Source organism: Adiantum capillus-veneris, chromosome 22, assembly GCF_014529385.1.
Source record: "Adiantum capillus-veneris isolate H3 chromosome 22, ASM1452938v2, whole genome shotgun sequence".
NCBI lineage: Eukaryota > Viridiplantae > Streptophyta > Polypodiopsida > Polypodiales > Pteridaceae > Adiantum > Adiantum capillus-veneris.
In genome coordinates, this window is record NC_140952.1 from 87589304 (window position 1) to 87733482 (window position 144179).

At 42.8% G+C, this 144179-nt stretch overlaps 1 protein-coding gene across 1 annotated transcript; it reads left to right on the forward strand.

Moving 5' to 3' along the window:
* Positions 1–36336: 36336 nt before the first annotated feature.
* Positions 36337–106101, forward strand: LOC147429744 (dolichol-phosphate mannose synthase subunit 3-like). The gene is made up of 4 exons (XM_086495285.1): positions 36337–36495; positions 66785–66901; positions 105596–105703; positions 105778–106101. Exons 2-4 carry the CDS (start codon positions 66794–66796, stop codon positions 105835–105837), a joined length of 276 nt encoding a protein of 91 aa, XP_086351411.1. The 5' UTR covers positions 36337–36495; positions 66785–66793; the 3' UTR covers positions 105838–106101.
* Positions 106102–144179: the final 38078 nt, after the last annotated feature.

The following is a 144179-nucleotide window of genomic DNA, read 5'->3' on the forward strand; positions in this document are numbered from 1 at the left end:
GTAAATCTATCAGTACATAGACTTCCCACAAAGTCATACATCCACAAATTTCCCACTGTATGTTGTAACCGCTGCGGCAGTTGTTTGCTGCGTGACTCACAGCCAGCAAACCCTCAACAAACATACATCATCTCTAACAATCCATCCCATGCGGAAGTACCTGTAATGTCAGGATGAAATCTGGAATATTAAGCAGCAAACACAAGCTACCTGATGAACTAGTGGATGTCGCCTACAGTCTGTGTGTAGATGCGCCCGTGTCGTATGTGACACGCCTCCAAGAACTGTGAGCCGTCCTTCGATGTGTCGACAGCCACAAATCAACAATCTGGGAGTGTCGATATCCTCAGCACCTGCAGTCGTAGGCCGAAAACCCCAAATTTGCAGAGTCGGATCTGCACCCGTCAAGACCACGTAGTCGAAAATGGCCTGCGTAGACCTTTGTCGAAGCCGAACGGTGGCCGAGATGACCTCAGAATGAAATTCTGAGAACACCAAGTCCTTTGAGTTCTCCCACAGGATTTGGGGCCGTGTCTTCACCTGTCGAATTTCACTCCAATTTGAGCTGGTGACTCTAGCCTCCTGCAGTGCTGCCCTGAGCCTCGATCTGAGCTCTGATACCAGTTGAAGGAGTACGAGCGGAAGTGCGATGCGAGAGAGAGTGCGAGAAAAAGAGCACGACAATATGGTGAACTCGCTCTACTATAATGAGTGGAGCATAGTGAGTTCTTATTAGGTTTTTACAAAAGAATATGTGTACATACCTGGCGGCCCGCCCACTTACCTGGGCGACCACATTGGGCTTTATACCCCAACAAGAGATTCATAAGCTCGGTTGTACAAATAAGTGGTGAGAAAGGAACGTCCATTTCTCCCAACAATAGCACGTGCACACCATTGGATTCAAACATCAAACTATTTTGCTTTTAGCCACGCTTTAATGAGGACCCTAACCTGTATAACCACTCCCAACTTAGTACAACATTTGCCTGATCCATCTTCATAGCTTGAAAATTCAAGGATGTATGATGCCCTTGAATCTTCAGTAGTACACCCTTTACTTGTGTATCCCACACCTCAACATCATGGTCGCTAATTATAGCTACCTTGTAGCGATGGGAACTAGGGATCTAGAGAAAATTGAGTTGTTTCACTAACTTATAGTTAATAAACTTGTGCAAAACACCATCGTCTACCAAGATTCTCACCTTGTGACCTTGGATAAACCCATGCATGCACACCAGTTATTGTAAACCAAAGGCTGGTTACAACATGGAGGTCGTAACACAACACTCCTGCACCGCTTTGATGTGTGTCATTTCCACATTGGAAAAGCAAGAAGAGGACTCTAGGGGAAGCAGTTGCACCATTTCTTTTCCTTGCGCAACAAATTTTTCCTTGGGGTAGTCCTTTTTGTTGTGTCCATTTCTTAAACAACATAGCTTTCCTTCTTTGCTTTCTCAAACTCTTTACTATGCAAATGGCTCCTGGCCCCTTGGGCATTTTGGACGCATCAGATATAGCTACTACAAATTTTTCTCTTAGTATGTCCATGAAATGATCGTTCATTTGCATGTGAAGTGTCAAGCATGTGTGTGCAATGCAATAATTTTATGTCAGGATCATCATGTATATGCACCTGCATTATAGCTTTCTCAAGCGTTGTGAGGTCCTGGGTTTTTACTTGCTTCTATGCTTTGGTGTTAACCCACAAATGAACCCACACACTTGTTGGAAGGTGTTTAGACCCTCGAGCTTGAGGATCACATCACAATAGTGTGAGATATACTCAATCAAAGTCTTATGTTGGTGCATAGAGCACTTCTCCCATGCACTCTGTCCGCTTCATTGGCGGGAAGAAATTCTTTTATGAACACATCCCCAAAGGTTGCCCACATCTATGGTATGATTCCTTTCTCCTTGAGCAACATCCACCATTTTCAGCTTTACCTCTAGTGTTAAAATTGTTTGAAGTGCCTTGATTGCATTCGGAGTTAGTCTAAGATTGTGAATACCATCCTATCGCTCAAGGACATGTTCACATTATCCTTGTTGCACTCCTTTTCCTCCCCTCAAAAAATCGATGGCTTGGTATTTTTAACAATTCATCCACGTGTTTTTGAGAGAGAAGGGGCAACTCCATTAGATGAGAGCCTTACTCCTGTAGGCTAGGGTTATTATTCTAGGTACAAAGTCAAAAGGAACTCTAGTCTACTCATTAACTGGGCCCTTGGCTTACTGTTGCATGAAATGCACAAGCATATTAGATTTTTTTCTCACATTTGCATTCAAATGTGTAAAATTTGACTCTAAGATAGACATCCGTGTTTGCACGGCCCTAAATTTTTTCATGTCAAGCAGTTCTATGCTATCTTCCTAGCCAGTTGTTGATCAGGCACCCTCCATGAGAGTGGCCAACAACGAGGCAACATGAGGGAACTGGTGCATGGTTTTCAAAATCAAAACTATGATGCATGCCGATATCTAAATCCATGGTGTAAACGTGTTGTGCAAGGAAGAAAAGATGAATGCCTTATTTTAAGAATGTCATGGCAAAACTATAGATCTGCAAATGAGCAATAGTAAGAGAAAGATTGATTAGCCTTGCTAGATTGAAGCAATGAATTACAAGTAATTTGCCGATGCCAGTAACGAATTCCAAAAATCACTTTCTACCAAAAAAAAATCTAGATATCCTTGAAAACTTGTAGCAGTTGACATTGTCAATTCTAATCAAAAGAGATCCTTCAATTCCCAATGAAAAGAGAAGGTTTTGCCTGCTATGTTTGCTTGTCGATAACTTGTTCCGAAGTTTGAAACTCATCTTTGGTAAGTTCTAAAAATTTTGCAGCTCTTAAATTTTTTGCAGTGTTGCTTACAAGGTCGAGTGTCAGGTTCCCCTTTCTCGCAAGGCTACTCCCAAGAATCCCTTTACAACAGTGACTATGGGGGTGTGCCTTAGGTGGGCATGCTCCCTTAGTTGGCTTGAAGGTTTAACCTTTGACCCTCCTTACTCCAAACGGAGCGTTTAGTTGTAAACTAGTGCTCAGACAACTTGGCCATGGCATCAGAGCAAGCTACGTAGAGAGAGAGAGAGAGAGAGAGAGAGAGAGAGAGAGAGAGAGAGAGAGAGAGAGAGAGAGAGTTGTCTTGCTTGTACCACCATCACACTTCTTAGAATGTAGGCCCAAGTAATGATGCAACAACCCCAAGTCTTTCATGTTGAAAATAGCATTCAAATTGGCCTTAAATTCAACAATATGTGTCTCATTCGAACCAATGATCAACAAATCATCCACATATAGAAGGACAATGAGAAGTAATCACCCTCATGCTTTACATACAAAGTGATTTCTGTTGGGCTATTACAAAAGCCTCATTTAATCAAATGAATGTGAGCTTTCTCATACCAAGCACAAGGAGATTGCTTCAACCCATACAAAGCTTTCTTACATTTGCACGCTTTATCTTCTTGTCCTTTCTTGACAAAACCACGAGGCTGCATTACATAAACTTCCTCAAATATATCCCTTTCAAGAAGCAGTAACAATGTCTGACTGATGTACATCCCATCCAAAATGAGCTACCAATGCACATAGAAAACAAACAGTAGTCATACGACAAGTGGGATCAAAAGTTTCTTCATAATCTATGCCTTTGTGCATAGCCTTTTGCAACAAGTCATTGCAACATATCTCACCATCTAGCTTACGTTTCAACTTGTAAACCCACTTTGTAACAATAGCCTTTTTTCCAGGAGGCAAATCACATAAAGTCCACGTGTCATTTTATGTGTTCCTCTACAACACATAAACTAGAAATAGCCAAAGCATAACAATCTGATGCATAAGATGCATGGCAAGAACTTGAACGAGTACAAGTAGACAAAGGTGCATCCAATTTATTGTCACGCAAAGTATGCACGAGCCATTTTTTCATACCTTTAGCTTGCTCATTCTCAACCCTTTCCACATCAAGTACATCATGTATATTTGCATCGGCAACAGTTCGATACATAGCATCTTCGGAAACTCCCATATGCTATACATTTTCCTCATTGGAAATAACATTTAAGTCTCTACCATTAGAAGAGGCAACAAACTATCATAAATGTCTTGTTAGCTTACATTTTTGTCTCTAGTACATGACAACAAAGGCTGAACAGAATCATCCACAAACACTACATCTCATGAAACTAAGATATGATTTGTTTGCAGATGGTATATGTAATGGAAATGGCCTATGAACATTGATAATAGCAGAACTAAGCAAACTATAGTAAGCATCTTTATGGGACTACTTTGAGAACGTAGAGGGTGAACTTAATTAGCGGTAGCAAGATAACCATTATACTTAATTAACTTGGCATGAACAATACTTTTGCAAGAGAGAGAATTAGAGAACTTGACAACAATTGAGGATCGGATTTATGTTGAGTCGGTCCCCCCTCCAATAGGATTTTGTATTATAGATTCTCCCATAAAAAGAGACTTGATACAATACAATCTTTGTGTTCCTTGTGACCTAGGTGATGCTATGAAGACAAAAAGCTTCACACGTCACGAGCATAACATAAACTTTGTAAAAGCTTTAATGATCCCCGACCTCAGTCCCAAGGCCTCAAACACCTTTGAAGGTGAAGAGAGCTAGTGGGGAATGAGGGTAGGGAAGAGGAAGAAGAATCATTCATAGGACAAAGAAATAGTTCCTCACTTATCATCACTCTTCTTGCTTAGCATAGCATAATAGCATAGTAATGAAGATGGAGAAGATGACAAGCTTAATAATTGAAGCATGGATCTTGGTTGGATTTGCATTCCATAGCCAAGAGTGTTGGTGTAGGCTCTCTCAACTTCTCAACAAGCTTGGAGAAGGAGATGGAGTTCTTGCACATTAGGAAAACTTTGGACTCACTTTTGGGCCTTTTAGTTCTAGAGAGAGAGTGGCGCTTGACCAATGACAAAGAGGCTAATGTTACGTTGAAAATCGGCATTTTAGAGTGAAACTCATTGAGAAAATAAGAAAAAATGTAAAAATTATTATTTAAATTATACAATGTCACACTTTCAAAGCATATATACCGTAAACTGTACTAACTTTGTACCGAGGAATTTCATAAGTTGCATTGAAGGCTCCATCCAGTATCTATGTTCTTGCCCAAATGTGACTTTGAGTAACTCTACTTCCCTCTCAAAATTGTCTTCCCTTTTTCATATTTTTGTTAACTCTACTATCTGTTCTAGTGCACACCATGACTACCTATTGAAGGCCTAGCACTACAATTGACTATGTTGCCATTTTTAATAGTTGTACTACAAATGATCAGTCATGGATACCATCTAGAATAACTATCGGGAGTTGGGTACTATTGCAGACAAGGAGGAGGAAGAGGAGCAACGCAATGATTTTGTGAAGGCTTTCAAGGGTCAAGTTAAAGAGTTTAAAGTGTATGCACACAAAGAAAGCAGGTGAAAGACGTCCTCATACGACATGCTTTCCAACACGCAGATTTAAGGTTGCAAACATCTCCGCCTAGTTTTCCATGGCATCGACCCAACTGTATGGTATTTTGAGCATATATCTCATTCAATGCATGTTTATTTCCAAAGGCTTAATGTTGATATCATGTTTGATATGGTGCAGATATTTATCCATCAAACAGGACGGAATGGCAACCAGTTGAGAGCAGAGTTGGGATTTTTTATGCTTTCCATGCATTTATTGGTGAGCAAATGTACCAAGGAAGATCGCAGAAGGAGCTTAGAGATTATGGAATATTATTTTATGACATGTCATATTTGGAACCCCAAATATCATCTACATGCGGTCGTGTGACTTATTTGCCACTTCCATCATTTGACAACAAGGATTGGTCTTTACCAGTGTCCCAAACTAGTGAAAGCTTCAGGAATAGGTTATTTCAATATATACATAAGTCCCTCAAGTATTCGATTGCTACAAAGATTGTTATGCTCACTCTATTTATGCCTATTGAAGTGTTTGTAGATTTCTTCTTTGATGAGCAAAGAAGAACTACCACAACAATATTCATTTGCAAGTCTGAGAGCTCTTTGGAATTTTTATATAATAATTGGGATAGGAAATAGCCAAAGGGAAAAATCTGCATTTTGCAAAAGAAGTCCATAATTTGCAAGTACATTATAAGCTCTCAAAGTTGCAAAATATCATTTTACTATTTTAGATATCATCTTTTTAGTGGGCAGCTTATTCCACTCGACCAAGATATAGAGTATAACTCTGAGAACAAGCCTTTAGCAATGGAGATCTACTTCTGAGAGAGCCTACTTACTGTGATGGACACAATGTCAAGTAAAACTCTTACACAACTTAGGGTAGATCTTACATATGAAGACCTACCATTGCTACCACAAGTGTATGCATTCAGTCTCAACAATAGAAAGGTACTAACTAAATGGAAAAAAATCACTTGTCTTCAATGCCTTAAATTTATAGATACTAACACTTTGTTTTCCTCATATTCCAAGACCCAAGGAGAAAACAACATTGTGCAAGGAGTCCCTCTCAAATACACTTCACTTGATTGCTTCAACCGGAGGCTAAGTCACAAACCCTATACACGCAATGAGTGCACCCCAAAATGATTAATACAAAGACATTTTGTGTCATTCATACGTTGTCTCAAAATCACAAACTTTACATTGTCTCAAGGCTTTATACATTGTAATTTTTTATTCAAAATTTATACAAAGGGGTGACGATTACTGCCTTTTGCCATGTTGCTACCATTGCTCCCCTGCCTCCTGCCTCGGTTGCTACCACTACTGCCTTGCCCCCTACCCCTATTGCTACCACTGCTCCCCTGCCCTCTCCCTCGATTGCTGCTCCTTCTCCCTCAGGGGACACTGGTCTCAGGAGCCCTTTCGCGTCTCTCAAATGCTTGGGCTTTGTCCGTGGCGCCCCATGCATCTTGAACCTGTGAAGCTTCCCTGTGTTCTCTCTCTTGAGGCTGATGTGTAACCCAATCCTCTACTTCTATGGTGTCTGCATAATATTGATTGATTGCTTCTTGCATGTCTTGAACCTCCTCTTGAGTCTGTCTCTACGTCATTTCTTTGATGCGGGTTTGTTCAAACTCCTTAGCTCGTGTGCTTTCCTCTCTTGACCGAATATGCACTGAGATTATAATATGTTGAATGGCCATTACAGAAAATTTGTGCACATCAAAAGGGTTGTAGTTATGTAATTGAAGGTCCTGTAGATGCGTGATAATAAGAAAGTAAGTAAAGAAGTATCTTCTTTTTATAAAGGCATTGCAGTGATACAAGCACTTAAAAAACATGCGTACTTACGTTTGGTACATCCAAAATTTGTCTTAGAAGGAGGATAGCATTCATACACATCATTTAGCCACAGCTAAAATTATCAATTTGAGTGGGGCACGTTGACCCGTCGATGCTCAGTGGCAGCACCTAGATCATGTTCTAACAAAATATGCTCCACACAACAAATAACTTGTCTCTGGAACTACATACATAAGCACTTGCTCAGTGGCAGCACCTAGATCATGTTATAACAAAATATGCTCCACACAGCAAATAACTTGTCTCTGGAACTACATACATAAGCACTTGCTCAGTAGGGCATTATAAACAGACACTACATGCAAAAGCATAAAGATAAGCCTTATGCGTTTACTCTCCCATGGAATCCCTTGCTTTGCCCAGAGTTTCCATAGTAGAGGACCTTCGCTTCAATGTCGAATAACACCAGACTCCAATGTTCACTACACAAAAAGAAAACATCAAAACCATCAAGGATGAGAAATCGCAAGACCCTAAATCCAACATATCTCTGCATACCGACACAAAACTCACCTTTGATTCTAGGCAGTGACCAAAAAGCACGCTAGATCCCAGTTTACTCTGCTAAATCAGCCCAGTAGCGTAAAAAATGACATTCCATTGTTCTGAAGCATAGGCGATATAAGTGGATCTATTACATAGATTTTGTCCTACACATTCGCAGGAAGAAGCGAGATAGCATGCCTGACATGAAAAAGAACTATCCTTTAGAATGGTTACTGCATATATAGAGATAGGTCAAAACAAAGCAAATATGGATCTTGAAATGGTCATCTAAGTCCCTAATTGCTTGGTTCTGACCCGGGTCAATACCAAGTGATTTGTTGCCTTAAAGATTTCCAAGTGTCTCTGTTCGCTTGGTACTGACCTCAAACTAAGGTCAATACCGAGCAAATAGCAACCTTGTAAATTTTTAAGGGTCCCTATTCGCTTGGTACTGACCCCAACAACATCACATAGTGAATCTTATATTTACCACATAGTAGCATGGACGACTGCATCTGTTGCATTGGCATTGGGGAAATTGCACATCATCAGAGAAAATCTTGTCGATCAAAGTTGATAACGAAGGCCGCCTCTGATCGTCTGGGAAGAGGAATATGTGCTTGAAGAGGTGCTGAATTGACAAGAATTTGTAGTTCCTCTTTGTTTTCTTCATTGATCTACTCTACAATATGCCAGTCTTCTTGGACACGTTCTTGCTCTTCGCTAGCTTGTCGTTGCTCTACGTTGGTTGGCCCTTGTGAAGAGTTACTTGCTTGTTGCTTCTTTTGAGCAGACTCTGGCCCTACCTCACTGGGCTCTTCTCTTACCGACTTAGGGTCTGAATTGGCGGGCTTCTCCCTGGTGGACTCTGGCTAAAGGGTTGTGGGATCCTCTGTTTCCTCCTTGCCTAGGCTCTGGTTCTACCTTTGCGGGTTCCTCTCTCGTTGGCTCAAGCTCTAAACCAGGTTGCTCCTCCTGGTGGTCTCTGTCTCTATTGTGCGGGCTCGGGCTCTGTCTCTACCTGTGCAGGCTCCTCCGTGACATGCTCAGGCTCCTCCCTCTTGACCCCGTGATCTTGTGCATCTTTTGATCTCAACCTTGAAGGCTTTGCATGTCGTGCACGAGGATGCAGGGGGGGGGGGGGGGATGTTAAGAATATCCATTGTCTTGTTGTCTTGGATTGGCACTAGTTGAAGCAAACCATCGTAGCAAAGTGCAGCCTACGGAGGGTGTCAAAATACATGGGCATTATCGTGACACAATGCGCATGGGCCGACAGGATGTAGCCATCACTAAAAAATTCAACGAGGTAATCCTATGTAATCTCCTACAGGCAGAGAAGAGCACTATTGGCCCATGGCATGTCCACTCTTTAATTCTCGCATATCTCTTGCACCGCTCACTAAAAGGGAAGCCTTGGAATGGCCGGTTGCATGTGCCTTTCGATCCTACGCAGCTCCTATAGGACGCATCTGTGCGCCTTGTATATCGGCGTCTTCTTGCTTGAGCATGCAAGGACTCACTTGTCGCCCTTCTAGGTACGGCCTTTCCACGAGCCATCTCTACAAACAACATAGCGAAGAAACAACCACATTATGTGAACGAATGTTACTTTCACATAAGGGAATCCACCCGTGAAACACATCTACAAATATTATAGTCTATCAAGCGAACCAGAGCATCAAATACATTAATGACACCCCTATTCGCTTGGCACTGACCTTGCAAATTTGAACTACAGAAAAGAATAAAAGATCTACAAATAGCACAACAAAAACAACTGCAAGGAATATGGTCAGTACCAAGCAAATGAGAACCCAAAACACAGTTCTACCACCCCTATTCGCTTGGTACTGACCTTTCAAATTTGAAATGTAGAAAAGAATGATAGGATACGTGAGCACTGTGTAGAGAGAGATTTGCGTCGACAAATCCACGCAGAAGAGCATGCGACAAGTGGGCGGGAATACTTGTCCTTTTACTATTTGCACACAGCACGAAGGCTCAGCTGGACAGGGGTAGAGTTAAAATGCGAGCCAAGGAGCAGGCCGACGCTCTAAGGCGGGTTACCTACCTCTAAAATTTGGACCATGCGCCTCCTTAATGAGCATCATTTCTATTTTCATGACGTTTGGTGGACCGTACTGCATGAGAATATGAGTCCATTTATTGCATTTACACTAGTTGTCCTTGTGTGATGGCCAACCCACGTGTCCTTTTGGAGTTAGGGTTCGGCATCACCATCGCCAAATAGGAGTAACAGATCGGCCTTGCGTTTACCACCTCTCTTGATCTTTCTCTCAGTGACCTCCAAAGCTTTGAGTCTATTACTGTCACGTTGCCATCGCCCTTGACTTCTCCTTTTTGCGATCTTGCTCTCAACCACCTCTCACAATCGTGCTCTCAGCAACCTCCAAAGCTTTGCGTCTGTTGTTACCTACCGCATCCCCATCCACTTGGGCGCCATTGGATGTTACAAAGACAGGTTCTCTCTCTCTCTCTCTCTCTCTCTCTCTCTCTCTCTCTCTCTCATCTCTCTCTCTCTGGCTAGCTCTCCTCTCCTGTGTGTTTCACATCTGTGCGCACCTTCGTCACGGGGTTAGGGCATAAGGGGAGAGTAATTGTTAAGGTCAGAGCACCATAACAATGGATTGAGATTCTCCATGCATAGTTGTGAGGTTCAAAGCATAGTGGAATAATGACCCCTTGTCTGACCGTGCAAGCTATATTGATTTTGCACATGAAGGTGCTAATGATGATGCCCCCGTGTTTGTTAATTATCTTGCCACCATATCCTTGCAATAAAGGGAATCAAGAGGAATTAGAGTTGTCTAATTTCCTAAATGGATCCCAAGATGTTTTAATTGATGACATCCCTAGTGAGCTACCTCTAAAATGAGGGATGATGACCATGCAATTGAGCTCCTACCAGGAAGCTCACTGCCTAACAAGCCTCCTTATCGAGTTTCACAAGCTCAATAAGAGGGAGATCATGAGGCAAGTGCATGAATTGGTGGAAAAAGGGATTGTGATGTCTAGCTCCTCTCCATTTTTTTCACCATTGCTTTTAGTGCAAAAGAAAGATGACACATATCACATGTGTGTCGACTATAGAGCACTAAATAAGATTACTATCAAAAATAGATTTCTCGTGCCGCGCGTAGAAGATCTATTTAATAAATTACAAGTTTTGGCCTGACAAATGCTCCCACGCATTCAAACTCATGCTGGACAAAAATCTTTAGGCCATTCAAATTCTCTTGAGGAGTACAAGCGACACCTCCAGGTAATCTTTCAAGTTGTGAGAGAGAATAAGCTTTTCATTAATATATTAAAAAAGTAAACTTTTCCTACAAGAGATTCAATACTTAGGTCACATTATCTCTAAAGATGGCACCCGTATAGATGCGACAAAGTTAGAGGTAATAAAAAGATGGCCTAATCCAAGGAATCTACAGGAGGTATGAAGCTTCATAGGTATATGTGCATACTATAGATGCTTCATTAAAAAAATTCTCACTAGTAGCAAGCCCATTACATGAATTAACAAAAAGAATGTTAAGTATTCATGGATTGCAAAAGTGCAAGAAGCTTTTGAAGAAGCTTAGGGAGAATCTTATCTCTCAAGTGTGCTCACACTACTAGATCTCTCAAAGCCATTTGAGGTCCAATGTGATGCTTGTGCGAATTGCCTTGGAGCTATTTTGCTTCAAGAAGGGCATGCCATAGCATATGAGAGTCAAAGACTTAACTTCGATAAGTGAGTATCGGGCAAATACGAAAAAGAGCTACTAGCTATTTTGTATTCCCTAAACACGTGGAACAGTATCTCTTGGGGACTCCATTCATCCTACGAATGGATCACAAAGCCTCAAGAACTTCATGACGCAAACCGAGCTCTCCAACAAACAAATGAGGTGGGAAAATTTTCTTTTTCAATTTATATTTCATATTGCTCACATTGCTAACAAGCACAACAAGTGGTCGATGCAATTTCACAACATCCAAGGGTAAAAATGTGGTGTCTATAGCAACTCACAATGATCTATCTTTTATAATAGATGAGTATGCTATTGACCGAGACTTTAAGTACGTAATTACAGCGTTTACAATAGGGAAGAAAAAAGAACCATTCACCTTGAAGGATGGTCATCTTCCAAACGGCAATAGGCTATGTGTTAATCACCCATACAATAAGAAAGTCATGTATGAATCCTTATGCGGGGCAAAGAGGAATTCCATAGCCTACTCTTTGAGGAGTAGAAATGTATTTCTGTTGGTCTACCATGAAAAGTAAACATACAAGAGTATGTTTCAAAATGCGTGATATACCAAAAGTTGAAATTTGATCGAGGGAAGCAACTTGGATTGTTTCAATCGATAGGCTTAACAAGAAAACACACTCTATGCCTGTCAAAAAGACTATCAAGGCACATCAAATGGCAACCTTGTTCAGATCTCAAATTTTAAAGCATCATGGATTTCCAACACCCATAGTGTCGGAAAAAGATCCTAGAATGACCAGTAATTTCTAGAAGGGTCTCTTTGAGAATCTAGGAAGTGGATTAAATTTCTCTTTCACCCTATCATCCACAAACAGATGAGCAAAGCGAAATAACTAATCTAACAATTCTTGATCTACTAAAAGCCTATGTCATGGAAGTGGATCAACGTTCTCAATGAGAGAAGTACCTACCTCTTATGGAGTATGCATACAATGACATTGTACATACTTCTATGGGGAAAAGCACCTTTCGAGGTTAAAGAGGCAAGATCCAAAAGTCCCTTACTACTTAAAGTACATGGGAAGATATTCACCGCTAATGAATATAGCCAAGACTCACAAGAATCTTGTCCAAAGATTTAAGAGGTTACATCCATCTCAAAGCAAAGGCAAAAAGGGCTGCTACTAATAAGCACACAAGAGCCTTAGGCTTTAAGGAAAATGATTGGGTCTTGCTAAAGTTTCTCAAGGCTTGTCTAAGGCATACTACGGGCAATAATCCTATGGGCCACCAAGAGTATTATGCTAAACTAGCAAAAAGATACTATGGTCCTTTTTAAATTCTTAAGCCAATCAATGAGATGGCTTATCAATTAAAGTTGTCCCAACCATTGGCTCATGCACCATGTTTTCCATGAGAGCCTACGTAAGCCTTACAAAAGGAGCGTCATCAAAAGGAGCAATAGTTCCAGACCCTCCAAAAATCGAAGATCAAGAAGAAGTACTACAATCTGAATCCATCCTATTACACGAAGACAAGGTATTAAGAAACGGTAAGATTATCTGACGATATCTTATTAAGTTAAATAATTATCCTTTTAAAGATGCTAAATGGATGCAAGGAACCTAGCTTAAGGATAATATGAACCTTGTCAATGCTTACAATGTTGCACTAGAGTAAGCATATGAAAATCGTTTTAAATGAAAAATGTTTTTGTCTTATAAGACTAGTTCTCTTTTTATTGTGCACAAATTTAAGAAGTATGCATGCTTAAAATCATGTTTGTGGTGACGACGTCTCCCAAACACCAAGTAGAACTTGTCACTCTACTTTGGAAGTATGATATGGACTAAAGAATAGACATGCTTGCGGCAGCTACATCTTCCAAGCACCAAATGGATTAGTCATCCATCTTGGAATGATGTCGAAGGGTAAAAAGGGATCCTCTACCCGCTAAGTAACATGGACTAATGACTAGGCTTTATCTTCTCTACCTCATAGTTGAGGACGACTATGATTTCAAGAAAGAGGTAATGTCATAAAATATAATATCTACCTTTACCAAATAATTTTCTCATATTAAACTAATCATTTAATGTGGTAGAATAAACGGGAACAAGAGTTAGAATAGAGACATGTGCTTCTAGACCTATCTCAACACGGACCAAAGGAGAGATGGTTGCATCTGAATAGGGGCCCAAAAGGAGATGGTCTATCAAAGAGCAATGTGCAATAAGTGCTTCTAGACTTACCTCAGCAGGGGACCAAGAGGAGAGATGGTTACATCTCAATAAGGGTCCAAAAGGAGATAGTCTATCAAAGAGAAATGTGCATCTAATGGAGCTTAAACGACCTTAGGGTTAGCTTCATTAAGACCTCCAATGGTTAGTGTTAAAAGCCCTTTGACCTAGGGCTGAGCTTGAGGTGGAAACCCGACCTAAGCTTGAAGTGCCTGTCGTGCTTAATGACTAAGGTGCTTGAGGTGCTTGTCATGCTTGATGACTAAGGTACTTGAGGTGCTTGTCATACTTAATGGGGGTAAGGTTCTTGAGTCAAAAAGAGACCCTACAAACTTAATGAGGAAGGTGCTTGAGAAGCTTCCCATACATGGGGGATAAGGTGCTTGAGTCAAAAAGAGACCCTACAAACTTAATGAAGAAGGTGCTTGAGAAGCTTCCTATGCATGAAAGTCCCAAAGTAGGGGAATCTTTTGACTTAACTTTCCACTCACCCAAAGGGCACATGGGACACATGTCAGACTCTCCCTATGCTTAACCACATGGTGTGCTTGAATGCTATTGGTTGGGCTAAAGAGGGGTCCAATGAGCTTCTAGTGTCGTCCAGCAAATATTTAGATATTTTCAAGCTCTCTCTCTCTCTCTAAGGGGTAAGGAGGACACTTGTCAAAAGACTACCCATGTACTTGAATGCATGCTATATATGATTGGCTAGAGGGAGAGGGGTCCATGAGCATGCAACATGTAGAAAAGTTACAACTCACCCCAAGCAAGTAAGGGGGGTGCTAGGGGGATATACACCACACACACTCATTTTGTGGAGCCATTCTCACTTGGTGAAGTTGGAACTCCACCTCCTTCTCCAAGCTTGTGAGAAGTGAGAGCCTACACCAACACTCTTGGTTATGGAATGCAAATCCAACCAAGAGCCATGCTTCAATGCTTAAGCTTGCCATCTTCTCCATCTTCATTACTATGCTATTATGTATGCTAGCAAGAAGATTAATGATAAGTGAGGAACTATTTCTTTCTCTTATGGAATGTTTCTTCTTCCTCTTCCCTATCCTCATTCCCCGCTAGCTCTCTCCACCTTCGAAGGTGTTTGAGACCTTGGGACTGAGGCTTGGGATAGTTAATGATTTTTATGTTATTTGTGATGCATGAAGCTTTCCATCTTCATTGCATCACCTAGGTCACAAGGAACACAAAGATTGTATTGTACCAAGTCTCTATTGATGGGAGAAACTATAATACAAAAGCCTACTGGAGGGGGGACCGGCTCCGTATGAATCCGGTCCTCAACTATTGTCATGTTCTCTAAACTCTCTCTCTTTTGCAAAAGTATTGTTCATGCCAAGTTAACTAAGTACCATGTTTATGTTGCTACCATCAATTAAGTTCACCCACTATGCTCACAAAGTAATCTCACAAAAGTGCTTCACCTAATTTCCTAATTTCGCTACTCTCAACGTTCATAGGTCATTTCCATTACAGATGCAAGGAAAGAAGTAAAGATTTGTGGAAGTGTTGTAAAACCTAGATCTTCACCATTTCAATCCCACTGCACCTGACATTGGTATCAGAGCTTTGTGATTTTGCACTAATCCGCCAATCTTTGAATATTTTTTCTCTCTCTCTCTCTCTCTCTAGTGTTTGAGTGTGTTGTAGCGAGTTGCCCAAGGACGTTTTCTCACTCAAGGAACCGCGGGACTTGCCTTTGCACGTAGGACCATGCACCTTGAGTGTAGAAAATGCAAACATTGTATACCAGGGGTTTCAGTTGTGGTGCGCCTTCGAGAGGGTAGTTTACTTGGTGTGCACGCTCGACCACCTCGACATAAAGAAATCCTAGCGTGCATATTTGCAGTCATAAATTCTTCAACATGACATCCCATCTTCAACATGACATCCCATCTTCATGTGGAAAAGCAACAACTCACCCCAAGCAAGCAAGGGGGGTGCTAAGGGGATATACACCACACACACACTCATTTTGTGGAACCATTCTCACTTGGAAAAAGTTGAGGAACTCCACCTCCTTCTCCAAGCTTGTGAGAAGTGAGAGCCTACACCAACACTCTTGGCTATGGAATGCAAATCCAACCAAGAGCCATGCTTCAATGCTTAAGCTTGCCATATTCTCCGTCTTCATTACTATGTTGTTATGTATGCTAGCAAGAAGAGTAATGATAAGTGAGGAACTATTTCTTTCTCCTATGGAATGTTTCTTCTTCCTCTTCCCTATCCTCATTCCCCGCTAGCTCTCTCCACTTTCAAAGGTGTTTGAGGACTTGGGACTGAGGCTTGGGATAGTTAATGCTATCTACAACGTTTATGTTATGCTTGTGATGCATGAAGCTTCCATATTCATTGCATCACCTAGGTCACAAGGAACACAAATATTATATTGTATCAAGTCTCTCTTGATGGGAGAAACTATAATACAAATGCCTATTGAAGGGGGGACCTGCTGCGTATGAATCCGGTCCTCAACTATTGTCACGTTCTCTAAACTCTCTCTCTTGCAAAAGTATTGTTCATGACAAGTTAACTAAGTACCATGTTTATGTTGCTACCATCAATTAAGTTCACCTGCTATGCTCACAAAGTAATCTCTCAAAAGTGCTTCACCTAATTTCCTAATTCCGCCATTTTCAAAGTTCATAGGCCATTTCCATTACATCGGTATCAGAGCATCTGGTTTCTCTTTTCTTGCTTAAGAAGAGAGGTCCTTAAGTAGCCTATTAATGGTTGTTTTTGTTAATTATAATAGGGTAAGTGGGACTAAGATCTATTATCGGTTTTGCTGAGCCCACTATGTGGGATATTGTGCACACCTCGGGAGGTTTGGTCTTAATAATGGAGTCTTTTTAGACTTGCCTATGGATTTACCATTATTGAGCCATAAGTAGTCAGAAAGGAACTATTGCTGGGCCACTTTACTATGTTAGACCCACTCCACTACTCTCTATATTTAACCACTTCGAGCCGTGGGTGTAGATACTTAAGTGCCTATTTTCAAAGGCTAAGAGGAGTAGCAACTAAGGTTTTGAATTGCCAAAGCATACACTAAGTAACACATAAGTTTAATTAACATGGCTAACAAAAACCAAGAGAGTAGAATGAACATTGATAACTTTGATTTTGCACATGAAGGTGCTAATGATGATGCCCCCATGTTTGTTAATTATCTTGTCACTAGGTTGCAACAAGCTATGGGCAACCCCGCTTTGCAAGCCGAAGTTACTCAACAACTTCGTGCTTATGGGATTTCCTTTCCTCTCCAAGAGGAGAGAGAGCTTAAGATGCCTCTTGATGAGACCCCCAAAAGAAGACTCTCTTCCATACGAGAGGAGGAATCCAAAGATTAAGAAAGAAATGAATCCCTAAATTCTTCCGAAGATGTGGCTCCACAAAGAAGGCAGACTAAATGATCGCCAACTCCTCCCAAGAGGAAACGGTTAACCCATAGTCCTTCTCCTCGTCACTCCAAAAGGGAAGAGAGGAAACCAAGGAAGAAAAGGGCAAGAAAGAGGTCACCCTCTTCTCCTTCTTCCTCACCTTCCTCCTCTACCGATGAAAGTTATGGCTATTCTCCTAAAGAATACAAGAGGGGAGGACATCGCAAATCTTACCCTTCATGGCGAAGGTCACAAAAGCTAAAGAAGTTCAAAGAGGGAGGAAAGAGTATCTCTTTTCTCACTTATGATAGCACTTTTGGTGCTACTGACAAAGTATTGGCCTTCATCCAACAATTTGATGCGGCCTTTGGAGACGAGGGCTTCACGGAGTCCTCCAAGCTACGCCATGTAGTTATGCACTTCCAAAAATTGGCTCGTCAATGGTGGGCTAGCCTTCGTGGCAATGGCAAAGCCCAAAAGACATGGAAAACGAGTTTCCATCATGAAGCAATTCCTTGCAAGCGATGCAAAGGACAAAGTGCTCACCGAATGGCTAAGTTTGAGGCTTCTTTCTCATGAGTCTATTCAGAAATATGTGGACAAGTTTTGGGATTTACATCTCAAGGCTACTGTTTTTTGAAAGATAGACTTTGCTGAGCAAAAGCAACAATTTTGTGCGAGATTCCCTGAAGAGATGGATGAGTATGTCAACTCTCAACGGCTTAGTTCTATCAGCAAAGTAATCCACCATGCCATGGTTGCTTCACGCATCAATTTCCAATAAGGGTGAGACGGAATGTCAAGCCCATGGAAAATAAAGACAAAAATGATGCAAAGAGAAAAATTAATGCCCAAATTTTTTCCCAAGGCCATTCCAACAACAATAACAACAATCGGTCCAAGGAGAAAGGAGTTTACAAAGGTAAAAATAAACTTTCTCCTGAAGAGCTTGAAACTTTTCACAAGGATCACAAATGTTTAAGTGTGGGGAGCAAGGACATGGTTATCATTCTTGCCCCAAAAGAAATGCTTGCAATGAGACTCCTAGAGCTTCCATTGTTGAAGCTCCAAAAGAGGATGCTAATTGTAAAGGATCACCTCTCTTCTATGCTTGGGGAAAGGTAAGGGAGCATGATGCCTTCATCTTGTTTGACCCTGGTTCTACTCACAGCTTCATATCAATGGAGTTGGCCACCAAGTTGGGCATTCAAGCTTTTGAGATAGGAGATGCTGTAACTGCCGATGCCGCTTTCAAGGGACAACAAGCCTCCGTTACTCCCTTGATTGGGAAGTTGAGGCTTCATGTCCAAAGATATGTCAACAAAGAAGACTTCTTTATCTCTCCTCTCCAACGTGAGGATACTATCCTAGGGGTACCATGGTTCAACCGCATGGTTGCCAACATGAAGTTCCTTGAAAGGAGAATCTACTTCACCTACAGGGGAAAGAATATGTATATAGATGCTAATGAGTCTGGTCGTACTATACCACTTGTAAATCCTCTTGCTCTTGATAAATCAATGAAAAGCTCAGTTTCTGCGTACATGATTTTTGTCAAAGAATCCTAAAAGGTCCTAATGTTTCATCAAAGGTGAATGGTAGGAATCAAGAAGAGTTAGACTTGTCTAACTTTCTAAAAGGATTCCAAGATGTGTTCATCGATGATATCCCTATGGACTTACCTCCAAAACGAGGGGATGATGACCATCAAATTGAGCTCCTATCAGGAAGCTCACCGCCTAATAAACATCCTTATCGAGTTTCACAAGCTCAATAAGAGGAGATCATGAGGCAAGTACAAGAATTGGTAGACAAAGGGATGGTGAGGCCTAGCTCCTCTCTCTTTTGGTTTCGAGTCCTTTTAGTGCAAAAGAAAGATGGTACATACCGCATGAGTGTGGACTATCGCGCACTAAACCATATCACTATCAAAAATAGATTTCTTGTACCTCGGGTAGAAGATCTGTTTGATAAGCTACAAGGCTCTATCTACTTCAGTAGGATTGACCTTAAAAGTGGCTACCATCAAATAAGGATAGTAAATGAATACATCCTAAAAACCGCGTTTTGTACAACGTTTGGCCTTTATGAATATCTAGTCATGCCTTTTGGCTTGACTAACACACCAGCTACATTCGATCGATTGATGGAGAAAATTTTTAGATCTTCCGTAAATTCATTGGAGTGTTCTTTGATGATATCATCATCTACTCAATTCCTTGGAGGAACACAAGCAACATCTCCAAGTGATTCTTCAAGCATTAAGGGAGAATAAGCTATTTCTCAATCAAAAGAAAGGCAAATTTTTCCTTCAAGAGATTCAATACTTAGGTCATATTATCTCTCGAGATGGTATCCGTATGATCCATCAAAGTTGGAGGTAATAAAAGCTGGCCCGATGGCCTAATCCAAGAAATCTACATGATCTAAGAAGCTTTATTGGTATGTGTGCATACTATAGACACTTCATAGCAAAATTCTCTCAAATAGCAGGACCATTATATGGCTTAATGTGCACGTATGTCGCACGTGTCAATGCAAGGAACTTGCTGATACACCGTGTGCGAGCCACAAATGGCTCCAAGCACACAACAAGCCTAAACTAGTAAGCTCAAAGATGGCGTTGGTGTGTCACTCACCGCTCTACGCTTCTTGTCGTGGAGGATTCCTCGCCGCCAAGAAGAGGGAGATGCCGCTACGCCGCACTCAACCACCTCGCCGCCATCGTGCCGCCGCAATGCTCTCTCTCTCTCTCTCTCTCTCTCTCTCTCTCTCACACACACACACACACACACACACACACACACACACACACAAGGAGATGAAGAAGAAGAAGATGGAGATGGAGCAAGAGCACTCTTCAATTGCACAAATAAGAGAATGAGTGAATTTAAGGTTTAGTTGACTTTTATATGAGCTCACCCCATTCACACTTGGGCGCCCATGCTTAGCCAACTAATCCCTTGAATGTTCCAGGTAGAGTGCACCTCTCATCGGCGATCACTCTTATCCTTTTCCTATTGGACCGACAAGCCCGGTACCTGACTCTACCAAGTAAATAATACAACGTCCGTCGTAGGTGATATGGTGTCTGTGAGTCGTGAGGGTTAACATGCCCCCCTTCTTGATGTAGATTCCGTCCTCGGAAGCTATTGAGTTGAAGCTCGTTCGTCGAGGTGGAAGAGCATTTGAGATGAATGTCCTTAGCCTCCTTCAGTCACTGCAAAATCAAACAACATTGGCACAGTAATTGCATTCTCATAAGCAATTAAAAAGCATATGCAGTTGTAGGCAGATAATGTGGTTGGTAACAGAATTTTAAACCATTTGTCAGCAATAAAGATTAAATTGCAATATAATCAAATGTATAAACAGATGTAAAGGTCAAAAATTAAACATGTCTGGGGTCGCTAATTTAACGGTCGAAATGCACTAGAGATCGACTATTAATACCATGGGTAAGCTTCTCAATTTTCTCTGGTCAATTAAGTTGTTTAATCGCGAGAGCCAAGTATTTCATGTTCGAGGGTTGATTAGAGACTATACCTAGAAGGCCTTGTAGTTAAGCTACGATAAAAGGAATTTCTCATGAAATCATCGCCTGATTGATTACCTTTTCTTTGACCCCCCAAAGTCTTTTCACATTGTTTCAATTTTGATGTGTGTGCTTATTTTGTATGCCTTGGGTTTTTTGCTTTTCAAGGAAAAGTGCCCACACTAGGAATCTCTAGGGCTCTAGTACCATAGGCGATACATGTGAGTGAAGTACCAAATCAAGCTGAGATTTCTCTTCCAGCTTAAGATTTTACATTGTGGCACTTTGCTTTGTTTTTGTTTGTTCGTTTTCAACATTTTAATTTTGTAACTTTTAGGGGGTCATATAACACTGTTACCCTCCACGGGCTCATCACACTAGTAAACTCGCTTTATAATACTTAAGCTAAAGGTCAATAGGGACTAAGCCCACTAGAAAGCCCTAGTACATTTCACACAATGCTGCCTAAATCGGATTAAGAACCTAAGTAATCATTGATTATTAGGAAGACATTCCCCATGGTATTAAGAGAAGATCTCTAACACCTACCTTGGTCAAACTAGCTTAGTCGGACTGCTCGATTTTTAACCTAGACAAGTGATTATGACAAAAAATTACATTGAATTAAATGCTTGATACTAAGCAAATGTGTTGAATATTATGCTACCAATCACAATTAAAGTGAAAAAACATGGATGCAAAAAGATAAGGGACAATGCTAATGGAAAGAAACATCTGTTTCTGTTGATGGTCGTGCTTGATTTGAAGTGTGAACGAGAGAAAGATTCCATGAAGGTCCAAATCCTAACAACAGCAACACGTTCCTGTACACACAAAGAATACCTCTAGGAGGCACATCAATGGGAAGAAAGAACTTTGCTAATCACTCAACTCTAAAACAGAAACACTCCTATCGTACTAATCCTACCTACCCTCCATCACTCGAGTGATGAGGATCAAAGGTGTTTTATGACATAGGTTTCTATTTCAGTGTACCAGATGTAAATGTGTAGGTCTGGGTCAATGTTTTGACTTTTGTTGGGATTGGGCTCACATGGATCAGGTGACATGTAAGAACACAATCTACATTCTGACACCCAGATTTGATCATTTCCTTGATAGTAGCTTTGGGCTTCCAATAGTCGTTTAGGAATCCAACGCCACGTTTTCTTACTTTTCTTGGAGCGAGTGGTACGTTTCTTACAAGGCTTCGGTTTTTTAGCACTAGCTATGGTCGCTAAAGAAGCTTTAGGGACCCACTTGTATGTTTTCTTTGTTATATGAGGATGAGTCTTGTCAGAAGCTATATGCATTGCTTGTAGCATATTTAAGGGTACGGACATTTCATCCCCCTCAGGTGTTGCCAGGTCGTCTCCCTATTTCCCCAAGTGTCTATGGTTGCTGCTAGGTGGACCCAGTCCACATTGTCCGACTCAGTCACCTAGGTAGTACATCCATATAAGGAGAATCTTCCCCAACATCAGTGTCCGCTTTACACGTGTAACAATACTGCAATGGGACCGAGTGAACTGTGGTGTCAGATCTATAATCAATTATAAACTTGTTTCCTAGAGGATATGCTCGACCCGTCACAAGATCCACTCGAATGACAGAATCTTGGAACTGTAGGTAGACATGGTTTTTAGACCAATCATGCACCATTTTTGCTTCCCTCATGAAAGGACGTCCTAAGATCATCTCCAATGCCATAGTGTGTTTTGAGAAATCCATAACAATGAAGGTAATCCTTATTTTATGTCCAAAGACCTTGATCTTGAGATCTTCTAGCATCCCAATAGGTTTAACAATAGACCCATTGGCCATCTTCACTATTATGGTTGTGGTCGCAAGGTGAGGTCTTCCCATAGTTCCCATGAATTTTTAGTCACAATGCTAACCCCAGTGCCACCATCAAGGATTCCCTTCACAGTTAATCCCTTAGTAGTGATTGGTATGGTCGCATTGGATTCATCACCCTCAAAGTGTTGTCCGAACTTGTTAACAGGTATTTCTATAACAAGGTTCTCATCTAGGTTGGGTTGTTGATCTAAGTGTTCCTCCTCTATTGGCATCTCCCCAGCTCCATCCATCTGTGCAAATTGTGGTAGTCCAAACATTAGTTCTCCATTGAGGAAGGCTCGAAGAGCTGAGACTAGCTCAGGGTCTTTATATAGTTTGGACATGATGGTGGTTCTAACTTCTGAAGACATGAAATCCATCAATTTGGCAATGTTTAATGGCACCTTTTGGACTTCAGCCCCTTGATGTGGGGAAGATGGGATCTCCATTTCTTCGATAGGCTCAGGCAGTCCCTCTGTAAACATTCTTTCCATCAAGAAGTAAGTACGCCCACTTTCCCATGACTTTAAGTCACTTTCTTCTTGGATGACACTAGGTATGGCTAAGGGTCTATGGACTTGGTGAGGTTGTTGTTGTGTAGGGAACACGGTGTCTGTAATCTAAATCTGCCAAGGTGCTGGTTCTAGACCACTTTGGGTATCTTCTACCAAACTCCTTAATTGCTTGACTCGCTCAATCTCCTCTGTAGGGTTTGGATAAGTTCCTATCTTCTTCTTGGATCCTGGCCATTGTGGCTCATGAAGATCTTCCTTGTTGGTTTCTATCACAGTGGTCGTTTTGGTCTCCATGGTTTCACCTGAATCAGAATCCTCTTCAGCGTCGTTCATATATAAGGGGTCGTCACCAGTCCCTATTTTGGTCTTTGAACTGGGGTTTGACTTCGCTGCTTTTTGCGATCTCTTCCTTCGTGTTTTCTTCTTTTTATGAGATTGGGCAATTGATAATGTGTCTCTTTCCTCAAGAATATAATTTTGTTTTTGGAGCATCAATCATGTGAGTACGTTTATTGGTACCACAGGTGTACTTTGTGATGGCTCCTCGATAACTTCAATCAAGTTTAACGGCGTGATCTTCGGTGCATTTGGATTATTTGGACACCGGGCGATCAAATGAGCTATGCCACATCGATTACACATGAGTATCGGCATTGTAGACGTGGTCGCTTGATTAGTTTGCATTAGTGTGGCGTTCTTTTGTAGCCTAATAGGACACTCGGCTACACGATGTGGACCTCCACACTCATAGCATTGAAGAGGTGGTCTCTTAGCAGTGTAATGGATATTTTGGCCTCTTGCTGCAAGAGCAGCTACTTGATATACAGGTTTTACTTCTCCCCAATAGTCCTCCATGTAGTATTATGGACTTTCTTCAAGCACATCCAGCCCATAGGCAATATTAGGATCTATATCTTCCTCACAGCCTTCCAAACAAGCAATAGATGACTCATAACCCACTTGATTCACAGAGATTCTCGGATGTGGTGGTTGCAGTCCTAGCACTGGAGGTGGTAAAGGTGTTGTTTGAACAACATTTTGGGCCCTAGGGACCATGTGTTGTGCTATTTGTTCAAGAGGTGGGGCCGGCATCAATGCAGGCACTCGAGGTGTGTCTGCCGTGCTAAGGTTGGTCTATTGGCCATCGCGCGCTTAAATACTATGCAATCCTTAGCTTGATGACCATACCTTCCACAGGCATTGCAATTCCCATTGAATTTTACTCTAAAAGTAGGGCATTCACTGGTACTATCCGGTCCATAGCATACTGAGCACCATTGTTGCTCCCTTCTTGGATACATATGATTGTTTTGCGGAGCACGATTGTCTCTAAGACTCTCTTGAATAGCCTTGGTGAGATCTGCTAAAGTCATCTCAGATATCTTTGGCTCCTTAGCAATAGGTTTTAGGGTCATTGGCTGATGCCCCGATGCTTGCGAGCTAATAGATTTAGACTCAACAGACACTCTTTCTCCTTGAATCATTAAATTATCCTCCAATTGGATCGCATTGGTGGTGACTACTTCCCAAGTGGTGATACCTCTAATGACTAGGCCATTGTAGATATCCTCATGTCGTAATCCCCTAATGAATCTATCAAGCAATTGATTATTATTGAAGCGCTCATTTGGATTACAACGAGAATTCAAATGCTTCAAGCGACTAATAAAGTCTCTCACCGACTCTCCTTCCTCTCGTTGGGCTTTCTGGACCTGAGAGGCTACATCCCAAAGTACTCCCTCTCGTATGTATTCTTTCAAGAACAGTCTCCTAAGAGTAGGGTAAATCGTTTTTTCTTCCACCCTTAAGGTTCTATACCAATCCCCTGCCTTTCCACTTAAGGTTAGGCTTAAAGCATTACTCTTATGCAGGTCATTGTGTTCTCCTAGAGAATCGCATATTTGTTCAAACACTTCGATATGCTTTCTCACATCCCTGTCTCCACTAAATTTTTGTGTGAGCTTGGCTATTTGTACTGCCTTACTTCTAGGGTCTCTATCAGGCGTGTTACGCATATTCTAAGCAATAGATCGACCAATAGCTTGAGCAAATGTTGCCAAGTCACCTAAGTGAGGAGGCACCGTGGGTGAAGGTGCTCCAGAGACTACATGTGGAGTAGGTATTGGCATTGGGCTTGGCGCATAGGAAGCCCTTGGGTTCCACGTTGGGTACGATGTTGTGCCATGTGGCGGCCCAAAGTTCATATGTGTGGCCCTAGGCATAGCAGACATCGGATGTGACATGCTAATGCTAGCCGGTATAGTCCCATGGAAATAAGAAATAGGGTGTTGTGGTTCTGGAGCATAGGTTGTTGAAACAATGGGAGGAGTAGGGACTACATGAGAACGATGACCCATAGGTGCATACGATTAGTACACACTTGTAGGTACTGTTGCAGGCATTGAGCTACCATGTAGCGGTGCTTTACTAACAAATGAGGTCCATGGCGTGTTTCTTGGCATGCCCATCATTGGGGTAGGCATGGTAGCCGTAGTGTCATCAAGGGAAAGATGAGCTAGACTTGGAAAGGTGAAGCTATCACTTGTGGGCTCAGATTGCATTGAGACCCCTGGCGAAACAACATATGGAGGATCCATCGGACTTACCGAGGGAGTCTCCATTTGCGATAAGGTCAGTTGTTTAGCCTTTCCTGTATCCAAGAATCTCATGAGACCTATTGAAGGCATGTTGATCCCCTTGTTCTGTCTCTCTAACTCAATGACCCTATGGATGACCTCACAAACTCTTTGTTGTTGATCCTCCACACTAGTAGCACCCATTGTGGATTGTAGGACATCTAACCAACCCACGTGATAGGTGTGACCTGTGTATAGATCGGTCAGAGTTTCTGTTTGTAGTTCGTATTCCCAGTTCTCATTTAAGAACACTCCATCTAGGATTGAGGTGCTAGGGGTGTCCTTTGAGCTAGATGCAATGTTGCTTTCTAGGGGTTGGCCCTTAGCGGTTGCTAAGTCAGGAGCACTCGATCGCTCTCCTAGCAAGGATATTGACATAGGGGCTTTCACTTTTAACTCTCTTCGTTGCTCCGCCTTGCGTAAGCTCTTGACTTCCTTTTCCCTAGCCGCAATGATATATCGCTCAACCTCTTGCACTTCGGCAAGGCTTCTACCATCGGGTAATATTACCTCGGAGGGAAATAACGATGAAGAGTCAAGAGGTGCAGTGAATGAAGTATTCACATGTACATTCTCTAAGGGCATAGGGTCTACGTTGGTCACGAATGGAGAATTTACTTTCCCACCGTCCTCATTTACATCATTAGCTCCATGTTCGAAGCGAGTGGCTCTACTAAAGGTTTCCTTCAAGCGGCTAAGCATGCTCGGCCCGGACCGCGGGCCCATGGCATGCATGTCTTGGCTTGAGCTATCGGGATTAGGCATTGGGAACCCTCCATGACGTCGTAGTCAGAGGAAGAGTCACTAGCCGCTATGTTCGGGTCTTGGTTTGTACTACCTTGAGTCCCCGCCGAGGGTTCGGAACCTAAAGTAGGTGGATATTGAGAACTCGCGTAAGTAGAAATTCTCTCTAGTTGCTCCGTCTCTAGCACACGACCAGATCGCAGATGCATGTGCCTTTGGCACCCTACAAGCGTCGGCAAATAACCTCGAAGGTTAACCGCTTACTTTTTTAAGCGTCCGTTTTCGCTCGTGTTTTTTACGTTTTTAATGTTTTTTAATGTTTGATTTTTTTTTAATTAAAGTGTGATAGCTCAAAACGAGCGTATCACTCAGAGGGTCGCGGTTGCTTTACAACACAACGTTCGGTCACCTAAAGCTCCATTGGTCCTCAAAAAAGTCAATTTTTAGCTACGTGTGAAGCTAAAATTCGTAATTTTAAAGGGCGATAGATGTTTAAGCCTGAGCGTGAGCTTGGGCTTGGATCTGGGAGATATTTCCGATCCCGGTCCTACTTTTAAAATTTTTATTTTTTATTTTTTTAAAAAATATTTTTAATTTTTTTTTTTCTAAAAAAGGATAAGGTCGCCGCGGCCTACGCGAGAGCACACACACACTCTACCTACATACTTCCAACTAATACACCTATTGTTACACACTAACACACTCTATTAGCTCTCACAGATCTACTTCCTACTTACTGTAGATTACATTACACAGAACTAACAACCTTAATACTAACACCTTACACAGAGAAAAAACACAGTACCTTTGAAAACTCCATTTAAAAAAAAATACACAGTAGTAACACAAAATCCTTCTTCTCAACACACACACCCTCCTTCCTTACCTTTCCTACAATTGAAATTGCACTACAAAATAATCACAGAGTGCCATTCAAGCTTAGTGTATGGCATTCCCCGGCAGCAGCGCCAAAAATGTGCGCGTATGTCGCACGTGTCAATGCAAGGAACTTGCCGATACACCGTGTGCGAGCCACAAATGGCTCCAAGCACACAACAAGCCTAAACTAGTAAGCTCAAAGATGGCGTTGGTGTGTCACTCACCACTCTACGCTTCCTGTCGTGGAGGATTCCTCGCCGCGAAGAAGAGGGAGACGCCGCTACGCCGCGCTCAACCGCCTCGCCGCCGTTGTGCCGCCACAATGCTCGATCGCACTCGTCTCTCTCTCTCTCTCTCTCTCTCTCTCTCTCTCTCTCTCTCTCTCTCTCTCTCTCTCTCTCTCTCTCTCTCTCTACACACACACACACACAAGAGATGATAAAGAAGAAGATGGAGATGGAGCAAGAGCACTCTTCAATTGCACAAATGAGAGAGTGTGTGAATTTTAGGTTTAGTTGACTTTTATATGAGCTCACCCCATTCACACTTGGGCGCCCATGCTTAGCCAACTAATCCCTTGAATGTTCTAGTTAGAGTGCGCCTCTCATCGGCGATCACTCTTACCCTTTTCCTATTGGACCGACAAGCCCGTTACCTGACTCTACCAAGTAAATAGTACAACGTCCGTCGTAGGTGATATGGTGTCCGTGAGCCGTGAGGGTTAACACTTAACAAAGAAAAACGTTAAGTATTCATGGACTACTAAGGAGCAAAATGCTTTTGGCAAGATCAAAGATAAGCTTACCTCCCAACCAGTCCTTATGCTTCCAGACCTCTCAAATCCATTTGAGGTCCAATGTGATTCTTGTGGTGATTGCCTTGGAGCAGTCTTGCTTCAAGAAGGGCATGCCATAGCATATGAGAGCCGAAGGCTCAACACGGATGAATGGGTCTTAGGCATTTATGAGAAAGAGCTGTTAGCTGTTCTATGTGTCCTAGACACATGGAAGCACTATCTATTGGGGACTCCATTTATTTTACGAACAGACCATCAAAGTCTCAAGTACTTCATGACGCAACAAAGCTTTCCGACAAACAAATGAGGTGGGCAAATTCTCTTTCGCAATTTAATTTCCACATTGCTCACATTGTTGGTAAGCAGAATCAAGTGGTTGATGCACTTTCACGAAGAACCAAAAGTTAATGCTGTGTCAATAGAAACTCACAATGATCTATCTTCTATGATAGATGAGTATGCTACTGACCCTAACTTTAAAGATATAATGTCAGCCCTTGCTTTGGGGAAGAAAGAGGAACCATTCACCTTGCAGGATGGTTATCTTCTCCATGGCAACATGCTATGTGTTACCCACTCCCTTCGTGAGAAAGTCATGTATGAATCCCATGCTCTCTCTATGCGGGGCATAGAGGCATTCAACCTACTCTTCGAGGAGTAGAGACATACTTTTATTGGCCTACCATGAAAGTGGACATACAAGAGTATTTTTCAAAATGTGTGGTATGCCAAAAGACCAAGTACGATAGAGGGAAGCAACCTGGATTACTCCACCCATTGCCAATTCCTAATTCACCATGGGAGAGTATATCCATGGATTTTATCTTTGGATTACCCAAGTCTATCTGTGGGAATACGGGAATATGGACAATCGTCGACAGGTTTAGCAAGCAAGCACACTTTGTCCCTGTCAAGAAGACTATTAAGGCACACCAAATGGCAACTCTATTAATATCACATATTTTCAAACACCATGGATTGCCAACATCCATCGTGTCAAATAGAGATCCTAAAATGACCAGTAATTTCTGGAAAGGTCTCTTCAAAAATCTAGGTACAAGATTGAATTTCTCTTCTCCCTATCACCCACAAATGGATGGCCAAAGTGAGATAGCTAATCTTACGATTCTTGATCTACTAAAGACCTATGTTACAGAAGTAGATCAATGCTCACAATGGGAAAAGTACTTACCTCTTGTAGAGTATGCGTATAATATACTATCCATACTTCTACGGGAAAAGCGCCTTTTGAAATTATATAGGGAAGACCTAAAAGTCCCTTCCTACTTAAAGTACATGGGAAGATCTTCGCTACTGATGAGTATAGCCGTGACCTGCAAGCATCTTTTCAAAAGATTAAAGAGGCTATATCCATCTCCCAACTAAGGCAAAAAACTGCTACTGACAAGCACAAAAGGGCCTTAACGTTCAAAGAAAATGAATGGGGCTTACTTAAATTTCCTAAGGCTTGATTGAGGCAAACAACGGGCAAAAATCCTACGGGTCATCAAAAATATTATGCTAAACTAGCAAAAAGATACTATGGCCCTTTTCAAATTTTGAAGCCAATCAATGAGGTGGCTTATCAACTCAAGTTACCTAGCCATTGGCTCATACAAAATGCTTTTCATGTGAGCTTACTTAAGCCCTACAAAGGAGAGCCTCCAAATGAACCAATTATTGAAGACCCTCCCAAAATCGAAGACCGAGAAGAGGTGCTACAACCCGAAGCTATCCTTCGGCATGAAGACAAGGTACTATGACATGGTAAGATTATCCGACGGTATCTTATTAAGTTCAAAAACTTTCCTTTTGAAGATGCTAGATGGATGCAAGGAATCCAGCTTAAGGATAGTATGAACCTTGTCAACGCTTACAATACTACATTAGAGTAAGCAAATGTACATGTTTCTTTTAAATGATCAATGTTTTTGTTTTATAAGACTAATTCTCTCTTTATTGTGCACAAATTTAATTAGTATGCATACTAAGAATCATGTTTGGGATGACGAAGTCTCTCAAACACCATGTAGAATTTGTCACTCTACTTGGGAGGATGAAATGGACTAAAGAGCAGACATGCTTGCGGGCAGCTATGTCTCCCAAGCACCAAAGAGCAGACATGCTTGCAACAGCTATGTCTCCCAAGCACCAAATGGATTAGTTATCCATCTTGGAATGATGTCGTAGGGTAAAAAGGGATCCTCTACCCGCTAAGACAAATTGACTAATGACTATGGCTTTATCTCTTTTACCTCATAGTCGAGGACGACAATGATTTCAAAAGAGAGGTAATGTCATTAAATCTAATATCTAACCAACCCAAATGATTTTCTCATATTAAACTGATCATTTAATGTGGGATAATAAACGGGAACAAGGGTTAGAATATAGACATGTGCTTACAGATCTATCTCAACACGGGGCCAATGGTAAAGGGGCCCAAATGAGAGATGGTATGTCAAAGAGCAAGGTTAACTAATGGAGCTTAAAAGACCTTAGGGTTAACTTCATTAAAGACCTCCAATGGATAGTGTTAAAAGTCCTTTGACCTTAGGCAAGCTAGGGAGAGCTTGAGGTATGAACCCGACCTAAACTTACCTTTGACCTTAGGCAAGCTAGGGCTGAGCTTGAGGTGGGAACCCGACCTAAACTTTCCTTTGACCTTAGGCAAGCTAGGACTGAGCTTGAGGCGGGAACTCCACCTAAGGTTCTTGTCATGCTTGATGACTAAGGTACTTGAGGTACTTGTCATATTTAATGAGGAAGGTGCTTGAGAAGCTTCCTATGCATGGAGGGTAAGGTGCTTGAGTCAAAAAGAGATCCTACAAACTTAATGATGAAGTTTCTTGAGAAGCTTCCTATGCATGGGGGGTAAGGTGCTTGAGTCAAAAAGAGACCCTACAAACTTATGAGGAAGTTGCTTGAGAAGCTTCCTATGCATGAAAGTCCCAAAGTTAGGGGAATCTTTGACCTAACCTTCCACTCACCGAAAGGGCACCCCTTTTTTAAAAGAGCACATGGGACACATGTCAGACTCTCATTAATCTTAACCACATGGTGTGCTTGAATGCTATTGGTTGGGCTAAAGAGGGGTCCAATGAGCTTCTAGTTCCATCCAACAAATATCTAGATATTTTCAAGCTCTCTCTCTCTCTCTCTAAGGGATAAGGAGGACTTGTCAAAAGACTACCCATGTACTTGACTGCATGATGTATGTGATTCGCTAGGGGGAGAGGGGTCCAATGAGCTTGAAACATGTGGAAAGCAACAACTCACCCTAAGCAAGCAAGGGGGGTGCTAGGGGGATATACACCACACACACATACTCATTTTGTGGAACCATTCTCACTTGGAAAAAGTTGAGGAACTCCACCTCCTTCTCTAATCTTGTGAGAAGTGAGAGCCTACACCAACACTCTTGGCTATGGAATGAAAATCCAACCAAGAGCCATGCTTCAATGCTTAAGCTTGCCATCTTCTCCTTCTTCATTACTATGCTATATGTATGCTAGGAAGAAGAGTAATGATAAGTGAGGAACTATTTCTTTCTCCTATGGAATGTTTCTTCTTCCTCTTCCCTATCCTCATTCCCCGCTAGCTCTCTCCACCTTCGAAGGTGTTTGAGGCCTTGGGATTGAGGCTTGGGATAGTTAATGCTTTCTATAACGTTTATGTTATGCTTGTGATACATGAATATTTCCATCTTCATTGCATCACCTAGGTCACAAGGAACACAAAGATTGTATTGTACCAAGTCTCTCTTGATGGGAGAAACTATAATACAAATGCCTATTGGAGGGGGGCACTCTGTATGAATCCGGTCCTCAACTATTGTCATGTTCTCTAAACTCTCTCTCTTTCAAAAGTATTGTTCATGCCAAGTTAACTAAGTACCATGTTTATGTTGCTACCATCAATTAAGTTCACCCGCTATGCAATCTCTCAAAAGTGCTTCACCTAATTTCCTAATTCCGCTACTTTCAAAGTTCATAGGCCATTTCCATTACACATTACGTCATCATTGATCTGTACACATCTTTGGCAGCACATCGGGTCCACACCATCTGCATCTACACAAAGAGTTGGGCCTTTCTAAACTTAGTTATATACTTCCAAAAAAAACATGATGATAATTTTTCTTAAAATTTTAATTACCATTTGGTAACTATTTAATGATATAAAATTACCAAATGGTCATTCTTCTTGTAAACTATAGATTTGGTTCTTTCTCTCCCTTTCGGTTCTGAATTTCCTAGAAATATCAATTTGCACTTCAGTAGGCCCTCCTATGTTCAAATGTTCTCTTTGCATGAAAGCTGCTTCTCATAGCAATAAATCGCAAACTGTGAGCAAACATGTAAGCTTTCTTTTGCCCCCCCCCCCCCCCCCACACACCACACCACACACACACCCACCGCCCGCCACACACACACACACACACACACACACACACACACACACACACACACACACACACACACACAGAGAGAGAGAGAGAGAGAGAGAGAGAGAGAGAGAGGATTCTGCGTTGTAGACTGAAGGGCGTTCTCTTACATACACCCACACATGCAAATGGATCAAAAAATCAAACCAAGCCTTTTTTAAGGAACCTAAATGCTCTGTGGAAACACTTCTTTTGTGCAACTTACTGTGTTTCTAATTCTGAAGGAGATGAGTGTTTACATTACATTAGAAGACTAGGTGTTGCAAAACAATGGGCTAACCACATTCACAGATTATCATTTGCAGACAGATGGGCAATTTGAGATAGCAGTGCACACACGAAGTCAACTGCCCTCTCGCACACATATCATGCTTTGCTCATCACAAAAGACTCCTCGCACTCAGACATGCCCTAGGAGTTCAAAGACCACAATATATACATGTATGTCTATTTATGTCTTAAGATGGAATTAAAGGTTGCCAATTGAGTTTGCCTCTTCCACATTGATGTTTCTTTCAAGTGACGACCGGGTGATGTCAAAATGGCTTCAACTAGTGTAGGGACACCTCTCTCTGAATATGGGCAGCCACCTCAACACGAGCAACTGCCACTAGAACTGTCTCCCAGGTCAGCTAGAATCAGTGAGCAGCACTCCACAGACTCTCTATGGAGATTAATAGGAGCCTAAGGAGACGCAAGGGGAGTTGTTCGTGGGCTACGTGGCATTGGATGAATCCATTCACATAGAAAATGCAAGAGAAATGGGGAGGGAGAGATTGTCCAAGGTGGGGGAGGGGGGGGATGTTCAAGAGAGAACATAGAGAGAGGAGACGAGGAGGGTGCGGTATGAACCCAAAATGATGGCTATACTGCTTATGATAGATAAATACAAGGGAGGCACTAGGGTCCGCTATATGGTGGAAAGGTACACAGTGTACGGTACGGATTCAATATGTTAGGTATGTACATACCTTTGGATTGATAATATTTTTGAGGTACGTATCAGTCGGTGTAATTTTTTTAAAAATGAACATCATAGAAAAATTCTACATTTTCACAAATATACCAGTCACGTATCCATTACATATTGTGTGCAATGACCCTACTTCATAGATTAACAATATAGAGTGAACATTAGCACAAGATAAGACCCTTCAACCATTTCTAGATTTCAATTTTTGTATCGCACAAAAAGGTTTTAGAATCTATATGAACAATAAATAGAGATGAATTACAATGTCATAGATTTGCAAGACTCAATAATTAGAGCATTGAATTTCTAAAAATTGACACTCTCGATAGTAGATAAATCCATGGTACATGCCATACACGATACAAAGTAAGGTGAAATGAAAAAGACTCTATAATCCACCACCAATGGGCTACTGAAAACGACAACATAAACTAGAGTTTGAAAAATCCATGAGTTCTAGGTAATAGACTGTAGATGAAGTGCTACCCACTGTCCACTATCTCAAATCTTGTTATTGGATAAAGATGAAGAGTGGGCACTACAATCGAGGGACTTTGCTCCTCTGCAAAGGCTGCATCACTCACGAGGGGGTCATCCGTTCGCAAACTTTGAGTGTGAACGAGACAAACCTCCTCATTCACACGCCTCTGTCCAATGCGAATAGATTCCCCTTGCAAATGCTCTCTCGTTGTGCACTCTCTACAAATAAAAGGGAAATGCTATTTGCTGATGCTTGGATCAAGTGACCCATCGTTCCACCCACTCAAGCTCTCTGTGCAACTGAAGAAGGACCTCCTCATGCTCATCCTAGAGCTGCTGATCTACCTCCTGTGCGCTTGGATCATCTTTCATCTTCAGATCTGTCGGATCTACCTCTTCATTGAAGACAAAACCATAATACAATCATAAGTATTGCAAATTGAATTTCCAGGTCTCAAGAGACACATGGTGGTGCTAAGCACTAGTTAATCAATCATGTGAGCAACACAAAAGTCAACATTTGATAGTAGTAGACATTTGAAACCGGGGGGATTCATTGTGCTTTTCCTTATGGTACCACGTGAGTGTACAAGAGGGTTTTTGTTGGATTTTGTACATAAGCATATACAATAGGGGTAGCCCCTCATTATTTCATACTCATACCGTATACATAAGGGGGGGGGGGGTGTACATAAAACTACCTGTGCCACCTTAAATACAATGGTTGTTTCAATGGAGAGAGAAAGAAGGGAGAGAGAGAGAGAGAGAGAGAGAGAGAGAGAGAGAGAGAGAGAGAGAGAGAGAGAGAGAGAGAGAGAGAGAGAGATTAATTTCCACCTACTTGCTTTATTGGAAAAGGGCTTCACAAACAATGAGTCCTTTGAGTAGCATGTTGTGAGTTAATGAAGTGGTAGTGGGATTGGAAGTTATCATTGAGGAGGTAACTTGCCTCACATCAGCTGTTGCTTTAGGCTTCATTAGTAGGCTTCTGCGCACGCGTGCGCGCGCGTGTGTATCGATGAGTACTTTCATGGCGGGGTCTGTTATTGCCAATCCTGTGCATAATGCTTACACAAAGGCATGTATGGCTTTTTATTCCCCAGTATACTGCACTCTGTCCGTGTAACTTTTACTGAGGGGAGCAATATTTTCCATCCTCCCTGGAAAGCTATAATCCAGGCCTTTTGCATTTTCCAACTTGGATTTTGGCACCTTTGGGTTGATTGAGAAACTGTCGAGGAGCATGCCTGGTCAACAACTCAAGCAGAGGAAATAGCAAATGTCAAAGCTGTTGTCTTGCATGAAGATTTGACGAGAATCAATTCGGAGTATGAAAATGGTGGCAAGAGATGAAAGCCACAATGAGTAAGAAAAGTTTAGCGTTGGTACTAACTAAGTAGAAATAGCAAGAGACGAACTTCAAAAGGTCGTTAGAAGAATACAAAGGAGTTTCCACTTGTTTTCTATATAGAAAGTTGGCACTTGGACAGTATTTTCCTAGGTCGTGTGTCCATTTGACTTTTTTCGATACCTGGAGAATTTGTTTTTCCAAATACCATTGTACCAAGCTCCGAAGGTTGCGATCGGTGCATGTGCACCCAAGGCTAGAAACATACAATTTTCCTAACCAGTGAAAATAAGGGCAAACTTGAAATTCTCCCGTTTTTTCGTCAAAATTTAAAGCTTTTGCTAGTAATTACACTAAAACTTATGTAAATTTCCGGGTTTTCTTAAAGCCAAGCTCAAAATATTATTGGGATCTTACAATTTCAGTATGTTAAAATACACTAGACCCCAAATTTTTTCTTACATTGCCATCCGTGTGATTCCCCGCGTGAACAAGGCTAGAAAAATACAATTTTCCTAACCGATGAAAATAAGGGCAAACTTGAAATTATCCCGATCTTTTGGTCAAAATTTGAAACTTTTGCCAGTAATTAGACTAAAACTTATGTAAATATCCCGGTTTTTCTTAAAGTTAAGCTCAAAATCTAATCGAGATTTTACAATTTTCAGTCTGTTAAAATACATTAAACCCCGATTTTTTTTCGTGACATGAGTTAGGGCAAGTACGGGATAGGGTAGAGAAGAAGAAGAAGAAGAAGAAGAAGAGAATTTGAACGTCGTAGGAAACTATCCCAAGTGACCTTAAAGAACTATCCGACGAGGAGAGTTGAATTCAAGACCTGGAAATTTACATAAGTTTTAGTTTAATTATCAAATTTTGACCAAAAAATGAGCTTCTTCAATGAGCTTCTTCTATTGCTTTTTTAATCTTGTTGCAATGGCGCCGCTCCTGCAAATCTAAGTCCTGCGCGCGCGCGTTGTTGCACCCCTCTTCCTCCCTCGCGAGCCTCAGCTGCCACATCTTCCTCCCTCGCCCTCTCCCTCAGCTACGCGCACACTCTGCTGATCTACCCGGCTCTACCGGCCAAGCGGCTGCAAACAGTTTATATAAGGTTGAGAGAGAGAGAGAGAGAGAGAGAGAGAGAGAGAGAGAGAGAGAGAGATATGAAATGAAATGAAATGTCATGTAGAATGTCTTCTAAAGGCCAAAATGACCCGAGACACCAAATTGATACAATCCTAGTGGATTGACAGATGATGAAATGAAATGTAATGTAATGTGTAGAGAGAGAGGAAGAGAAGAAGAAGAAGAAGAAGAAGAAGAAGAAGAAGAAGAAGAAGAAGACGAGAATTTTTACGTTGTAGGAAACTATCCTAGTGGATTGAGAGATGATGAAATGAATTGTAATGTAATGTAGAGAGAGAGATGAAATGTTATGTTGAATGTCTTCCAAAGGCCAAAATGACCTGTGACACCAAATTGATACAATCCTAGTGGAGTTAATACAATGTTTGGGTTTAAAATAAAATAAAGTAAAATGAAAGCTAAAAGAACATGAGTGTTCGAGGATGTCGGACTTTAGGCTCTATCCGAGGATGTATTGTGCCAGTCTTTGAAGAGCATCGTTAATGGCCGTCTGTGAATAGTTGTATTGAACGACTCTCATGTTGTGCTAGAATAGTCTTGATCCTATGTATCCTATGACGGAGCTCCATCAATGTCATGGTGGTCCTCGTAGACGTAAGTGTCTAGCTCTCCCAAGCCCAATGGCTCTATTAGTCAGTATATCTTTGGTATGGGTGGATTTGGAGAGAGAGAGAGAGAGAGAGAGAGAGAGAGAAATCTTTAGTACACCCAAGGTCGATTGAGTCAAAAAGTTAAAATCCTAAAAACCAAGAAGGATTCTTCGACTCATGAAAACTTTGAGTCAAACCTAATTGGGTCTCCTCGCTCTAGGCAAAGCCTTTTCCCCCTACGGTCCCTGCGATGGGAAAATCCTTTGCCTCTCCTGCGGTTGGCATTGGCACCCTTTGCATCATCTATTAGGACGTGCATCCTCTGTCTTGTCTTTGTTGCTAGCAATGGTCCAAGGCTTCCCATCTACAACCACCTTGCCCGTTGTGGGCGCTCGTTGTTGGCTATGCATGCCGCCATTGTGCCCACAGCCTGTTTCCATGCTTGATGGCTTGCCTCAATGCTAGATTACGTTAGCATATTGCACTTGCTCTTGACCTGCCATGCCACTCTCATTCCACATAACCAATTGACGTGCCCTTCATTATCACACCATATCTAATTGCCCCTTGCTCCGAATGACAGTGCCACCACTTGCCTACTAGATGTAAGTGGCAAAGATGAGGGATGACTACGCTTTGAAGCATATGTGACGTATTATTGTGCTCAATACCTAGATAGGAGTACTTGCATAAAAAGACTTATTTATAAGAAACGTATCATGGTTTATTCAATAATTGATAGTAGACATAAGATCTATCATTTAAGGTTGATGCAGCAAATGCTCTCAAGTGCAATGTTTCTGTTTATAAAGTTTAATCTTTCAATGGGTTGTTTGGTAATGTGGTTTGATTTGATAAGTGAAGTTTTTCATGGTTGTTTATGAGCATGCCATTATTTGTGTCACAAATTGGTGACGTGGCTACCCTATACACACACACTGCTCTGCGGAATGCTGACGTGGCAGCTGTACAGTCTCTCAGAAATCCCGCTGCAGAATGCGCTGACAGCCAGTGTATGGACGTTGTATGGATTTCTGCGCGTTTCATGGAGGCAGCAGCGGCAGATTTTGGACCTGCTTTTTTCTACAGAAATTAGCAAGGGAGAGAGAGAATTTTATTTAATTGCTTTATTTTTTTACCAAGCCTTGTGAGAGGAGATTTAATTGCTTTTTATGGGCAGCTTTTGGGACTCTTGCTTTTGGCATCTCTTGTAACTCTTTATAAGTGTGGCTTGGGCTCCCACTTCTCAGAGCATCTGGACGCAGAGTCAGAGAGTGGGACCCAGCCACTCCGTGTACTTTGTGCAACAGATTAATACAAAAAGAAATACCGAAAGGGGCGCCAGTCTTTGGGGCCAACATCTCTAAGCACGGAACTCCGCCGGGCCAGTGTCGAATCAATTGTGAACTGTGAACTTTTGAAGTGAATTCTTGTGGTGTCGCGGTAGAATCTTGACTTGGAGTGTCCAAGTCTATTACAGTGGTATCAAAGCGCGGCTGATTTCTCTGCTACCGGGACATCAGATCCTTTTTACGCGGCACTTGTGGATTCAGACAGAGATCAGTCGACTCCCTCTGCATATGGAGATGCGGGAAGAGATCATGAAGAAGATTCACGCGAGAGTACGGCCCGTCCCGGCCTACTCCGGTGGAGCTTGAAGAGATGAAGTGTTGACGATTGATCGTCGATGCAGGAAAGATGATGTTAAATTTTGCGAAGGACCCAAAATTTGCAAAATTTATGACCCAGACCTCCTTCGACGAGGTGTATGCACAGTGGCAGCAAACCATAGAACCACCCCCCAAATCGGTACTCAAGAAATCTCCTACTCCATGGATGTTTACTGAGCAAGAATTAGAAGAGGTGCTTGATGCATGGATTTCTCAGCTTTTTGACGCGCATAACAAAATTGAAAAGCACAACAAAAAGCAGAAGAAAGGAACTGACTTCCCGGGTTATTTGGGTCGTCAATCTACTTTTGCCTCGGCAAGAAAGCAGAAGAAGCATGTGCGGTTTGAAGGATTACCTAGTTCTTCTTCTCCTTCTTCTTCTGACAGTTCTTCTAGCTCTTCTGACTCGGGCGAATATGATAGAAAATGCAAAAAGTGAAGCAAAAAGCAACGCTTTGGAAAGGGCAAGAAAAAGGCAAAGAAGTCTAAATCTCGCCCAGTTTTGAACAGTTCTACAAAGGACTCGTCTTCGGATAGAAGTTTGGACTCCGATGACCGTAGATTTTATGCAAGGAAGGAGATTTTTTAGAAAGCCAATCAGTTTGACTTTCTGGAAGATAAAAGCAAGAAAGTTTGAGAGTTCAAAGAAGGTGGACAATCAATTAAATTTGATACGTTTTCTGGTTTTCGAGATGCTTCGAAGGCTTTGGCCTTCATACAACAGTTTGACATAGTTTTCTTTGGAGGGTGTTACTTAAGAGCACTCCAAGATTCGAAGGGCTACCTCTTACTTCAAGGGAAATGCTCAAACTTGGTGGTCCACGCTTCTATTGAACAAGCAAGCGCCAGTTAAATGGCTGAAATTTAAAAGGCTTTTTATTTCTTTCCCGTTGACTCGGGAGTGCGAACGTGACATATGAACTGCTTGGAACCATCTTCGGATGACAAGAGAGATTCATTGGATGCATATTGTGAGAGATTCTGGAGCTCTTTGCTATCGGCCTCTTCATTTAAGAAGATCTCATTCAAAGAACAGATTGAGCGGTTTACCTTGGGACTTTCTACAGAGATCCGAGATCACTGCTTAGAGCAAAAGTCAGATTCCATTCACAAATTGATGAGTAATGCGAAACGGGGTTTTGCTATTCACTCAGGCAGTTTGATCTAGCCCACAGATGAAATCATGACGTAGAGGAACGAACAAACTTCGAACAATGAAAGTAGAAAGAAGAAGAGCAACCCCAAAAAGAAAGAAAAGGATGCACGACTCAAGCTTACTCTTCGGGAGAGAGCTCTCTACATCAAAGAGGGGAAGTGCTTCGGATGCGGGAAACTGGGCATATCTCCGCGAAGTGCCCTAAAAAGGCACCGAAAGAACATAACAACAAGAACTCTCCACACTTATGTCGATTGCTATTTAGAGGGCCTGCTAGGCGAGTTACCACCCGCTCGTCCTGAGGATCGTACCATTGATCTGATACCTCGAAGCATACCACCGAACCGGCCACCTTAACGTGTGAGCCGAGCCCAGAATAAAGAAATTATGAACCAAGTGAAAGACCTCTTGGAGAAGGGTCTTGTCCAGCCTAGTACTTCACTGTACTGCTCTCGAGTGTTGTTGGTTTTGAAGATTGAAGGAAGACGGATCTTGGAGACTATGCATCGATTATAGAGCTCTCAACAAAATCACCATCAAGAACAGACTTCCGATTCCTAGGATCGATGATATTCTTGATCGACTATAGGGATCCTCGTGTATTAGCAGGATTGACTCGAAGAGCGGATATCATTAGATCCGAATCGCATCGGGAGATGTCTACAAGAAAGCTTTTCGGATGACTTTTGGGTTATTTGAATTTTTTTGGTGATGTCTTTTTGCCTAACCAATGCTCCTGCAACATTTAACCGGATGATGGGCAAGATTTTTTGAGAGTACAGACTATTTGTTGGCACTTTCTTTGACGACATCATTGTTTTCTCCAAGGATGAGCCAGAACATAGAGAACATCTGCTACAAGTCTTTCAGGCATTACGAGATCACAAGTTGGTGATAAGTGCGAAGAAAAGTCAAATTTTCCTACCCAAGATACATTTTTTGGGACACATTGTCTCAGTAGCAGGAGTGTAGATGGACCCGGCCAAGATAGAGACTATCCGTGATTGGCCCGATTTTGAAGAATGTCCATGAAGTTAGAAGCTTCTTGGGCTTGTGTTCATATTACAGGCGGTTCATTAGAAAGTTTAGAGAGGTGGCTTCCCCTTTGCATATCTTGACACAGAAAGAAGTCCCTTTCTCGAGGGGACCCACAGAGGTGACTGCCTTTCAGACATTGAAAGAGAAATTGACTTCAGGACCAGTTTTGACTTTGTCGGATTTGCAGAAGTTATTCGAAGTATATTGTGATGCTTGTGGTCGTAGTCTGGGTGCGGTCTTAATGCAAGAATGCCATGTCATTGCCTACGAAAGCCGATTGTTTTCAAGGCCGGAATTGACAACACAGATTTATGAGAAAGAGCTTTCGGCGGTTATCCATGCTCTTACTCAGTGGCGACATTACCTACTCAGAGCGGATTTTATTGTCTTTAAAGACCATCAGAGTTTACGCTACTTCTTGTCACTGAAGCAGCTATCAAAAAAGCAGATGCGGTGGGCGAACATCTTGTCACAGTTTTACTTCTTGATTGTCCATGTGCAAGGACAAAAGAATTTTGTGGCGGATGCTTTGTCCCAGAAGCCGTTGGTTCTGGCTATTTCCGCGATACATCATAGGAGCTTCGAGGATATGGTCGATCAGTATGTCACAGAAACAAATTTTGCAGATATTTTCACTCGGCAATGGGGAGATAGTACCGGGATATTCCATTCTGGATGGCTACTTGTTGAGGAAAACCATGTTGTGTGTTACACAGCCATTGAGAAAGGTTATGACTGAATGCCATTGTCCACCTTTTACGGGTCACCGCGGCATTGCTACCACCAGGGTAGTTTTCGTACGACGTACGGAACGTCTCGTTCCGTACTGCGGGTCACGTACTGTCCCGTACGTTTCGTACGTTTTGTACGTTTTTTTTTTTTGGGCAAAATTCACAATTGTGAATGGATTACATTGAGCAGCCCAACTCTCTCTCTCTTATGCTCTAGCCTCTTCCTATTTAAGCAATGCCTCTCCATCTTGTTCTCCAACACTTCCAAGCTCTCAATGCTCATTGCTCTCAAGCTCTCAATGCTCATTGCTCTCAATGCTCTCACTGCTCAATGCTCCCATGTTCTAGCTCTCAAGTGACAAGCTCTAGAGACTAGAGTCTTGCCTCTCCATCTTCTCTCCATTGGGTCTCTCCCTCTCAAGCTCCCATTGAAGATCTCATAATGTCAAGTTTCTTTAAGTGTAAAGTATAAACCCAAGGGCGTGAGCCTTAGACGTAAGAATTCTTTGTTTTTTTATTTTGAACGTACGTAACGTCATCGTGCATCTTAATATTTTTTAGTTCGTTTAGTACCGCACATCATCGTACGTGTACAAAACGTACGGGACCGTACGAGACCACTATGGCTACCACCTTGAGAGGTGTGGAGAGATACTTATTTGGCGGAGACTCAAGAAGGACGTGGACGATTTTGTATGCAGTTGCTTGGTATGCCAGAAGGTCAAGTTTGACAGGCATAAAGTATAGGATTGTTACAGCCTTTACCTATACCCACCCGCCCTCGGGAAAGTATTGCAATGGATCTCATTTTTAATCTCCCGAGAACACAGAGTGGTCACGATGGTATCTGAACTGTTATTAAGAGATTTAGCAAGCAAGCTCATTTCATTCCAGTGAAGAAAACAATCAAGCCGGATTACTTAGCGAGACTGTATGTGGCCCAGATCTTCAGATTACATAGCATGCCTGAGACGATTGTCTTCGACAGGGACCCCAGATTCACGAGTTTGTTTTGGAAGGCTATTTGGGAGAACATTGGTACGCGGTTGCAGTTCTCGTCATCGTTCCACCCGCAGACTGACCGGCAATCATGACCGGCAATCAGACATTGCCAATTCAGTGGTACTAGATTTATTGAAGTCTTACATCTCAAATGAGAAGACTCGATGGGGAAAGTATTTACCTTTGGTTGAATTTGCCTACAATAATACGATACACTCTTCGACGGGGAAGGCGCCATTTGAGATTATTGAAGGTGCTGCGAAGGTTCCACCCTTCCTAAGCACGAAAGATAATATTTTTGAAGCCGATGAGTACACGCGTGACTTGGACACGGCTTTTGCCAAGGTCGAGAGGCTTTGCAAAAATCTCAAGAAAGACAGAGAAAGGCAGCACATCACCATCATCGTGATTTGAAATTGAAGGAGAATGATTGGGTGCTCTTACGTTTTGAGAAGGCACGCCTGAGAAAGAAAAAGGGGAAAAGAGGTTTTTTCCAAAGGTTATTATGCGATACTACGGACCTTTTCAGATTTTTGAAAAGATAAATGATGTCTCCTTTAGACTGAAGCTGTCCGATACTTGGAGGATTCACAATGCTTTTCATGTGAGTCTCTTGAAGTCTTTTAAAGGCGATGTGCCCGAAGATGGGGAGCCTGATGAGCAACCCGAAGTGGAAGAAAACGAGGAGATCCTTGATCTAGAACAGATACTGGCACATAAAGACAGAAAGATTAAGGGTAAAGTGATAAGGCGGTTCTTGGTTAAATTCAAGAACTATCCTGCATTGGATGCGAAGTGGATGGAGGAGGAGGACCTAGCAGATTGGGTGGAATCTGTGTGCGCGGTATGCACAAGAGGGAGTTGCTCCACTCCATTGTCAACAGAATTCCTCGATTTTTTATATAAAGTCATTGATGTCTCTTTTGAGTTTCAGGGATACTGTGGGCTGACAAATTCTGCTATATGACTGTATGAACTGGAATTCCCGATAATATGATATTGATTAGTTCTTGACTTGTTTAAGTGCAGGAACTGATAGACGGAACGACTGCAACATTTTGGTCTGAACGGTCTCATAGACATGGTTGCAATAAGGATTAGTCAATCGGGCATCTCTGAGGTCCCGATTGGATCTAGATGCGATTGCTAAATACGTTGCCGATAAATCATGGTCTGAGATCCGAATGAATTTGTGAATGTGATTTGTCAAGTGATGTCCTGTGATGTGACTGCCGATTGGTACATGTGCTAGATGTGTGTTCCTAGTGCGTCAGTACTAACAATTAGTGTCTGCTCACACAGTTTATGGCCTTTGTCTGTTTTGCAAGCGTAATCGAGGGCGATTACAATACTTTCAAGAGGGGGGTATGTCACAAACTGGTGACGTGGCTGCCCAGTACACACACACACACACACACACACACCCGCCCGTGGCTAAAATGCTCAGGCAGCAGTGATGTCGCAGCAATGTACGGACCCTCCGCAAATTGCGGTGCAAAAAGCGATGGCAAGCAGTGTACGGCTGGGCTGACGTGGCAACTGTTTTATTCTACGCAAATGCTGAATTCTACGCAAAGGCTTTGACCTACTTTATTCTACGCAAATTGCAAGAGAAAGAGAGAGGGCTTTATGTGAATTGCTTTATTTTACTTAATAAGGCTTGAGAGTGGAATTGCTTTATTTTTGAAAGCTTTTGGGGCTGTGCTTTTGGCATCCCTTGTGAACTCTTTATAAGTGTGGCTTGGGCTCTCACTTCTCAGAGCATTTGGACACAGAGTCTGAGAGTGAGACCCAACCACTTCTGTGTACTTTGTGCAACAGATTAATACAAAAAGAAATACCGGAAGGGGCGCCGGTCTTTGGGACCAATATCTCTAGGCACGGAACTCCGCCGGCCGTGTCGACTCAATTGTGAACTGAACTGTTTTGAAGTGAATTCTTGTCGTGTCGCGTTAGAATCTTGACTTGGGATTGTCCAAGTTTGTTACATATCCAGTCGAATACTTCACCAGACTGCTCTCCGATGTTGTTGGTTTTAAAGAAAGATGGATCTTGGAGAATGTGCATTGATTATATAGCTCTCAATAAAATCACCATCAAGAACAGGTTTTCGATTCCAAGGATCGATGATATTCTTGATATACTACAGGGATCCTCATGTTTCAACATGATCGATTTGAAAAGCGAATATAATCAGAGCCGAATCGCGTTAGGAGATGTCTACAAGAGAGCTTTTCGAACGAGCTTCGGTTTATATGAATTTTTGGTGATGCCTTTTGGCCTTACCAATGCTCCAACGACTTTTAACCGAATGATGGATAGGATTTTCAGAGAGTACAGATCTTTTGTTGGCATTTTCTTTGATGACATTATAGTCTTTTCCAAGGATGAGTCAGAACATAGACAACATCTGCTATAGGTCTTTCAAGCATTGCGAGATCACAAGTTGGTGATCAATGCCAAGAAGAGTGAATTTTTCTTAGCAAAGATACACTTTTTGGGACACATCATCTCAGCAGCAGGAGTACAGATGGAACCGGTCACAGATTGAGACTATACGTGATTGGCTCGATTTGAAGAATGTCCATGAAGTTAGAAGCTTCTTGGGCTTATGTTCTTATTACCTGGCTGTTCATTAGAAAATTTGCAGAGGTTGCTTTCCCTTTGCATATCTTGACACAAAAAGGAGTCTCTTTCTCGTGGGGACCCACAGAGGTGACTGCCTTTCAGACTTTGAAAGAGAAATTGACTATGGGACCAATTTTGACTTTGCTGGATTTGCAAAAGTCATTCGAAGTATATTGTGATGCTTGTGGTCGTAGTCTGGGTGTGGTCTTAATGCAAGAAGGCCATGTCATTGCCTATGAGAGCCGATTGTTTTCAAGGCCGGAATTGACAACACAGATTTATGAGAAAGAGCTTTTGGCGGTTATCCACGCTCTTACTCAGTAGCGACATTACCTACTCGAGCGTATTTTACTGTCTTCACAGACCATCAGAGTTTACGCTGCTTCTTGTCACAGAAGCAGCTATCAGAAAAGCAGATGCGGTGGGCTAACATATTGTCACAATTTCACTTTCAGATTGTCCATGTGCAAGGACAGAAGAACTTAGTGGCAGATGCTTTGTCCCTGAAGCCGTTAGTCTTGGCTATTTCCACGATTCATCATAGAAGCTTACAGGACATGGTCGATCAGTAGGCCATAGATCCAGATTTTTTAGATGTATTCAGTCAAATACAGAATGGGGAGGTAGTAGCAAGATATTCCATTCGGGATGGCTACTTGATGAAGAAAACGATGTTGTGCGTCACATAGCCGTTGAGGGAAAAGGTTATGACTGAATGCCTGTCACAAACGGGACGCATAACAATATAAAATATACTCGGATAAATAGAATTTATCAAATAATACTGAAGCCAGAGGATATAGAGAGAAATAATTGAGAGAGTGAGAAGATCGACACAGTACTGGGGACCAGAAGATGGGCTGGTCCCCCTCCTTAAAGAGAATTCTTTATTAGGGAGAATCTTTTTACAAGCATAAGAACCGGAGAAAACCCCTCCGTTCTAAATCTCTGTCCCGATGGTCGTTCCTTCCCGTAAGGGAAATCCGAGAGACGAGCTCTCAATCCTTTTTCCGTCTGTACTCGGAGTCGAGACTCCGCAGACAATTTCCGAATTCCGTTCCCGGAATTCCCAAGCGTAGGCCGAAGCCTTCTCGCTTCTCCTTCGCGATGAAGTACCTGCAAACACACACGCAAACACGCGACAATAATTCATATGGCGAATCCACAATAGATACCTGTTGCTCTTGCCGGGAAAAGCGACTTCCGTGCTTCGTAGTCTCGCGATCTCTTGCGTTATCTAGCGGCAGAGTCTTCTCTTGCTGACGTTGGTAACTCCTTTTCAGTGAGGGCATGTGGTGCATTTATAGCTCCTTGACCACGGCACGAATAGCTGCTCGTGTAGAGATCGCGGCCGTTTTTTTTTTTTTTCAATTTTTTTTTTTCTGTTCTACCCGAAATAGGGAGAGAGAATTCGTTGGCTGGTTTTGTTGTTTTATTATTAAGTGGCTGCCCACTTATTAAGTGGACGGCTGTCATATTTTAAAATTGGTCTGAACCTGCCCAAAAACTCAATAAAACCTTATAAGTTTAAAACAATGCTTTTCACAACACTTTCCAGGCGTCCCTGGATGCAACTACATGCACAAATGCAATGCAGACATAGATTCCTCGCGGGAAAGCGTCTGCTCTTCCCGGAAAACTCGTTAAAATATTCCGCTTTTTAAGAAAAGCTTCTCAGAACCCATCTTTATTCTTGTGCTTGCGTCTTTACGCGTATTCCTCTTTTCCAGTTCGGATGATCTCTCGACTATGGATATTCCCTTTCTAATGCACCCGTCACCCACCTTGTGACGCATCAGAAATACCCATCACCTAGTCCTTTCCTACCGAACTTACGGTACAATCCCCTTCACGATGCTCTATGTCACCCATCCTATGACGCATCAAAGATGTCCATTCCCAGATGGTCGGATACTTCTTTCCGATGCTCCTTGTCACCCATCCGATGTGACGCATCAGAAGTACCCGTTCCTGGTGGCCTTACATATATTCTCGTTCTCAGTGCTCCCGTCATTACTTTCAATGACGCACTAGGAATACTCTGTACTCGGATGTTTCAAGTGACTGAAAAAACGCATCTTCACTTAAACATTCAATAATTATATTTAGAAATATTTTGGTCCTGTGTTCGAAGCGAGGAAATACCGCCTCTCACTTATAAATCCAATAAATCATTTAGAATTATTTTTATGTCAGAATAAAGCCAAATTTAGCAACATCCCTATCACTTATAAACAGTTGTCCTCAACTGTAGAGGTCCACTGAACTGCCTGGGGGAGAAGTCGGAAAAATTCCTCTCAATTCTTGCTCAATGGTGAGTTGAGCCGGTCCTTTCTCAGTACAGTACTTAAAAAGTAAATTAAACAAAAAATTTCATAATTCAATACTTACCTTACCAGTTCATGTCCATGTCCTTCCTCTAGTACTTCGAGGATATCCTTCTCATTCATCAAAACTTACGAGCCATGTAAGAACTCGTCATTCGCGTCTTTCCGAGAATCCGTTAACTCAATTCCAACTTCTCAATCCAAGATGAAATAATCCTCCTAAAAATCTATTTAGGACTATGTCCTTGCGCATAACCTTGCGCTATTAGTCCTGAGGATATTAAACCTCTTTTGTCCTCCCGCATAGGGCATGTCGAGAGCATTAAGCTCAGGTGAATCTTCCTATGGCGCACAAAGTGTGCCATCTTACCAAAGTAAGTTCTTATTCCGAAGCCTTTGCTTTGGGTAGGCCCAATTGTTCTGATCCAAAGTTTCCTTATCTGAGACTTTGTTAACTTGATTCCATCTTCTCAAATTCGATAAGAATAATCTTCCTAGAAAACAATCTAGGTATCTGTCCTTGTGCATAATCCTGCGCTGTTAGTCCAGCGGATATTAAACCTCTTGTGTCCTCCCACATAGGGAATGCCCAAATCATAGAGCATTAAGCTCGATGTCTTTCTTTCACAATTTGTGATCACCTTAAAAAAGGTTCTTGTTCCGGGCCGTCGCTCAACGTAGGCTCAACTAGGTGACTGTTCCAATCAGAAGATTCCTTGCACGGCGGCACTTCCTTCCAATCTTTTCCTCCTGCGAGTTATTACCACTAGCAGTGTTTTCCTCCGGACGCCCATTAGAGTCTCTTCCTTACAGAATCATAAAAAATGATTCACCTTGCGAGCATCAATGATGCCTTGCAAAATCTCAGGCAGATAGGATTCTAGCCATAGCATTTTTCTGAACGTACGTTCAAACCCGGTTCACAATAGAGCGAACCCTCTTTGATTCTTACCATTTTGAAATGGTTGGCAAACTATATTCTTACGAATATAATAGTTCGAATTTATTCCAGCAGCGTGTAAAGGCTACTTGACCTGCTCATGGAGAAACATATACCGCAACCAAAAGTTGCTATTGTAATGGTAAAAGCACATAGCGTACTCAATGATCAACGACCATCAGAAAACCTCCTCTCCGTAGAGAAACTCAAATTCCTTGTACCGAACACATCTCAAATAGAGATTCTCGTGTCGGAATATCCTTGCGCGCAAAAAGGCGCTCAAGAGAGTATAACAAACTCTCATCCAGTTCCTTGGCATAGGTCTGCATCTTCGTGTGTTATCCATGTACTCAAAGGTGTACATAATTCTTAAGCTGTGTTAGAGTTTTGGTGAACCTGGGAAATTTCCTTCCCTTCGTAAGATCCTTAGAGCGAAGAGGCTCAACCTGACGATCCCTTGGCTCGATCTTAGAGCAAAAGCCGCTCATCAAATAAACTAGGATTTCAATCCTTGGATTCCTCGAGCATAGGCCGTAGTCGTCACTTTTTCCTTCCCTCGTAAAGAGTGTTCATTCACTTGTGCGAAAAGCACTACCATGTCTTCCCTGACTGGGTAGAGGGTGTGGGCTTAAAGAGTATTCAAGCTTAATGAAAGCTTTTCTCTGCTGAAAAGCTTAGAATGGTTCCTTCATAATTTTCCTACCCACAGTAGCAGGTAATCTATTCGAGAATTACCGGATACCAGATCAATAGTTGACCTTCCGGCTAGTTGAGCAAACCAATTCATCTTAGAAAACAATGTTTCAAATTGATCCTACTCTCATAAACACTCGAGAGTGAGTAGTCCTGGTCAGACATAACCATACCTGGTGCAAAAGAGCAAACAAGCACCATGCACTTTATGATTTCCTCAAAGATGTAACTTTGATCAAAGACTTGCCCTCTCACTTAGAGTTTGAGGGTCTTCTATTCAAGAATTCAAGAGTTAGATTGAATTCCTTTACTCCAAACTTTCTGTGTTCAATGGTTCTCGTCCCACTGCGGGGATTGTATTCTATGTACATCAAGGTGTACACTTTCAGCTTTTATTGTTGACTCCACCATCTGCTACAAAGTATCTTGCAGATTGGTTTACAAAATTCGGGCAAAAGTCCTTCGTTACATTTGTTCATCTTTCCTTCCTCGAAGAGGATCAAGAATGGAGCTACCTTGGCAAGAGTGAACCACTACTTGCTTTGACTCGCTCGTGTTCCTATTCGGCAAACCAATCCCAATCTTCTTGAATGCCTTCCTCAAAGCGTAGAGGAAAAAAAAATTTGTCCGAAAATTCAGCCTTGAATTGAATCCAAGTCTTGTTGTAAGTTCCTTGCAAAGCTTTGGTATACCACCAAGTACTTGCAATCCCCCTTGAGGTGTTTGGTCACATGCCTCACCTTTTACGCTTTTCAGAAATTGCCGCTTGCAAAGGCAACTTCAAACTGTCAAATGAAAGCGTTAGCTTTTGGGACATCTTCCCATCGGTCAAAAGTATCAAACTTGATTGGAGTGTTCTGAGGTCTAAAGACCTTCTTCATATCCTTCCCGGAATGACGGGATTTCTTGGGTATGGTTATGGATTGATGTTCATGGATATTTTCTGGATTCTGAAGGATCTCGAGCATTCCGCTCCTTGGATTCTCTAGGTTCTTGAGCATCATGCTCTTGTTGCCTTCTTAGAGAATCCCAAGTCTTGTGTCGACTTCTTGCAGAGAGAAAAAAATTCCAACTCTGCGAGCTTTTTCCTGTAGGACTTAGGTTTCCGCCTGCTTACTTCTCTCTTGGCTTGTCATGGCTTCTTCCCGTACCTTCCCAGAGTCATCCTCCTTTACAGAGAAAGAGAGGAGACCATACCACTGTCACAAACGGGAGCGCATACCAATATAAAATATACTCGGATAAATAGAATTTATCAAATAATACTGAAGCCAGAGGATATAGAGAGAAATAAATAGAGAGAGAGAGAGAGTCAGAAGATCGACACATTACTATGGACCAGAAGATGGGCTGGTCCCCCCCCTTAAAGAGAATTCTTTATTAGGGAGAATCTTTTTACAAGCACAAGAACCGGAGAAAACCCCTCCGTTCTAAATCTCTGACCCGATGGTCGTTCCTTCCCGTAAGGGAAATCCGAGAGACGAGCTCTTAATCCTTTTTCTGTCTGTACTCGGAGTTGAGACTCCGCAGACAATTTCCGAATTCCGTTCTCGGAATTCCCAAGCGTAGACCGAAGCCTTCTCACTCCTCGTTCACGATGAAGTACCTACAAACACACACGCAAACACGTGACAACAATTCGTATGGCGAATCCACAATAGATACCTGTCGCTCTTGCCGGGAAAAGCGACTTCCGTGCTTCGTAGTCTCGTGATCTCTTGCGTTATCTAGCGGCAAAGTCTTCTCTTGCTGACGTTGGTAACTCCTTTTTAGTGAGGGCATGTGGTGCTTTTATAGCTGCTTGACTACGGCACGAATAGCTGCTCGCGTAGAGATCGCGGCCGTTTTTTTTTTTTTTTTCTGTTCTACCGAAATAGGGAGAGAGAATTCGTTGGCTAGTTTTGTTGCTTTATTTTTTTAGTGGCTGCCCACTTATTAAGTGGATGGCCGACATATTTTAAAATTTGTCTGAACCTGCCCAAAAACTCAATAAAACCTTATAAGTTTAAAACAATGCTTTTTACAACACTTTCCAGGCGTCCCTGGATGCAACTACATGTACAAATGCAATGCAGACATAGCTTCCTCGTGGGAAAGCGTTTGCTCTTCTCGGAAAACTCGTTAAAATATTCCGCTTTTTAAGAAAAGCTTCTCAGAATCCATCTTTATTCTTGTGCTTGCGTCTTTACACGTATTCCTCTTTTCCACTTCGGATTTCCTCTCGACTATGGATATCCCCTTTCTGATGCACCCGTCACCCATCTTGTGACGCATCAGGAATACCCATCACCTAGTCCTTTCCTACCGAACTTACGGTACAATCCCCTTCACGATGCTCTATGTCACCCATCCTATGATGCATCAGAGATGATCGTTCTCGGATGGTCGGATACTTCTTTCCGATGCTCCCTGTCACCCATCCGATGTGACGCATCAGAAGTACCCGTTCCTGGTGGCCTTACATATATTCTCGTTCTCAGTGCTCCCGTCATTACTTTCAATGACGCACTATGAATACTCTGTACTCGGATGTCTCCAGTGAGAAAAACCCTCTCACTTAAAATTCCAATAATTCATTTAGAATTATTTTTCCTGGTGTTCCAAGCGAGAAAAACCCTCTCACTTATAAATCCAATAATTCATTTAGAATTATTTTTATGTCAGATAAAGCCAATTTAGCAACAATGCCACTGTCCACCATTTACGGGTCACCGCAGCATTGACACTACCTTGAAAGGTGTGGAGCGATACTTCTTTTGGCCGAGCCTTAAGAACGATGCAGACTATTTTGTACGCAGTTGCTTGGTATGCCAGAAGGTCAAGTTTGACAGGCATAAAGCACAGGGATTGTTACATCCTTTACCCATTCCCACCCGCCTCTGGAAAAGTATTGCTATGGATTTCATTTTTGATCTCCCGAAGACATAGAGTGGGCACGATGGTATTTGGACTGTTATTGACAGATTTAGCAAGCAAGCTCATTTCATTCCAGTGAAGAAAACAATCAACAACCCCGATCATTTAGTGAGACTGTTCATTGCCCAGATATTCAAATTACATGGCATGCCTGAGACAATAGTCTCTGACAGAGATCCCCGATTCACGAGTTTGTTTTGGAAGGCTATTTGGGAGAAAATTGGCACACGGTTGCAGTTCTCGTCGTTTTTCCACCCATAGACAGATGGGCAATCTGAGATTGCAAATTTAGTCGTACTGGATTTATTGAAGTCTTACATTTCTGATCAGAAGTTTCAATGGGAAAAGTTTTTGCCCTTGGTGGAATTTGCCTACAATAACATGATCCACTCTTCGACGAGGAAGGCACCATTTGAGATTATTGAAGGTGCTACGAAGGTTCCACCCTTCCTAAGCACGAAAGATAAGATTTTTGAAGTTGACCAGTATATGAGGGACTTGGACACTGCTTTTGGCAAGGTCCGGGAGGCTTTAGCAAAATCTCAAGAAAGACACAAGAAGGCAGTAGATCGACACCGTCGTGTTTTGAAATTAGAGGAAGACGATTTGGTGCTCTTACGATTTGAGGGCCATGTCGAGCTAATTGTGAATTGTGAACTATTTTGAAGTGAATCTCTGCTGTGTCGCGGTAGAATCTTGACTTGGGGTGTCCAAGTTTGTTACATTTGTGCTTGTCATCTTTCACAATTGATACAAAATCTTCCAATCCTTTCTTAATAATACATGCTACCCCTCCTTGTGTCTTTGTTGCTTGAGATTCTTTGACCACATCAATGAATGTACATTGTAATCCTCCATGCTGTCCTGTGTATCATTCTCCCAAGTTTAAGCAAGAAGTACAACATTGGCTTTGCTTGTTAGTTCATCAATGCCAACCCCCGTATTTCATGGGTATCCATTGCAATTCTAGAAGCATATTTTCAATTGTAACTCGGTCGCATAGGTCAAGCATCCCTATTTGCTCAAGGGACTTTCCTCCTCCTTGGGCACATTTTCTTCGTGAGAGATCTCCTTGTTTTTCTTATTCTTTTCCTCATATGCCTTGCGACGCATATTTTGTTGCTTAATAGTGCCATCTTCACATACAAAACATTTTGTCTCCCGTAAATAGATCCAACTATTATCAAGGATAATCTTTTGTTTGGTCTCATCCGGCATGGTGCATACAATTGGCCGTTTTCCCGAGCGAGGAGCTCCTTGCTTACCGACTTTATGTGCTCCATAATCCATAATTCCGGACATGCCAAAGTGGGGTTTGAAGAAAGCTTCGGTAACAATGGTAAGAGAAGGAGGTGTCTCTAACTTCTCTTCTGGAATTCCACGAATAACAATGTTCTTGGAACATCGCTCTCGTTTCTTCAACTCCCCATATCCACATTCTCAACGTCATTCTTTGTTTGAACCATAGCTTGCGTGAGTAAGGAATTAGGAACCACATTGTTACCACATACATCAGCCCAAGACTTGCTTGTGCATACATTTTTCATGTCTCATACATCCCGGCTCATGGTGTCAAATTTCTCCTGTTTCAATACATGACCATGCTTTACTTTGCTCATGCGCTCTTTCAAAGCATTCAAGTCCACAAGAGAGCGTTTACATTCCTTGACTTCCTCTTCAAGTTGCATCAAACGTGTTGTTTGCGTCTCAAGTGTCCTCTTGAGATTCTTATTCTCAACCACAAGTACCCTTAGTGTGCCATTCTCCATTGCAAGTGCCCGTAAGTCTTTGCCTTGTTTGTTTACAGTCTCTTGCAACGATACCAAGTATGCCATGATCATGGTTTCCGATGTTGTTGGTTGGGTGGTTGTGTTGCTATCTCAACACTTACGAGATTTTGGATCATTTTCCACAATGGTTGTGGACCTTGTTGAAGAAGAACCCTTGCAAGTGCCGGAAGACATTGTATGTAAAATAAGAGATGAGAGTCAACTTTCCTGAACCTGTTCACTGCTACAAAAATGCCTTCCATAACTTTGAAAATTTTTGTCTTTATATCAATGCGTAGAGGGTGTCATGCTCTTGGATTGAGGTTATAGATCACCCAAATTCGGATGAAGAAGTTATGATCAAAAGAGTGAATTGCTGTCTACTAGGTCAAAAATCGGCTGCACTAGAGAGAGAGAGAGAGAGAGAGAGAGAGAGAGAGAGAGTAGCTTCTAGCATTGCCTGCCCTAGTTTGGATCAAGGAGGGTTTGTTAGATTGTTGTCCTCTTAGGGCATATCAAAGGTGTAAGTTTGAATGGTTTTCACCTAGAATCAAACTGCCTTTTGTAGGTCGGCCAAAATCCCTCGATTGAGGCCATAATTTCTGTTTGTCATAAAGCCTATATATGAGTTCTTTCTGTAAGGTGCAGCGGAAGTGAATGTTGAACTTTGCTCAAGATGAGTGCTCTGAATTGTGCTCAAGGGTTCCTTTTACTTATGGAAGGGAGAGCCTTCCATTCCTTTAGTGAGAGAGTGCAAGTGGTCACAAACAGAGTTGATAAACACTGGGAATGAAGGTGCTGAGATTGAGAGATAGAGAGAGAAGAGAATACGACACCAGAATGTCGTAAAACCCTCCTCCGAAGGCCCCACTCTCTATGATTGCACAAATTTCTACAATGCAATGGACTCGCCGACGATGTCGACGCCGATGAGGATGACGACGAGACGGGCTGAAATCTGAAAACGCTAATGGTTGAAATCTGCAAATCTTGTATTTGTTGAATTTAGACTCTATGTCGGTGACGACGGCGACAACGACGACGCGCTGAAAACGCAGATGCTGAAATTTGCATTTTTTTGGCTGAATCTGCAAACTTCGGTCGATCTGACCGTGCGGCGAGGATTTGCTGCGGGAAGGTGAGATCTGCGAGGTTTGGGACTTCTACTGCGGGATTTGACTGCTGCAAACTGAAAACGTTGATGCTTCTGGGGGTTCTGTCGCGAAGGAACTGCAAAACGCTGGGCTGACGGTCTGATTTGAGGTTCTGCTGGAGAAACGCTAGGTATCTGCAAGTTGCAAAACGCTGGCTGGTTTGTAACTGCTGAAAACGCTGGCTGTTCTTGTGGCTGAAAACGCTATGTCTCCTATGTAAGGTGCAGCGGAATGAATGTTGAATTTTGCTCAAGATGAGTGCTCCGAACTGTGCTCAAGGGTTCCTTTTACTTACGGAAGGGAGAGCCTTTCGTTCCTTTAGTGAGACAGTGCAAGGGACACAAACAAAGTGAATGGACACAATGAATGGAAGTGCATGAGACTGAGAGATAGAGAAGAGAATACGACACCAGAGACGTTGTAAAACCCTCCTCCGAAGGTCCCTCTCTCTCTGGCGAGAGTGGTCTACTTATGATTGCACAAATCTCTACAATGCTTGGACTTGCCGACGATGTCGACGACGATGAGGACGACGATGAGACGGGCTGAAATCTGAAAATCTTTATCTGCTGAATTCTGACTCTATGTCGATGACGATGTCGATGACGACAGTACGACGATGACGCGCTGAAAACGCAGATGCTAAAATCTGCGTTTTCCGGGCTGAATCTGTAAACCTTGTGGAATCTGACCGTGCGGCGAGGATCTGCTGCGGGAAGGTGAGATGTGCGAGGTTCGGGGCTTGATTTGCGACTGCTGAAGGCTGAAAACTGAAAATGCTGGTGGTTCTTGATGTTCCGTCTCGGTGAATTTGCAAAACGCTGGGGCTGATCTGCAAACCAAAAACGCTAGGGCTGATTTGAAGTCTTCTTGCAAAAATGCTAGGGCTTTTGCCGGTTCTATTGTTTCCGGATGTCTTACAAATGCAAAACGCTAGGCTGATTTGTGGTTCTACTATCGCTGGGAATCTGCAAGTGCAAAAACGTTGGCTGATCTGGGTTCTTGATGCAAAACGCTAGCCTCGTTGCTGTGTAGCAAAAATGCTAGGCCTTGCTGGGGTTCCTGTTGAGAAGGTGTCTGTTGAACCGAAGCTCCTGCTGCCTCTTCTGCCAGAAAGTGCTAGCGCTAGGTTTCTTATTTACATCCTTGTCAAAATTCCCCTACCTAGTTCCCAACAAAAGTCACTTAAAAATAATAAGTGAAAAATGTCAAAAATAGGGAAAATAGGTCTATGCACTGTAAAAATGCTCCTGATGGATTCTGATGATCATGCTGTGTGCAACCAGAGGATATGCATCTAATCTAAGTGCCTGGACATGCACGGTCTGCGAACAGACTCACAAAAGTGCCAGATCACTTCCTATTCTAGACTGCTTTGATTGAACTGAACCTTGGTCATGCTGTAGCTTGTCCATGGACACATAGGGTTGGATGTATCACGTGACATCCCCTCCTTTTAAAAGTGAGGTATTGGTACCGAACTGTATGGCATCGAGGGAGGTCGCCAACAGAGTCTGGAATCTTGGAAAGGACTCTTCGCCGGCCCACTCTGATGCGTGGGTCATGCGATACTTGAACTTCATAAAGGTCTGCAACGCTTTCTTCTTTGGGCGGCGCCGAAGTGACACAAAGTCATCTGTAGCTCCTTCAATGCTTCAACTTTGTCTATGGACGTAGGTCGATCTTCTTCAAGAATCTCCAAGGCTAAAAATTCTTGAAACCACTTCCAACACAAAAACATGAACAAACCTATCCCATGTAAAGTGACTGGAAAAAATCTCGTCTGTCGAACTGCAACAGACTTGGACACTCCAAGTCAAGAATCAATCGCGATAGCACCAAATAACCACTTCAAAACAATTCACAGATCACAATAGATTTGCACTGGCCCGGCGGAGTTCTGTGCCTAGAGATATTGGCCCCAAAGACTCGCGCCCCTTTCGGTATTTCTTTATGAATTAAATCAATGTCAAAGTACAAAGAGCGGTTAGGTTTCACTCTTAGACTCTGCGTCCCGATGCTCTGCAGAGTGAACCCCTCACCGCGTATTTAAAGATTACAAGGGATGCCCGAAAGCAGAGCCCCAAAAGCTTCCAATTCAAAAGCAAAATTCCCTCTCTCTCTTAAGAGAGCAGAAATAAAGCAAATCATCTCTCTTTCTCTCTCATTTCAAAATTGCGTAGTCAAAAAGCCCCAAAATCTTGCGTCGCTTGCTGGCCCCTTTTTCCACGCCGCAAAATCTGGAAAAAGCTGCCACGTGGCATTTCAGCGCCAAAGTTAGGATTTCCAGCCACATTAGGGTTTCAGCCAGTAATTAGGGTTTTGTAAATTAGGGTTTGCAGGAATTTTAGGGTTTCTGGTAGAAATTAGGGTTTCTGTTGTCGGTAGCCATCACTTTGTACTCAAAAGAAGTCAAGAACAAATCAGTATCATAATCAGGAATTCCATTTCATAAAGTCATCCAATAGATTATTGTTAGCTCTCAGTATCCCTGAAGCTCAAAGAGACATTAGTGACTTTAGTATCAAAATCAAGACATGTGTTGACAAAGGAGTGGAGTGACTCCCCTCTTGTGCATCCCACTGCACCAGATCTCCGGCCAAGCTGAATTCTGGGTTCCGTTTGGAGTAGACTATGCTAAACCAAAAACATTGAGGTAAAGTTTCACAATCCGAGGAGTATCTGCTAGGTCTTCCTCCTCCATCCACTTCGCATTCAATGCAGGATAGTTCTTGAACTTAACCAAGAACCGCCTTCCGACTTTACCTTTATTCTTCGTATCCTTATGTGCCAAAATCTGTTCAGGAACAAGGATCTCCTCGTTTTCTTCCACCTCGGGTTGCTCATCAGGCTCCCTATCATCAGACACATCACCCTTAACAGGTTTCAAGAGACTCACATGGAATGCATTGTGAATCCTCCAAGTATCTGGCAGTTTCAATCGGAAGGAGACATCATTTATCTTTTCAGTGATCTAAAAAGCTCCGTAGTATCGCATACCAAGCTTTGGAAAAAGCCTCTCCTTTCGCTTTTTCTTTCTTAGGCGTGCCTTCTCAAGACGTAAGCACCCAATCGTCCTCCTTAATTTCAAGTCGCGACCATGGCAATCCGCTGCCTTTTTCTGTCGTTCTTGAGACTTCTGCAAAGTCTCGCGAACTTGGCAAAAGGTGTATCCAAGTGTCGCGTATATTCATCAGCTTCCAAAAAAAAATCTTATCTTTCGTGCTCAGGAAGGGTTGAAGCTTTGTAGCACTTTCAAAAATCTCAAATGGCGTCTTCCACGTCGAAGAGTGTATCGTGTTATTGTAGGCAAATTCCACCAAAGGTAAGTACTTTTCCCATTGAGTCTTCTAATCCGAGATACAAGACTTATAAATTTAAAACCACTGAATTGGCAATCTCAAATTGCCCGTCAGTTTGCAAGTGGAACGATGACGAGAACTGCAACTGCGTGCCAATGTTCTCCCAAATTGCCTTCCAAAACAAACTCATAAATCTGGGGTCTCTGTCGAAGACAATCGCCTCAGACATGCCATGTTATTGGAAAATAATCGTGATCATTCTGTGTTCTCGGGAGATAAAAAATGAAATCCATTGCAATACTTTCCCAGGGGCGGGTGGGTATGGGTAAAGGTTGTAACAATCCTTGTGCCTTATGCCTGTCAAACTTGACCTTCTGGCATACTAAGCAACTGCGCACAAACTCTTCCACATCCTTTTTGAGTCTCGGCCAAAAGAAGTATCTCTCTACCCCTTTCATGGTGGTAGCAATGCCGTGGTGACCCGTAAAAGATGGACAGTGGTATTCTGTCATAACCTTTTCCCCTCAACGGTTGTGTAACGCACAACATAGTTTTTCTCATCAAGTAGCCTTCCCGAATGGAGTATCCTGCTGTCTCCCCGTCTCGTGTATGCAAAGTCTGTATCTGTGGCATACTGGTCGACCATATCGTCGAAGGTCCTATGATGTATCGCGGAAATAGCCAGAACCAACGACTTCCGAGACAAAGCATCTGCCACCACATTCTTTTGTCCCTGCATGTGGACAATCTGGAAGTGAAACTGTGACAAGATGTTCGCCCACCGCATCTGCTTTTCCGAAAGCTGCTTCTGTGACAAGAAGTAGCGTAAACTCTCATGGCCTGTAAAGACAGTAAAATCCGCTCCGAGTAGGTAATGCCGCCACTGAGTAAGAGCATGGATAACCGCCAAAAGCTCTTTCTCATAAATCTGTGCTGTCATCTTTGGCCTAGAGAACAATCGGCTCTCGTAAGCAATGACATGGCCATCTTGCATCAAGACAGCACCCAGACTACGACCACAAGCATCACAATATACTTCAAAGGACTTCTGCAAGTCTGGCAAAGTCAAAACTGGTCCTGTAGTCAAATTCTCTTTCAATGTTTGAAAAGCAGTCACCTTTGTGGATCCCCACGAGAAAGGGACTCCTTTTTGTATCAAGATATGCAAAGGGGAAGCAACCTCTGCAAACTTTCGAATGAACCGTCTGTAGTACGAACACAGTCCCAAGAACCTCATGGACATTCTTCAAATCGGCCCAATCACGGATAGTGTCTATCTTGGCCGGATCCATTTGCACTCCTGCTGCTAAGACAAAGTGTCCCAAAAAAAGTATATCTTTGAAGCAGATGATCTCTGTGTTCTGCCTCATTCTTGGAGAAAACAATGATATCATCAAAGAAAGTGCCAACAAATAGCCTGTACTCTCGAAAATCCTGTCCATCATCCGGTTAAATGTCGCAAGAGCATTGGTTAAGCCAATAGGCATCACCAAAAACTCAAATAACCCGAAAAGTAGTCCGAAAGGCTGTCTTGTAGACGTCTCCCGACGCGATTCAAATATGATGATATCCACTCTTCAGATCAATCCTGCTAAAGCACGAGGATCCCTGTAACCTGTCGAGTATCGATCCTAGGAATCGGAAATCTGTTCTTGATGGTGATTTTGTTGAGAGCTCTATAATCGATGCACTTTCTCCAAGATCCGTCTTTCTTCAAATCCAACAACAGTGGAGAGCAATACGGTGAAGTACTAGGCTGGACAAGACACTTTTCCAAGAGGTCCTTCACTTGGTTCATAATCTTTTCATTTTGTACTCGGCTCACATAGAAAGGTGGCCGGTTCGGTGGCGTGCTTCTAGGTATCAGATCAATGGTGTGATCTTCAAGCCCTCTAAAAAGCAATTGGCATGAGTGTGGAGAAAATCCTTGGCGTTCTTTTGTTCAGGTCAAAACATATTCAATCTTTATCCATCGTTCAGTTCTGTCCCAAAAGAATGAGTAAAGAAATTGAAGTTCATCAAGTACAATCTCTGAGCCCTTCATTTGTCAAAGTCGCTTTCTCGGCCCGGTAGTCAACCACGGCGTAGTTCTTGTGGTATCAAGGGATTCCGAGTAGAACGTCACTCGCGTGCCCTAAACACCTCTGTCATTGCAAACGAAGTTTGCCAATGCTTGGTGTAATGGCAACATCCCGTCCGGGTGCCAGTCGAACTACCTGCGCCTGTGGCGTCAGTCTGTCGGGCGTAATTACAAATCGAGCCGCCAATTCCAAGTGAAAAGAAGTTGGCCTTGGCTCTTTCAAAAGAGCTTCCTGATCCTTCACGTTGCCCCAAAAGCGGCAAAATTTGTACTTTAATTCATTTGATTTGGTTCAGGTCTCACACTGTGGTACCAATTCTGCTTTTCTATTTGCCTTTTTTGCCACTTTTCTCAGCTGCTCTCGAACTCCAGGCCTGTCGTCGTCCTTATCATTCTGTTGTTTCGGTGCCTTTTTAGGGCACCTCGCGGAGATACGTCCATGTTTCCCGCATCCAAAGCACTTCCCCTCTTTGATGAAGCGAGCTCTCTCCTCAGGAGTAAGCTTGGGCCGTGCATCCTTTTTCTGTGGGTTGCTCTTTTTCTTTCTACTTTCATTCCCAGAAGTCTGTTCGGCTCGTTGTGTCATAGCCTCATCTGTGGGGTAGGTCAGACTGCCAGAGTGAATGGCAAAGCCCCACTTCGCATGACTCATCAACTCCTGAATAGAAGCTGACTTCTGTTCCAAGCAGTGATCTCGGATCTGTCGGTAGACCCAAGGTGAACCGCTCAATCTGTTCCCTGAACGAGATCTTCTTGAATGAAGAGGCAGGTAGAAAAGAGTTCCAGAATCTCTCACAGTAAGCATTTATTGTATCTTTCTTGGTCATCCGAAGATGGTTCCAAGCAGCTCGTATATCTCGTTCATACTCTTGTGTCAACCAAGAAGAAATAAAAAGCTTCTTAAATTTCAGCCATTTAAGTGGCGCAATCTTGTTTAAAAGAAGAGTGGACCACCATGTGCGATCATTCCCCTTTAAAAGAAGAGTGGACCACCACGTGCGAGCATTCCCCTTAAAGTAAGAGGCAGCTCTCCGAATCTTGGAGTGCTTTGAGTAGCGTCCTCCCGCAAAAGCGATGTCAAACTGCTGTATAAAAGACAAAGCCTTTGAAGCATCTGAGTATCCTGGAAAAGTATCAAATTTGATGGAGTGTCCACCTTCCTTAAACTCTCAGACTTTCTTGCTTTTATCTTCCAGAAAGTCATACTGGTTGGCTTTATAAAAATTCTTCTTGTTCGCATGAAAGTTTCTGTCATCGGAATCTGAGCGATCTGTAGGCGAGTCCTCAATAGAACTGTTAGCTTCTGGGCGAGATTTAGCCTTCTTTGCCTTTTTCTTGCCCTTTCCGAAGCGTTGTTTCTTGCTTTGCGTTTTGCCTTTTCTGTCTTCTTCGCTAGAATCTGAAGAGCCAGAAGAACTGTCAGAAGAAGAAGAAGAAGAAGAACTGGGTACTCCTTCAAAGTGAACACGCCTCTTCTGTTTCTTTGCTTTATCAAATGTCGACTGACGACCCAAATAACCCGGGAAGTCAGTGCCTTTCTTCTGCTTTTTTCCGTGCTTTTTTGGCTTTCTTTTGCGCGTCAAAAAGCTGAGCAATCCGTGCATCAACCACCTCTTCTAGTTCCTCTCTGAATATTTCTTGTGAGCAGAAGGTTTCTTGAGAGCGGGTTTCGGGGGTGGTGTAGTGGTTTTCTGCCACTGCTCATGCACTTCCTGAAAAGAAGTCTCGCTCATATATTCAAATATTGGGTCCTAAGCAAAATTGAGCATCATCTTTGTTGCATCGCCAATCAATTGATGACGCTCCATCTCTCATCGCTCCGCCTGAGTAGGCCGAGGCGAGCCATACTCTGCCGGAATCTTCGTTGTGATCTCTGCCCGCATCTCCAGATGCAGAGGGAGTCGATTGATCCTTGCATGAAGCCATAGGTGCTGCGGGAAAAAAATTGTGGATCGGATTTTTCGTAGAAGAGAAGTTGACTGTGCTCTGATACCACTGTAACAAACTTGGACACTCCAAGTCAAGAATCAATCGCGACAGCACCAATAACCACTTCAAAACAATTCACAGATCACAATAGATTTGCATTGGCCCGGCGGAGTTCCGTGCCAAGAGATATTGGCCCCAAAGACTAGCGCCTCTTTCGGTATTTCTTTATGAATTAAATCAATGTCAAAGTACAAAGAGCGGTTAGGGTTTCACTCTCAGACTCTGCGTCCAGATGCTTTGGAGAGTGAGCCCCTCACCGCGTATTTAAAGATTACAAGGGATGCCCAAAAGCAGAGCCCCAAAAGCTTCTTGTTCAAAAGCAAAATTCCCTCTCTCTCTCAAGAGAGCAGAAATAAAGCAAATCATCTCTCTCTCTCTCTCTCTCTCTCTCTCTCTCTCTCTCTCTCATTTCAAATTGCGTAGCCAAAAAGCCCCAAAGTCTTGCGTCACTTGCTGGCCCCTTTTTCCACGCCACAAAATCCGGAAAAAGCTCCCACGTGGCATTTCAGCGCCAAAGTTAGGGTTTCCAGCCACATTAGGGTTTCAGCCAGCAGTTAGGGTTAGGGTTTCAGTCAGCAATTAGGGTTTCTATAAATTAGGGTTTCTGGCAGAAATTAGGGTTTCTGTTGTCGGTAGCCACGCCATCACTTTGTAGCACGAACAAACTTTGCATGCAATGTAGATGAACATAGAGACGGAGTGCCAAACCGTTCACCTGACACACGCAAACAATGAGATCGAAGCTTTCTCTTCTGATTTAAATCAATCAATTGTGGCAATTCACAACGGAAATGCCCATGCTTGGTGCTCATACTTTCTTATGCTCTTTCTACAACTGTGTCGTGCCAAGGAAGAGACATGAAATGTGACTTCCTTGAATGCATACTTTTCAGCTTTTTATGGACGATCCGCATACATTCGTGCTCATTCATGAGGGAAACGTGCTCAACGTACAATATGTCATGCCTATGAAAAGGGATCACATAAGGACGGTGACTAAAATACAGGAAACGATCACAAATGAAACACTCGAACAATGCGTGCTGACGAATCATTCGAACACATAGTACTTCCAGTAAGGGTTCTTTGGACCTAGGCTAGGGAGCCAAGATCGGTTCTTCTTGATTGGTCGAATCTTCCTGTGGGGTTTCTTTGGACCTCGAGTCGAGAGCGAAGATCGGTTCTTCGTGATTGATCGTCTCTGCAATGAGGTTAGTTTCACTATAGAAAGTATCAACTAACACATCATCCTTGTAAACAATCACACATCTTCATGCAAATCATCGTGCTCGTGAGAAATCACATCTTGATAATAATGCAAATTATCATGCTTGTGAGAAATCACATCGTGATCATCATGCAAATCCTGTGTGTCGTGCTTGAGAGAAGAAGAGACTAAGTCTCCTTTTCCCGAATCTCTTCAATCTTCGCCTGCACATTAGAAATGAGAGAGGAAGAATGAACAACGTTCTTGCGATCCAATTCTGTTTTTCTTTCTGCGTACTTGCCTTCAAATTCTTTGGCCTCTAAGCGTAATTGCTCGCGCTCACGCTCCATGGCTGCCATTCTTGCTTCGTGCCACGTTGTCATCATGTCCATCATCGTCTTGCACCAAGCCTCCATAGGATCTGGTGCAATCCTTGGCGTAGATGGGGACGGGGGAGGGTCAGAAAAACCTCCTGGTGGGGAAAATTCTTCTTCGTCTCTCTCATGCTCATCACCTCCAAGCGAAGTATCCATTCCGCTTCGAGTGATGACCATCCACTGAAGTCGAGGGTTCTTGTGGTCTTGGGTTCTTAAGTTCACGAGGAACTTGGGTTCTTGGGGGTCTTGGTTCTTGGGGTTCTTGAGTTCTTGAGCTCTTGAGGTTCTTGCAGGTCTTGCAGGTCTTGAGGTTCTTCTTTCGCTTGCAATCTGTGTTAGAGAAGGATCTTCTCTTCACCCTAGTTCTGCTCTTTTCCGCGGACTCACCCCTTGGCGGCCTTGCGCTCACACCAAGGTTGCTTTTTCCCACCTCACGTCGATTGGCCGGCCGCTAAGTGCACTGTCCGCTCTCAATGAGTGAAAAGAGGCACAAGGGGAGACTGGACAAGCCCTTCTTTCTTGGGTTTCTTGTCACTCTTCAGAAACACGATTAGGAATCGACACACCCAAGTAAACTTGGGTTACGTGCGACCGCAATAAGCAAAAAAAAATTTGTGGTTCTCGTGATTCTTTCCTTGAGTGATACAGAACACTGCCAAAGCTCTGATACCAATGTAAGGTGCAGCGGAATGAATGTTGTTCTTTCTCAAGATGAGTGCTCCATAATGTGCTCAAGGTTCCTTTTACTTACGGAAGGGAGGGCCTTCCGTTCCTTTAGTGAGAGAGTGCAATGGACATAAACAAAGTGAATGGACACAGTGAATGGAAGTGCATGAGACTGAGAGATAGAGAAGAGAATACGACACCAGAGACGTAAAACCCTCCTCCGAAGGCCCCACTCTCTATGGCGAGAGTGGTCTACTTATGATTGCACAAATCTCTACAATGCTTGGACTTGCCGACGATGTCGACGACGATGAGGATGATGACGAGACGGGCTGAAATCTGAAAATGCTAAGGGCTGAAATCTGCAAATCTTTATCTGCTGAATTCTGACTCTATTTCGATGACGACGGTATGACGACGACGTGCTGAAAACGCAGATGCTGAAATCTGCGTTTTCCGGGCTGAATCTGTAAACCTTGCGGAATCTGACCGTGCGGCGAGGATCTGCTGTGGGAAGGTGAGATCTGCGAGATTCGGGGCTAGATCTGCGAGTGCTAAAGGCTGAAAACTGAAAACCCTAGTGGTTCTTGATGTTCCGTCGTGGTGAATCTGCAAAACGCCGGGGCTGATCTGCAAACCAAAAATGCTAGGGCTGATTTGAAGTCTTCTTGCAAAAACGCTAGGGCTTTTGCTGGTTCTATTGTAGGCTGATCTGTGGTTCTACTATTGCCGGGAATCTGCAAGTGCAAAATTGCTGGCTGATCTGGGTTCTTGATGCAAAACGCTAGCCTCGCTGCTGTGTAGCAAAAACCGCTAGGCCTTGCTGGGGGTTCCTGCTGAGAAGGTGCCTGTTGAACCGAAGCTCCTGCTGCCTCATCTGCCAGAAAGTGCTAGCGCTAGGTTTCTTATTTACATCCTTGTCAAAACTGCCCTACCTAGTTCCCAACAAAAGTCACTTAAAAATAATAAGTGAAAAATGTCAAAAATAGGGAAAATAGGTCTATGCACTGTAAAAATGCTCCTGATGGAAATCTGATGATCATGCTGTGTGCAACCAGAGGATATGCATCTAATCTAAGTGCCTGGACATGCACGGTCTGCGAATAGACTCACAAAAGTGATCACTTCCTATTCTAGACTGACTTGACTGAACTGAACCTTGGTCATGCTGTAGCTTGTCCACGGACACATAGGGTTGGACGTGTCACGTGACATCCTGCCGGGGGGTCTCTTGTTGAGAAGGTGCATTGTTGGACACAGGTCCCTACTGCCTCTTCTGCTAGAGAATGCTAGCGCTAGCTTTTCTTATATATATTCATAGCCAATTTGCCCTACCTAGTTTCCCAACAAAAGTCACTTAATAATAATAAGTGAAAAGTGGCTAAAATAGGGAAAATAGGTCTGTGTAGTGTAAAAATGCTCTTGATGGGTTCTGACTGTAATCTGATGATCATGCTGTGTGCAACCAGAGGATATGCATCTACTCTAAGTGTCTGGACATGCACGGTCTGCGAACAGACTCATAAAAGTGCCAGAACACTTCCTAAGTTAACTGAACCAAACTGAATCGAACTGAACCCATGTCATGAAGTAGCTTGTCCACGTACACCTAGGGTTAAATGTGCACGTGACACTTTCCTTTTCAATAAAGTGTGTAGATAGTTTTTCCTTGCTTCAAGTTTTGTGTATCGCAGCTTCCATGGTGATTGCATAGTGTGTGTGTAGCTTTCTCAGAAATCTCTCTTCCAATAAAAACACGGAGCATTTTGAAGCTCCGAAATCTAGAAACAATCAAAGAAAATCCTATAGGCTTCAAGAGAGATGGGTCCCATATCATAAGCATAGTGTCTCTCTCTCTCTCTCTCTCACACACACACACACACACACACACACACACACACACACACACACAGAGAGAGAGAGAGAGAGAGAGAGAGAGAGAGAGAGAGAGAGAGAGAGAGAGAGAGTTCTTCCTTGTAGTTTCTTGAAATTGTTCTTGTTTGTTTGGTAAATCAATAGGAACACGTCATGAAGCAAGTGTGGAGACTTTGCACACTCGCCCTTGCTGCACTAGCTCTTTGGATTGCCCTCCTTAACCAACAACCCCCTCTATTTCCTCAACAAATAATTCTAACTGTAAGTGTTGTGAGGTCAATGGTTTTTAAAAGAAAAAGCTAACGAATCTGTAACTTTTACATCGTTGTAAACTTTAATGTATGTGCTATGTAGGTATGGACAACTTAACATTTGTGCGCGTCTACTTGTGCGTAAAGTAATTAATTTTATGTTTGTGCAATAATCATGCTGTGAGAAACCTCATGCAAGTCTATGTGCTAGGAAGGGACTGAACAAGTCATCAATATTCTATGTTATACATTCAAACACTTTTTTGAGATGAATATTACACTTTATTTCTTCTGTCTCTGGTGGTATCACTAGCCCATGCACACGATTCTCATAAGGACTTCACAACAATGCATTCTCAGCCCATTTATGTTATTCAACAGAGCATGCATCTCCTCTATTCTAATTGAAACCGGCCTGTAGGGCGGTAGACTTTAGCTTCACCCGATCTTTACACTGTGTAACTTTACTTGAACTTTACGACACAAAGGAACTTCACGTATAAGCTTGTGATTGGAATTCAACACTTCAAAATAAAACACGGCTTGGCAGCTAGAGTGCTTCCAAGCAGATAGCGACACCCTGTTGGCCCCAAAGACAGGCGCCCCTTCGATATTTCTTTATTCTTATTGCACTTGAGAAAAACCTGTAAACTTCTACATGCTGTCCCACTTTTATCGCGCTGAAATTCCCCTACTCTTAACCAATTTTGGCAGCATAACCACAGTAGAAGTCTCCACGGACAAAATCCCAAGTAAACAGTGACTTTCCACGCACTTTAAAGCTCTTTACAAAACCTGGCGAGAAATTACAGCACACTGAAATCTCTGTTTTTGGCCTCCAATTTGCACCAAAACACCTATTTGGTGATTCCCTAGCTTCCCTGAAGCTCTTGGGACGTGTAGGCGTCAAAACTGACCAAAACCCTAAACTTGCAAAAAATTACAGCAAGCTGTAATTCTCTGTTTTGCACTCCGATTCGTGCGCGGATCACTCTTGTGGGTAGCCCTCGAGCTCCCGTACATGTAGGGTTACTTGCCTTTTGAAATTAGACGAGATTCTTCGTGGGAAATCTCTCTAAATTGTCCTGTAGAAGCGCCCAAGGCTTTCCCGAGGCTCCCCTAGCATTACCTTGTAGTTTAGGTGCAAAACCCTAAACCTGCAAAAAACCACAGCAGGTTGTAATTCCCTGTTTCGCATCATTTTGAGTAGAGAAAACACGTCTACGCGTGTCTCAAAAGCTCCCGCACGCAATGGGACAGTTCCCCCAGTAAATCGAACGAATTTTGACGCGAGAAAACTCTCCGTTTTCGCATTTGTTTGCGATGGAACTGTGCGTATCTGAAGGGGATTAGCAATTAGCTAATCCGGCTCCTATACAGAAGGCTCTTGCCTTGGCAAACGCGCATACCGAGAACTGTACATGGTCATCTAAGAAGCCCAACTAGAGGGGCATTACCATATGGGCAAAGGGGGGAGAGAGATGCGCGAGAGCAAATCATCGCGTTGCATGAGACAAGGGAGAAGGCAAGCTTTCCGTTAAAGTTGTGATCACCTGCACTCACTACTTGTTAGATTTACACCACTCTGTTGCTTCATGGGTCTAGGGCATGCATGTACGGCTAGTGTGCCTCCGGGCCGGCCACCTTTTGCATATGCATTTAGACTGCACTATCCGGCCGCCCACCTAGTCCGGGCGCCCTCATTTTTCAGGTTGGTCGTGGGAGATTTTTCCAGGCTTTGCCCTACCTCCCCTTAGGCACCTATTTATGGGGCCAGGGGTACCCACTTCCACTATTTGGTTATTGTGTATTGGGTCTTTTGCTCATGGTAGTCATGGGGGGCTGATCGCCCGCTCTTCACCATATCTTGCGTATGTGGTCTCTCTCTCTCTCTCTCTCTCTCTCTCTCTCTCTCACGGTTCCGCACACGCGCACTCTTACATGGTATCAGAGCTTTAGGCTCTCCATGGGACTAGCGCTTCTGTAGAGGTTCTCCTCCCAAGGGATCACAATAGCCAGTGTTTTCACTATGCAGGCCTAGCGCTAGCATCTCTGTCGACTTTCATCGCCGGAAAGTTTTCTACCTGCCTAGCATTTTTTGCATTACTCAACGTTTTTTGCAGATCAGGCTAGTGTTTTTGGCATCAGGTTGGCGTTTTGCAATTGCAAGCATTGCTCTGCATCTCCCACTACAGGCGCTCACTTCTCTGCACCAAATCGCACCAAAAACACACCAGAATTGCCTAGCGTTTTCTGGACCAGATCTGCGTTTTTGGGACAGCTTACATTTTTACACCTCGCTGTGTTTCTTGGTTTGCTGCTGCGTTTTCAGCAGAGGAGGGGAGTGCGGGGCTTTACTCCACCAGATATTGCCTACGACACACGGCCTTGCATCCGGTGCGTTGCCGGTCCGATTCTTCTTCAGATCTACAGATTTCAGCCATATAGCCTGCTGTTTTTTCTGTTTTCAGCCCACCTGGGGCTGTGAAATTGATTACCGGCCCTCCCTACACCCTCTACACCGCCCCGGACCATGCTGGGAGCGTACGAGCATGTTGAAAATCGCTGGACAGCAGCGTTTTCATCACCTCGCAGTTGCATTTTTGGGTGGACAGCAGCCACATGGCTTGTATTTTTTACAGAGGATGAAGTTACCTCCTACCAGGTTACCATCCGGTGGTGGTCCATACGGTCTCTTATTGACTGCTGTAGTACACGGTATCTTTGACATTGGCTTGATCATCTACGGGCGTATGATCCTTGGAAGATTCATTCATTCCAGCCATCATTCGGCGGTTGCGCACTATAGAGGGGGTGGTGACTTGTGGTTTGCTATGGACACACCTATGCACTCATCAGAGGAGCTCACACGAGATATGGCCATGCTCATGGCATATGTGATTCCGACATTCCCAGAGAAGACACCACCATCTTGTGTGGACAGACACTTACCACTTGACCTCGACACATCATATCACTTGCTTACACAGGAGCATCTACATGGACTTAGGGAGAGGATCTTGGATCTCTTCTTGGACAGGTTCATTGCTTGGATCTACAGACTCGAGTGGGACTTCAATGCTTTGGACTCTCTTGGAGAGTTTACCTACGAGATGCGGGAGATCAGGCATCCCGCGACTACACCCAAAGTCACTCGGAGCTTGGCTTGGATGGTAGTGCAGTTGTCACAAGACGGCACCACGTGCCAATAGAAAAGAACAGACTGAACAGACTTTTAGCACTTCATTAACAACTGAACTAAAAAGGGAGAGAGACAACACGCGACACGGAGTGTCGGAATTCCACCCCAGAGAGTATTGGCCCCAAACCTTGGCGCCCTTTTCGGTATTTCTTTATTTTGCATCAACTCAATACAAGCTGGTACTCAAGACTCTGCACCTTCTCCAGGAAGCATGCCAGAGAATGAGCCTCAACCTCATATTTAAAGGCCCTTGGCTTGAAAAGTAGTTACAGTAAAAAGCCTTTAAAATTCAAAAGCTTCTAATCCAAAAGCAAAGCCAAAAAGCTGCCAGCGTAATTTACGGAAATCCGTACAGCCTGCCACGTCATCATCCCAGCGCAATTTTCGAAAATCTGCCACGTCATCAGTTTTTGGCGTGTGTCCAGATGCTGCTTTATTTTCTTCCTTTATGTCACTTGGGGCCCCATCAAACGGGGTTCCCATTAGTTGGTAGGACTTCTTCTGTTACTTGTTCTTCTTAGGGTTTAGGCCCCTCGGCCGACATCTGCAAGTTGGCTCCATTCTTTAGGCTTTGACACGTTAACAATTTGTTACATCAGTTTCTCTTCTACACTCGTGATCATTTGGATTGCTACCTTCAGAGTTGCTTAGACTCACCCTCGGTAACCTTACAACAAACTTATCCCCCGACCTGGGCAGTAGGCCACTCCCAGCTCATTCACATTGAGAGCCAGACCAAGATGCGTTTTGGTGGCGTTGTTGGCGCAAATTCTGTTTGGTTGACACCGGAGGATTGGAGGTAGGAGATACAAGCAAGAGGGCGTAGACAGATTGGTATGGCCTTTCCTCTTCTCAGAGGTTCTTCACAGTGCCGACTTCTCAGTCTGGCTTCCCTACTTCATACATGATGATTACGGTGTAGACAGCTTGGTCTGACCACACCTCTTCTCACAACACAGACTATTGAGTCTGGCTTTCCCCTCATCTTGGATTACCCTACCTACTGACAGGACACCATCCGTTGGTCGTCTGTTCGGTCTCTCGGTGCCTGCTGCAGCTTTTGGTAGCTTCTACAGTGCAGATTGCTTAGTGTGGCTTTCCTTGATTCGGAGGACGTTTACGATGCAAATTGCTACATCTGGCCTTCCTGGAGTTTTACGCAGGTTAGCCACCTGGCCACACTCGGTTGCATGTTCATGCATTGACAGGCTTCCGGTCATTCTCATGATGGTTCTTGGGCTTCCCCATTTTCTCCGGATGGTCTGCTGACTACAGACACCACAGATCCTATTGGATAGGACACTTCATGGTCTATTGGCACTTCTGTTACGACAAGGAGTTGTTTTCACACTCAGTTCGGGACCTTCACGCAGTATCTTCATCCTGTATCGACGGAGTACAACAATTAACTACACTGCTCGTGATGTCACTTTACCATGGAGACTTCTTGGCGGTTGGGACACCCCTGACTGCTGCTACACTCACGGAGTATTGTCCTTCAGTGGACATTGCAACAGACATCTTCATCATTTGCCTCACATCTTCGGCTTCACGCGGTTTGTTCAGCATCAGGTGCTTAGAGGGGGTGGTAGATTTACACCACTCTGCAGCTTCACAGGTCTAGGGCATGCATGTACGGCTAGTGTGCCTCCGGGCTGGACACCCTTTGCATATGCATTTAGATTGCACTGTCTGGCCGCCTACTCCTGGGCCGGCTGCCCACGTTGTCGGGGCGCCCTCATATTCATGTATTTCTTGCTGGGTCGTGGGGGATTTTTCCAGGCTTTGCCCTACCTCCCCTTGGACACCTATTTATGGGGCCAAGGGGTACCCACTTCCACTATCTGGGTATTGTGTATTGGGTCTTCTGCTCATGGTAGTCATGGCGCGCTGATCGCCCCTCTTCACCATATCTCGTGTTTGTGGTCTACTGTCTCTCTGTCTCGTGTTTGTGGTCTACTGTCTCGTGTTTGTGGTCTACTGTCTCTCTGTCACCAGGAGGTGTATTTTTTCTGTTGCCTTCTCTAAATATGTACTACACATTTTTATTTATTTTATTTTTACTTGTTTTCTCGGGAACCTTTGAGAAAGTGCAAGTGGACTTTGCATGGCTAATGTGAAACGGCTGTGGCCGAACGGGTTTCTCACATCGGGAGTCTAGGTCCGTCAATCTGGGACTGGTCGGGCCAGTTTTAGCACTGGATTCTGACGAGTATGGAAGCTTGTGTTCGCCAGATGGAATTACACTGGCAAAACAGGTTATATGAGTGCTGGAATGCTTAACCGAGAAGTACCACTTTTTAAAGCATCTGTTGATGATAATGTGGTTATTACGAGCCAGCCAAAAGAATACAAGGAAGGCTGGGCAGCCGTGAAGTTTGACACTTTTAATGGCACATATGACAAAATGAAGGCCTTGACCTTCATACAACAGTTTGATGTGGCATATGCAGGTGGAAACTTCACAGGGTCTTCCAAGATAAGCAAGGTTGCCACCTTTTTGAAGGGTAATGCGTTGAGATGGTGGACCACGTTGTTAATTCAGGGCTAAGCACCTACAACATGGGTCCAGTTTAAACAGATATTTGCTCCTACGTGGCTCACAAACACTCCGAGGTGGATGTGATCACGGCATGGTATGATTTGAATGCGTCAAATTGTGCAAATCTGGAAGAGTACAATCAGAAATTTTGGGATGCCTTGTTACCCATAAGCTCTTACAGGTTTGCACAATTGACACAATAGATTGAAGGTACTGTTGTGGATTACCAAAGGAAATCAGGGACTACTGTACAAAGACCAATCTCATCAACATTATGCAGTTGATTGAGAATGCGACAGTGGCCAATAACTTTTTGCAAAGTAAATCCAGTGGATTTAAAGGCAGCAACAAGGAGTCCCAGGGCAAGCAATTTTCAGCCAAGGGCAATTTCAAGAAGAAGCCTTTCGGAGGACAGAGGCAGTTCAAACCTTCTTCTGGGCAAAGCCAAGGGAAGGAAAGGCATTTTTCTAGCAAGACATTTGAGGAGAGGAAAGCTCTAAGAGAGGCCAAGAAATGCTACATTTGTGAAAGGGAGGGACAATTTGCTAATGAATGCCCATAGAGAAAGTCACAGGATAAGGATGACAAGTCAGACCATAAAGGGAAGAAGCCGAAGCCGAGTGTAACACTTGTCCCAGATTTGGTTCGTGACCAGCCAAACATAGATGCCACGGAACTGTGCAGAGCTTGGGGCAAAGTTAGAGACGAGACAATGCTGGTTTTCTTTGATCCAGGAGCCCTTGCAAATTTTATATCACTAGGCATCAAAGTTGGGCATTCGTGCAGAGGAGATGGGTATATGACAGGTGAAGCAGGTTTGGCATGCCCAGGTCATTCAGAGCTTGTTACTCCCATTTTGGGGAAGCTTCGTCTGCACATTCGGAGTTATGTGGATGCGGAAGAATTCCATATTATGCCACTTGAGGGCTGTGACGTGTTATTGGGTATCCCATGGTGTTACAGGTTGCATGCTATGGTGGATATTTACAACAAAAAGATTACCCTTGTACATAGAGGAAAGACTCATGTCATAAAGCTTATAGGCGAGTCTGTTCCGATTGTTTTTGCTTTTGCTATTTCATCTTGAATAAAGAATCATCTTTCTGCGTACTTGATCTTTGCAAAAGAAGTACCTGAAGTTGTATCGAATTTGTCTACCTTAGATAAAGATAGGTCAACTTTTTTGAGTGGTTTTAGTGATTGTTTTTCGGACTCTTCGCCAGGGGAGTTACCTCCTGAGAGACCTGAGGATCATACCATAGATGTTGTGCCAGGTTCTAGTGCACCGAATAGACCACCATACAGGGTTAGTGCAGCCCAGCAGAAAGAGATTATGAGTCAGGTCAACGAGCTTTTAGAGAAGGGGCTGATTCAGCCCAGTTCATCCCCTTTTTGTTCGCCTGTGCTCCTAGTGCAGAAGAAGGATGGTTCATGGCGCATGTGCATTGACTATTGGCCTTGAATAAAAATACCATCAAGAACAGGTTCCCCATATTGAGGATAGATGATATCCTTGATCGGCTTGAGGGAGCGTCATTGTTTACAAGGATAGACGTAAAGAGTGGGTACCACCAGATACGCATTAGGCCAGAAGATGTCCATAAACTGCGTTCATGACAACATTTGGTCTCTATGAGTTTCTTGTCATGCGATTTGGTCTCACAAATGCTCTTGCCACGTTCAATAGGATGATTGGACAGAATATTTAGACCACATAGAAACTATGTGGGTACCTTCTTTGACGACATGATTGTCTACTCAAAGTCTGAAGAGGAGCATAGGGATCATTTGACTGTAGTTTTCAATGAGTTACGTAAGAACATGCTACTCATTAATGCGAAGCAGAGTGAATTCTTTTTGGAATAGATTCACTTCCTAGGGCACATTGTTTCAAAGGATGGGGTATGCGTGGATCCCGCCAAAGTGGAAGCAATTAGGTCATGGCCAGACTTGAAGTCCGTACATGACATTCGAAGCTTTCTAGGCTTATGTTCCTACTACAGGAGGTTCATCCGAAATTTTGCTGAGATTGCTTCTCCACTCCATGCACTACAAGGAAAAGCAATTACTTTCAAGTGGAAAGCCATGGAAATTTTAGCCTTCAAACACTTGAAAGAGAAATTGACTTCAGATCCAGTAATCATTTTGCCAGATCTTTCAAAACCTTTTGTGGTACAGTGTGATGCATGTGGTCATAGCCTTGGTGCAGTTCTAATGCAGAATGGCTGAGTAGTTGCATATGAGAGCAGAATACTTTTGAAGACCGAAAGGAACTTGCAAGTTTATGAAAAAGAATTGTTGGCTGTAATTCACGCTCTCACTAGTTGGAAACAACACTATCTGCTGGGGGACTGATTTTGTTGTCCAAAGAGATCATCAAACCTTGCAATATTTTCTCATGCAAACGAAGTTGTCTGAGAAACACATGCGATGGGCAAACATCTTGTTAGTGATGGACAGTCAGAAGAGGCAAATTCTACTATCCTGGATCTGCTCAAATGTTATGTATCAGAGCACAAGGCAACTTGGGAACACCATCTCCCATTGATTGAATATGCTTACAATAACACTGTGCATACGTCAACAGGTAAGGCACCATTTGAGATAGTGGAAGGAGGGAAGAAAGTCACGCCCATTCTGCAGACTAAGGATAATATATTTGAGGTAGACAAGTATGTGCAAGATATGGATGAAACATACAGGAAGATAAAGATTGCTCTTGAGAAGACTCAGGCTAAGCAAAAGAAAGTGGTTGATCGTCACCGTCATGAACTTGTATTTTCACTTGGTGATTGGGTGCTTTTGCGCTTTGAAAAGGAAAGGCACGGAACGTTTGTTTCCTAAGCTCAATATGCGATATTATGGTCCTTTTCAGATTTCAGAAAAGATCAGCGATGTAGCTTACTGGTTGAAGCTACCAGAAGGTTGGAAGATACATAATACTTTCCATGTTAGCATTCTAAGGCCCTTTGTTGGTGATGTGCCAGAGAATATGCCTGATGAGGAACAACCTGAAGTGGAGGAATTGAATGAGATTCTTGTTCCTGGGACCTGATCAAATATTGGCACACTAGGAAAGGAAGGTTAGAGGAAAGGTTGCAAGACGTTACTTGGTGAAGTTCAAGAACTATCCATCATTGGATGCTAAATGGATGGAAGAGTCTGAATTTGCTGATTCACCTCAACTATTGCAACTATATCTTGAAGCCTTTCAAATGGAACCCACAGTGACTTGATGTAGCTCTATGGCGCAATGTGAGAGCATGGTTCATGATGCTCAAAAGAGTAGTTAAGTAATTGTATCTACTCTTTCTATACAGAATTTGGCTAGAGAAGTTTGTGCTTGAGAGTACACTAGAAGACTTCTATGCTTGATATATCTGTGGTAGCCAGGTTGGTGGGATTGTTTAATCGTCCAACGCTACATTTCCGGAAGTATGTATATCTTGGATTCCTATCATAGAATATATGTGCTATTAGCAGATAACAACATGTATTATTGGCATGCAAGCGAGGTCGCTTGCAATATTTCAAGGGTGGGGTGTGTCACCAGGAGGTGTATTTTTCCTGCTGCCTTCTCTAATTATGTACTACATATTTTGATTTATTTCATTTTTACTTGTTTTCCCCGGAACCTTTGAAAAGGTGTAAGTGGACATTGCATGGCCTGCGTGAAACGGCTGCGGTCGAACGGGTTTCTCACATTGGGAGTCTAGGTCGGTCAGTATGGGACTGGTCGGGCCAATTAGCATTGAATTGTGATGAGTATGGAAGCTTGTGTGCACCAGATGGAATTTGGGCCACTCGGGAAGTCACTTATAACTTTATAAGTTAGTGGGGACTAGAGAAATAACTCAAAAGGGGCAAACTGGACACATGGCGGCTCCAGGTGAATTTGCCAGATTCAGCATGAAGAGGGGGCGCTCAATTTGAGACTAGAGGTTGAAGTTTACTCATAGTGAGCCACAATGTGTGTGTGAGTGGTGGGTGCAGGTTTACAACTTTAATTGGAAGCTTGCCTTCTCCTTTGCTCTACATAGCGCGACGATTTGCTCTCGCGCATCTCTCTCTCCCCTTTGCACATATCGTAATACCCCACTAGTTGGGCTATTCAAATGATCATGTACAGTTCTGTGGGTTTTATGCACGTTTACTAAGGCAAGAGCCTTCTGAATAGGAATCGGATTAGCTATTGCTAATCCGGGAATCCCCCACAGGTGCGCACAGCCCCATCGCGAAGGAACGCGAATTTGGAGAGTTTTCTCGCGTGAAAACTCCTCCAAATCACAAGGCAACTGTCCCATTGCGTGTGGGAGGTCTTGGGGAGCGTGTTGATGTGTTAGCTCCGTCCGAAACGACCCAAAACAGAGAAATACAGCCTGCTGTGTAAAATTGCAGGTTTAGGGTTTTTTGCTCCTAAAGTGCACCAGAACTTCACAGAAGCTTCCGGGAAGCTAGAGTGTGGCTATATAGGAGTTTGGGAACTTTTTAGAGGCTGTAACAGTGAAAAACAGCTCTCTGCGTTTTCTCGCCAGCCCACAGAAGAGCTTCAGAATTGCATGGGAAGTCACCCCTGACTTGTACTTTTGGTCTATACAGGTTATGCAGCCGTTATGATGTGGAAATTGGGCCTAATTCTGAAATCACAGCCCTAGACAGATTTGGACAGCTTGTAAAGTTGCTTGGGGTTTTCCCATCGCAATCAAATAAAGAAATACCGCAAGGGGCGCCAGTTTTTGGGGCGAACAGGGTGTCGGTCATCATTGCGCAGGGCATTCTAACCGTTGGACGCAAGTGTTGAGTCTCTCTCTTTTCCATCAGTACTCTGTGTGTAATTTAACAGGTTATAGATTTTGTACGGCCCTTTACTGTGTATTGGCTAGTTATAGTCTCTCTCTCTCTCTCTCTCTCTCTCTCTCTCTCTCTCTCTCGTGCACACACGCACTCTCACACTACTCACACACACACGCATTGTGGAGCACTTCTTTTCATTAATCAGCCCCAACCTCAATTTTGGACGTCCCCTCTTGGGATGAGCTTTCTGGAGAATGAGAGTTGATCTATAAGTCGCTCTCATACTGCCATGTGTCCGGTTTGCTCCTTTTGGATTAATTCCTAGTATTATCCAACTTATAAAGTCTTGTCGAGGGGCCTAAATGACTTTAATTGAGCCTAGCCACTTCTTTACTAGTCAGATTCCAGTGTCAATCAGCCCAACCATCTCGTGGCTCCCTCCCTGGCCTTGACTTTTGCGGGTGAAACTCTCAGCCAACGGCCGTTTCACACTCGCCATGCAATGTTCGAGCATTTGTGATTTTAACAAGAGGGTCCCAAAAATTAAATAAAAATCAAGGGAAAGAAACCAACAAATATATGTAGTGCTTGTCATGGTCTCGTGACATATTAAAATTGCAAACGTCCTTGATTGCATGCCATATATATATGTTATAGATGAAGTGTGGTAAATACCCTTTTATCATCGCATGTATCTGCAAGAAAGACTGTCAAACATGTGTACAAATGACTTAATGAGACCTTTATACTTTTGTCAAACAATGTACATTGCTATTGCACTGAATCCTTATGTACATATGAAGTGCTAGATCTATCATCATCCCTCTTCTGAGCATGTTGCAAGCTCTTTGACCTTTGCTCCACTGAGGTGATCCGAGTTGGAGAATACGTGGGTTGTAAACCAAAAGCTTCAAGGTAAACCGTAAAACTGCAATACATTTGGTGACTCTCAGTTCACTTTCTTCCATCCACTTTGCATCCATAGGTGGATAGTGTAAGGTGGGGTGGAATGAATGTTGTATTTTCTCAAGATTAGTGATCTTTATTGCTCAAGGTTCCTTTTAGTTCTTAGGGAAGGAGAGAGCCTTCCGTCTTATGGAGAGTGCTATGATCACGAACAAAGTGAGTGGATATTGTGCGTGCAAGTGAATGAGATTGAGAGAAGGAGAGAGAAGAGATACGACACCCGAGAGGTTGTAAAACCCTCCTCCGAAGGCCCCACTCTCGTCGGCGAGAGTGGTCTACTTTGATTGCACAAAGGTGTACAATGCGTATGCAATGGACTGATGCAATGGGACTATGCCGACGACGACGACGACTTGATGGTTGAAATCTGAGATCTTCTAATCGCTGAATTTCGGGGCTGTTTCGGTGGCTGAAAATGACTGTTTTGGCTGCATTTTTATGGCTGAAAATGGGGGATCATCTGCAACCAACTTGGGGGAAATCTGTTACTGTGTCATGGCTGAAAACATGCGTTTTCTTCAAGGCTGAATTTGCTAATCAAAACGCTGATGCTGCAGGTCTAGGGCTTGCGTTTTTGTGATGAAAAACGCTGCTCCTGCAGGGGTAGCGTTTTTGCAATGAAAAACGCTGGGCTGAAGGGGTACTGTAGGGCGATCATGCAAGGGGGAGATGCTGTGAATCTGATGCTGCCGGCGGTAACTGCAAAGAGGGAAAACGCCAGAGGTGGGGACTTGCCCGACGGGGATGGGGATCCAAACGCTGGGGGTGCTGGGGGGTACTGTTGAGAAGTTGCCTGTTGAGCGGGAAGCTCCTGTTGTCTCTTCTGCCAGAAAGTGCTAACTTGGGTTTGCTTATATATTAACTTAGCAAAATTGCCCTACCTACTTTTGTTGGAAAGTCACTTAAAAATAATAAGTGAAAATACCAATAAATAGGAAAATAGGCTAAATGCACTGGAAAATTCCCCTAACTGATGCTAATGGATTCTGATGGGAATTCCGATGATCATGCTGTGTGCAACCGGAGGATGTGCATCTATGCTAAGTGAGTGGGCATGCACGGTCTACGAATAGACTCACAAAAGTGCCAGATCACTGCTAATCTAGACTTGACTGAACTGACGGGAACCCTTCTATGGTGTAGCTTGTCCATGGACACATAGGGTTGGATGTGTCACGTGACATCCCCTCCTTTTCAAAGTGAGGTACTGGTACCGAACTGTATGGCATCGAGGGAGATCGTCAACTGCATCCGGAATCCTGGAAGGGACTCTTCATCGGCCCACTCTGATGTGTGGGTCGTGCGGTACTTGAACTTCATAAAGGTCTGCAACGCTTGCTTCTTTGGGCCGTGCCGAAAGCGACACAGTCGTTTGAATCTCCTTTCTTGTGTCAACTGCGTCTAGAGATCTGCTTCTTTCGTCTTCAAGAATCTCCATGGTTGAAAACTCCTGAAACCATCTCCAACACAAAACCATGAACATACCTATTCCATGTAAAGTGAAGGAAAAAAATCTTGTCTTCTCTAAAGACTGTGTATGCAATGTCGATGAACATAGAGACGGAGTGACAAACCGTTCATCAAGCAGATACAAACAATGCGCTGGAATCTTTTCTGTTTGATCGAAATCAATCAATTGTGGCAAATCACAATGGAAATGCCCATGCTTGGTGCTCATACAATCATGTGCTCGTTCGGAAACCGTGTGATGCCAAGGAAGAGACATAGAATGCGATTTCCTTACATACAAACTTTTCAGCTTTTCATGAACAATCCGCATACATTCGTGCTCATCCATGAGAGAAACGTGCTCAACATACAATATGTCATGCCTAGAAAAAGGGATCACATAACGATGCTGACTAAAATACAGGAAACCTTCACGAATGGAACTCTCGAACAATGCGTGCGTATCAATCATGCGAACACACAATACTTCCTATGAGGGTTCCTTGGACCAAGGCTCGAGAGCCAAGATCGCTTCTTCGGGATCTATCGAATCTTCTTGTGGGGGATCTGTGGACCTCGACTCGAAAGCCAAGATCGATTCTTGGTGATTGATCGAATCTACAAGGAGGTTAGCTTCGCTAGAAAAAGCATCAACTAACACATCATCCTTGTGAACAATCACATTTTCTTCATGCAACTCATCATGCTTGTGAGAAATCACATCTTGATGATGCAAATAATCATGCTTGTCATTGTCATCCAAATCATTGGCATCCAAATCATCATGCTTATCCTTGTCATTCAAATCATCATGCAAGTCATTGTCAATCAAATCATCATCATGCTTCACACAATCATGCAAATCCTGTGTGTCATGCTTGGGAGAAGAAGAGACTGAGAAAGTCTCCTTTTCCCGATCTTGTTGCATCTGTGCCTGTATTCAAGAAAAGAGTCGCAACATCTCTTGCCTTATTGCTTTGTTCTCGTGATCAAACTTGGCTTGCATTTCTTTGTTCTCGCGATCAAATTTTGGTTCTCTTGCTTTGGCTTCCAAGCGTGCTTGCGCGCTCTCACGCGCTATGGCTGCCATTACTTCTTTGTATTCACGATCTATGGCTGCCCTTCGTTCTTCGTAAGCCTTTCTTTCTGCTTCTCTTTCTTGGTCTAACTCCTCCATAGGAGTTCGTGCAATCTTTGTCGTAGATGGGAAAGGGTCGGAAAAACCTCCTGGTGAGGAAAATTCTTCTTCGCCTCTCTCATGCTCATCATCTCCAAGTGAAGTATCCATTCCGCTTCGAGTGATGATCATTCTGAAGTCGTGGGTTCTTGTGGGCTGGGTTCTTAAGTTCACGAGGAACTTGGGTTCTTGAGGTCCTTGATTCGTGAGAATCTTGGGTTCTTGAGGTTCTCGAGTCTTGAGGGTCTTGGGTTCTTGGGGTTCTTGAGGTTTTCTTTCACTTGCAAATCGCGTTGGAGAAGGATCTTCTCTTCACCCAAGTTCTACTCCTTTCTGCGGGCGCATCCCTTGGCGGCCTTGCGCCCACACCAAGGTTGATTTTTTCCCACCTCACGTTGATTTGCCGGCCGCTAAGTACACGGTCCACTCTCAATTAGTGAAAAAAGACACAAGGGGAGGCTGGACAAGTCCTTCTTTCTTGGGATTCCTGTCACTCTTCAACAAAACACGATTAGGAATCGCTACGCCCAAGTAAACTTGGGTTCGGGCGATCGCAACAAGCAGAAAAAAATTCTTGTGGTTCTTTCCTTGAGTAATGCAAAACACTTCCAAAGCTCTGATACCAATGTAAGGTGCAGCGGAATGAATGTTGTATTTTCTCAAGATTAGTGATCTTTATTGCTCAAGGTTCCTTTTAGTTCTTAGGGAAGGAGAGAGCCTTCCGTCGTATGGAGAGTGCTATGATCACGAACAAAGTGAGTGGATATGTGCGTGCAAGTGAATGAGACTGAGAGAAGGAGAGAGAAGAGATATGACACCTGAGAGGTTGTAAAACCCTCCTCCGAAGGCCCCACTCTCCTCGGCGAGAGTAGTCTACTTTGATTGCACAAAGGTGTACAATGCGTATGCAATGGACTGATGCAATGGGACTATGCCGATGACGACAACGGTGATGACGACGACGACTTGATGGCTGAAATCCGAGATCTTCTAATCGCTGAATTTCGGGGCTGTTTCGGTGGCTGAAAATGACTGTTTTGGCTGCATTTTTATGGCTGAAAATAGGGGATCATCTGCAACCAACTTGGGGGAAATCTGTTACTGTGTGATGGCTGAAAACCTGCATTTTCTTCAAGGCTGAATTTGCTGATCAAAACGCTGATGCTGCGGGTCTAGGGTTGGCGTTTTTGCGATGAAAAGAGGGAAAACGCCAGAGGTGGGGACTTGCCCGGCGGGGATGGGAATCCAATCGCTGGGGGTTGCTGGGGGGTACTGCCTGAGAAGTTGCCTGTTGAGCGGGAAGCTCTTGCTGCCTCTTCTACCAGAAAGTGCTAACTTGGGTTTGCTTATATATTAACTTAGCAAAATTGCCCTACCTACTTTTGTTGGAAAGTCACTTAAAAATAATAAGTGAAAATACCAATAAATCGGAAAATAGGCTAAATGCACTGGAAAATTCCCCTAACTGATGCTAATGGATTCTGATGGGAATTCCGATGATCATGCTGTGTGCAACCGGAGGATGTGCATCTATGCTAAGTGAGTGGGCAGGCCTTAACTTCGCCAAATAACGTCTTGTAACTTTTCCCTTAACTTCTCTTTCTTTTTGCCTTGTCTTTAGAAGACTTGGCTAAGTCTTTAGCCTTCTTTGCATTTTTTGACCCCTAGGAAGCTTCAGGAGTCGCTTTAGCAAAGGACCTCTTTGCTGAATTTTTCTCTGACCGACCCCCTTTCACACTGCCCTGAAATCCACTATCTTCTCCCTACAACAAGGCATGACCGGTGTTGGCAACTTCCATAAGCAGAGTAAGGGTGTCCACTTTATTCTTTATGCAGTAATTCCTGAGCCCTTTAGGCATCATACAACAATACTTCAGTGGCACAAACCTGTAGGAAGTTATTGAGAGCAATGCTTTAAGAACTTTTGATTGTACTCATCTAAGCTTTTGCAAGAAGCCGTATTGAGTTGGTGCCAATGTGTCATGACATCGGCTTCAAATTCGTTTAACAGCCACGTAGATGCAAACATTTGCTTGAAGTAAATCCAAGTGCGGGTGCCTTCCTTGCATCAACAATGCTGTCCACCATGAACACGCCTTTCCTTTAAGAAAGTGGCAGCTTTCTTGACCTTGGAGGCCTCCGTAAAATTCTCCCCCCTGTATAAGCCGTATCAAACTATTGGAGGAAAGTAAGAGCCTTCGTCTTGTCCTCAAATCCCTCGAAAGTATCAAACTTCATAGCTGCACCACCTTCTTTGTATGATTTTGGCTTTTCCAATGCTCCCAGATTATCATAGGGAAGTGTTTGCAACATGGGTACAGTGGTGGGGATCTTTTGTGCCCCTTGGCCATTAACATTTTGGTTCCTTGGTGCCATATTTATCTGCTAGTCAGAAAAACCAGTTATACCAAAAGCGGCCTATGGTACCCCCCACTGCCTTGCTGTATGTAAGATGCAATGGAAGTGAAGGTTGATAGTGCTCAGGATGAGTGTTCCGAACTGTGCTCAAGGGTTCCTTTTACTTACGGAAGGGAGAGCCTTCCGTTCTTCTTAGAGAGAGAGTGCAAGTGCAATGATCACCAACAAAGTTAATGCTATTGTGAATGAGAGAGAGAGAGAGAAGATACGACACGAGACGGTTCTCAAACCCTCCTCCAAGGGCTCCCCTCTCTATGGCGAGAGAGGTCTATGCTATAGATTGCACAAATTTGGTACAATGGTCTAGATGGTGTGAACTTGATGATGACAATGTTGTCGACGACGATGGAGACTAGGACGATGACGACGATGGTGTCGTCGTCAAGTCTGCGACGATGGCGAGGAAGGTGTCGTCGTGAAGTTAGGGATCTGCGTCGACGATGACAAAGGTGTCGTCATCAAGAGAGGGATTGTGATGATGATGACTGTCGGCGACGACGATGGTATCAATGACGACAGTGTGAAGGCTGAAAACTGAAAACGCTAGATGCTTTGCTATGGATTTGCTGCTGTGGCGGCAATGCAGGGCGGATCTGCAACTGCCGTGTCGTGCAAGGGCTGAAAAGCAAAAACACTGGCTGATCTGGCTGAAATCTGGAAACGCTAGGCTGATCTGTTGAAATGCTGGGCTGATATGGTACTAGATGGGAAATCTGGCGAGGATCTTCAACCATGTGGGAGCGGGTTCTCGCGAGGCTAAGGCTGAAAACTGAAAACGTTGGTGCTAGTGCCTGAAAACGCTGATCTTCTTCTTCTTCTTAAGAAAACGTTGCCTGACTGCTGGGTGCCTGCCTCCTTGTGTCCCTGCTTCTTCTGCTTCTACTGAGTGTCCCATGGGTCTCTTCTATAGATCTTTAGCAAATTGCCTTACTTACTTTTCCAACAAAAGTCACTTGTTAATAAATAATTGAAAAATGTGTACTTTGGCAAAAAGGGTTCAATGCTCTAAAAAATGCTCATGCTTGGGTACTAAATGCCATGCTAATAATCCTGCTATATGCAATCAGAGGGTATGCAACTATTCTAAGTGCCTGGACATGCACGGCCTACGCACAGGCTCACAAGGGTGCTAGAACACTTTCTAGGCTAACCTGAACCCTAGAATTGTGATAGCTTGTCCACATGCACATAGGGTTATGTAAGGTGCAGCGGAATGAATGTTTGAACTTTGCTCAAGATGAGTGCTCCAAATTGTGCTCAAGGTTCCTTTTTTGTTCTTATGGAAGGGAGAGCCTTCCGTTCTTAATGAGAGAGTGCAATGATCACAAACAAGTGAATGGACACTGTGCGAGAAAGTGTATGAGAGTGAGAGATAGAGAGAGGAGAGAATATGACACCAGAGATGTAAAACCCTCCTCCGAAGGTCCCAATCTCGTCGGCGAGAGTGGTCTACTATTGATTGCACAAACTGGTACAAAGTGGATTCATGTGACTGATGCAAATCTAAGCTAGATCGATGAGGACGATGGGGATGGCGAGACCGATCTAAGAGCTGAATTCTGCTGCTTTGGTACTGCTGTCCAAAAACGCTAATGGTTGAAATCTGTCGTTGATTCGCTGCTCTCCCAAAAACGCTGATGGCTGAAATTGTCTGGCACCAAAAACGCTAATATGGGCTGGTCCTTGCGGAGAAGTTGCCTGCTGAGTGGTGCTCCTGCTGCCTCTTCTGCCAGAAAGTGCTAGCGCTAGGTTTTTATTTATACAAACTTAGCAAAATTGCCTTACCTACTTTCCAACAAAAGTCACATAAAAATAAAAAGTGAAAAATGTCAAAAATAAGAAAAATAGGCCTATGCACTGTAAAAATGCTATTGATGGGATCTGACTGGAATCTGATGGTCATGCTGTGTGCAACCAGAGGATATGCATCTAATCTAAGTGTTTGGACATGCACGGTCTGCGAACAGACTAAAAGTGCCAAATCACTTCCTATTCTAGACTGACTGGACTGAACTGTACCCTGGTCATGCTGTAGCTTGTCCACGGATACATAGGGTTGGATGTGTCACGTGACATCCCCTCCTTTTCAAAGTGAGGTACTGGTACCGAACTATATAGCGTTGAAGGAGATCGCCAATAGCATCCGGAATCCTAGAAGAGACTCTTCACTGGCCCACTGTGTGGGTCGCGCAGTACTTGAACTTCATAAAGGTCTGCAATGCTTGCTTCTCTGGGCAGAATGTCCATGGCTGAAAATTCCTGAAACCACTTCCAACACAAAACATGAACATACCTATTCCATGTAAAGGGACTGGAAAATTTTTTGTCTTCATAAAAGACTGTGTATGCAATGTAGATGAACCAATAGACGGAATGCCAAACCGTTTCACCACACACACGCAAACAATGAAATCGAATCTTGTCTTGCTGATCTAAATCAATCAACTGTGGCAATTCACAACGGAAATGCCCAAGCTTGGTGCTCATTCTTTCTTGTGCTCTTTCTACAACTGTGTCGTGCCAAGGAAGAGACATGGAATGTGACTTCCTTGAATGTATACTTTTCAGCTTTTCACAAGAAATCCGCATACATCCGTGCTCATTCATGAGTGAAACGTGTTGGACGTACAATATGTCATACCTAGGAAAAGGGATCACATAAAGACGCTGACTAAAATACAGGAAACGATCAGGAATGAAACACTCGTACAATGCGGGCTGACTAATCATACGAACACATAGTACTTCCTGTGAGGGTTCTTTGGACCTAGGCTTGAGAGCCAAGATCGGTTCTTCCTGATTGATTGAATTTGCAATGAGGTTAGCTTCACTAGAGAAAGTATCAACTAAACCATCATCCTGGTGAACAATCACATCATCGTCATGTAAATCATCATGCAAATCTGTCAGGCAATTTCTCATGCTTATCATCATGCAAATCTTGTGTGTCATGCTTTGGAGAAGAAGAGATTGAGAGTCTCCTTTTCGCGAATCTCTTGCATCTGTGTTTGCACTTGAGAAAAGAGTGGCAACAACTCTTGCATGTGTCGCGCTTGCTCATGCTCATGCTCTATGGCTGCCTTTCTTTCTGCTGTTCTTTCTGCGTGTCTGCGATCAAATTCTGCCATTCTTTCTACTCTTCTTGCTTCGTGTTCTAACTTCCTGTCCATAAACATTTGCTCCAACTCCTCCATAGGAGTTAGTGCAATCCTTGGCGTGGATGGGGAAGGGGGAGGGTCGGAAAAACCTCCTGGTGGGGAAAGTTCTTTTTCGCCTCTCTCATGCTCATCACCTCCAAGCAAAGTATCCATTCCGCTTTGAGTGATGACCATCAACTGAAGTCGTGGATTCTTGTGGTCTTGGGTTCTTAAGTTCACGAGGAACTTGGGTTCTTGGGGTTCTTGAGGGTCTTGAGATTCTTGAGGTTCTTCTTTCGCTTGCAATCTGTGTTAGAAAAGGATCTTCTCTTCACCCAAGTTCTTCTCTTTTCCTCGGGTGCACCCCTTGGCGGCCTTGTGCTCATACCAAGGTTGCTTTTTCCCACCTCACGTCGATTGGCCGGCCGCTTAGTGCACGGTCCGCTCTCAATGAGTGAAAAGAGGCACAAGGGGAGGCTGGACAAGCCCTTCTTTCCTGGAATTCTTGTCACTCTTCAAAAATACGATTAGTAATCGACACGCCCAAGCAAACTTGGGTTCGTGCGACCGGAACAAGCAAAAAAAAACTGTGGTTCTTTCCTTGAGTGATATAGAACACTGTCAACGCTTTGATACCAATGTAAGGTGCAGCGGAATGAATGTTTGAACTTTGCTCAATATGAGTGCTCCGAACTGTGCTCAAGGTTCCTTTTTTGTTTTTATGGAAGGGAGAGCCTTTCGTTCTTAATGAGAGAGTGCAATGATCACAAACAAGTGAATGGACACTCTGCGAGAAAGTGTATGAGACTGAGAGATAGAGAGAGAAGAGAATAGGACGCCAGAGACGTTGTAAAACCCTCCTCCGAAGGCCCTACTCTTGTCGGCGAGAGTGGTACTATTGATTGCACAAACTGGTACAAAGTGGATGCATGTGACTGATGCAAATCTAGGCTAGATCGATGACGACGACGGGGATGGCGAGACCAATCTAAGGGCTGAATTCTGCTGCTTTGGTACTGTTGTCCAAAAACGCTAATGGCTGAAATCTGTCGCTGATTCGCTGCTGCCTCAAAAACGCTGATGGCTGAAATTGTTTGACACCAAAAACGCTGATACGGGCTGGTCCTTGCAGAGAAGTTGCCTGTTGAGTGGTGCTCATGCTGCCTCTTCTGCCAGAAAGTGCTAGCGCTAGGTTTTTATTTATACAAACTTAGCGAAATTGCCCTACCTACTTTCCAACAAAGTCACTTAAAAATAGAAAGTGAAAAATGTCAAAAATAGGAAAAATAGGCCTATGCACTGTAAAAATCCTACCGATAGGATCTAACTGGAATCTGATGGTCATGCTGTGTGCAACCAGAGGATATGCGTCTAATCTAAGTGTCTGGACATGCACGGTCTGCGAACAGACTCACAAAAGTGCCAGGTCACTTCCTATTCTAGACTGACTTGACTGAACTGAACCGTGGTCATGCTGTAGCTTGTCCACGGACACATAGGGTTGGATGTGTCACGTGACAGGTTAGATGTACACGTGACATCCCCTCCTTTTTAAAGTGATGTACTAGTACCGAGCTGTATGGCGTCGAGGGAGTGCGCCAACAACTCTTGGAATCTTACGAAGAACTCTCGTTGGCCCGTTGTGATGCGTGGGTCGTGCGATACTTGAACTTCATGAAGGCCTGCAATGCTTTGCTTATTTGCACCGCGTCGAAAGCGACACAAAAGGATCTGCTGCGGCTCCAAGGCTCCAACTTCGGCTATGGTCGTGGGTCCACCTTTAAGAATCTCCGAGGAGGAGAATTCTTGAAACCACTTTCAACACAAAATCATGAACATACCCATTCCATGTAGAGTAAGTGGAAAAATACTATTCTCTCTAAATGATTGTGCATGCAATGCAGATAAACAAAGTGACGGAGTGCCAAATTGTTCACCACACACACACAAAAAGTGAGATCAAATCTTGACCTTTCGACCTAAACCTATCAACTGTGGCAAATCAGAACCGAAACGTCGATGCTTGATGGACAATCTTGCTTGTGCTCTTTCTGAGACTGTGTCATGCCAAGGAAGAAACATATTGATAAAATAGACAATCGAGAAACAATGTGAATTCCTTTAATGCAAACTTTTCGAGAGTGATCCGCATGCATCCGTGCTCATCCATGAGTGAATCATGTGCATCGTACAATACGGCATGCCTGTGAAAAGGGAACACATAAAGACGGTGACGAAAATACAAGAAACCGTCATGCATGAGAAACTCGAACAATGCGTGCTGACTACTTATGCGAACACACAATACTTCCTGAGTGGGTTCTTTGGACCTCGACTCGAGAGCCAAGATCAGTCCTGTGCGGGTGATCGTATCTGCAATGAGGTTAGTTGCATTAGAAACATCATCATGCAAACCATCATCCTTGCGAACAATCACATCTCTATCATGCAAAAAATGTGTGCCGTGCTTCGGAGAAGAAAGGACTGAGAGAGTCTCCTTCTCATGTTTCTTTTCAAGCGTCGCCTGCACATGAGAAATGAGAGGTAAAGAGTGAAGACCCTCCTCGCCATGAATGATAATGGGAGAGTCACTTTTGGCATTTAGAGTGAGCGTATTGTTTACCAATCAATAAGAGGGTTATGTTCACAAACCATCGAATGCCCAAAATCATATCACATTTTAAGAGAGGAGGCACAACAAATCTTCTACGGAAGGAAGCTTGCTGAACAGTGAATAATACATCAAGGCATTCTCGTGTAATGAGAGAGTCCATACCGGGAGCGAAGCCCGACACCTCGAGAGGAGTTGTCTGGCTAACCTCCAAGCGGGCTCTTTCTACAAGAGAGTCACCACCTCACATCATGCATACTGCCAAAATCAAACAAGATCACAATGCGTTGACCATTCACATGACCATAACACTTCATGAGAGACTCATCAGCTAGATGATCATTAGAAACTTGGGACACAATAGTGTTCTCATTTATGGCATTAATAGAGGATGTGGGTTATGTGGGTTCTTTAGGATCGTTGGATGCTTTCTTAGGACAATCTCTTTTCATATGACCTTCAGTGTGACATTCGAAACATCTTTTGTCTCGTGCATATTCGGCTTGTCCTTAAAGAGTTAACCAACCTTCTAAAATTCCTTGAGCGGATTTTTCATCAGGCGTCAACTTAGGGTTTTCTTGACTTTTAGCTTTTCATTTTCCTTGAGGTTCATTGTGACAATTATGTGCTTGAGAAATAGAGGAAGATTGATTAGGAGAATTACCGTTGTTCTTACCGTTCTTACAGTTTTGCGGGGTTCTGAGAATTCTAAGAGGTACTGTGAGAAGACTTGTTCTCCTTAGGCTTACCTTTGTTGTGCATTTTGCCCAAAAATTCAGCGTATTAGCCCTCTTATTCGTGCAACTATGGCCTCATCTTCTTCGGATGTGAAGAATCTCTTCGAGATTAGGAGGTTCGATGGAACAGGATTCGACCTTTGGAAAGATAGGACCCAGGGAATCCTATTTCTTAAGGATTGTGAAGGGGCACTTGAACAGGTAAAGCCACAGAATATGACGGATGAAGCATGGGTTAGCCTGAACAGGAAGGCTGTTACATACATTAAAATGGCCATGACCGATGAGCCAGTCATTGATGTCAAAGGTCTCACAAGTGCTTTTGATGTGTGGGAGAAGTTAAAGGAAATGTATGAGAATACAACGCCTGTCAACCAAGTGCATTTGATGCTAAAACTTGTTGGCATGCAACTAGATGAGTCCAAGAGCGCTGCAGAGCATTTGTCGTTGTTCGCAGGTACTTTGTCGCAGTTACAGGACTCAGGCTTGTCTCTTTTTGATGATAAGCTGAAAGCTATCTTCTTGCTTATGACCTTATGTGAGTCATGGGAAACATTGGTGGTTTCATTGTCAAATAACCCCAATTTGACCTTTGATGGTGTTAGGGGTTCTATCTTGAATGAGGAAATCAGGAGGAAAGCAAGTGGAGAGGGAGGCAGCTCTGCTAACATGGTTAGAGGCAAGAAGAGAAGAAGAATGTCTATGCACAAAGGAGTAAGAGTAAGAGTAAGGAAAGGGGAAATGCCAGCAAAGGCAAGGGTGATGTGACTTGCTATCAGTGTGGTAGGAAAGGTCACAAGAAACCCGATTGCAGGTACTATAAAGCCGAGTTACAACGGAAAAAGAATGGCGGAGACAAAAAGAAAGAGAAGAAGGAAGTCAAGACAGATGCACAGGATAGCTCAAAGGACAAAGAGAAGGCCAATGTGGCCTCTAGTGTTGTGATTGAGGAGCTGTCAGATGTAGAGGATATCTTGTGTGCCACTTTGCAGATGATGATGCTTATGACCTTGATGCCTCTCTAAATGTTCATTCACACGACATGCAGATCACCAAGAGTGATCTCATTGATGCTTTGTTGACTGTCAATGATGCATTATCCCAGACTTGGATTGTTGATTCCGGTGCTTTATTTCATGTGACTCCTATCAAGGAATGTTTCTCTACTTTTGATGCAGGCAAGCGTGGCCATGTATACCTTGGAAACAATCATGCATGTTCCATTGAGGGTATTGGCATTGTGCATCTCTCCATAGATGGCACAACTGAGCTTGTCTTGCATGATGTTAGATATGTGCCGGGAATCAAGAAGAGTCTGCTTTCTGTTGGTCAGATGGATATGCATGGTTACAGCATCTTCTTTGAGAGAGGATCATGGATAATGACTAAAGGCTTAAGGCTGATTGTAAAGGGCACAAAGAAAGGGACACTTTACTGCATGCATGGAAAGGTTGTGTTGGGCAAGTTTATTGCATTGGCTGAAATTAACTCTCACATGGAGTTGTGGCACAAGAGGCTTGGCCATATGAGCCAAAAGGGCCTTTCTAAACTTTGTACTTTGAACAAGCTTGATGCTAAGGGCACAAAGCTTGACTTTTGTAATAAATGTCAATATGGCAAGCAAGTAAAGCGTTCTTACTACTCTGGTATCTCTCGTAAATCTTGTGTGCTTGATCTTGTATATTCTGATGTATGTAGCATGCCTACTAAGTCTATGGGAGGTGCATGCTATTTTGTCTCCTTTGTTGATGATCATTCTAGGAAAATTTGGGTTTATTTGCTTAAATCTAAGGATGAAGCCTTTGCTGCATTTAAGAGATTTCATGCATTTGTGACCACCCAAACAGGTAGAAAGCTAAAATGCTTGCGTACGGACAATGGGGGGGGGGAGTTCACAAGTGCTGAATTTAACAAATTTTGTGAAAATTTGGGCATTAAGAGGGAGCTTACTGTGCCATACAGCCCCTCTTCTATTGGTGTGGTTGAAAGATTCAATAGGACACTCTGTGAGAGGGTGAGATGCATGCTGTCCACAGCTAATCTCTCTCATGGATTTTGGGGAGAAGCTTTGAAAACTGCAATCCATATATGCAATCGATCCCCTCACATGTCTTTGAAAGGTAACATCCCTGAAGAGGTTTGGTCTGGCAAACTTGCTTCGTATGATCACTTACGCATTTTTGGTTGCGAAGCTTTTGTGCATGTTAGATCCGAGTTGAGGAGCAAACTAGATGCCAAGTCCATTAAAGGCCTTTTCATGGGATATGGTGAAGAAGGCAAAATGGGTTACAGGATTTGGTTACCTCAGCTCAAAAGGGTTGTACGTACCCGGGATGTTGTTTTTAATGAGGCAATACTGCTTCAAAACAATTGTGCCTCAAAGCATGACCATAAAAGGGTCAAATTTCAGCATGACCAGCCACTTGCTAGGCCTATTTTTGACCCTCAGGATGCACCACATATGGCTGAAAATGTAGATGATCCAGTGGTGTTTGAGCCAGATGATGTTGGGTAGCAAATTGAGGCTCCTGAAGGGCATTTGCAGCCAGGAAACAATGCTGAAAACGGTGTTGAAAATGATGTACAGCAGCCCATTGTTGATGATTTTATCATGCCACCTGATGTAAACCCATTGCCGGATAATGTGGATCTTTGGGTGAGGCGGTCTACTCGTCAAAGACGGCCTGTCAGCAGATATGATCCCTCTTTGCATTACATTATGTTGACAAATGAGAGAGAGCCTCTTACGTATAAAGAGGCAAAGACATGTGAGCATAGCGACAAGTGGGAGCTTGCTATGCAGGAAGAGATTAAAGCTTTGCATGCTAATCATACTTGGGATTTGGTGGAATTGCCCAAAGGAAGGAAGGCTATTCCTAACAAATGGGTGTATAAAATCAAGACAGTTGATGCAAAACCCAAGTATAAGGCAAGGCTAGTTGCAAAGGGATATGTTCAAACCAAGGGCATAGACTTTCAGGAAGTGTTCTCATGTTGTGACGATGACCACTTTGAGTGTATTGTTTGCCATAGTGGCTGCTCTTGATTTGGAAATGGACCAAATGGATGTACATACCGCTTTCTTGCATGGTGATGTGGAAGAAGAGCTTTACATGAAGCAACCCGAGGGTTTTGTTATTCCTGGCAAGGAACATTTGGTATGTATGCTCAATAGAAGATTGTATGGACTGAAACAATCATGTAGACAATGGTACAAGAAGTTTGATCGCTTCATGCTTAAACATGGTTACAAAAGAAGCCATGCAGACCATTGTTTGTATACCAAATGTGATGAGGATGGCAGCCCTATCATTCTTGTGCTCTATGTGGATGATATGCTGATAGTTGCAAAGAAAAGAAGCATGTTGATGCTCTTAAAGGGCAGCTGAAATCTGCATTTTCAATGAAAGACCTTGGGGCAGCTGAACATATACTTGGAGTGCGTGTTACAAGGCAAAGAGACAAGCGCCTATTGTATTTATCACAAGAAAAGTACATTGAAAAGGTGCTGGACAGATTTAACATGACTGAAGCAAAGCCTCTTAGTGTGCCATTACAGCCATATGTCAAAATCTCCAAGGATGATTGTCCCAAGTCAAAGGAAGAAGCCAATGATATGCAAAGTATGCCTTACGCTTCAACATGTGGTTCACTTATATATGCTATGGCTGCTACTAGGCCTGACATAGCCCATGTAGTGGGAGTTGTGAGCTGGTTTATGGCTAATCCAGGCAGGTTGCATTGGGATGCAGTGAAGTCCATTATGAGGTACTTGGAAGGGACTAAAAAAATGCCTCTACTATGGTAAAGGACCATTGGAGTTGAAGGGATTTTGTGACTCTGACATGGTTGGTGATGTGGATACACGGAAATACACAAGTGGCTATGTGTTTACTCTTGCGGGAGGTGCTGTTTCATGGTGTTCTAGATTGCAAAAGATTGTTGCATTGTCTACGACAGAGGCTGAATATATTTCAGCCACTGAGGCTTCCAAAGAAGCCATTTGGTTAGCACGTCTATGCAGCGAGTTTGGTTTGCCTGACAAGGCACCTATGCTTGGTTGTGATAGCGAGAGTGCCATATGCCTGGCAAAGAATGCCATGTTTCATGCACGCACAAAGCATATTGATATGCGGTATCACTTCATATGAGAAGTGCTTGAGGATGGCCTTATTACATTGGTTAAGGTCCATACATCACAAAATCCAGCAGATGCTCTCACTTAGTGCTTATCCAAAGCACAACATCACCTATGCATAGAGATGGTGGGAGTCACGTAGCTTAAAGGCGCCATTTATGCCTTTAAGTGGGAGGTTGTTGGGTTAAAGGTTCAAATGGCCCCCTTTTGTGTATAGTTTAAAGGTTATTAACCTTTGGCAAGTTCACATTGAACTTGGCCACTAACTTTAAAATTGGTCCTATACTTTTAATAAAGGGAACGTGAGTCATTTTACTCACTCAATTCTTCCCCTTCCAAAATCTAGCGCTACGTCACTCTCTCCCTCTTCGTTCTGCTAGCGCCCACCTCTCTGCTTGCACTCGCCCCTCTCCAAGGTACACACCCTACACTTCTTCGCGTGCTCTATCACTTGCACACACCGCTCCGCGCTCATCAGTTATTTGGTTTCTAACATCTTCCTTCGGAGTGCAACTTTTGTCAGAGAGGAGTATCCTGAAATGCTTGCCATGGAACCCTAGGCTCTAGCAGATTATAACTTGAAATTTCTCGACATCTCTCAGTAGATGTCTCTTCACGAGCTGATGACCTTGGAGGTCCGGTGTGATTGCTATGTCTTGGGACTACCATCGCCGCTAGAGGAACACTGTCTGTCCAAGAGCTGATGGACCATGTTGTGGTCGGCTATGACCTTATGGAAGGAATCTAACCCTAATTTTTGGTGCAGGTTATGGGATAGAAAGTCAATTGACTTTTTGAGCTTGACTAATGTCGAGATTTCTTTTTTAAGTTTGAGTCCTGTTTGGAACTTGTTTGGTGATCCTGTTTGGAATTTGTTTGAAATGGATGCTATCTGTTTTAAACCTGTCTTGTTGCCGATTTGAATTGTGACTCTGGTTTTAATACTGGTTTCAATGATTGGTGATTTTATTCCTCGGTGGAGTAGTGAGAAATGATGTTTGAGAATGCTTGTTCATACTCATGGCCTGGACCCTTGTGGTTATTTGCGGGGGGAGTATTGAATGTTTGAAAAATGTTGTTTTTACTCATGGCCCGGACTTGGATGGTTATTTACGGGGGGAGTATTAAGAAGTCTAAGTAGTGGTTACTCTCAGTGTCACGAGGACGTGGCAACTGTTAACTATGTCACGAGGACGTGGCAACTGCTAACCTTAGTTGTTGGTTTCTTTCCAATGATTTTTGTTTTACTGTTGAGACCCTCTTTTTGAAGTTGCAAATGGTCGGACATTGTATGGCCAATGTGAACGGTAGCTTCACCCGCAGACGGGAAGTTGGTCGGCACTGGAATTCGTATAGTAAGAGGGTGTCTAGGCTCAGTGCAAGATCATGTTGGTCCCCCCGTCGCACTTAGCAAGTTGGTGGATACTAGGAAGTGAACTCAATAAAGGCATAAAGTCAAGGTGGGATCACCAACCGGAAGTATCCGACAGTTGGGCCACATTGCACTTTTGGATACGGTCCCAATGAGGATAGATGGTCAGATGACCAGTGGGAGCCCAACGGAATCATTTCCTAAAAATTAGGGAACTGCTATTTTGGGCCGTGAAATGTGTTTGCGTCATTACCTTCCATATGACTAGGGGAACACTTTACAACTCTACCGCGAAGTCAATTGGGCAACCGGTCGGGAGATTTTTAGGCGGCAATCCGGCAAAAGCTTATAATCGCGCCAAGTGGCACAATTTCATGCACTTGCCTCTTACAAAAAATTTGTTGCTGAATTTCTAGCTGAGGGAGGCCTCATTTTGCATTTGTCACAGGTTAAGAGCTATGGAGTGCTTTCTTTCCCTCTCATGTACAGTTTGGTGCTAGGAGTGATGCTCTGCACACTACACATTGCTCTCTCTCTCTCTCTCTCTCTCTCTCTCTCTCTCTCTCTCTTCCCTACGTGCAGTTATGTGATGCCCCACAAGAGGGCTCTTCATTTGACTGATGTACAATTGTGTGGTTTCATGCTTTTGTGCTGAGGCAAGAGCCTCCTTGAGTAGGAATAGGGGTAGCTAACTGCTACTCCAAAGCAGGCACCGGTGAGGGTCATAACTTCACCGTACAGGTGCATTTTCAACGTTGTGTATGCGTTGTAAATTGACTGTTTTTCAGCCATACGGACGCGAGAACCATTGGGAATCGTGTCCCATTGGCAGAGGACAGTTCGGGGACTGTTTGGGGCTGAAAATAGGGCAAAAACCAGTAAATACACCGTGCTGAATTTACTGTTTTTGGGCAGGAATCAGAGGGTTTATGCCAGTGGAAGTGAGTTCCAGCAGGGGAATTGATTTCGCGCAAGTTTCGGGGTTGTTATGTTGCTAAAATTTTGGCCAAAACAGGTGGTATCTAGCGGGATACAGGTAAAGGATTCCCGGGACTCTTTTTGTAATTTACTCTCTCAAAGTATAAAGAAATACTGAATGGGGCGTCAATTTTGGGGCCTACAGGTTGTCGGGTCTACCCGAAGCATTCTAGCTTTCGAGCCGTGTGTGTACTTAAGTGTTAATTCTCGTTGCAAGTTTCCTTTACACGTTCTCTCTGTGTGTGTCTAAAGTAAGAGATTTCGGGTGAAAAGCCAAAGCCTCGGGGCAGTTTCAAGGTTCCGTTGTCGGGACATCAATCACTTTTTCCTCAAGAAGTGAGCCAAGATCGATCCTTCGTGATTGATCGAATCTGCAACGAGATTAGCTTTGCTAGAAAAAACATCAACTAACTCATCATTCTTTTGAACAATCACGTCATCTTCATGCAAATCATCATGTTTGTGAGAAATCACATCTTGATCATGCAAATCATTTTGCTTGTCATTGTCATCCAAATCATCATGCTCATGATTGTCATTCAAATCATCATGCGTATCATCATTATCATTCAATTCATCATGCTTCTCATAATCATGCAAATCCTGTGTGTCATGCTTGGGAGAAGAAGAGAGTGAGAGAGTCTCCGTCTCCTGAATCTCTTGCATCTGTGCCTGCACTTGAGAAAAGTGTTGCAAGAACTCGTTCATGTGTTGGTCGCTCTTTTCTTTGATGGCTTTGTTCTCGTGATCAAATTCTGCTTGTCTTGCTTTGTTCTTTGCTTGTCTTTCTGCGCGCTCACGATCCAATTTGGCTTGTCGTCTTTGGCTTCCAAGCATGGTTGCTCGCGCTCACGCGCTATGGCTGCCATTCTTTCTTAGTGTTTGCGTCCATTTCTGCTTTTCTTTCTGCTCTTCTTTTTGCGTGTCTGCGATCCATTTCTGCCTTTCTTTCTGCATTTCTTGCTTCGCGTTCTAACTTCCTTTCCATAAAGATCTGCTCCAACTCCTCCATAGCAGTTAGTGCAATCCTTGACGTAGATGGGGAAGGAGAAGAGTCGGAAAAACCTCCTGGTGGGGAAAATTCTTCTTCACCTTTCTCATGCTCATCATCTCCAAGCGAAGTATCCATTCCGCTTTGAGTGATGACCATCCACTAAAGTCTTGGGTTCTTGTGGGTTCTTGTGGTCTTGGGTTCTTAAGTTGACGAGGAACTTGGGTTCTTGGGGGTCTTGAGGTTCTTGAGGTTTTCTTTCGCTTGCAATCTGTGTTTGAGAAGGATCTTCTCTTCACCCGAGTTCTTCTCTTTTCTGCGGGCGCACCCCTTGGCGGCCTTGCGCTCACACCAAGGTTGCTTTTTCCCACCTCACGTCAATTGGCCGTCCGCTAAGTGCACGGTCCGGTCTCAATGAGTGAAAAGAGGCACAAGGGGAGGTTGGACAAGCCCTTCTTTCTTGGAATTCCTTTCACTCTTCAAAAACACGATTAGGAATCGCGCCCAAGTGAACTTTGGTTCGTGCGACCGCAACAAGCAAAAAAAAATTATTGTGATTCTTGTGGTTCTTTCCTTGAGTGATACAAAATACTGCCAAAGCTCTGATACCAATGTAAGGTGCAGCGGAATGAATGTTTGAACTTTGCTCAAGATGAGTGCTCCGAACTGTGCTCAAGGTTCCTTTTGTTCTTATGGAAGGGAGAGCCTTCCGTTCTTAATGAGAGAGTGCAATGATTACGAACAAAGTGAGTGGACACTGTGCGTGCAAGTGTATGAGATTGAGAGATAGAGAGAGAAGGAGATACGACACCAGAGACGTAAACCCCTCCTCCGCAAGGCCCCACTCTCGTCGGCGAGAGTGGTCTACTTATGATTGCACAAACTGGTATAAACTGAATGCATGTGATTGATGCAAGTCTAGGCTATGTCGGTGTTGACGACGGTGATGGCGAGTGCGACCTAAGGGCTGAAATCTGCAACCTTTTATCTGTTGTCCAAAAACTCTATGGGCTGAAATCTGCTGTTGCCGAAAACGCTATGGAAAACGCTGATTTTGCTGGTCCTTATGGCTGAAAATCCGCATCTACTGTGGGGCTGAATGGCTAGGGAAACTTGCTGAAAATGACCGGCTGAAAATCTGCAAGGGCTAAGAATCTGCAAACGCTGGAACTCTCAAAAAACGCTAGGGCTGCAGATCTTCAAAAAAGCTAGATGCTGGAGTCTGCTGGCGATGACTTCTGGCTGAGGAAACGCTAGCCAAGAGCAATTTGTGGCGATGAAGCTTGAGGAAAAACGCTAGGTGTGGGGATGTCTTTGCTTGGAGAAAAGTCCACCAAAGGGTTCTTGCTTGAGAAGTTGCCTGTTGAGCTTGGGCTCTTGCCTCCTCTTCTGCCAATTAGTGCTAGTCTAGGTTTGCTTATATACAAACTTACTCAATTTGCCCTACCTACTTTCCAACAAAAGTCACTTCAAAATAATAAGTGAAAAATGTCAAAAATAGGTAAAATAGGCTAAATGCACTGGAAAATTCTCCTGAAGGATTCTGATGGATTCTGATGGGAATGCTTATGATCATGCTGTGTGCAATTGGAGGATATGCATCTACACTAAGTGTTTGGACATGCACGGTCTGCGAACAGACTCACAAAAGTGCGAGATCACTTCTAAATCTAGACTGACGGGATTGACTGAACCCTTGTCGTGTTGTAGCTTGTCCATGGACACATAGGGTTGGATGTGTCACGTGACAGTCGATCATGATTAAGTGTTACTAGTGTTGCAACCATCCTTATGTACTTTTATAGAAGTCCCACGGGCAGAGTACTGTCAGTTTAGGACCTCTTGGCATGCTAAAAGAAATACCAATTGACTACTATACATATTCCAATTGATCTGTTGACAAGGGAGTGGTGTGGCTCCCATCTATTTAGCAAGCCCTGCATCAGATTCAAGTTTCAAGCTTTGAAACTACTCACGGTGAAGATCCAACAACGGGGTAATTTGCCTAGTCCCCCTCCAACTACTAAAGCCAGTTAATTCCTAAACTTGACCAAGTATCGTCGGATCATCTTACTGTTTACCTCCTTTCTCTATGTATCAACACCTTTTCAGGCTGAAGAATCTCTCTCTCTCTCTTTATCCTCTAGTTGCTCCTCAGGAGCCATGTCCTTGTCCTTGAAATTGCCTAAGAAGACTCACATGTAAAGCATTGTGAATCCTCTAGTGATTTGGCAGCTGATCCCGAAAGATATATCATTGTCTTTCAAGTGATCTTGAAAGTGCTAATGATCATAGTATCTCATAGCAAGCTTTGGGTAAGCTTTTCCTTTCCTATCATCTTTTTGAGCCTAGCCTTCTTAATCCTAAGAATCATCCAATCTCTTTCTTTCAGCTGCAATCCCTCGGATTCTTATCTTTTGCCTTCTTGTGCCTATGTTGAGATGTTTGCAAACCTCTTTCACCTACGTGGAAAATGTTGGCACAAGATGGGCGGAACTTTCTTGCCACCCTGAACAATCTCAAAGAGGTCCATCCTTGTAGATCTATGAATAGTGCTGTTCTAGGAAAACTCAACCAAAGGGCAAGCAATCACTCAATGAGTGATCTTTGACTGACCATCTGTCTGGGCATGTAAGGATGAAGAGAATTTGAGAGTAGTATCCCAATTCTCACATGGAGCTCGCTGCAACAAATTAGTCATCCAAAGATCTCGATTGGACACAATGGAAGTAGGCATCCCATGATATCGGAAAATTTGAGCAATGAACAACTTAGCCATATGATCAGCCTTGATGGTCTTATTTACTGGAACAAAATGAGCTTGCTTGCTAAACCTGCTTATATTAGTCCAAGAACATCATGGCCTAGTAATGCTGTCCCACAGCCTATCTAGCATATGCAAAGATTGAAGCAACCCAATTGCCTTGTCCTTGTCGTACTTAGACCTTGTGACAAACCATGCACGTCCGCACAAATATATCCACATCTGATTTGAGTTGTGGCCAAAAGTAGTATGACTCAATTGCCTTTATTGTTCCTTCTATGCCCTATGGCCTGCAAATGGTGGATTCACTCCATATTACTTTTCGTCTTGTGACACATAGCGTCGCCCGCTCCATTAGAAAACTGTCTTTGAGAGAAAATCCAAAGGAGTCTCTCCATTTTGAAGCCTAGATCTCACACGAAAAATCTCGTCCGATTCAAAGGGTAAGTAGCCCTACAAATGCGGGAGCTTGAGGGCTTGCTACGGTTGCGATCGGCACGCGAAACGGAGCCTAAAACAGGGAATTACAGTCTGCTGTGTAAATTTTCAGGTTTAGGGGTTTGGCCCTCATTGATCCCTAATACCCTTAGGAGGTGTGGGAAGCGAGGGGATCGCTGTACATGCAATCTGGTGCATTTTCGGGGCAGAAAAAAGAGAATTTAGTGTGCTGCAGATTCTCGCCAGGTTTGGGAAAGTGCCCATATGCGTCGGGAAAGTCATCCAATGCGTGGGGATTTGTCTGTAAGGTTTCCTATCACAAGACGAGCACCACGTGCCAATAGAAAAGAACAGTCTGAACAGACTTTTAGCACTTCAATAACAATTGAACTGAAAGCGAGACGACACGCGACACTGAGTGGCGGAATTCCACCCCAAAGAGTATTGGCCCCAAACCGTGGCGCGCCTTTCGGTATTTCTTTATATTTCTTGAACTCATACAATGCCGGTACTCACGCTTTGCACCTCCTCCTAGAAGTGTGCCTGAGAATGAGCCCATGGCCTCATATTTAAAGGCCCTAGGCTCGAAAAGCAGTTTACATGAAAAGCCTTCAAACTCAAAAGCTTCTGGTCCAAAAGCAATGCTCAAAAGCTGCTAGCGTAAAGCATGGAATTCCGTATGCCAACGTAAAGCATGGAATTCCGTATAACTGCCACGTCAGCAATCAGCGCAAAACGCGGAAATCCTAGCTTGCCACGTCAGTATTGTCAGTGTAATTCTCAGAAATCTGCCACGTCATCGGTTCCACGTTGTGTGTGAGAGGGTCCATCTTTATTCTAATCCTTTATGTCACTTAGGGCCCCATCGAACGGGGTCCCTATAAGTTGGTAGGACTTCTTCTTCTGTTACTTGTTCTTCTTAGGGTTTAGGCTCCTCGGCCGGCATCTGCAAGTTGGCTCCATTCTTTAGGACTTTAACACGTCAGCAATTTGTGACATTTCCTAGTACGGTTATGTTGTTGAAATCGGGCCAGAATGGTCTTTTCTAGCTCGGATTATGCGAGATAGCTTGTAGGAAATCGCAAGTTTTATTCCCTTTTTTATAAGAATAAAGAAATACCGAAAGGGGCTCCAGTCTTTGGGGTCAGTAGGTTGTCGGCGTCTACTTGGTAGCGCTCTAGCTCCCAAGCCGTGTGTGTTTGACGTCACTTGACCATTGTGTTCAAAGAGCTACGCAGTCACAGGTTACTTGTCAATCCTAAGAAAAGTGAATTCTTCTTGGAAGAGATTTACTTTCTTGGCCACATAGTGTCAAGGATGGTGTCTGAGTGGATCCCGCAAAGATTGAAGCTATTAAGATATAGCCGGTCTTGAATACTGTGCACGATGTTTGAAGCTTCTTGGGATTGTGCTCGCACTATAGAAGGTTTATCAGGAATTTTGCAGAGATAGCTTCACCTCTTCATGCTTTGCAAAAGAAAGAGGTCACTTTCAGATGAACCCAAAAAGAGATTTCAACTTTTAGTTTCTTGAAGGAAAAGTTGACTTCAGATCCCGTGATTGTTTTACCAAATCTTAGGAAGTCATTTGTGGTCCAGTGTGACGCGTGTGGCAATAGCAACAGAGCAGTGCTAATGCAAGATGGACGGGTAGTAGCTTATGAAAACAAAATTTTAGAGAAGACTATGCAAATTTACGAGAAAGAGCTTTTGGCCGTGATTCATGCGCTTTCTAGTTGGAAGCACTACCTGTTAGGTGCTGATTTTGTTGACGAGACAGATCATCAGACTTTGCGATACTTCTTGACACAGTCAAAGCTATCCGAAAATCATATGCGATGGGCAAACATTCTTTCTATGTTCCACTTCTAGATTATGCACGTGGAAGGCAAGAAGAATGTTGTGGCTGATGCGTTAGCTAGACAGCCACAAATTTCAGCTGTGTCAATTCCTTATCATCATGAGCTTGATAACATGAAGGAACAATATAGTACCGATGAAGATTTTGCAAGGATCTTTGAACAATTGCAAGATGGACAACGCCATGAGCACTACCTCCTCAAGGATGGTTTTATGATGATGCATGGTAGACTGTGTCACTAAGCCATTGGCGACATAAGGTTATGGTAGAAAGCCATGTCCCACCGTATGCAAGGCATCGTTGTATAGATGCAACAGTGAAAGCGGTCGAGACATTTTTTTATTGGCCTACTTTGAGGAGAGATGTGGATGCCTTTGTGCGAGCATGTGTGATTTGCCAAAAGGTCAAGTTTAGGACAGGCAAAAAGGCACCAGGGTTGTTACACTCACTGCCGATTCCAGATAAGCCATGGGAAAGCATTGCTATGGATTTTATCTTTGATCGTCCAAGAACGCCGACAGGGAATGATGATATATGGACCATTATTTGTATGTTTAACAATCAAGCCCATTCTATTCCTGTCAAGAAGAAGATAAAATCTGACGAGATGGCACGGTTGTTCATGTACAGTGTGTTTAGGTACCATGGTATGCCACAATCGATTGTCAGTGATCATGATCCTGGCATGACGAGTTTGTTTTGGAGAGGATTATTTGAAAACATGGGCACCAGGCTCAAGGTTTCATCCTCATTTCATCCACAAACTGATGGGAAAGTCAGAAGAGGCTAATTCTAGTGTCTTGGATCTACCGAAGTGTTATGTGCCAGATAATAAGGGGCAAATGAGAGAACATTATTTGCCTTATGCTTGAGGCATGCCTACAACAATACGGTGCATTTGTTCATAGGCAAGGCACCTTCTGAGATTGTTGAAGGTGGCAAAAAGGTTTCTCCCATTTTTCATACGAAGGACAAGATCTTTGAGGCAGATCGATATGTTGAGAACATGGATGAAATATATAAGAAGATTAAGCTTGCCTTTGAGAAGACTCAAGCAAAGCAGAAAAGGGCTGATGATCTTCACCGTCGTGAATTACTATTTTCACCTGGTGATTGGGTACTTTTACGGTTTGAGAAGGCAAGGTTAAAGAAGATGAAGGGCAAGGAAAGGTTGTTTCCGAAACTCAACATGCGTTACTATGGGCCTTGATAAGCTCAACGATACTGCTTATAGGCTGAAATTGCCTGACACTTGGAAGATTCATAATGCGTTTCACGTGAGTCTTCTAAGACCCTTTGTGGGTGATGTGCCAGAAGATCTTCCCCACTGGAGGATCAGCCAAAAGTTGATGAACTTGATGAGATCTTGGTACTCGAGCAGATTTTTCCACATAAAGAAAGAAATGTTAAGGGACAGGTTGCAAGACGCTATTTGGTGAAGTTAAAAAACTATCCACCTATGGATGCAAAGTGGATGGAAGAGCATGAACTGTCAGAGTCACCAAATGTATTGCAACTTTACCTTGAGGCCTTTGGGTTACAGCCTATGTATGCCCCAACCCAATGTGTGCAAAGGAGGGGTAATGATGGAGCTAGCACATCAAATGTGCATACAGATTGGTTGCAATAGAAGTGTGCATCGCTCTTCAAGTGTTAAAGGTATTATGCTCACTTCTATCATAGATGGAAATGACAAAAGTATGAATGTCTCATTAAGTCATTTGTATCTTTGTGTTATGACCCTTCTTGCGGGTACATGTGATGATAAAAGCGTGGTGACAACACAAGATCATTGATGGCATGTATATAGCATGCAATCGAGGACGTTTGCGATTTCAAGAGGGGGTATGTCACGAGGACGTGGCAACTGCTAACCTTAGTTGTTGGTTTCTTTCCGATGATTTTTATTTAATTTTTGGGACCCTCTTTTTGAAGTCACAAATGGCCGGACATTGTGTGGCCAGTGTGAAACAGCCGATGGCCTAGAGTTTCACCCGCAGACGGGAAGGCCTTGTCTCCACGAGTTGGTCGGGGCGACCGGCACTAAAATCCGAGCAGTAGGGTGTCTAAGCTCAACTCAAAGTCATTTAGGGCCCCTTGTTACACTTATAAGTTGGTGGGTACAAGGAATTAACTCAAAAGAGGCTAAGTGGACACATGGCGGTTCCCGAGCAAAAATGCCAAGCCAACATGAAGAGGGCGCGCGCAAATTGAGAGAGGAGGCTGATTTTAGTTCATTAAGTGAACTACAGTGTGTGGGTGAGTAGTGGGTGCAGGTTTCACCGCTTTAATGGAAAGCTTGCCTTCTCCCTTGCTTTATGTAACGTGATGATTCCGCTCTCGTGCACACCTCCCCCCCTTTGAATATAGAAACGTGATGCCCCGCTAGAGGGCTTTTCATCTGTATGTACAGTTGTGTGGGTTTATGCGCGATTGCCAAGGCAAGAGCCTCTTGCACAGGTATTGGATTAGCTAGTTGCTAATCCCCCGCAGGTACAAGTGAATTTGGAGAGATTTCACGCAAAAAAACTTGTCTTCAAAGGGCAAGTTGCCCTACGGGTGTGGGAGCTTGAGGGCTTGCTACGGATGTGAACGGCACACTAAATAGAGCCCAAAACAGGGAATTACAACCTGCTGTGTAAATTTGGAGGTTTAGGGTTTTGGCCCTAATCGATCCCTAATACCCCCAAGACGTCCGGGGAAGCGAGGGGATCGCTGTACATGCAATTTGGTGCATTTTTGGGGCAGAAAATAGAGAATTCAGCGTGCTCCAGATTCTTGCCAGGTTTGGGAGAGTGCCGGTATGCTCCGAGAAAGTCATCCAATGCGTGGGGATTTTGTTTGTGAAGTTTTGGAGTGTTAATTCTAGCAGTAGGTTTTTATTGGCGAAGTTTCTGTGTGTCCTTAAGTCTTAAGTAAAGTTTTGGGTGAAAGCCAAAGTCTACTGCCTTATGGGCCGGTTTGAGTATGTGACAGACTTTAGGGTTCCAGATTAAAGATTTAGGGGTATGGCTTTTGAGAAACTGGATCAGCCTTAGAGGCATGCTCGGCAAATTTTAAGTGTATCAACTTCTCATGTCTTTCTTCATTTTGTAACTCAGTGTTAGGAACTGATGACGTTGTATTGCAGCTTCCTTTGTACGCTGTGGTGGTGTTGGGTTGTTATGGTTTGGCCATGGTTGGATATGGCTTGATGGTGTTCCCAACTTGCCCACAAGAGGCAGTTGTCTTGCAAAAGGTAACATAGAGCAATCTCTCACAGCTTACAATTTGTTGTGGTGCTATACTAACATCAGTTTTTCCTTCGTGCAGGATATAGCTGAGGCAAAAGAGTTTTTACAGAGAAACCAAATAGATATTTTTAGAAGCTGAGCAATCTAGTGCAAATTGTAGTCTAGGCTACACAAAGGAGGTGAGCCAACAGTAACTGAAATCAGGCTACTGTCCTTAACTTAGTTCTTAAGATATGCTGCATACCAGTCAAATCCTATAGTTGATGTAAAACAGTTGAAGAGCAAAACAACACATCTTGAAGCACTTCTGATAAAATGCGGCCGTACGTGTACTGTGTACATGAATGGACACCTTTCAAATGTTTGATACACTCAATTCCTCTTTAATCACATTCTTTGTTCATATTGTTTTTCAATTGGGTTGTTAACATTGATAAGTTTATGAACAATCTCATGTTAGGATGTTTCTATTTTCTTTGTGTGGACTTCTTGATCTGCAGCTTTGGGAGGAAAAGGAACAGATTGCCAGTGCAGGATGAGAACTCCATCAACCTGGTCAAGATGCTGGTTGTAGGCTCGACTTTAACCTTGCTAGCCAGGTTCCTCCCTTTATGTGCTGCATGCTTTATATATGCCAAGATATACGCCTTAGTCTTGGTTACATGGTGGACTATCTGTGATGTTTCTTACCATCTTTTGGAGATACTAATGGGAGAGCTGGACTGCCAGGAGATGGATATGTATTGTATGTGGCTGATTGGCCATGGTTTTCCGCTTGGTTTTGGAGACTGATCTCCCACTTTTGTCTTCTTCGCGCTTGATCAGCGGCAACATTACATGGCCTTATGCCTCTACTCAATGAATCCTGCATTCAGCTCATATGCCACCTTATATAAATATCTATAAAGAAATGGTAGCTTGTAAAGCCTTGTATCAATGCTTCTGATACCCCTCAATCGTCTCTACTTGCACAATATATTGTTCTTCATGCATTCGCGTGTATGCATATTAGATGTCCTCGCATTGGGCATGCTAGCAGTTCACAGTGATAGCTAGTGCAGGTGCCGGGTGGATTGGAAGATGTGTTGTTTTCACATATTGGGGGTAGAGCCTTCCTCCACTTCCAAATTATGCATTCATACCTTGTACAATTTATGGGATGACTCCTCGGGCTCATCTACAGTGATAGTGAAACGATGGTTAGCCTTTGTTCCCTCTATGCCCGTCTGGGGCAGACTTACAACTTCACAAGTCCAATGGCTCTCCACTCAGGCTTCCACCCTACCATATTTCTATGTGAGGCTTTTATCATTGACTTTTGGCAGTTCTACACACACACACACACACACACACATTGGTGACTGCTGATGGAGCATTTCCCTTGGAAAATTCCTCTACCTTCCACTTACATTTATTGATATATTTGCACCTTCGCATTAATTTCTTCCTTATAGTAGCTTAATTTATGTCATACAGTGACTGCTGGCAGGATCTATCTCCCTAAAATCCCTAGCCTTGTCACTTGGATTTTTAAATCTATCTACAAAAAATCTACTTACCAGCACTTACACTCTCTGGTATTTCTTTGGATTTTACCCATTATTTCCTCTTGGCCTAAAAATCATGGCGAGTCTGCTGCCCGAGTCCTAAAACTAGGTCTTATCCCCACTTATGGGACCTTTCCCACATTCCCTGGCATGGCATTTAATCGCGCCTTCTTCCATAAGCTGACTTTTGTTGGCTGTGACGTCGCCTGCTACTCCCTTCTGTTCGATGACCAGCTCTGGTCTTCTTAATGCAATACTTCCCCTCTCTCTGCCCCTATATTCGCGCACACTCATACTTCTCTCCCCTTCTGTCCCTGTAACTGCTTGGAATCTGGCCTTTTGGCAGCAGCTATACTTAGCATTGAAGGCTTTAGTCCCTGCAGCCTTGGATTGCTTTGGGATTTACCACTGGTCGTGTTGAATGCAGAGAAATCTTCAAGGCATCTGCTGGAGTACTGGCTCAACTTGTGCCTTTATAAACAGGTGAGGGTTTTGTTTATCCCTAACTTCGCCTTGACCTACCATATTAACAGTACGAATTGTGAGAGAGGGTCCCTGCATTGTTTGCTGTCCTGAATGCTACACTATGGAACTGGTTGAGAAAACTAATGCCTCTGGTTAGTGCTGAACCGCTTGTGATGATTTGTTAATGATTGAAACAAATCACTCAAATTGGGTTTGCTTTGTTGCATGATCTCTCATTTGTGATGATTTACATATTTGTAATTGCAGAATCGCTTGATGATTTTTAGTAGTTTTAACTAATCACTTTAATTAGACTATTGTGGTGGCATGATCTGTCAATCTTTGAAGATTTGCAGTAGCGTTTGCTTAATGAAGTCCCGGTGTTGTAGTGTCATTACTGACTATTGAGCTTGTGTCTTATACTGCACCAATTTTCCGTATATCTGTATTTGTTATCGCAGGGTTGTGCTGCTTTTCATTTTGGCTGCCCTAATAAATTAATGATCGCCTGTATTGGCTGACTTCTTTGGTTATAAGTATGGTTTTAAAAAAAACCAGATAGGTTTAAATAACATGAGGATTCTGTAGAGATGTTGGGATTACCTGTAATAGCTGACTTCTTTGGTTAAAATGATGGGGTTTTGTGTTTTAGAATAAACCCTTAGACAGGTTAAAACTACAAGATTTTGGGTCTGCTGTCATATTGTGGTTTTTGGTTACTTAAAACGTTTGCCCTATGATACCGGTTCTGGTTTTTGCTATAATTGATTATACAGATTCTACCATTATCTCATATGTAAGTTGATAGTGTTAGATCTTTTGCTATGCAAATACTCAGTATGTATAACTTATATTGCCTGTTCTACTGCTATGCAATACCAATACTCAATTTGGCTGATAAAAACCTTGTGGTTTGCCTGTTGCAGATGATATTTTTTGTGGTACACTAAGCTAAAAACTATTGAAAATATCATTGTTAGATGATTGATACTTGGCGACCTGTTTAGGTTGATAGATTTAAATAGAGTATGGTTCAATGATCTCTTTTGGCATGGATAATTGACAACATTAATTTAATGCATCTAAATCATTTACCTACCCCACATGGCTATACATTATTTAGCCGGTGGTTTCCAATTAATGTTAGAAATCCACTTTACATTTGATTGGATCTATGGTGACTTTGCTTTGAAAGACCAAGCAACTATCTGAGTACTCTTTTGTTTTTTTAAAACTTGATAGTCCAGTCGATTAAAATGGGTTAACTTTGAAACTCATTGATTATCTTTCATTTTCTTAAAGCATTGCTAAAAAACCTTACATAAAAGTTTACTATGTGGCCTTATTATGGGTCAATTAGGAGTTAATGTACAAGAATTTCAATTTGAATATTTGCAATGAATTTTTATCACGACACTTGCATCAAAAGGGGTAATGGCCTTTTGATGCCCTGATTATTGGTTTGTAATTCAAAAAGTGACATCATGTCTTGAATCCATCAATTTTTTTAATAAAATGTAACATTAAAGGGATTTGACACTTGAATCAAAAGGGGTGGTGGCCTTCTCATCACAATGATAACATGTCAAGTTTTGTAATTCAAAAAGTTACGTCGTATTTGGAATATTTCAATTTTTGTATGAAATATTAAAGGGATCTTTTGACATTTGATTAGGAGGGTTGGTTGTCTTTTGATCACAATGAAAACATGTGGAAAAACACTTCTTTAGGTCTATCTACTTTTTGAAGGGCTTTTTGTCTCCTAAATCTTGGTACTATTTAATACTCTAAGAAGGTTAATAGGTTTGAATTAAAAAAGTTTTTAAGGACATGGATAACAATTGATAGGTTTGTTTACACTTGTAATACATATTCAACGCTAACGAATCGGTTGTCTTGTTTATATGGATACATGTGAGAATTTTATCTTTACTTAGGAAATTTTTGGCTTAGTTGCTCTTTGTCATTGAAGAACTTGGGTTCCTTTACTTTAGGACCATTATATCTTGACCATCTCTTGTACAAAAGCTTTAGAATGACACTTCATTCTCATTATTTATTTACAAAAATGAATGTAAGACTTAATCGGTTTTGTGCTAATCTTTGTTCTATGTCTAAAGCCAGTTGTCTTTTGATCTTTCATGCTCTTTCTTGCAAAAGTATTAGTTTAATACAACAACACAATGTCCTAAACATAAGGTTATTTCGGAATGTCGAGAGACCAAGACACTGGCTTTAGAAATCTATTGGTCTATAGTGCTTTGATTGATCCATTGTCTATAATCTCCACTGTTTATAATTCTTGTTTAGGTTGATTGGTGTTAGGTAGTCCGTCGTAGACTATAGATCGGGTTCTTTCTTATGGCTATTATAGTCTTTGGACTTTGTCGGTTTTAGGATTGCATGTTAATCCATGACCACTTACCCTTGTTTTAACTGATTTTTCAGGTACATGTTATAGATAAGCATGTTGTTCATATAAGGGTTATCCATGACTCTCTGAAACATGCAAAGATAATGAAAAATATTTTGCAATAGTTAAAGGACTGCCCTTTGCATAAACCCTGTCCTCCTAGAACTACGTCTTTTATTAATAGAAAAGCAAAAAGTTAAAAGATCACTTATCCCAAATAAGTACAATCTAATCTCTCACTCTTTTGTTACAAGCCTTATCCCTCTCCCAAGGGCTTGAGTTAGCTTCAGAACCCCTTTCTATTGCTAGCTCCCTTGTTCTTCGATATATGAGCAATCTGTATGCTTCGCAACTTATATGATTTCACCCTATGGGTTGACAAGAAGTCTTCTATCTTACATGTGTTGTCTTCCAGCGATTGGGTCAAGATTCTTTCCACTCTTAACAAAATCGCGAGGATGGTGTTGCTATGATCTCACAATACATTACTCAACTACATGTATTAGCTCATCAATATAATCAAGATCTTGTCCAATTCTCTTCTTCTGGTGTTGAACTTGTCAATCTTCTCAAAAAATTGTATGGGCTTAATCCTGCTTTTATTAGTACTTCGACTACTCCTATTGTCCCACAAACTGGTGGCCTCTTTTTAAGAGACAGTGTTACTTTGGAAGCTGTTAAAGAATTCCAACACAATTCGTGTACTTTCAATGACTCCAACCTCCTAAACATGGTTCCAAAAGTCTCTAAAGTTTTCCCTTTTCTACCGGTCAGACAAATCGAAGTAGAATGTTTTGGAGTAAACCATCAGCTCTAGATTCTCCCTAGCAAAGCTTTTTCAACACCCATACTCACTGAAATCTGGGTTTACCTTGCTAACCTACCAATATCTAATGTTGAAGACTATCGTCTCAATATTCTTAAAGGTGGCCAGTTTTTGGACAAAGGAGAGCTTATAAAGGCCCCTTTCAACCTCAGTTTTGTTGATAAAGCTAAATGTGCCTCTGATGCTGGTCTCTATATTCGTTAACAAAAGGAATTATGGAGTTTGCTAAGAGCAATCCCGACTTCTACATTTGGAATGTACATCGACCTTACCTAAAATGTGCTTGCAAATTTCTCGACCCAAAGCCATCTTGTGAATCTAGTATTATGTGGTTTGACCATGCTATCTGGTATATTGAACAAGCTAGATTCCTTGTTATTGCCCAGATTTCTTTCAATGCCTTTAGAGGCCCGATGCTCGATATCCTCAAGGAACTTAAATCTGATGAACCTTGCACCTATCTTACCACCTATGCCAACTATAAAGGGGTCAAAATAGCCACAGGTCTACTTAAACCATGTATTGAAGACGATAATTCTCAATCTTTTAAAAGACCAAATTCACTAACTACTCCTACCAACTCTTTTACGTCTTTTCTATCTCCTGGCACTTCTACTAGCTCTAATAGAGGAAAATCTCGTAGTTTTACTAGAGGGAAAGGAAGGAGTGCCCCTATTCGACACCTTCTTGACATGTAGCTCAATTTGGTGTGCATGTTACTTTTGGCCCTTGTGGAAGAAAGACAATTTTCAGTAATACTTCTATTATGGACTAGATTTATGTACATTGTCTCTACTACACTAAACTCCTTGACTGGTTTCTTCCAGGATCTATCTTTTGTGAATGTTTCAATGTATTTTTCAATCATCACAACCTGTTAAAAAATGTCATAATCGGTTGGACTTATCATCAACCCATTAAGAATCTTGTTTACAACATGGACTTTTTACAAGATAGCACTATGTTTTATATTCTTGAATATTTTTGTGCAGGTTGTGAGTTATGATTTTGGCGAATTGGGTAATCATTGTGTGCACTTATGATCTTAAGATCATTGATAATTCCTCGGTTCGAAGAATTATTGGTAAGAGTTTGAATCATATTCCTATGTTTCCTAAAAATCCATATCTTGCCTTACAACTTTACTTAGCTGTTTGACTGCAATAATCTCCAACTGGAGATGGCAGTCCTACCAGGCTTAACCAATCTACTTAAAAACCGTTTTTTTACAAAAGATAGCTCTCTTACTACATGAATGGTTGTCTACTTCAAATTCTTGGATTACTCTTGATACTAGCAAGAATTTTTTCAGAGACTTTCACACAAATGGTTCATTGTTGGGCTAGATAAAGCTGTTGATAGTCCTACTTTTATCTGCAAAAATCTTGCTTGGAAAGCTACTCACTTGCATCTTGCCTGTGATGGGTTTACTTTACTCAATGCATTCCTAAAGATGCCTACTACCTTCATCCTCATCACCGACCACTTTAGGAATATTGGTTACTCCCTTGATGAAAACAAATCACTTGTGTTATTTCCAACTTATAAATACCACAAACATAAATTTAAATGGACTTTGGATGCCTCTAGTGGTATTTTTACAAACTTTACTAAAGACATTACTATGTGTCTTGATCTCGTGCTACCCGAGTTTGAATTAGTTTGTGCTAAAAAGCAAAAAATGTGCTTAAGACTTTCCTAAAATCCATTACAATCCATACTGGCTCATTAAAAACTTTATCAAAGTCACACTTAACCTCCCAAATTAATTTTCTATCTCTTCTCTGTCGATATCACTCAATGTTATGAAAACATTCCCATCAATGGGGCGTTGGGACTTAAAAAACATTTTAAGAAAAATGATCAGAGTAGCATTTTATAATGCCAACTCAAGAGGAAACACCTACATTTCTCAGTCACGTAAACCAAGATGGATTAAAAAGTCCAATTTAAAACCTCCTACTCACTTTAGTGAACATAACCTATGTTACATCATTGCATGGCGTGCGCGTGCGTGCGCACGCACACACACACACACACACACAGAAGAAGAAGAAGAAGAAGAATAAGAGAATTTTAACGTCATAGGAAACTATCCCAAGAGACCTTAAAGATCTAGTCGACGAGAGAGAGAGAGAGAGAGAGAGAGAGAGAGAGAGAGAGAGAGAGAGAGAGAGAGAGAGAGAGAGAGAGAGAGAGTCGATGGATACAAATATTGGCACACCACGGATACATGTCTACACACATGGAGACACCCAATTACTAGATACAATACGACTTCACGATCCCACCACAGAGCAGGTCTGTCTATAGAGGTTGGTGGTTATTGGTCGCCCGGATCAGTGTCTTATATGCCATCAATTTGGGCACATGGTGAGAGAATTTCCCTTCCCATCCTCCGCGTCGCAATGAGCCACAACATCTCCCACCTCAAGGCACAATGGGAGGTTGGCAAAAGGTTCCTCATCGCCATACTTTTTTGATGGGCGCCACCTCCAACAACACCACAGCCACCGCCTCAACAGTTTATCTCCCAATAGTCTCACATGTTTCAACCACTGAGCCGGTTCAGTCGCTACGGTACATACGCTCTACTTTATGGCATCCACCCAAAGCTTCATCACATTTAGCTACGGAGACAAACTTCCCACCTCTACTATCTTCACCAGCCCCTTGTTTCCTTTTGCTTCCACCCACTGACACTACAACACCATCACCCCCTGCAACACATCCCCACCCAACCATGCCCATCGATGACAATCTATCCTCTCCACCTCTTCTGTGAGCCCCACCACCCCCTCAGGTTCCTAGATCCTTCATAGCTTCTACGCCTCCAGCTTGGCAATTTTCTAGAGCTGAGTACAACGGTGATAGCACTGGTATGTTATTAGCTCCTTGTGCATGTGCCCAGATGGCACACTCTCTTCTAGGTAGTAGGTAGAGTCTCATGCTCTCCTTCTCAGTACCTTTTACTAGCAGAGATACATGGACAAAGGTTTCAATCATAGATATTGTTCTTTGTCACACCTTGCGGGCTATCCAGACTTGGGCGGTTGCATTCCATCATGCATTATTACAGACAAATTGGCATAGAGCATAGGATCCACACAGTGGCTCCATACAGAGGACTGCTACTGTTTACCATTGGTTCGGTTCGTGGACCATACTACATCGATCCCTCCCACCATGCAAGTATGGCAGAGTTGACAGTAGTCTCCACATTGTGATGCTCTTCTGACTACTTTGGTTTGTCGTTTATAGTTGCTCTCTCCTCTGCTCTAGGACAACTCCTCGGACCACTTCCCCACGATGAGGATGCGCTTCCTTTAGCTCTTGTTCCACGGCTTTGACCAAGGATCAAGAGAGCACGGCATTGATCTTGAGTCTTGTCACAACGTTGACACGGTTGATGTATGCTTTTGAGGTTTTAGATTTATCATTGGTTGACATATAAATTTATGTATTGTCACTTGGAATGTCAATGGCTTGCATCATACTAGCATCAGTGGTCTCAAGAAGAATTTGCTTTGCAGATATTTGTGCTCTCTAGTAGATCAAGATGTGGATATACTTATTGTGTAGGAGCACAAGTTATGAAAAGATAGTTACCGCAAATGTGGCAAGTTGTTACCTAGGGATTCTCATACATTTTGGGAGACTATGATTGGAGATCTGTACTCTAGCAGTGGTGTATGAATTTGTGCGGGGCCACGTTGACACCATTGTGCTGTGACCATGGTGTGATGGTAGAGTGATGTGGGTTACTCTAGAGATTGTTGATACTATGGTTGGTGTGATGTGCACCTATGCCCCCACTTCAGCCCAAGAGAGAGCCGCGTTCTGGTAGCAGATTGTACATGCATTGTCTCCTGTGGATTCATGGGTTGTTGTTGGTGATATCAACAATGTAGAGACCAGTGAGGAGTGATGCGCCCTTCAGCCCCCATGCTTACCATATGTAGCACTGTGTGTGAGAGATTCCCTTTTACAGTTTTTGGTATAGATGCCCGACATATTTCATCTCTGGCTCGCACTTCATAGTCATTACAATTTTTGTGGGGTTTTAGATGGTAGTTGGGTCTTCTATTAGAGAGAGTAGACATATTCTATGTGGGCACATGGGTAGCATCACATGGTGGGACACTTACGATTTAGCATGGTGCATTGCTCTTTGATCATGCCCCATTTTCTTGCACTTACGTTTTGAATCTTTCTCTATGCCTAGACGAGGATTTCACATACCTGACTTGGTGTAGAGAATGATTTATTGCCTCAGTTGATTCAAGATGTTTGGACATGCACTGCTTTAGCATATTCAACGTCACTTAGTCACATTCAGACTAAGAAATCCGAACTCGCCTATCATGCTTTGGTCTCAACATGGATATTCAAAGCAGATATGATTAAGGATTCCTTTGCCCACTTTTGAGAGCGTCCCAAGGGGACTTCCATTAGAGCCTTACGTGATTTTGCAGATAGATTACATTCGCATCCTGGCAAGGTCCTTGACATAGCTTCAAATTATTTTGAGCATTTGTTTACTACTGATCATATTACAAATGATATTGTGCGTTCTAGAGAAGAGGTTTTGTCTCATGTACAACCAATGGTTACATAGACTATTTGCTATATGTTACTAGCTTCCTTCTCTGTGAAGAAGATCGGCATGACATAGTGGTTGGCCTGGATAGGGCCTCTTGTCTCGAAGAGGATGGGTTGACTAGACAGTTCTTTCTAAGGTTCCGAGATTCTCTTAGTACTATTATACTTTCAGGTTTGCAGCACATACTTGACACAGGAGAGATGCATGCCTCTATCTACTCGGACTTATTTCTCTTATACCAAAAGGTGTAGACATTAGGGGAAGTTTGAAGTCCCTTTCTTGCCTTTTAACGTTTAGAGAGAGAAGGCTTCTTTTACGGAATTTTCTTTTTGGAATTGCATTTGATTTCTAATGTGAATTTTCTTGGAGCCACAATCTGAGGTAACTCTTAAGTACATGTGCCTTTTAACTCAAAAAGGTCTCTTTCACCAACCCCAAATATTTTTGAATCTTCTCACGGTCTTCTTTTCCCTCCTTTCCCACCTCTCTTCGTCTCACCTCCCCTTTCCTCCTCTTCTATCCTCTTCCCGCTACCCTCTCTTCACCCTCATCTGCTCTACATCCTATTCTCCTTGAGCGATGTCCACTTGATTCAAACGCCCTATCACATCCATTGAATCTATCACCACTTATGCCACATTAGATGAGCACAACCAATGGATCCCAATATCTATAACCAAGGATTAATTATAATGCAACAAAGAAGGAGAAGAAAAGACTCATCCAAGAACCCATTCTTGTCATGCTAGAAAGGGAGAGTAAAGACTTCCGACTTGTTGGATCCAAGAAGACAGTGAAAGAGGTTTTGGTGCAACATGTTTACATGCAAAAGGAGCTTCACCTACAATTTGAAAGCTCAAATCTTCCTCTGCATAGAGCTAACTGTAAGTGTTTCACACTTTTCTTCTTGTTTATGGTTGGTTCTATTCTTGTTTGTTGTTACAATAGATTATCCTCTGTATGTGATTGTTATAATTTTGGTTTGTGGTTCTCTACTATGTTTGTGGTTCTCTACTATGCTCATTACAAACTTGTATCCCTTAAGCATAGAGAAATGGAAACCAGTGGAGTGTGTCATAGATATTTTAGATATCTCACATGGATCCATTGGTGAAGATATTTACAATGGGATAACACATAGTTTTCTGGATGAAAAACGGATATTCTTTTATGTCCCACCAAAATCTATGAAGGATTGGGGCATTGTCACCAAGGTTGCATTGCTTAGTTTCAGAAGTGGAGAGTGTCCATTGCCAAGTGTTGGGGTATAAAGCCCAATGTGGTCGCCCAAGTAAGTGGGCGGGCCGCCAAGTATGTACACATATTCTTTTGTAAAAACCTAATAACAACTCACTATGCTCTACACATTACAGTAGAGCGAGTTCACCATATCGTCGTGCTCTTCTTCTCGCACTCTCTCTCGCGTCGCACTTCCGCTCGTACTCCTTCAACTGGTATCAGAGCTCAGATCGAGGCTCCAGATCGAGGCTCGGGGCAGCATTGCAGGAGTCTAGAGTCACCAGCTCAGATTGGAGTGAAATTCGACAGGCAAAGACACGGCCCCAAATCTCGTGGGTAAGCCCGAAGGACTTGGTGTTGTCAGAATTTCATTCTGAGGTCATCTCGGCCACCGTTCCGCTTCGACAAAGGTCTGCGCAGGCCATTTTTGACTACGTGGTCTCGATGGGTGCAGATTCGACTCTGCAAATTTGGGGTTTTTGGTCTACGACTGCAGGTGCTGAGGATATCGACACTCCCAGAGTGTTGATTTGTGGCTGTCTACACATCGAAGGACGGCTCACAGTTCTTGGAGGCGTGTCACATACGACACGGGTGCATCTACACACAGACTATAGGCGACATCCACTAGTTCATCAGGTAGCTTGTGTTTGTTGCTTGATATTCCAGATTTCATCCTGACATTGCAGGTACTTCCACATGGGATGTATTGTTAGAGATGATGTATGTCTGTTGAGGGTTTGCTGGCTGTGAGTCACGCAGCAAACAACCGCCGCAGCGGTTACAGCATACAGTGGGAAATTTGTGGATGTATGACTTTGTGGGAAGTCTATGTACTGTCAGATTTACTGCAGCCTTTGTTGAGGGTCGAGTGAGGTTTTATTGAGCTGGGGGATTCTCGAATGTTGAGATCCTTTCGGTGATATAGGTCTTGGAGCGATCCCTCGAGCACCCTTAGATAGGCAGCTAGGATGTATTGACTGTGAGTTAGATAGTTGGGATTGCATATTTGCTTTACTGTCGTTGAGGCATTGTCGCAGTCTATGCTTATAGGACAGTGACAGGACAGTCAGAGACAGTACAGGTGCAGGACAGGTTTACCACAGCTTACAGTGTCAGAGAGACAGTGTTTTTTGAGCTGTTTTTTTGGTCTGTTTTTGAGTACACTAGAGCCATTTTACAAAGGAGACTCTGTCGAAATTTATGCAGAATCTGAAGCTTTCTTGTTCATTTGACAGGTTGATATTGGTTCAGAGGTCAGTTTACAGGGGAAACTCTGCCGAATTTTTCCCAGGAAAGTATACCACTGTGAAGCGTAGCTATGGCTGGATCACAGGACACTGCTCTTTACAATATCAAGAAGCTGGATGGAACCAATTTCCCATTGTGGAAGAAGCAGATTTGACACGTGTTGGTACAAAAGAAGCAGATAAAACCTATAAATCTCAAGGGGATAAAACCAGAAGATATGGACGAAGATGAATGGAACGAAATGGATGAATTGGCACTTTCTACCATTATGCTGACTTTGGCAGAAAGCGTTTACTTCAATGTAGCAGACGAGATGTCAGCTTATCAAGCATGGTTAAAGCTGAGTGATCTTTATGAGAAGCAGAGTGCAGCTTCACAGGTATACTGGCTTAAGAAGCTTGTTGACTTGAAGATGAAAGAAGGGACACCTATGTCCAATCATCTGAATGAATTCAACACAATCTATAGTCAGTTGTCAGCTCAAGGTGTCAAGTTTGATGAACCTGTTAGAGCTATGTTCCTGTTGATCACATTGCCGAAAGTTGGGACACTTTTCACACAGCTTTGAGTAATTCTGCACCTCCAGATGGTTTGAACATAGCAGGTGTAGAAGGAAGTTGTCTGCTTACTGAAGAAACCAATAGAAAGACAATGGACAAAGGCAAAGGAACAGCCTTAGTTGTCAGGAGAAGGACCAAAGAAAATTACAAAGGTGGAAAGAGGAATCAGTCTCGTAGCAAGTCCCGCAGTGCTAAAGGCAATAGTGACATAGAATGCTACCATTGTGGCAAGAAGGGTCAAATGAAAAGAGACTGCAGAGAATGGAAAGCAGAAAAAGGCAAAGAGAAAGCTGAAGACCATGGTGAGAAGAACAAGTCCTCAGTGAAGATTCAAGAAATAAATGTGACAAACACTGTTGCAGAGGATGATAGTCCAGTGTCAGGAGACATCTACTTCTTGAAGAATACAATGGACTCAGCTCTTCTTACAGCATCTGATGGAAATGCACTGAGTGACTGGATAATAGACTCAAGGGCATCACTTCATGTGTCTCCAAACAAGGAGTGGTTTACTTCTTATGTGACCACTAAAGATCATGTTCGGCCAGGCAATGGGCAGACATGTGAGATCTTAGGTGTTGGAGATGTTCAATTGAAGTTTCAGAATGGCTCTTCTTTCACGTTGAAGAATGTGAGACATGTTCCCGCAATTACAAAGAGCTTGATCAATACAAGTTTACTTGATGATGCTGGCTACGTCACCACTTTTGGACAGAACATGTGGAAGATATCCAAAGGTTTTATGACAGTATGTTAAGGCGGTTACGCCGCTAGCGGAAGCTAAATAGCGAGAACTCAACCAACAACATAATTTGTCAGACGAGGACGGAGCTTGACCCGCAGGCGCATGGAAACAACTAGGTGGGTGTCAAATCACCTACTCGACCTTCTAATGACAATCACTATTAAGGAAATCAAATCTAAGTTCTAAAATACGCAAGTGACTGAAATCCGTACTACGAACGAATGCTATACGAAACAGGATCTAGAATCATTGAATCGATCTCAAACTCAAGGGGAAGTCTATACACTAGGTAAGAACAACACCCTAAAGACTTGAACTGCAAACTCAACCTATAACCACTCCGTGCGGTAAACGCGTATGAAGACGGGCCGAAATATACAGGAGACCGAAACTTGACCCCGATGGTACTAATGTGTAGCTCTACTCGTTGTGGTTCTATAGATATGCTGCACGCTCAATTCCGACACACGAGTTGGAAGAAAACTCACACCGAAGCTCGTAGGAACTTACCATACATAGAAGTCAATAGCGCGCACTCTTGGTATCCGTGCGTAGCTCTCGCCGTTGCTAACACAATGGCGGTGTCGCTTCTCCAATGGCGGCTCCGTAGCTGGCGTAGCAAGTAGATAAGACTCTCTCTCTCTCTCTCTCTCTCTCTCTCAGACACAGTCACGGCGCTCAAAAACTCACTTTGATTAATAATCTGCCTCCTTAGGTTACAAAAACTTTGGCTTATATACCTCAGCCTTGTAGGTGAGAACATCTCTAACTAATTAAATCAGCAAGTGAAATTACTTTGGGATTACAAGCTGGAAACTCAATTGAGTCCCGTTACTTAATGAATGGCTCAAATCAAAATTAATGTCGGAAAGACATTTATTACAATCAATGGTTACAAAATGATGAGTGTGAGCAAAAATGTGGGTGTGATCCTCTGCTGGCTCAACACTCCCCCCTTCCGCGTTCATGTCGTCCCTGACATGACTTTTATGCTTGGTCAATAAAGTCCTGTCGTCTTGAGCATCTGCAAATGTGATTCGTATCGTAGGTTGCCGATGGTCAAGGTTGGGCCAATATTTTGCTTTTGTGGGTGAAAAAGCCGGTGTAGAAAGCTTCTTCGAATGTTTGCATGTGGAAGCTAGGCAAAAACATAATCCTTTGGTATAGGAGGTGTAACACTTTTGGAGAAGGCTGCAATGAAAGATCGTACATCATATCAGACACCGTGTCGGCCGTCGATAGTAGACTCGAGGTCGTGGCTTTATCTGGCGCGAACACTTCAATGCAAGCTAAGAGAGTCCTGCAGATTTTCTTGAGCATCTGACATGAAAGGTCAGGAGAGCCAGTAAAGAGCTTGATGGTGCCCGTTAGGGTTTTCACCATGTAGGCTTTACCTATTCTCTCTCCTGCCTTTGGTCCTGGCATCCTGGGATAATTAAGCCAATTTGGCTTCTTTTCTGCAATCCTGCCATGCTCTTTCCAGTTTCTGACTCTTGGCACCGGGCAGAAGGTTGCATCCTCCCAGATCTCATTTGGTGCCTCCACCAAGTAGATGAGGTAGGCTGGGTATTTGTTCAGCCAACCTTTCCTCCATCTAGGTTGTGAATCTACTATCTTCTTTGATTGTTCCTCCTTTGTGATGTCGCCTTCGTAAAGAGCGACATACTGCTCCCCTTCTAGTCTCTTTTTCGTCTTTAGCACTTCAAATTTCATCAAAGGGAAAGGCGGGCTGGGTTGCATCCACTGTTCATGGAGCACTTTTGTGTCTAGTCCCTGAAGTCTAATGGAGATTAGGAGTCTCCTCTCCCATTCCATTTCCGCCTTGGCACTCTCCTCTGCTGACTTTTCTATTTGGTCATGAAGCCTTTGTTCTTCTTCTTTAGAGATTCTTGAAGTCGAGGCCACCTCTTGAGCTGGGACTGGATCTTCAATTGTGGTTGCCTCTCCAGTTTCTGGTAGCTCTATGGCTGCTCCACCTGATTCTTCTTGTGGTGTCTCTGTCTCTCTTCTTTGTTGCTCTTGTAGATCTTGGAGCTGTTTGCGGAGGGCCTCATTCTCTGTCCGTAGTGTTTGATTTTCTAATGTGAGCCTCTCCTCTGCGGCCAATGATCCCTCCGCAATGTGCAACCTTTGCACTTGCTCTAATCTTAGCTCTCTTTGTAAGCTTCGAACCTGGTCTTCCAAAACTGGTACGATAGCTCCCTCTTGTTCCGTTCCTGCTCTGCTAGCTCTAGGGGTAGACCTGAGTCTAGTGATTGTTCTTTCTTGGAGCTCGACTCTTTCCCTTAGCTCAATGAGCTCATCCTTAGCCGCCTCCAACTCATCCTCTATCCGCTCCCTTGCTTCCTGTGCACTTGTTACTTCTCTTGAAGCCTCGGCTAGTTGGAGTATCAAGCCGTCTCTCTCGTTTTCCGCGTCATGGAGTGATGCTTTATGACTTTCAGATTCAGTCATAGCATTCTCTAAATTTTTCTGCAACTCCGCTTCCCTTTGTTTGGCTGTCTCAATCTCTACTTCCTTTGCCTTGGACCTTTCTTTTATCTTGCTGAGCAGTTCATGCACCATGTGCATGTCTTTTTCATCATCATCTGTCAACTCTAAAGCTCTTTCCGCCACCACCTCCACTGGCTTTGGCTCTTCTAGTATTTTCGGTTCGTCCAGTTTCTCTTCACTTTCTTTTTTACTCTTTGTCTTTTTCTCCGTCCCTCTCCGTTCATCTTGTTTTTGTAGGGTGATCCCATAAACTGCCTCAAGGGCCTCTTCTTCGGTGTATCCTATCTCTACCAGATCCTCATAATCATTTCTCTTTTGCTGAACTAGATCTATCTTCTTTTCTATGGTCTCGGCTTCTGGCTTTTCCAAAACATCTATGTCCACCTCTACTATGGTCTCTTCCACAATTTTTTCCGTCTTCTTCGGGCTTGGTACATCAGTCATAGAGGGATGTTTGTCCTCAGCTTCCTTGGCTTTCCCTTTGTCCGCTTGCCCATCTTTCTCTTGAGGCTTAGTAGACCCATCTACTTTCCTTTTCCCCTTGTCGTCTTTTTTCAGCTCAGCTTTTAATTGCTGTACCTCCTCTTCAGTGTATGGCTCGACACGTTGCTGCTCCAAAATAGCCTCTGACTCCTCATAAGCTTTAATATATTGATCGTGTTGATCAATATGTGGCCTGGCCGAGCTAGTTTCGACTTTAGTGGGGTCTGGCACCCACTTTTCTTCAAAGTCACCCTTTAGAGCTCTTTCCGCTCTAAACTGCTCCACTAATCTTTCCATTCTTGCCGCTTTTTGACTTTTGGTTTGCTTGGGAGCAACCTTCTTCTTTACTTTCTTCTTAAGTGGCTCGTCCACATCCTCTTTAGGTTCTGAAACTACTTCTAGTTTCGGGCGTGCTCTTGTGGATGCCCTCTTGGATACTTCGGGCTGTTCTTCCTCCTCGTCGGCTTCTCTAAGCCACTCATTCTAGGAGGGAGCCTTTGGCCACTGATCTCTAGCTCCAATAGCTTTATAAGCTATTCTTGTCAGAATTTCCGCTCCTCCTATGTATTTTGGCTTCTCGTTGTGCATGGCAATTACTTGCTCGTGGATGTGTTGAGCGTAATTCACCTCTTTTGGCATATTGCTCTTTAATGCCCATGTGATGGTGGTCGCAATGGCATGGGGTGGTGTCGTATACTTTTGCGGTCTTTTACTGCAAACATGAAGAAATTGGTTGTACAGTCGGCAAAGGGTTGTGGCTCTTGGGTCCTTCATATCTCCATAGGTCGCATTCTGTTTCTTGGGCCCATAGACCTCTATGGCCTCCCTTCTTTCCCTGACTGAGCTCCCTTTGTTGTGCAGCTTCAATGCGTCTGCAATTAGCTGTGGAGTGATCTGTACTTCTACCTTCTCTCCATCCATGGCTGTCAATGTGGCTTTTCCATCCTTCTGAATGGATGTTGCCAACTCGTACACTCTTCTTGTATCCACACCTGATGGTCTCGAGGTGAAGAAACTGTGCAAGTCTTCCCTTTCCAGGTACCTGCTGATGTCTTCTGACCTGCTATAATCTACCAATTCCTGTGGGATCATCGGTACATCCACCGCTTGCCCTTGAGGATCTCTGAAAGTCCCCTGGTAGATCTTTATTCCCTCTTTCTCCAATACTGCTTCCTGCACCCAAGTTTTGGTTGGCTTGAGGGTTTCTGCTGGAATGTCAATTGGTTCCGCTTCTGCAATAGCATCTTTGATTGTCAGTCTTTTTCTCTTCATTGCCGATGACTTGGTGGAATCCATGGATCCGTAACTCCAATTTCAGAAGTTAGCGTCTTTTTAGTATTGAAAGCCGAAATGAAGCTTTTAACTATCCAAATGACTTGAAAATTGAAACATGAGCTATTCAGGGCCTAAGGATGCAAGGTAGGTGAAAAAATATGCAAAATGGGCTCAAAATCATGCTGGAGACATCATACGCGTATGATGTCTTTTGTGTCAAAATGACTTCATATTGGTTGTGCTTGTAGCTGATAGTGTATACATGATTATCATATGCTTGGATTTGAGTTTGGATCCCATTGGTCAAGTTTTGGCCAATTTAGTCAAGTTCCGGCTCTTGGCAAAATTTGAAAGGGAATTGGATTTTATGATCCAAATTGGATAAAACTTGGTGGTTCACTTTCAAATGGCATGTAGATCACTTCTGTTTGGTGGTTGAAGCCCTGAGGTGCCAAAATCACATAGTGAGACGTCATACGCGTATGATATCTTTTAGTGTATTTTTGGACCAAATTTCTCTATAAGCTTGGATTTGGCTTTAGATAGGCTTATTCAGTGGATTTATGAAGTTTGGATAGATTTTGGGCTAAAAATGGCTCTAGAGACATCATACGCGTATGATGTCTTTTTCATCAATTTTGCATGGGATTGGTTCTGTGGACTCCCCATGTACTAGTGAAGGACTGTTCCTACTCAAATCTTGGTTTGGACTTGAGTATGTTGGATTTGGGCCAAAAATAGGCTTTAGGTGAAGGATTTTCCCTCAATTGGGCTAATGGGGTGATCCTCTTGACCAAATGGTTCCAATTTTCATATGTAGCATGTATTAGATATATATAATGGATGTATGATGACAAATGAGCAGTTTTGGCTCTGTAAGTGCAAATAGACATCATACGCATATGATGTCTTTTGTGTCAAAATGGTGCTTTTTGGTTCCAGATAGCTTGTAGATGTGTTTAACAACAATCCTACAAAGTTTCAATGAGTTGGAGTTATTTTGACAAAATTAGGACCAAAAATCAATTTTATGGCCTACTTTGCGTCTTTTTTGGTTTTCCTTGGGTTTTCTAACTCCAATTCTCATGATACTTGGTTCATAGGATGTGATTAACATGTGGAATGAGGCTATGCACTCAAATGTTGAAATGGATGTGAAATTCATGCTGTGAGACATCATACGCGTATGATGTCTTTTCTTGAAATGTTGGTCTTTTTGTGCAAAGAATGCTTTGTGCTAGTGCCATAAGCCCTGCTAACTAGTTTTCAACTTAAAAAGTCATCAGTTTAGCTAAAAAGCCCCCTTATAGGCATTTCAGTCTCCGAAGTCGTCTTTTTGCCTTAGAGTTGAATTTCTTCAACTTTTCTTCTCGAGAGTTGCATTTCCAGCTCATTGGATATGTTGTGAAGCCATCTATTTGGTTGAACTTGACTTTGGCTCCCCGTTCTCCATCTTTCTCCCTTTGGTTGCCCGAAAGCGTCTTTTTCACCATCGGTAAGTGAATCAGCTTTCTTTTGGGTTTTGCTTGCAAACATAAGTCATCGATAGTTACTTGAAGCTGCTTGTGAAGTTTCATTTCATTCGGTCGTCAATTTCAGCCGTTATGCCAAAATGACGCTTTGTGTGTCCGCAGCCAAATCGGTTGTTCCGACCTACTTTTTGTGATTCAAACTTGGAGATATTCTATGGTTGCATTGTCCTTGATGTGGTTGAACTTCCTGTGAAGTTTCGTGTTGTTTCGATAACTTTTTCCTGTTTGCCTCTTGCAGGCTTTTTTGACCTAGGGTTTTTCCAGTCGTTCTTTCTCGAGCTTTGAGTGTTAGAAACCCATCTTCTATACTAGGGTAACCCACCTATAAGTTCTTGCAAGGTTTGGTTAGGCGGTTGTGCCACTACCTAGCATTCTACCTCATTCCCCGTCTGCTCTTGTTTCTTGGTTTTGGTCAGTTTTCGCGACAAAAGTTAATGATAAGCATCAAAAGCTTATGGCAACGAGTCTACCTCTCATGTCTGGTGTCCTCTGAGCTCTCGTGGAAGTCGTAGAAGGTCGTAGAAGATCTGTGCTCCTGTGGCTCTCTGCTCTTCTCCAAGAAGGTAATAGTGTGAATGAGCTTGAAAGTGATGTGAAAAATACTTAACTTCGGACTTCCCGGTTCACTTGCCACCAAATTTGTCATGTGCTCCTATCTCGTTGTGAGATGTACTTTAGGATCTGAAATTTCCCAAATCGGACTCCGTTTGACCTGTTTTCTTAGAATTCCGTCCACTTGCCAAAATTCTGCCGTTTCGGACTTTCCGCAACTTTTTCAAAATTATACCCAATTTTTACCATGGTTTCCCTTGTCATTAGGACCATCACCGTCTATTCTTTTCTTTTTTCCGATCTCATTTCACCTGCTTTTTTTTATTTTTCTTTTACTTTTATTAAGAAAATCATAAAAAATAAAGAAAAAATAGCAAATTGAAGCCAAAAAATTCCAAACATACACAATAAATAGCTGGTAACCCTGTGTATATGAATATACACTTATTTGTGATTTTTGGACTTGGATTACCACTTTTTCCACTTTTTAGCTCCAAAAACACTCTTATTTAATGATATTTACACGTCTAGAGACCCAAATTCATCATTTGATCTCTTCTTGTTGCAAAACAAGGTATATAAGGGCATAAATATTATCAATATCCACAATCAAACATAAAAATTGCAAAATCATGTAAGATACTGCCCTTGTAATATAATTTTTTGTTTTTCTTTGTTTTTGTCGCTTGTAGCTGCTTTGTAGCTCCTGTATACCTGTATACCCCCCCCCCCCCCCCCCCCCCCTCCTAGTCTGAGTCCTCCCGGACGACTATGAAGTGTGTGTGGGCGAAGCATTGTAGTTGTTTGGTCATAAGTTCCCAATGCAATTGTAGAGCGATGATACAACAGTCTTTCCAATAAAGCTGCTCTTTGTTTGATTGAAGGATTGGTGGTCGGGTTTTGGGTTGGTTTTGGCACTTCGGTAGTAGAATCAGTAGATGGATTCTTCTTTACCTTGTTGTTCTTTTTCACAATCCAAATCTGCTTCCGCTTCGCTTGTGCTTGCCACAAACTCTTTGCGACCCAAACCTGCTTTGTTCTTTTGTTGATTTCCTCGCCTTGAAATACCTAGGAGTTTCGTGGATTGTACTGAAGGGAGTTCCTGTTTACAAATCCTTGGGATCCAAATTTGCTTGCTATAGCTTTGTGCCGTCATGCACTTCTTTGGAATTCTGTTTCACTGTCCTGATTGTCTGGAATCACTCTGTTGTCTGGTATTGAAGACTCTGTTTTCCACCTTTGTGTTCTCTGGCACAACCTTTTTCTCCATACCAACTTTGACTCCGTTTTTTCCCAAGGTTGAGCTGTTATATTATTGCTTGTCTTCCTTATCCAATGTTGAGAGTTCCTCCTCGAAGAGCAATCCAGTTGTATAGAAACTTTTGGTTGCCATTGCTTCTTTTTTTCTCTGGTTGTTGTTTACCTTTGTTCTTGGATTCTTCCTTTGGAGTTGGCTCTGCTCCTTTGGTGAACTTAACTGATTGACTTTCACCTTCGTATTTGATAAGCACTGATTTAGAACTCCAGTCAATCATTGCATTGTATTGCTTCTGCCATGGTTGTCCTAGCAATAATGGATGTTGTGTAGCTTGGTCTTCAACCACGTAAAACATATGAGGATACACATACTGGTTAATCTGTATATGTAAAACTGTGCATCCGACAGTTTTGATTGAATTTTCAGAGTAACTCTTTAACTCTTGCTTGGCAGTTTGTAATTTAGTTGTCATTTGTCAATTGTCTATACAAACTGAGTGAAAGTAGGTTAGTTTGAGCTCCTGAATCCAATAGTGCTCTGGCTTTGATTTGGTTGGTTCCTACTTTGCATTCAATGATGGGTTCTTCTTTGTCATTATCCATTTCTGTTATACTGACTGCGTTTATTCGTATTGCTCCTTCATTGCGCTGTTTCTGACGTAGTAGTCTTCTTTTCTCCATTCTTTCCTTCGCCTCGGCTTGCGCTTCCTCCACAATCTTTTTCTTTTTCTGGACACGCAGCTTTTCTTGATGTATTTTGAGAAGCATGTCTTGGGTTAGCGGCAAAAGATACTTTTTCACTCTGCATCCACTAATCCAATTGGGCATTTCTTCTCCGTCTAATGTAGCAAGCTTGACGGCTCCACTTGGTGATAGATCTTTAATCACCAGAGGTCCCATCCCTCGCTTTTTAAGCTTCTTAGCATGTTGTTTCAGAGTGTAAACTAAGACATAGTCCCCAACCTTAAACTCTTTAGTCCGCACATGCTTATCAAAAAATTCCTTTTGTCGCCTTTTTTGAGCGTAGATAGAAGCTACTGCTTTTAGGCGAAGCTCGTCTAGCTTTTCCAGGTCATCTATTCTATCAGAAAGCTCATGCCCTGTCCACTCTAGATCCTTAGCCACCCTTAAGGTTGAAATCAAGAATTCTATTGGTAAGATAGCATTTAGCCCAAAAACCATGTTATATGGGGTCGTTCCTATTGATGTTTTATATGCTACCCTATATGCCCATAATGTTGAATGCAACTTCTGGTCCCAGTCAGTTCTCGACTCAGATACAATCTTCGTAAGGACCGTGCATATGGTTTTGTTTGTTGCTTCAGCTTGTCCGTTTGCTTGTGGATGATACGGGGCTGATTTCCTATGGATTACCATGAATTCATCTAGAAGGATCTCTATCACTTCATTTATAAAATGTGTGCCTCGATCACTCACAATTTCTATTGGCAATCCATATCGTACAAAGACGTATTCATATAGAAATTGTGCCGTGGTCCTGGAATCTGCTTTTTGAGTTGCCTTTGCTTCGACCCACTTTGTTAGATAGTCTGTAGCCACAACGATGTATTGTGCATGAGTCTTATATGCAGGAGGTGAAATGGGTCCGACATAATCAATCCCCCATTTTGCAAAAGCTCTTGCCCCCATCATTGGTCTAAGCGGCATATCATCTCTTTTAAGTGGTACTTTGGTCCGCTGACAGTCATCACACCGTTTAACGTATTCCTCAGCGTCCATATTTAATGTTGGCCACCATATTCCTGCGGCTAAGACAAGTTTTGTTGTCTTATCACCTGAGAAATGGCCTCCACCTACTCCTCCATGAGCTTGCTCTAGGATTATCACATACTCAGACTCTGATGCGCAAATCCTAAGCTGGTTGTCTTTACCTCTCTTATAGAGTTGATCTCCTATTAAAGCGTAATCTCTAGCTTCTGTCTCTACAGATTTCTGACGAGCTTTTGATGTTCCTTCTGGGAAAGTTCTATTTGTGAGATATTCAACAATATACTGACTCCATTCCAGCGATCATTATCTGATATAATGTTGAATACTCTGCTGGCGGTTTTGATGAACATACAATACATACAGTGACATATTCATGTACGCTTTCTTTCATTCCTGGCCAATAGACTCCCAATTGTAACAAATTCCTATATGTGTTCCTTCTTGAACAATGAAATGCACATTCCTGAACATGTGCTTCGCGCAGATATATATTATATTCCTCAGGATTGATGCATAGTCGTAAAACATGATCATTTCTCAATTGATACAACCTTCCTGCAACCAATTGAAGATTCTTGGATTGCTGAATAGCAATATGTTTCTGGTTGTATTCTCTTCTATCAAACTCTCCTCCATAGGTTAATAGGCTAACGACATTTTGAGACCACTTCGGTATCATTTCTATGTTGAACAAGTACGCGTCTGGCATGTCGTCATCTACTCCTATAGGGTCTTCTCCATTCGTCAATCGTGAAAGATGATCAGCTCTAAGATTTGTTTTTCCTTTCTTTACTACTACCGTGAAGTCGAATTCCAGTAGGATAATGAACCATCTCACTATTCTCCCGGTATTGCATGGTTTATTCACTAGGTAGAGCAAGGCTTGGTGATCCGTAAAAAACACAAACTTGTTGGCTAGAAGATAATGCCGAAATTTCTTCACAACATATATCATTCCTAATCCCTCTCGCTCTGTTGTGGTGTAATTCTTCTTTGCATTGTTGAGCTGTCGACTGGCGTAACAGATAGGAAAATCCATGTTTCCTTCTTCTGGCTGAGCCAGAATGCATCCTATTGCATATGCCGAAGCATCTATATGCACATGGAATATCTTCTCCCAATCTGGTGATTTCAAGACTGGAGCAGTAATGAGTGCCTCTTTCAATTTCTTGAATGATTCCTCACACTCCTCTGTCCATTCAAAGTTCACTATTAGCCTGTAAAGTGGTTGGCCTATTATAGCGTACATGTAAATGAATCGTCTATAATATCCGCAATGTCCCATAAAGCTCTGTACTTGTTTCGCATTGGTTGGTCTAGGCATATCCACTATAACTTTTATCTTCTCTAAATCCGTGGATATTCCGTTTTGTGAGACAATATGTCCCAGAATTCTGCCTTGTCGGACCATAAACACACATTTCTCAGGATTGAGACAAATGCGACATGTCCTACATTTCTCAAATACTTTTCTTAGGTGTTCTAGATGCTCATCTCTCAGAGGAGAATGTACACATAAGTCATCCATGTATATTTCTAGAAACAACCTTAAGTATTCTTTGAAAGCATGCGTCATCAGCCTCTGAAAGGTTGCGGGAGCATTGGTTAGACCAAAAGGCATAACCCGATAAGCATAAATTCCCACTCCATTGCAAAAGCTGTTTTATGTTGATCTTCCGATGCTATGGCTGGCTGGTTATATCCTGAAAAACCATCAAGAAAGGAGTATGCTGTTTTCCCTGATACACGCTCTAGAACATGATCAGTTATCGGCAGGGGATAATTGTCCCTGATTGTTGCAGCATTCACTTTCTTTAAGTTGACACACACTCGAGTTTTCCGTTCTTCTTGGGTACCACCACAATCGGAGATACCCAATCGGTGTGTTCAATCTCGTATATGAATTCAGCTTCCATTAGCTTATCTATCTCTTCTTTGATTCGCTTAGCAAACGTATCATTATATGTGAATGGTCTCTGTCTGCTAGGCTTTGCGTCTTGTTTTAGTGGGATTGTGTGTTGGCATATTGATGGGTCAACTCCCTTTAAGTCCTTATAAGACCATGCAAACACATCCCTGTACTCTCTGAGAAACTCGCCTGGAGACAAATCTGTGGCTATGTACACCGGTCTAGGTGTCTCACCTGGAGCTGCTAAATCAACTTTTTTTGCATCCTCCGGTCCGTCATAAGATTCGTTCTCCCTTCTCTCTCGAATAGGTTGGGTTAATACCACCTTCCTATCCTCTATTGTGAATTTCCTGTAGTGAGAGGGAACATCCATGTTTTCCTTGATTTTGGCGTTTTCGTCCTCTCCACTCTCAATTTCTGTCGTCCAAACTTCTTTCAGAGTTTTCTTGAGCTCTCTGTACTTGTTTCTACGTTCTAACTTGGACTCCGTGTGTTCTCTGTTGCGCTTGTTCTTTTCTGATTTTTCTGTTTCAGTTTTCGTTTCATTCCTTTGAACTTGATTTCTTGAGCTTCTTTTGTCTTTTCGTAAGCTCTTTTGCTCATTGCCTCTCATTCTTCTCAGAAATCTTGTCCTTAACACAATCTTCCGCCTTTACTAGCATTAGGAATTGATTTTTTCCTCTTATTCTAGGCATCGGATCGGTTCTAACCCCCTTTGTTTTTCTCTTTGCTCTATAGCGTTTCTGGCGTTGTTTAGTTTGGTTCGGAAAATCATAAAATCGGACATCCGTTATAGTTTCTTCGTTTCCGCTTGAATGTCCGTTGACTCGTTGTCTGCTTCATTTCCCCACTCTGGATGATCGGGGGGAATGTCGTGAAATGTCGTGAAACACCTCTTCTTCATCTTCTTTTCCAGTGTATCGTTCTTTTCAGTTTCTTTTTTGAGTATAGTTCTTAGCATGAAGTACGGAACCACGTCGTACCCATCCTTGTCGCAAAATTTCGTTGTGGGACCATCCGGAATTGCACAAACATCTAGGGTTGCTAGAATGTGTGTCCATTCTAATGGTTCAAGCGTGTCCTTTGGAAAGGGTTCTACTATATAAGTTTCGTCTTCGATAGCCCTTTCTAAAACATATTCTTCTCGCCTCAGACTTCCACATTTCGAGGCTCCACACATCCATAACTCCTTGGGCTTACCTAACCAAGCTGGAAATTCAGATCCCGCCAAAGTAGCTGAATCAAAATCCTCTACCGGTGTTCGGTTCACATCTTTGTAGCTATGGTCTCTCAGGTTCACACGTGTAGTGGTTTCCATATTTCTCAGGTATATGTGATCGTAGCCCCAATCCTGGACCATTTTCAACTGTCTCATGAATGGTCTTCCTAGTATGATATCATAGTTATTCTCCTTGCCAGAATCGACAATAGCAAAAGTATGTTCGTATTCAATGCCGCAAGAAGTTACTACGACTTTCTCTAATAACCCCATAGGTTTCTCCATGTGTCCATCTGCTAATTGGAGTTTCAACCTAGTCTTCCTTATTGCTGGTTTCCCCCATTTTTTCCAGATTTCTTTTGTAGCAATGGCTACCCCAGCTCCGCTGTCTAGTATTGCCATCGTGTTCACTCCTTGGAATTCAACTGGTAAGGTTGTATTCCCCTCTTCACGTTCGCAATACTCTCCGACCTTGTTTAAGGGTACAGGCTTAGCGTTCTTTTGTGGTTTGCTCAGCTCTTGTATACTCTCTTGCAGTCTCGATGTTGGGTCTTTTATCCCAAATTTCTCCAAGCATTTTCCTACAATGGTCCACATATGTGGTCTTAGCCTCAAAAGCTCAGCAGCTAGAGTGATAGTGCATGTCACTGGTGTTGACAAGATCTCTATCAGTCCTTTCGAGTCCATGACTTTTTCTGATGAGATTCTTCGTGAGGGAAGTGCTCTAATCTCGGATTTTTCTTCATACTCTCCTAAGTATGAAGGTAAGGTATTCAGTGAATGAGGTTTGCTCTCCATTGTTCTAACAGAGCCCCCATCTCCCTAGTAAGATTGCAGATCCAAGTCCACTTGAGATCCTGCCTCAAATTCCACTATGGGAGGATTCCTGATGTCCTTTTCCCAATTTGTCTGATTAGCTTGGCAACTTAGCTCGTTTGCAAAGTTTTCCTCTCTCACTTGTTTCCAAAATTCATTGTAATCCTCATCTCTTCCGTAAATCCTCTGTATGACTGGATGAAAACTCTCTATCTCCTGATCGGTTGTGTTCAATACAATGCGGTCATCCTTGTGTGTATCTTCAGGCTTTTGTGCACTAGGAGTCTTTTCAGCTACCCGTGAAATGATAGTCTCTTGCTGAATTGGGTTTTCCGTTCCACAATTCATTGTTTCTCTTGGTGGTTCTAATAAGGCTTGTGCAGTCTCGATCATTCTCTGGCACATTTCAAGTCTCTGCTTTTCCAATTCCGCGTTTGGGTATGTCATCCACCTCTGTTCTTGTGTTTGGTTGTTCTTTAACCTAGCATCGTAAGCTCTCATCAGTGCGTCCAATGGTTCGTGTACTTTGTCGACTAGCACTGATCCCCCTGAGCTTAAGCTCGTTGTTTCTTTGATACTCTTTTGTTTCGTTCTTTCCGGGCTCATCTCTCGTTTCCCGTTTTGACTCTCAAGTTTTTCTAATCTATCTTTAGTTCGCTTTAGTTCCTCAGCTAGAATAGCGTCTTCACGTTCTTTTCTCAACTTCATGCGTGCTTTTCTAGCTTTCCATGTGTTTCTCTGACTCCGCGGTCCTTGACTAACCACTTCAGTCGCTAACTTTCCATTCTCAGGTTCTCTAGTGGTTTTCTTAGCTTGAGCTCTAGTAACAACTTGCGTTGGTATCAGAGTTTCATTTTCGGACCCACTGCTGGTAGGAATAGTTTCTAGCATATTCAATGTCGTCTTTTGCACTTTGTTTGGATTCTTTGAACAATCCTCAATGAAGTGAGTAACCCCACACTCAGTGCAATAAGCGTTAAGTCTAATGATTTTCATATTTGGACAAACATTCATCAGATGGTCACCTCCACACTTGTAACAGGGTCCTAGTGCTGGTCTTGGTCCCACTTGATTCGTCCTTTGTGGATAGGATAGTCTTTGTCCTGTTAACCCTCCATGAGCTATGAACATCAATGTTCTTGCGTCCAAATTGTATCTCTCTTCATCAGAAGCACTTGTAAATGTTGGTGTTCCAACATTCCCAATCATGCCCCATGGTTCTGGTTGTTTGGGTTCTTCTGGTGGGTAATACACAGTTGGAGACATGTGTGCACCAGATTCTTCATAATAGGCTTGAACAGGCACTAAGGCTTGTTCTTCCTGATTCTCTAAGGTTGGTGCATATCTAATGCCCACTGGTCTTGCTCCTGGTAAAGGTGGTTGTTGTCCAATACCGGTTGCGGTCTTTCTATCCCCATAGGTCCTGGTACATTTCCCGTTGGGTATCGAGGTACTGGATGTACCTGAGGTGGTGCTAATTGAGCAAGAGGTGCATACTGGCGCTCCCTTACATACCCTTTGTTGTAATAGCACTCCTCTGTTGGATGGTTTGTCCATTTTTGTTCAATAGCACACCATTTCAGTGGTTTTGGCAATGGTTTTTTGTATGGTGCCATCCTTTTTAGAGCATCTTCTATCATTTGCTCTACATTTGGCATGGTTGTTGTTTGAACATTCTTTTTAGTGGTAGTCTCGCTCGCTACGGAGGAAGAGCTACTGGATGCAAAATCTGTATCCGCTGACACCTCTCCATAAACCGTACAGTTATCCACTAAGTACAATGCTTCTCTCGTTACTTGCTCGAAACTTGTACAAGCTTTCAAGTGCAAGTCCTTCTTGAGAGTGTCGTTTCTCAATCCTTCAATAAAGAGAACAGATAGTCTGTCATCTTGTGGTCGTTCACGTACTGGACATCTCTCAATGTATTGTTTGAAGCGAAGTGAAGCTTCCTTCACTTTTTCGTGTTCTCTCTGTTTAAAAGCATATATTTGTGAGACCGTATTGTGCTTAATCCCTCGTTTTGAGAATTCCTCAGCAAACTCTCTTAGCAAACGGTCAATGTCATGGAATCCCCTCTGTTCAGTGGTTGTAGAGTAGGACCAAATCCCTCGTATTGTGTATGGAAATCTGTTATCTGCTCAGCTCTTAAGACTTGCTTAAAGAGTGAAATATGTGCATACGGATCTCCTGAACCACCATACTTCTTTCGCATACACTTGGCTACTTGAGATGGTCTCATACGTCTATGGTCTGCTACCAATCTCATTGCTCCTGTGTCCCGGCTAAAGCTTTCTCTAGCATCATGGACTTCATGGGTTACCCTTGTCGGTTCCCGTGCCCTGAGTCTACTACTAGGAGGTAAATGTGATGGTTCCGCTTCGAACCTTGGACCTGGAGTGGTATATGTGGGGATTTGAACTGCACTACCTCGATTCGTATCCATTGACTCTCTGGAATGTAATGATCCCATTGGTCGGGCTTCGAGTACTGAGGTTGACTGAAAGAGTCAGCAGCCTGAATTCTTTGTCCTCCTGTTGTCATTGGGTTTTGCACTCCGTTTGTTGGTGCTGGTCTTTGTGAGCTAGAAGTAACATAATACTGATGTAGTGGTCCCCCAAAGTATGTATATCCTTCTAATTCTTTCTTGCCCATTGTTGAGTATTGCCTCCCATACTTGTCGTAAGCAGCAATTTTCACTTCCGATCCCTCTGTGTAGGTAAAGACATAAAGTCTTTTTTCGTCTGTCAACTCTCCAGTGTAGGGTTCTTCACATCTATAATAGAGATCTTGCTCCCCATTATTATATTTGTATAGCCCCACATAGATGTTATCAGTGTTGATCCTTGTAGTTTCATTCTCTCTTCTTAACCTCGCATCAGGGAGGTTCATTATTGGTGCTTTCTCCTCAAGTTCTTCATCTACTTTGGCGTTGGTGCCCATCAATCCCCACTTGTCCACAATGTTAGGGTTTAGGACTACCAAATACATGGTACCCTCGTCATCTAGATATCTATCTCCGCTATAGCTCACAGGCACTAAGTCCTTGAACTCACTAGGTCTATCTTCTATCTTTACACAATAGCGGTCCATTCCATCTTTGTAGATCTTGGCACCTTGCTCATTGTCGTACTGGTATTTTATGAACAATAGCTTCTTGTGGCGGAAGGGTTTGTTGATGGTCCTGCTGCCATATTTTCTCTGTTGTTCAGGTTCAAGTGTTCCAAGTGTTCGGTGAAAATCTCGTAAGATCTCTCCGAAGAAGTATCAGAAACACTTCCTTCAAAGATCGGCTCTAATGGTTGCACCCAACTTTGGTTTACACTTCCCTCGGTTGATATGACACTTGCTTGTTCCCCTTGTTTTGGTTGGTTATTCTGGAGATTCCTGCCCGATCTCAAATTCATCAATTCCCCGGACTTTGTTTTCTCGGCAATTTTTTTTTTTTGTGGTCAGAATTGATCCAAACTGATTGATACTTGGTCAATTGTTTAATCTTGTCAGTTGGACAACTTCTGTTTCATCAAGTGAGAATTTTGTTGCAGTTATGCTGAAAAAGACATTATACGCGTATGATGTCTTTTTTCACAGATTTGGACTATTTTGGTTATGCTCACTCTCAGTAGCCCCCTTATGCTCTGTCCACTCACAAAATTCAGTTTGAACTCTGTTTGAGCAAGTTATGGCTAATTTAGGCTTTTCTTGGCAATTTTCCGCTTTTGACTTGTTTTGGGTCAATTGTGATCCAAATGGGATGAAACTTGAAATATAACCTCTAGACAGCTATTACAATGGATCTGTGTTGGCAAAGTATCAAAATATGTCCAAAATTAGGTCAAAGACATCATACGCGTATGATGTCTTTTTCATCAATTTGGGTCAAGACTTGATATTTTTGCTTTCTACAGTGTTTGTAACAATCTTGTCAGGTCAGATATCAAAATAAGCAGTGGATGTGCTAAAAGACATTATACGCGTATGATGTCTTTTGTCCCAGATTTTGACTATTCTTGGTTTTAAGCCTTCTCCAATGTTTATAATTGAGTTTCAAGTGTTTTTGTCAGGTTTGAATGTAAAAACAAGATCTGAATCCAAAATTTCCTATTCTTTGCGTTTCTTGGACTCCGACTTGTCTTTTTGGGTTTCTTTGAGTGTTAATGCTCTTGTTTTAAGTTGAAATTAGGGTATAACCCCCCTTTTGAACACTCTGGTAAAGTCAAAATTTCTGTTTTGGTCTCTGTTTGGTCATTTAGACATCATACGCGTATGATGTCTAAAGTTGCAGATTTCCAAATTTTTGGCACAGAATCCTTCCTAAAGCTTTCTCAAGTGCTCAGCAACTCCCAGATACACAGAAAATTTCTCTGACTTTTGTTTATTGCAAGTTTCACTACTAACTCGACGGTTTAGTGATCTAACATACAATCAACCATATCAAGCAAATACTCCAATGATTACTAGCTCTAGATCAGGATCAAATGAAGTCCTACCTAAGCTATTCCTAATCAGGATCAAATGAAGTCCTACCTAAGCTATTCCTAATCATAAAATGGGTTTGGTAATTGTGATTTTAAAGAGATCCACTGCCACTCACGGCCTAGCAAATTCTTCTTCTATCAACAACTACTCAACACCAACAAAACAACAAACAAATATAAGCTAAACTAAAAATACTGTCAACACGGAAGACCCAAGAATACCCCATTTCCTAGTATCTCTCGAGATCTTCGGAGTCCACCACTCCTAGATCTTTTCTAACTAAAGTATACAAAGTAGTTTATACGACTCACCTTGTAGGATTAGTCTAAGGTCACCTACTTAGGGCTCTCGTCCCCGGCAGTGGCGCCAAATGTTAAGGCGGTTACGCCGCTAGCGGAAGCTAAATAGCGAGAACTCAACCAACAACAGAATTTGTCAGACGAGGACGAAGCTTGACCCGCAGGCGCATGGAAACAACTAGGTGGGTGTCAAATCACCTACTCGACCTTCTTATGACAATCACTACTAAGGAAATCAAATCTAAGTTCTAAAATACGCAAGTGACTGAAATCCGTACTACGAACGAATGCTATACGAAATAGGATCTAGAATCATTGAATCGATCTCAAACTCAAGGGAAAGTCTATAAACTAGGTAAGAACAACACCCTAAAGACTTGAACTGCAAACTCAACCTATAACCACTCCGTGCGGTAAACGCGTATGAAGACGGGCCGAAATATACAGGTGACCAAAACTTGACCCCGATGGTACTAATGTGTAGCTCTACTCGTTGTGGTTCTATAGATATGCTGCACGCTCAATTCTGACACACGAGTTGGAAGAAAACTCACACCGAAGCTCGTAGGAACTTACCACACATAGAAGCCGATAGCGCGCACTCTTGGTATCTGTGCGTAGCTCTCGCCGTTGCTAACACAATGGCGGTGTCGCTTCTCCAATGGCGGCTCCGTAGCTCGCGTAGCAAGTAGATAAGACTCTCTCTCTCTCTCTCTCTCTCTCTCTCTCTCTCTCTCTCAGACACAGTCACGGCGCTCAAAAACTCACTTTGATTAATAATCTGCCTCCTTAGGTTACAAAAACTTTGGCTTATATACCTCAGCCTTGGAGGTGAGAACATCTCTAACTAATTAAATCAGCAAGTGAAATTACTTCAGGATTACAAGCTGGAAACTCAATTGAGTCCCGTTACTTAATGAATGGCTCAAATCAAAATTAATGTCGGAAAGACATTTATTACAATCAATGGTTACAAAATGATGAGTGTGAGCAAAAATGTGGGTGTGATCCTCTGCTGGCTCAACACAGTAGCACATGGAGTAAAGTCTGGAGGACTTTACATGATTTATGTATCAAATGTCTCTAAAAATGTAATCAATGTAACCGAGCAGCCGAACGTTTCTTTGTGGCATAGCCGGTTAGGACATATGTCCAAGAAGGGAATGGAAATCTTGTCTCATTCTGGTTATTTGCCAGGCTTTTCATTTAATGATTTTGAATTCTGTGAACATTGTCTGTATGGTAAGCAAACACAACAGCCACATAAGCATAGAAGCAGTAGAAGAGATACACAGTTGGCACTTGTTCATAGTGATTTGTGTGGACCTATGCCTAACCTATCTCTAGGGGGAGCTTCTTACTTTATGAAATTTATAGATGATTACTCGAGGAAAGTATGGGTTTACTTTCTCAAGCACAAGGATGAAGCGTTTAGTGTTTTCAAAACGTTTGTGACACTTGTGGAGAATCAGAGTGGCAAGAAGCTTAAATGCTTACGCACTGACAATGGTGGAGAGTATGTTCCAAAGGCCTTTCAGGACTTTTGTGAGTCAAAAGGTATAAAACGTGAACTTACTGCTCCTTACAATCCTCCTCAAAATGGTGTTGCTGAGAGGATGAATAGGACCATACAAGAGAAGGTCAGAAGTATGTTGTCTAATGCACATCTGCCAAATGGATTTTGGGCTAAAGCTGTATCAACAGCTGTTCATCTTGTAAATAGATCTCCTAGCAAGGTTTTGCAGAAGGATTCAGTGTCAGAGATGGTATGGTCAGGCAAAATCCAAAAAGGTTGTCCGCAGCAATGATGTTCACTTTAATGAATCCAAATATCATTCTAAACCAGAGAGGGTTGAGGAGATTAGAAGAGTTGTCTTCCAAGAAGATGGACCTGCACGTGCAAGACAAAATGTCAGGGCTCAAGAGGAGCAAGGACAGGATAGAGTGGAACCACAGGTTGTGGCTGAGCCTGAGCCACCTATTGTGCGTAGATCTGGACGTGTCACGCGACCTCCTGATAGGTTTGTTCCATCTATGAACTATGTCATGTTGACTGATTGCAATGAGCCTTCATGTTACAAGGAAGCAGTGCAAATGAAGGACTCCGGGAATTGGCAATTGGCCATGCAGTCAGAGATGACAGCTCTGCATAAAAACAAGACATGGAAGCTAGTTAAATTACCACAGGGCAAAAAGGCTCTACCTTGTAAATGGGTTTACAGGTATAAGATCACCGCTCATGATAGTCAGCCAAAGTACAAAGCAAGGCTTGTTGCCAAGGGCTTTAAGCAAGAACAAGGCATTGACTTTGATGAAGTCTTCTCTCCGGTGGTCAAGATGACTACATTGAGATGCTTTCTTGCATTGGTTTCCATATTAGATTTGGTGTTGCACCAAATGGATGTCAAGACAGCGTTCTTGCATGGTGATTTAGATGTGGAAATTTACATGCAGCAGCCAGAAGGGTTTGTTGAGAAAGGCAAGGAAGATTGGGTATGCCAGTTGTTAAAGAGTCTTTATGGCTTAAAACAATCACCGAGGGCATGGTACCATAAATTCCACAAGTTTATGCTTTCTCAAGGCTACAAACGTAGTGAGTTCGATCACTGTCTATATACAAAGAAGGCTAAGGATGGTAGTTGGCTGATCCTTATTTTGTATGTGGATGACATGTTGATTGCTGGCAAGCACTTGGAAGAAATTTCAGCTTTGAAGTCAAAGATGGCAAAATCGTTTGACATGAAAGACATGGGTGAGGCAAGTCATATACTTGGTATGCGCATTGAGAGAGACAGATCAAAGAAGTTGATTTGGTTATCTCAAACAGAGTATATTGACAAGGTTTTGCAACGTTTCAATATGGAGAAGGGAAAGGCACTGAGTGTTCCATTGCCACCATATGTGAAACTTAGCAAACAAGATTGTCCTGTGTCTGAGGAAGAACAGGCTGAAATGGATAAGATTCCATATGCGTCTGCAGTGGGTAGTTTGATGTATGCAATGATTGCTACTCGCCCAGACATTGCATTTGCAGTGGGAGTAGTAAGTCGATACATGTCAAACCCAGGCAAGAAACATTGGGAGGCAGTGAAAGGAATATTGAGATACTGAAAGCTACAAAGAGTATGCGTATATGCTATGGGAGTCAGGAGCTAAGTGTAAAGGGTTTTACAGACTCAGATTATGCAGGTGACTTAGACAACCGAAGGTCTACGTCAGGGTATGTCTTTACATTGGCTGGTGGAGCAGTATCATGGCGTTCTAGATTACAAGATTGTGTTACTCAGTCTACTACAGAGGCTGAATATGTTGCAGCATCAGAGGCATGCAAAGAATCAATTTGGCTTAATCGACTAGTAACAGATTTGGGAATCAAAGAAGAGATGCCTGTGTTATATTGTGATAGTCAAAGTGCTATACAATTGGCTCGCAATCCAGTTTATCACTCAAAGACAAAGCATGTGGATGTGAAGTATCATTTCATCAGGGAAATGCTCGAGGATAAGCAACTTCAGCTTGTCAAAGTTCACACCACAGAAAATCCTGCTGATCTACTTACAAAAGGACTTCCCTCAGAGAGCTTTGCGCATTTTCGCAAGCAGTTAGGTGTAGGGTAGTACATCACTTCTCTACATCTCTTGTATATTAGCTTGTATAGTAGCTTCTCTCACACTTAAAGTACCACATTGGACTTTAAGTGGGAGGTTGTTGGGGTATAAAGCCCAATGTGGTCGCCCAGGTAAGTGGGCGGGCCGCCAGGTATGTACACATATTCTTTTGTAAAAACCTAATAAGAACTCACTATGCTCTACACATTACAGTAGAGCGAGTTCACCATATCGTCGTGCTCTTCTTCTCGCACTCTCTCTCGCGTTTCACTTCCGCTCGTACTCCTTCACCAAGCTCAGTAACAAGTGAAAACTATAGGTGCAAGGCCTTTTGTGAGATCCAAAAATGTCTAAAGGCCAACATTGCAAGCAAGCTACATGGTTTGAATGTTTATGCCCATCATTGTCTTTGTGGATTTCTTTCAAAGCTTGACGTGAAAGTCTCTAGAACAATGATGTCAATTAAGTGCTTAGACAATGAAGATGTGTTAGAATTTGTGGATGAGGGTTGGAGTCAAAAAACAGTGAATGGGGTCCTTTACAAAGTGAAATCTGGCTCCACTACCTGTAAATACATGATCCATAGCCAAAACTTCATTATTTCAATTTTTTTCAGTCTATGGCATCTTGTAGAGGGGGCGAGGGGACTTGGTTCCTTTGGATCAAAACATGGATGATTTCAATGAGAACCCCATTCAAGACATTTCAATGCGAACCCCATTTAAGACATTTGGAATTGGACCTGATCTCTTTAGATAGCTTATTCCAGTGTTAGAGTTTACACCTATTGGTGATTCATTAGTTCAATCAGTAGAACTGGAGGAAAGGATAGAAACTGAGCTAGAACAGTTACATGAATTGGAATACATCTGTTGAGAAATAGACAACTGAAATGACTAGAATTAGTGTTCAGATTCAGTTCAGATTCAGATTCAGTTGGAATGGATACAAAGTATATTGGCTGAAGTATACTCAACTACTGTATTAAGAATTACGAAGTAGAGTACAAGTGAGAATAATGTAGCTTGGGAACAACTTCAGGACTACAACCACACAACTAAGAGTAGGAAGTCAAAAGATTAAAACAGCCAAAAAGAAATACAGCCAACCTGATTACAATGTAATGGGTCCTATTTATAGCCTCTTGGAGATACTGTGGTAACCGTCATGGTAATTACTGACTGGTCCGCTGCTCGGCTTTCCAGGAGCTGGGTTCCCACCTAGTGAAACTGCCTCCGCTAGTGAGACTTGCCTTCGCATCTACATCCTTCCTCCTTTTGAATTTTGGTAAGACTCAGAAAAATTTTGGAAAAATGATTCACTCGTCTGATCTTTCTGAAACATAGATTTATGCCATATTTCATGCTTTGTTGAGTGCTTGACACCCCTATAATTGTAATTCCAAGGGTGTCAGCCAAATAGATGCCCACACCTAGCTGAGAAAATCCACCGTCTGATTCTGAGACGGCTAGAAAAATTCCTCCATCGAATACAACTACCCAGTATCCTTCCATTGAACCCTCTTCCTTTTTCCCTTACGTCTTGATGGTGTCTCCGAAGTCCCAGTGCCAGCATTGTCCTTCTAAACGAGTTTGTAAATGGCCTCTTGCTCAAGCTGATCCCGCCTCTCTGTGGTCATTTGACTTCATAAGGCGTGAGGGGATGATAAGTTTTGGTTTTAGGATCATAGAGCGTGCGTCTGCCTTTTGTTAGATGAGTCCTGGCCAATTTGTGACAATGCGAAGCTGTATGGATCCATCCTTCTGGAAGAGTTTGATTTGTTCTGATCCTAGCTTAAAAGAGAATCTCAGTCATTTCTTTGTACTGGGGTCCTAGGCTTGGTTTAGCCGTAATGTCCTTTTCAGGAACTTTAGAGGACTCAATAGTGAGTTGCAGCAGCTGGTTTGTGATCCTAGTGAGGTCTCTAATCTGAATTTTCCATTGTCCCATATAGAGCTTGATCCTTTGTACCTCATCTTTCAATTCTTGGAAATCATTTAGTTGAAGAGCATCATTGAATAGCGTTTGCCAGGTTTTCCACTCCACAGTCGATCGCTCATACCAATCCTGAAGATCATCAGTAATCTTAAAGCATGTGAGCCGATCTACTGGTTTAGTATATCTACTGGTTTATGTTGAGGGTATAGAGCTGGAAAAAACCTTGGCAGCTCCACTTCTCTTGCTGATAAAGCATACAGGAGAACTGGGGAATCAGGGACAAACTCTAGAAAATTAAGGACAGCCTGGTTCTCCTACTGCATCATCTTCCTAGTAACTTTAACCAACTGAAATAATCTTCGAAGAGCAGTTACATGTTCTCCTACTGTCATTTGAGTTTGAGGTCCTTTGCTTGTGGTAGTCTGGTCTTCAAGAATAGCTCTCACCCTCTAATCCAAAACTCCCCTAACAATCTGCATTTGCACTAAGACCTCTTTTAACTGACTTCTGACATCTTTCATCCATCTATATGTCGGCTTATTCCCCAGCAAGAGTTCTAATTACATAGAAAGGGAATGGCAATCTGCAGTAGAATGCCTATGCCAATGTGGATTAACCACTTTATCATCAGCAGTTAATATCCATTCAAGCACTCTCTCTAGCAGTTGTATTGTACTAGGATGCTCAAGCAATTAGCACACCTCCTGATCATGGAAAGCAGCTGATTTCCAATGTTGAACCATTTTCCTAGCGCCGACATATAGTTGCTGAAATCGCTCCAGATTAGTGATAAGATCATCATCCTCCAGATACATCCTGGTTATAGGAGCCTACTGATGTCGTAATTCTTCTTCAGCGTGATGAGTTGTAATGAATGTTGCTTATCACTTGTTGGAATCTGAGTCACAACTTTGCCTTTCCCTTTATCATCTGTACCGTGTTGTGATTGGTGTGTTGGTGAATTTCTAGCATTGCTGGTTTGTTGATCTCCCCCTTGTTGTCCCCCTTGCTAGTCACCCAACTGTTGTCCTTCAGGCTGGTCTAATTGGTCTACCTTGGACTCCCTCCTGTAGCCCCCGCTCCACCATTACTAGGTCCTGAAGGTGGAGATGGAGGAGAGTCATCATTACCATGCCCATCATCAACATGCCCTTCTTCGTATTCCTCCCCCTTCTCTTCTTCATCAGCTTCTGCCTTATCATCATCTTCCTCAAGGTTATTCTGCTGCTCAATATAATCAAGGA

Bases quoted from the DNA above. Each gene is read 5' to 3' on its own strand.
- LOC147429744 (XM_086495285.1), top strand. From the start codon at position 66,794: ATGAAGCAAGTGTGGAGACTTTGCACACTCGCCCTTGCTGCACTAGCT. The intron at 66,902-105,595 runs GTAAGTGTTGTG...GTTGTATTGCAG, and splicing joins CTCAACAAATAATTCTAACT to CTTCCTTTGTACGCTGTGGT. The intron at 105,704-105,777 runs GTAACATAGAGC...TCCTTCGTGCAG, and splicing joins AGGCAGTTGTCTTGCAAAAG to GATATAGCTGAGGCAAAAGA.